The sequence below is a fragment of the Miscanthus floridulus genome, chromosome 2 (genome assembly GCF_019320115.1).
Source record: "Miscanthus floridulus cultivar M001 chromosome 2, ASM1932011v1, whole genome shotgun sequence".
NCBI classification, from domain to species: Eukaryota; Viridiplantae; Streptophyta; class Magnoliopsida; order Poales; family Poaceae; genus Miscanthus; species Miscanthus floridulus.
Window position 1 is genome coordinate 147,961,943 of NC_089581.1, and position 144,179 is coordinate 148,106,121.

The 144,179-nt window shown below is 42.9% G+C and overlaps 8 protein-coding genes and 1 pseudogene across 10 annotated transcripts; 6 read left to right on the forward strand and 3 right to left on the reverse strand.

Moving 5' to 3' along the window:
- Nucleotides 1-8,277: 8,277 nt before the first annotated feature.
- LOC136540031 (calvin cycle protein CP12-1, chloroplastic-like) lies at nucleotides 8,278-9,016 on the forward strand. Its single transcript, XM_066532014.1, has one exon. The coding sequence runs from the start codon at nucleotides 8,351-8,353 to the stop codon at nucleotides 8,741-8,743; it is 393 nt and encodes a 130-aa protein (XP_066388111.1). The 5' UTR covers nucleotides 8,278-8,350; the 3' UTR covers nucleotides 8,744-9,016.
- A 27,730-nt stretch (nucleotides 9,017-36,746) lies between these two features.
- Nucleotides 36,747-38,667, reverse strand: LOC136540032 (bifunctional TENA2 protein). The gene is made up of 3 exons (XM_066532016.1): nucleotides 38,450-38,667; nucleotides 37,364-37,578; nucleotides 36,747-37,281 (listed from the first exon to the last, which is right to left on the reverse strand). Exons 1-3 carry the CDS (start codon nucleotides 38,591-38,593, stop codon nucleotides 36,966-36,968), a joined length of 675 nt encoding a protein of 224 aa, XP_066388113.1. The 5' UTR covers nucleotides 38,594-38,667; the 3' UTR covers nucleotides 36,747-36,965.
- A 790-nt stretch (nucleotides 38,668-39,457) lies between these two features.
- On the forward strand, nucleotides 39,458-43,036 carry LOC136540033 (uncharacterized). The gene is made up of 2 exons (XM_066532017.1): nucleotides 39,458-39,703; nucleotides 41,955-43,036. The coding sequence occupies exons 1-2, from the start codon at nucleotides 39,631-39,633 to the stop codon at nucleotides 42,599-42,601; spliced, it is 720 nt and encodes a 239-aa protein (XP_066388114.1). The 5' UTR covers nucleotides 39,458-39,630; the 3' UTR covers nucleotides 42,602-43,036.
- Nucleotides 43,037-51,284: 8,248 nt separating this feature from the next.
- LOC136540034 (bifunctional TENA2 protein) lies at nucleotides 51,285-53,207 on the reverse strand. The gene is made up of 3 exons (XM_066532018.1): nucleotides 52,987-53,207; nucleotides 51,901-52,115; nucleotides 51,285-51,819 (listed from the first exon to the last, which is right to left on the reverse strand). Exons 1-3 carry the CDS (start codon nucleotides 53,128-53,130, stop codon nucleotides 51,504-51,506), a joined length of 675 nt encoding a protein of 224 aa, XP_066388115.1. The 5' UTR covers nucleotides 53,131-53,207; the 3' UTR covers nucleotides 51,285-51,503.
- Nucleotides 53,208-54,010: 803 nt separating this feature from the next.
- On the forward strand, nucleotides 54,011-57,574 carry LOC136540035 (uncharacterized; annotated as a pseudogene).
- A 15,741-nt stretch (nucleotides 57,575-73,315) lies between these two features.
- LOC136537239 (uncharacterized) lies at nucleotides 73,316-74,155 on the reverse strand. Its single transcript, XM_066529279.1, has one exon. It carries the CDS (start codon nucleotides 74,153-74,155, stop codon nucleotides 73,316-73,318), a length of 840 nt encoding a protein of 279 aa, XP_066385376.1.
- A 6,852-nt stretch (nucleotides 74,156-81,007) lies between these two features.
- Nucleotides 81,008-106,170, forward strand: LOC136532553 (probable glutamyl endopeptidase, chloroplastic). 3 transcript variants are annotated; one of them, XM_066525138.1, is made up of 15 exons: nucleotides 81,008-81,349; nucleotides 83,261-83,477; nucleotides 83,606-83,716; nucleotides 83,854-83,899; nucleotides 83,987-84,096; nucleotides 84,172-84,675; nucleotides 88,002-88,130; nucleotides 88,419-88,715; nucleotides 88,828-89,286; nucleotides 89,489-89,554; nucleotides 89,669-89,729; nucleotides 89,944-90,093; nucleotides 104,095-104,232; nucleotides 104,765-105,045; nucleotides 105,718-106,170. In XM_066525138.1, the coding sequence occupies exons 1-15, from the start codon at nucleotides 81,088-81,090 to the stop codon at nucleotides 105,722-105,724; spliced, it is 2,838 nt and encodes a 945-aa protein (XP_066381235.1). In that variant the 5' UTR covers nucleotides 81,008-81,087; the 3' UTR covers nucleotides 105,725-106,170. The 3 variants fall into 3 exon arrangements, with proteins under 3 accessions (XP_066381235.1, XP_066381249.1, XP_066381241.1); XM_066525152.1 differs by having other exon boundaries at nucleotides 105,845-106,169; XM_066525144.1 differs by lacking the exons at nucleotides 104,095-104,232; nucleotides 104,765-105,045; nucleotides 105,718-106,170 and adding exons at nucleotides 90,167-90,304; nucleotides 90,876-91,156; nucleotides 91,958-92,276 and having other exon boundaries at nucleotides 81,009-81,349.
- Nucleotides 93,527-94,964, forward strand: LOC136532572 (nicotianamine synthase 2-like). Its single transcript, XM_066525164.1, has one exon. It carries the CDS (start codon nucleotides 93,672-93,674, stop codon nucleotides 94,650-94,652), a length of 981 nt encoding a protein of 326 aa, XP_066381261.1. The 5' UTR covers nucleotides 93,527-93,671; the 3' UTR covers nucleotides 94,653-94,964.
- Nucleotides 106,171-107,412: 1,242 nt separating the features above from the next.
- LOC136532579 (nicotianamine synthase 2-like) lies at nucleotides 107,413-108,850 on the forward strand. Its single transcript, XM_066525174.1, has one exon. It carries the CDS (start codon nucleotides 107,558-107,560, stop codon nucleotides 108,536-108,538), a length of 981 nt encoding a protein of 326 aa, XP_066381271.1. The 5' UTR covers nucleotides 107,413-107,557; the 3' UTR covers nucleotides 108,539-108,850.
- The last annotated feature ends 35,329 nt before the right edge of the window (nucleotides 108,851-144,179 follow it).

The window sequence follows — 144,179 nt, forward strand, 5'->3', positions numbered from 1 at the left end:
GGGTGAGGTACACCTACTTGCTTTCCGGCTTGGCAAGCACTACAAATCCTATCTTTCTCAAATTGAATATTGGTTAGTCCAAGAATGTGGTTGTCTTTTAGGAGTTTGGCGAAGTTTCTCATCCCAATATGAGCCAGTCGGTGATGCCATAGCCAACCCATGCTAGATTTTATCACTAAACAGGTCTCAAGCTTAGCTTTACTTTTGCTAAAATCAACTAAGTAAAGCTTGTTCTTGAGGTGACCTATAAAGACAATAGAGGAATCCTCCCTCTTAGAGACTTCCACACCCTTATTCGTGAAGAGACAATTGTAGCCCATCTCACATAATTGAGAAACAGACAACAGATTGTACTTCAAGGAATCAACATGTGAGATATTTGTAATTGAATGATCAAGTGTAATAGCTACTTTACTAAGTCCAATCACACCCCCTTTTGAATTATCACCAAATATGATATTCTCATCTGAATTTATAGTTGGGGAATATGATGAGAACATACTCCTTTCTCCGGTCATATGATTTGTATAGCCACTGTCAAGCACCCAACTTGACCCAGCGGAGGAGTATGCCTGCAACACAAGTTTAGTTCCTAGTCTTAGGTCCCTAAATATTCTTGGGGCCCTGCATGTTAGTCACAAGAACTTTAGGAACCCAAATAAAAGTATTATGATAAATATTTCGACCATTTCCAACAAACTTGGCAAATATCTCCCCCTTGCTGTTGTGCTGCAAAAGAAAGTTAGAATCCAAACATTGAGGAGGTGTTTTTGCCTTTGGTTGATAAGCATATCTATTTGGAGTGACCCAGATAGATTTCTTTGGTTTCTGAACAACCTGCTCTGGAAATGACACCTTCTTCTTGGGCTTGACATGAGCAGAGGAGTAGGAGGTGGTCTTCCCTTTTCTGTGGGGGTCGGCACTGCCACCCTTCACAGCGGCACTACCGCCCATAGGCCGCGGTGCTACTCTAGGCTGGCCTTGTGTCACCTTCTGTGTAGACCTATCTGTACCTTCCTACCCTTTGCTCATGAACTGAACACACTCATACCCATTTATTACTTTTCTCCCATTGGTTTTACCTCTATGAGTGTGCCCAAGCCCATCTTTGATGCGTGGATTCCTTCCATCTTTGTATTGTGGCCTCTTTGGTTTTTCACCTTTGCCACTAGTAGGTTTCTTACCTTCCATGCCCTTTTTTCCTAACATAGCATTGAGCCTAGCAATCTCCTTTTTCATGACCTCCAAGTTTGCAAGGTTAGTGGAATAAACATTTAAGTCAAGATTATAGCATTTTCCACATCCTTGGCTAGTGGGGGGAATAGAAATGTCATTTGTGTTGGAGGGAAGTGGGGTGCTCTCGCATAGAAGGTTATATTGCTTCTCAAGTTTGTTGTGCTTTTCAACTAAGACACAATACTTGTCATTGAGTGCAATATTTGGCTTCTTTGTGAGAGCATGTTCTCTTTGTTCTTCGGCCAAGGTCTTGTTCAAAGAGTCCACCTCACTTTTCTCTAACTCAAGAGCTTCCTTGCAGCCAATATATATCTTTTCGGTTTCATCAAGATAATCATCTCTATCGGCTAGCTTGACTTTGACACTTTCTAGTTCCTCCATTAGATTCATGATGAAGAGCTTGGTTTTAGAATCCAACTTTTTAGTCAATTTAGCATATTTCTCAACATCACTAGTATCATCATCACTAGAATCACTAAGTTCACTACTAGAGATGTCACTAGGAGGTGGAGGAGATTTAGCTCTTCGTTTTACCTTCTCACCCATTGCCATAAGACAAATGTGAGTGGAGCGGTGGTCATCACCATCGGATATGTTGTTGAAGAGCCTTGATGTAGAGGATGGCTTTTGAATGGCTACAGTTGCAATCTTCACATTCTCTTCACTTGACTCTTTAGTTGAGTCCCACTCATACCCAATGTGTGCCTCTCCCATTTGCTTATATCTCTTTTTGTGTTCATGCTTGCCTTCATTGTTGTCCCTCTTGTATTTGTTTTCTTTCTTGTCATAGGGACACTTAGCAATAAAGTGCTCCGTGCTACCACAATTGTAGCAAGTCCTCTTCTTCTTGTTTGGGAACCTTCTTTGCACTATTTTGTACCCATTCTTTTTCAACCCCTTGTGATAGCTCTTCATGAACAAAGCCATGTCATCGATCTTCATGTAATCAGCCCCATCATCTTCATCTTCACTTGAGGATGAACTTGGATCATTATTTTATGGAGTTGACTTGATTTCTTTGGGTTTACTTGTTGATGCTTGCTTGCTGCCCTTTGCCTTGTTGGAGGTGCCTTGATTGCTTGATTTATTTGCCTTGAGAGCTACTTCCTTGATTTTCATGCCTTCTAGCTTGGCTTGCAACTCACCAAGTCTTCTCCTCTCATTTGCCTCTTCTCTTTGCATGTCAAATGTCAACAATCTTCCAAGCACATCATTAGGTGTGAAGTGCTCAAACTTCTTCTTATCTCTAATCAAGGTAACTATGGTCTCATTTCTTGGTGAGTAGGCTTCCAACATAACCTTCACTACTTTGTGATCATCAAGCTCATCACATCCATAGCCTCTAATCTTGCCCATCAAGGTCATCAATCTATCAAACATCTCTTGTGGACCCTCTCCATCAACAATCACGAACCTATTTAGCTTGGCCATCAATAAATCAATCTTTGTTTTCCTCACTTTATCTACACCTTCATGTGCTAGATGCAAAGTGTCCCAAATCTGTTTTGCAACATTGACATTCATCACTCGGTTGTACTCATTTCCATCCAAGGCACTAAGAAGAATACTTGTGGCTTGGCCATTCAGATGGACAGTAGCTAGCTCTTCATTTGTTGGCGTTTCGGGATCTTCTGGTGGCTGCAATCTATTCACCACAATCTCCCAAAGACCGGGGTGAAGACCTACAAGATAGGCACTCATCAAGTGCTTCCACTTGGCAAAGTTTGTCTATCAAAATGAGGCAACTTTCCCGTGGGTACATTGACAAAGGACCTTTTGTTATAGTTAGACAAATAAGAATAATTAAAGGATACGATGGCATATTTGTTCTTGTTGTTGTTGCTGTCCTTGTCCTTGCTATCCTTCTTTTGTCCTTGCTCTTCACCTCCTTGCCATCTTTTGAAGCATGGTATGACACATCATCATCTCCATCATCCAAGCTACTAGAGAGCTCACTAGATGATGCATCATACTCATTCTTATCTTGCTCTTGAGCTCTTGCTGCTCTTCTCTTAGCTCTTGCCTCTCTTATGATTCTTCTAGCTTCTTTTCTCTTTTTCTTGTCTTTGAGTCGCTGCTCTTCTTTCTTCTTTTCTCTAGCTTCTCTTGTTGCAATCTTTGCGGCTTTTCTTTCTTTTCTTCCCTTTCTTCTTTCGGCATCAGTGGTCTTGGGTTCTTTGATGGTGGCATCACTTGCTGTGGACATGGACAGCTCATTGCTGCTGCCAACATCCTCAACGTGCACACCACTTGCATTCGTAACGCGAACGTTCTTTGAACATTCTCCTTCTTCCATACTTCACGCGGTGAAGCATATGCAAAGCAACCAAGCTCTGATACCACTTGTAGGATCTATAGGAAGATAAAGAAGGCCTAGAGGGGGGTGAATATGCCTGTAAAAAATTCAACTCAAAACTCTGTTAGAACAGAGGGCGGCACTACTGGCCTTACAAGATGGCACTACCGCTCTACGAAAAATAATCTAACACGGTTGAGATTTAATAGATATAAACATGACCCCACTAGTTGCTTAATCCTGCAATATAAAGCCAAGATCTAGTTTGAAGACTGGATACCGTAGAAACTTCATACAACAATGAATCGATCAACTAAACCCTAGCAACAGCTAGCAATAAGATGAACTGCAAGTATAGTAAAGATGAAGCACGTGAGACACAAGATTTATCTCGTGGTTCAGCTCACCACTAAGGTTTGCCTAAGTCCACATTGTTGAGAAAGCCACAAAAGGCTTGAGCTTGCCACAAAGGCTTGCCTTACTCTCGTTCTCAAATCAAGAGAGTGAACTCTTGAAGTGAGGGGTGATTTCTTAGCTTTTGAATGAGGTTACAAACCTCCCAAGGCTGCCACACAAGTTGGCAAGCACAAGGGCAACGCCTAGCCAGTTAGGAGCAAGCTCCAAGAGTAACAAACCCTAGAACCGCCGGCCAAACGTGAACCAAATGCTCTTAGACTTTGGGAATTAGTGGATCTTCTCTCCAATCGAATTTTGCTGCCTTTTCTCTCAAGTTTTGATGGTTGGAATCAAGGATTAGCTTGAGGGATGGAGGAGCAACAATGGAGGAGAGAGGTGAGCTTTGGTTCTGTCTGTTTTCGAGCAGAATGACTCAGTGGAGAAGATGATCGTTGTGGGCCAGGTCTGAAGGGTATAAATACCCTCCGAGCCCAACAGTCAGTTAAGGGCGGCATTGCCGCTCTCAACAGGGCGGCACTGCCGCCCTAGCCAAAACAGGTAATATGATATCAAATTTGGTTGGCTGTTTTGACTAGGTGGGAGGATGTAGATCTGTGAATTTAAGCATCTGATTCAACAGTTGATCAACTGTCCTAAAATCCCTCTTAATAGTACGGCTTCTCTAAACTCAAATTCAACACATAAAAGAATTTAAACCTCCTTTGAGCTAGGTCTGGCCACCTTTTGTAATTAGGACACCTACAACCTGTACATCATCCTCATTCTTTGATTCCCTGCTTGTCATCTTGATAAATCTTAGTAGTCCTCTAATTTGGTGGTCATCAATACCAAAACCCACAATAGGGCTTGATTGCACTTACAGTTACATCTGTCATCATTATGAATCTTTTGGTCTCAAAATTTTGAATATTTATCAATATTAAATCTAAGTTCAAATAATTACAAGTTGTGCCAAATATGTTTGACCAAATTTAATCAATTGTCAGCATACAATAAAAAAGTCTAATTCCAAATTTGGTTAAATCACAATTAGGCATAACAAACAAGGGCAAAATCGCATGGGCATTCATGTCCTTTTGTATAAAGTTTAACACCATTAGGGGGTGGATGACGGAGCAGGGGCAAACTGATGCTTCGTGAATGGCACAGTAGGGGTAAATTCATAGAGTCAAAAAATAGGGGCAAAATCATAATTTCGATACAAAACAAGGATACAAACGCAAGAGCCCCAAATAAAATATGCGATGCAAGTACTCCTGTTTCCAAATACTAGTTCAACCAAAAACGATGGCCCTGTTCGCTTCGTTGAAAAAACAAACCGAAACACTGTTCCGACTGATTTGTTGTGAGAGAAAAATATTATTCCGGCTGGAAAAAAAAACAAGCGGAAAAAGACGGATTATAAGAGAAGCGAACAGGAATAAGGAAAGAAACTGGATTTAACAATTCATCAAAACTTATGAAATTGATTAGAATTAAACCCTATTACTATAATGATGATCATACTTTCATTATTTTCATATATATTTTGATGGTTGGAGTTTATGATCCAGTGACCGTCAACCGCACGAAAGAGCTAAAATATGACTTGATGAGCCAAGGTCTCATATGACTTAACTCGTCTGAGCTAGTTAAGGATGGTTTCATCTGTTGTATCATTCATTATCAACATCTTTCGTACTATGTTCAAGACAAACATATAAACTTTGTTCTCTATGTATCTATGTGATGATTACTTAATTGTGCAAGCAATGTGTGTGTTGTTCCTTAGGCTGCATGAGACACGTATAGGAGACTATCGGGATTATTCTGGGTTTAATTGAGGAAATTTAGAATTTTAAACAATTCCTGACGGGTAATACCAACAATCCCTAAAAATGATTTTTAGAGATGGTACTTCTCTAAAACAATCTCTCGCCCGAAATGAAAACCATCTTTGGGGAAGAAATCATAAAACCTCAAAAAATCGCTTTTAGAGTCGTGTGTAGTAGTGGTGAACAATGACAAGAGGCTAGAGACGGATCTGCACATACAGACCCATGGCACACATGGCCTTCAGTCCCTTGTCCTCGATTACTTTTAAAGGAGATCTTATTTTATTTTCTATTGTTAAAATGTCAAAAATATAAATGGTACATCCAAACACGGGATCAAACCAAATATGGCAAATCTAGCTCTAACTTATTTCAAAGTATCAAATCACAAAACATTGCTTTATGTCCTGTTCGCTTGAACTTATCAGTCGTACCGTTTCAGCGAAATAACAATGATTTTCTCTCACAACAAATCAACATCAGCATCAGTCGTTTTTCCAGTCAGCCGAACAGGGCATTAGACTCAAAATCTAGCATTCCCTCAAAAAAGACTCAAAATCTAGCTGCCATAAGTGTCGCATACAATCATTCTACTCCCTCCATCCAGACACGATGAAAAGTTAAATTATACAGATTTTAATCAACAATTAATCAAATTATAGCCAAGTTTAGGACATAAAACTTACATTAATAATTTTTGTGTTTGAAGTGCCGCTAAAACGATATTGGTTTTTTAACAGTTAACTACTCGTATAACAAGAGAAATTAATGGTTAAAATTTAATTTATTGATTTTTCCAATGATAATGCCCCAGTGAAAACGTCCGGACGAGGCTTTCCACACTCGGCGCGGCTTCCCACGGGCCCGTGCAGGGTCAAAGCCTATATGCGGGCGTGCCTCCCCAACAACCAGCAGCACCCTCTAGCCCATGCGAAAGAACGACGCGGGAACCACGCTACACATGCATGTGCGCCCATGCCACGTAGTTGCGTGGGCCCCACGTTGACCTGCCACCGGTTGGTCCCACGCACGCTTGCACATACAACTATTTTTGCTCGCCCCTACACAGTGCGTGCTCGCCCTGCCTGCGGGGTCCACGTGAAGGCCCACGTTGCGCCAACCGTAGGTGCTCGACCATGCCCTCCTGCTCGCCAAGGGTGCTCGCGGCTCCCGCATTTGCTCCCCAGGCCACCAAGCATGTGCTCGCCCAGGGGTGCTACGGCCTTACGCCCAGGGCATCGAGCAGGTGCTCGCCTAGGGTCACCACTGCGCTGGCGCATCGACGAGCTACATGTGTTGCCGTCGATCTCCGCGCCGACGAGCTCCACGGCGACCGGCCTTCATTCGTCCAAGCACCAAGATGACGTTGTGCTGAAAGCGCAGGTTGCAAGCGAATGTTTCAAGTGTTTCATATGTTTCATCTGGATGTTGCAAAAGTATATCAGGATATTGCAAGTGTTGCAATGGCTATACATGTATGTTGTAAGTGTATGTTCCAAATGTTTTAGCTATTTTTTAAGATAAACATTGCGAGTGTGTGTTCCAAATATTTTAGCTGTTTCAGCTGGATGTTGCATGTGTTTTACCAGAATGTTGCATATATTGTAGTGACTATACACGTATGTTGTAAGTGTGTGTTTCAAATATTTCACTTATTTTAACATATGTTGCAGTGGCTATATGCAAGCGTATGTTTGCAATGTTTCACCTTGTTTTCAGACGTACACTACAGCAAGTGCTGCTCCCCACGTGCTCTGACTCGCAGGCACGTACGCGCTGCACGCACCCAGCCAGTGCTGCCTATCTCTGTCATGCGGGCCAACTCCAATAGTCGGACGTGCACGTAACAAGTGGACAGTGCCTAAACGACGGAGCACTCTCTGGTTAAAGTGCAAGCGCGCATGTAGATTGCACAGCATTGAGCGGGCCAACACCAAACAAACGTAGAACCAGGTGTCCCTGCACCACCATGCGTGGCCCCCACAGTGTATCATGCGATCGGGTCAACACAGGGCTCCCCTCCTCCCTCGCATGCAGCTGGACGGGCCCTATGCACATGCTCTCCCGTACAGGCGCAAAAGCACGCGGACAGACCCAGCGACAGCGTGCGCGGACCCAGCAGGAGTAGCCGCAGCACCCGGGTGCGTGGGCATCGTCCGGACGCTAGCATGATTCTTTTTCCAATGGTCAAATGCAGTTATAGTTTTTGGACGGAAGGAATACTAGTATAAAAGTTGCCCACCAAACAATAACAGGGGTTAGAATAACAAGGACACTATTACTTAAATTGACTTGATAACAACTGGACACTATTACTTAAATTGACTTGATAACAACTGGACACTATTACTTAAATTGACTCGAATACCGCAGCTCAATTAGCCATGGAAATAAGAAAAATTAGTAAAGGGAAAGAGCTTTCTAGAATGAAAATCTGCCGTGGCTGATCTGTCACCACACAATTGGCAGGAAAGGGATAAGAGGGGAAACCTCATAAAACGGGATACCACTAGCTGTACCAGCCCAAAGCAACCAAAACCTTGTCTTCTCTGTATCGCTACTCCCAGAGTACACACTCAGTCAAGCCATGGCCACCTCGGTCACCGCCGTGTCCGCCCTAGCCGTTTTCTCGGCACCAAGAAGCCTCCCGAAGCCCCCGGCCCCGCTGCCGTCCCGCCAGAACGTCGTGTCGTTCGTCGGCCGGCCGGTGCGCGCGCACCGCCGGTTGGTGGCCGTGGCGGCCAGCTCGCCGGCCACGCCGCCGGATCTTGCCAACAAGGTGTCCGAGAGCATCAAGCAGGCCAAGGAGACGTGCGCGGATGACCCGGTGAGCGCCGAGTGCGTGGCGGCGTGGGACGAGGTGGAGGAGCTCAGCGCGGCCGCCAGCCACGCGCGCGACCGGCAGAAGGGCGTCGACCCGCTCGAGGAGTACTGCAAGGACAACCCCGAGACCGACGAGTGCCGCACGTACGAGGACTGAACCGCGCGAGGCTGGCTTCCGCCATCGCTGTCGCTTGATCTAGCTAGCTTGGCATGATGGCAACGGCAGCATGTAGACATGCAGTGGATGATGGGCCGGCTCCCTTCGTCACCTTTGGCGTTTGAGTTTGGTTTCTTCCTTTTTTTTAGTCTTGGCTTGGTGTGGAATAAACCGAGGTTTGTTATTTACAAGAAATATTTAGGAGCTCCTACTGTAATTCCAAGGCAGGATGTAATAATCCTTAGAAATATATTCGATGGTGTGCTTCTAGTACTTGATGATTATACTGTGAGCAATTCTGTAAACTATCGCCGATTTAACGTCTTCTAGGCCCTGTTAGGGACCTTTTTTTTTCGCGGCGTGGCGATAGACAGAAGCATACAATTCCACCAAACGGTCTGCGGCGCGCTTGATTTTCACCACCACACCAGACTCATGCACCGCGGCTTGTATTGCGTGAGTGATTTTACGGATAGGACTTGGTAGCGTGTGAACGTCTGATCCGGGGTGCTAACCTCTAGATGGTGCCGCACAGCTGCAGCGAGCATCCAGCAGTGGCCCCGTGCTTTATAGGGCGTCGCCCGTGCTATCCTGAACTTCACCCATGCTGCTAACCGTCCCCTCTCCCTTCTCCCCCCGCATTCCATATGCAACATCTAATTTACTATTGAAACACCTAGATACAACAATTACAACATACAAAAGAAGACAGATAAAACACTTGAAATAAGCGTCTAAAATATTTACGAAAACACATGAAAACACTTGAAAATCATTGCAAACATATGCAATATACAGATGAAACACTTGCAAATATACGTATAAAATACCCGAAACACTTGAAACATATGCTTGCAACATGCATGTATATGCAACATCTTGATCTACTTTTACAACATCAAGATAAAATAATTATAATATACGTCTAGAACAGATAAAATATTTAAAATATACACTTCAAACATACGTGTATAACCATTACAACATATACAACATCCCGATTTACTTTTGCTATATCGATATACAATGCTTGCAACATATCTCAGAAGCACCTGAAATACTTGATACATATTCTTGTAATATGCGCTTTCAGTGCAACATCTACTTGCTGCTTAAATGAATAGAGACTCGTTGACGCGGAGCTCGACGCCGGCGCGAAACTCGATGCCGCGGAGGTCGCCAATGCAGAGCTTATCGGCTGTGGCAGAACCGCACGAAATAACACACCTTCAGATGCGCTCGTCTTTCACCAGACACTAAGCACATCGAAAGCAAACTACATCGAGCGGATTCCGTCGAGCACACCCCAAGGAAAAACTCAAATAATCCATGTTTTTTCTCAAGGATTCAATAACGAGAACGAGTTTATAATACTTAGTCCATTTCATACAATCAGAGTTCTTAGAAATACATTATTACAGTGCGAAGTTCAGAGTGCGGAATTTAAACAGCGGAATTATAATAAACATCTAACGGTAGAATACAAGGATCTGTCTGTGCCCACCAAAATAATCCTCCACACACCAGCTACTCTTCAAGCTGCACCTGCAACAGGGTAAACAAACCCCGAGTACACAATGTACTCGTAAGACTTACCCGACTCATGGGAATAATTTCCCGACTCCAAAGGATATGATAAGCTTCTTGGGTTTTGCTGAGTTTTCTTTTTGCAAAAAGCAATACTAGTAGTAAATCCTTATGTATGTGCTTCATTAGCAGTCACGATTAGTTCATTATCTAGTCATTCTATATAAGCACATGTTCTACTTTCAAGCAAGAGTCGAGCAAACAGATCTATTTCACCATTTTTCATCTATCAGTTCTTACTACGGTGCTAGACTGTAGACAAGCCGTACCGGATTACCCGGTGATTCGCGAATCAATGTGCCCAGCTGGGTACCCCGAAACACACGCCCCACTTGTACCCCAGTGAAAGGTCCTAATATGGCTAGAAGGGGGTGAATAGCCATTTAAAAATCTATAAATCAACTAGAACAATTTGATTAGTATGATAAATAGCGAAATGCAAACTTGCTCTAGCTCTACAAGGGTTGCAAGCCACCTATCCAATAATTTTAGTTGCAATGATTACTAGGCACACAACTTGTGATGTTACTAAGCTCTCAATCTTGCTACTCTAAAGAGCTCCACTCGATGAACTTAAAATAACAAAGCAAGCTCTCAATTCTAATTACACTAAAGAGCTTGCCACAACTAGTTTGTAAGAATATAAATGAGTGAGTAGGGTGATTATACCGCCGTGTAGAGGAGTGAACCAATCACAAGATGAATACTAAATCAATCACTGGGAGAATATCAAAAGGCAAGAGACAACCAATTTTTCTCCCGAGGTTCACGTGCTTGTTGGCACGCTATTCCCTGTTGTGTCGACCAACACTTGGTGGTTTGGCGGCTAAGAAGTGTTGCACGAACCTCGTCCACACAATTGGACACCGCAAAAACCTACCCACAAGTGAGGTAACTCAATGACACGAGCAATCCACTAGAGTTACCTTTCGGCTCTCCGCCGAGGAAGGCACAAGACCCCTCACGATCATAAGGATCGGAGCCGGAGACAATCATCAACCTCCACTCAATAATCCTCGCTGCTCCAAGCCATCTAGGTGGCGGCAACCACCAAGAGTAATAGGTGAATCCCACGGCGAAACACGAATGCCAAGTGCCACTAGATGCAATCACTCAAGCAATGCGCTTGGATTCTCTTCCAATCTCACAATGATGATGAAACAAGGATAGAGATGAGTGGGAGTGCTTTGGCTAAGCTCATAAGGTTGCTATGTCAATGCAAATGGCCAAGAGGGTGAGCTTGAGTTGGCCATGGGGCTTAAATAGAAGCCCCCATGAAATAAAGTCATCGTACCCCTTCACTAGGCACAACACGGGGTGACCGGATGCTCTGGTCAAAACAACCGGTCGCTTGAAAGGTCCTAATGGCTAGAGGGGGGTGAATAGCCTAATAAAAATTTCTACAACAACACTTAATAAAAGGTTAGACAATTATAAAGTAAAGCAAGTGTTGCGCTAGCCTACTCAAAATGCAAGCCATCTACCACAATTCTAGTTTAGATAGTGTCTATTCACACAAAAGTTATGACACTATTCTATGTTAGTGTGCTCTCAAAGGCTAACTAAAGAGTCACACCAACCAAGAAAGCAAGCTCTCACAACTAGCTACACTAAAGAGCTTGTCAACTAGTTTGCGGTAAAGTAAAGAGAGTGATCAAGAAGGTTATACCACCGTGTAGATGAAAGAACCAATCAATCACAAGGATGAATAACAATGAAGACCAATCACCTCAGAATCAATGATGAACACAATGATTTTTACCGTGGTTCACTTGCTTGCCGGCAAGCTAGTCCTCGTTGTGGCGATTCACTCACTTGGAGGTTCACGCGCTAATTGGCTTCACACGCCAAACCCTCAATAGGGTGCCGCCCAACCAACACAAGATGGGGATTACACAAGCCATGAGCAATTCACTAGAGTACCTTTTGGCGCTCCACCGGGGAAAGGTCAAGAACCCTTTACAATCACTACGATTGGAGCTAGAGACAATCACCACCCTCCGCTCAATGATCCTCGCTGCTCCAAGCCATCTAGGTGGTGGCAACCACCAAGAGTATCAAATGAAACCCGTAGCGAAACATGAACACCAAGTGCCTCTAGATGCAATCACTCAAGCAATGCACTTAGATTCACTCCCAATCTCACTATGATGATGAATCAATGATGGAGATAAGTGGGAGGACTTTGGCTAGGCTCACAAGGTTGCTATATCAATGAAAATGGCCAAAGAGATGAGCCATAGCCGGCCATGGGGCTTAAATAGAAGCCCCTATGAAATAGAGCTGTTGTACTCCTTCACTGGGCACACTGCGCTCTGACCAGACCTTGGACTCAGCGTCTGGTCCACTGATGGACGCCACGCATCACTAGCTTCAAACGCTGTTCGTCAGATTTCAACGGCTACGAAGCTGACCGGACGATCCGGTAAAACTAACCGGACGCTAAAGCCCCAGCGTCCGGTCAAGTACAGTAAGGGTCAAAATCCATTTCTCCTCGACCGGACGCGTTCGGTCCACCTCGACCGGACACAGCCTAGCGTCCGATGGTAAACCCTAGCCACTGTACCGCTGAGTCAGCGCGACCGGACGCAGGCAGACAGCGTCCGATGCATTCAGATCCAGCATCCGGTCACTTGACCGACGCTGGCATCTCCTCTGTCTTCTTCACCCTTGCTCAAATGTGCCAACCACCAAGTGTATCACCATGTGCACATGTGTTAGCATATTTTCACAAATATTTTCAAGGGTGTTAGCACTCCACTAGATCCTAAATGCATATGCAATGAGTTAGAACATCTAGTGGCACTTTGATAACCGCATTCCGATATGAGTTTCACCCCTCTTAATAGTACGGCTATCAATCCTAAACATGATCACACTCTCTAAGTGTTTTGATCACCAAAACAAAATAGCTCCTACAAATTATACCTTTGCCTTGAGCTTTTTGTTTTCTCTTTCTTCTTTTCAAGTTTAAGCCCTTGATCATTGCTATGCCATCACCATTGTCATGTTATGATCTTCATTAGCTTCTCCACTTGAAGTGTGCTACCTATCTCATGATCACTTGATAAACTAGGTTAGCACTTAGGGTTTCATCAATTTGCCAAAACCAAACTAGAGCTTTCAACGCTGGACCTCAGCGTCCGGTCACGCGATGCGTGCCATGTGTCCCTCTATGTTCAGCCGGAGCCACCCTATCTCAATGGTCAAGTGATGACCGAACGCGCTACTATGAAGTGACCGGACGCTGGACCTCAGCGTCCGGTTGTTTCTAGTAAGGTTCTATTCGCGCAAAATCATGACCGGACATGTCCGATCATGCTTGACCGGGCACACCCAGCGTCCGATCACACAACATCATCATATGTCAGCACTGATCGGACTTAGATCATGAGTGTCCGATCAGTTTACACGCTAGTGTCCAGTCACAAGACCGAGACCGTGTGCTTACTGCTATCACTGACTAGACTCTAAATCCAGCGTTCGGTCAATCTGTGAACCCTCTATCTTTTCTGTATAGGGCGCCGGTGAAGTTTCTAACCCTTGCTCAAATGTGCCAACCACCAAGTGTATCACCTTGTGCACATGTGTTAGCATATTTTCACAAGCATTTTCAAGGGTGTTAGGACTCCACTAGATCCTAAATGCATATGCAATGAGTTAGAGCATCTAGTGGCACTTTGATAACCGCATTTTAATACGAGTTTCACCCCTCTTAATAGTATGACTATCTAACCTAAATATGATCACACTCGCTAAGTGTCTTGATCACCGAAACAAAATGGCTCCTACTATTTATACCTTTGCCTTGAGCCTTTTGTTTTTCTCTTTCTTCTTTTCAAGTTCAAGCATTTGATCATCACCATGCCATCACCATTGTCATGATCTTCGCCATTGCTTTATCACTTGGAGTAGTGCTACCTATCTCATAATTACTTTGATAAACTAGGTTAGCACTCAAGGTTTCATCAATTAACCAAAACCAAACTAGAGCTTTCACCTAGGCACAAGCACGACCAACCCACCACTCTCCTATCAAGGGGTCTAGGTCCCTGTCCAAACTTGGACTCCAAGCCCCCCCCACATGAGTCTCGGACTCAATACGGTGCTTAGACCTCCACCATCCCTGCCTCCAATCAGTCGGTCAGGAAAGAGCCAAAACCCATGACAATAGAGCAACGAGCTTTCCCTACTCCCATAAAGAAGTATGTGCTCAGGATAATAAGTCTATGACTTACCTAGAACCCAATGCAATAGTGGTCCTTAACTGACACGGACAGAGAAAACAATGTAATCAAGCTATGCCCCATTGGTCGTGGGACACAACCTCTTACACCCACCAATGCCCGTACCATATCCCTGCCCGGTCTCCATTTCCTTTCACCATTTTATTATGAGTGATAATAATAATCACCTATTGTGAGTAACGATAGGTTACTCACACTACCAAAAATCCTAAGCATAGCAGCTACTCACACCTATACTAGTAGGACTCATAGGACAGATATATTTATGCAGGTGGTTTCTATAAAATGCTTGTAATGTAAATGCACATCATAGGTATATATATTCAGTGCTTATTCAAAATAAGGGTTATGCACCGGGGCTTGCCTTGGGCAAGCGCGGTGTCAGCTCAGTCAGTTCGTGGTGGCTCTAGGACCTCATCCTGCACGAGAATCTCCTCCTCATACTCTTTAATCACCTCCTCGTACTCCTGCTCGCCCTTGGTCACGAACTCCACCAACTCGCTTTCTACATGCATGCAATGATGATACAATGCTCAATATTAAGGCAACAACAGTTCTTAAAATAAGAATATATCTATTAAGCCACTAAGCTAACTCTAATGATTAAGATACCAAGCTAATCATCATTCCCATCAAACCAGCAGGTTTTCACCCACCAGTGCTACTTAGCAACTACAATATATCCTTACTCTTATTAACGATTTCCTATATACTACAAAAAAGAGTACTTAGCTATCATATTTCTTGACATATTCTAAGGCTACAAAAATTACAGTGAGCACATAATAATATAATGAATCTACTGTAAAAATTTCATATTAAAAGCTATTACCAATTTGCCACAAAATTTTTTACAAATATTAATCTAAATAATACTAAACACTCACAAATGATTTAATAGCCACTGGTATCAACAAATATATATATGAACTAAATACACTAATAGATAGAGCACAATTTTAGGAACCTAACAAAATTAGTTTCACAATTTTTAGACACATGCGAATTGATATTAATTTTCAAAGTTGAGCTCAGAAATTAAAATATAAAGCTATTTCTAATATCTTAAGAAAAAGGAAAAATGAATTCCACCCACGACCCACCACCGCACGGGCCACGCGGAAGCGGCCCAATGCGAGGTGGCCCACAACGGGGAGGCCCACGCACGACACATATGCAAAAATGCCCCTAAACTCTAGGCAACCTAACCCACAGTCCACGTTACAATTCCTAGAGACAGCACTTATGCAAAAGAACCCTAGGACCTTTCTCCTCTTTACAATGGTGAGGCCCTCGGCCACCCACGCGCGCGTCGTCGATGGCATTAGGCGGCCACACCGGCCAACTAGGACCCGCGTTGGCACCACTAACGAGCCGACCCCCGTCTACAATCCTAGCGCCTACACTAGCCTAGGTTATAGGAGCGGCGGAGCTCGCGAAAGTGGTGACCACGGCGTGCGGCCATGTGCGATAATGGCGCGACCATGCCGGCCACCCTAAGCCACCATGGGGTGAACTAGCTAGCATTATAGCATCACTATCATACCCTGGTTGCGGCTACGATGGTGGTTTGGCTAGAGGTTCCCCAAACAGGGCTGACCACGTGCGGGCAGTGGGATGCGACGGCGCTCTGAGATGGCGCGACCATGTTAATGGCTACGGTGAGGTGGTAGAGGTGCAAGTGAGGTGCGCAGGGTGAAGTGGAGGTGAAAGCGGAGTTCGTGGTGTAGATGGATTGATGAGGGGTGGAGTGGTGGGTGGCTGCTCTCAGCCACGGCCGGTCCTGGCCTTAATGGCATGGCGGAGGGGAACTCCAAATTGGAGTTTGTCGTGACACGATTCAAGGTAGGGGGACAGTTGGCATGTGGACATCAATGCGCATACATGGGCATGCGAAATTGAAGGCAAGTGCCTGTGTCTTGGCTCACTGTGGCCACGATGTGATGGCAGAAACAAAGGCGGTCGGGCGCATAGAGGCAGCCAGGGGAGAAACGAGAGGACAAGAGATGGTGAGGACACTGTTGGTGTCTGGTGAGTGCACCTTGGCGCGATGTGGCTGGCGCAACCTGTACGACCCATGGCCGGCGCTAGCCGACGACACACTGAAAGGTCCTAATGGCTAGAGGGGGGTGAATAGCCTATTAAAAATTTCTACAACAACACTTAACAAACCGGTTAGATAATTATGAGGCGAAGCAAGTGTTGCGCTAGCCTACTAAAATAGCAAGCCACCTACCACAATTCTAGTTTATATAGTTTCTATCCACATAAAAGCTATGACATTACACTAAGTTAATATGCTCTCAAAGGCTAACTAAAGAGCCACACTAACCAAACTAACAAGCTCTCATAACTAGCTATACTAAAGAGTTTAACAACTAGTTTGTGGTAAAGTAAAGAGAGTGAGCAATTTGTTTATACTACCGTGTCGAGGAAGGAGCCAATCAATCACAAGAATGAATAACGATGAAGACCAATCACCTCAGAATCAAATAATGAACACAATGGTTTTTTACTGAGGTTCACATGTGTTGACACCGTTTTTTGCACGTGTCAAAATAATCGGAGTGGACTAATCGGCAAGGGGAAAAGTTATTGAATACCTTGATAGCCGATGAAAGCCAGCTTGTAAAGATGGTTGCCGATAGCTGGTGATGGTCGATGGAAAGGTTGATTTGGACTCGGGCGTTGCCGATGAGGTTGGAGGTGTTGTTGTCGATGCCGATGAAAGGGAGGTTTGAAGATTACTGCCGATGAAACATGGAGTATGCCGATGAAGGGAGGCTTGAAGACTACTGCCGATGAAACAGGGAATATGCCGATGAAGGAAGGCTTGAAGACTACTGCCGATGAAATAGGGAGTATGCCGATGGGAAGGAGGACGGTGAGATTTCCATCGTAATTGAGGCGGACAGGGAAATAGATAGAAGTTGATTTCCTTTTCTATATTAGTTAGAGTATGATTCATGTAAGAGTCACGTGTTTCCTTAGATATGGGATTGGTGTCCTAGTTGTGTTTGGTTGTGTCTCTTTAGATCAGGGTATAAATATGGAGTAAGGGGCAATGTAAAAAGATATATCAATCAACATCAAAACCAACTTTTACTCCTATTTGCATCTACTTACTTTTCGGCGACTTCGTCAATTTGCATACTTTTTCTTTTTTACGAGTTCTCATTGAATCGGCGAGCTGCATCGTTTCAGCGCGACCTTCGGCGATTCTCGAGTTCCGCGTGAGCACCTCTTGGCCGTGACTTCCGGGCGTATCGCTGTTGTCAGGACTAAAGTGTTCGTATCTTCATCCTTGTCGATTAGCAGGTCAAATCGACTGGCACGCTTTGGATATCGATTCGGGTATTAGCCCTTTGTGTTTGCAGTATCCCCTTCTGCATCAACACATCTTTTGGCACGCTCGATGGGACCAATCAATCAATATGTTCAATTCCGAGATCGATTCAGGGAACATTATCGCAGTATCAGAAGAAGATCTCAAGGAAGAACAGAGGCAGGCTATGGAAAAGGCTGTAGAAGAATACAAGTAGCTTTGTCTGAGATCATTTAGCTTGAACAAGAGTGGACAAGTCATCCAGAAGCAAGATTTGCCGTTGCCTCGGCAGGTTACCTTTGACTCCAATCCTGGTAAACTTCAAGAGATGGTTAATTCTGCAGTAAATCATGCTTTGATTAATCATTCCAATGTGCTGTCCAATACTATTCATAATGCTGTGGTTCGAACTCTCAAAGAAGGACAAGCGGCACCACATTACGTTGGGCCTGCCTATCATCAACCAGAGCCGGCATCTGTCAAAACTCCATCGGCTCCTTCGGCCGTTGTGGGTACAGAAGTTACTTCCCCTCCAGTATTGGCAGGCTCACCTAAAATTCAATCTACACCGATACAATCAGATCAGGTACTACCAGGAGGGCGAGTTCAACTTAATACAGATCTATCGGCATCAGCTATGTCAGGCCCTGTGTCTCAGAATAGCCAGATTCCTACTAATTGGTGGGGATATGGCATGCCTCCGGAGTCATCTGCTTTCAATCCTAGATTACCTCAAGGGTTTGATGCAGTAGGAAGAGCGCCTATACCATCGGCCGTTTCGCCGATGGCTCAAGTGCCTCAATATGCCGCAACTACTTCTGTGCAACCAACTCCAGGAGGTTTCCAGATGCCTATGGTTCAAACATTCAATTCAAGTCCATCGGCGAGCTTACTGCCGATGCAGCAGAAAGCCCCTGCTATGAGTCAAACTGGGGTTTAGTTCATGCCTCAAACCGGTTTTAATTATCCAACAATATCAGCAAATTACCAGCCATCGGTAAATTTTGTACCGATGAGTTCTAATAATGATTGGTCAGGACAGTTACCTGTTCAACATACAGTTCAGCGAAATCAGCAGGTTGCAGGGATTCAACAAGGTCATATGCAAGCTGGTTTCCAGAATCAAGCGTCGGCAACCCAGCCGATGAATCCTTTCCAACAGGCTAATGGACCACAAGTAACGGCAAATATGCCGATTGCTGGAGATCGTGGGCCACAAAGATATGTGGAGGGATGTCAGCAGGCACCTGTAGAAATTCAACCGGTTCGTCAGCAGGAGGCTGATGCTTTTTGGGCCGATAAGATAGCAGAAATTATGAAGGATCAGTTTGGGATAAAGACCAAGGTCAATACTTATTCTTATCGGACTCCATACCCTCCTGCATACGATTTAATTCCTCTCCCAAATCGGTACAAGGTACCGGATTTCACTAAATTCTCTGGGCAAGATGATACATCAACAATGGAACATGTCAATCGCTTCATTATTCAATGTGGAGAAGCAGCTAACAGGGATGAATTAAGAGTTCGATTATTTTCATCATCTTTGTCTGGATCAGCATTTACATGGTTTATTTCATTACCACCAAATTCTATTATTACTTGGGTTGATTTAGAAAAACAATTCCATAAGTATTTCTTTGCTGGAATCCATGAAAAGAAGCTTACCGATTTAGTAAAATTGAGACAGCGTAATGATGAATCGGTAGAGAGCTTTGTGCAAAGGCTACGAGATGTAAAAAATAAGTGCTACAGCCTGGTGCTGGATGATCGGTAGCTTGCCGATCTGGCTTTCCAAGGGTTATTGCCACATCTTAAAGACAGATATGCTTCTCAGGAGTTTGAAAGCCTCAGTCATCTTGTGCAAAGGATCTCTGATCAAGATACTAGGGTTTTTGAACCTAAAAAGAATTGGAGTAAAAAGGTATCATTTGTTGAAGAAGTAGGAGATTCTGACTCTGATGAAGAACCAGTTATCGGCTTAGCTGAGTGGGTTAAGAATAAAAAGCCGATATCATGTCCCTTTGGTCAAAAAGAGCCAGAAAAGTTTACCTTTGATATCACCAAGGCCGATAAAATATTTGATCTTTTGCTTCAAGAGGGCCAAATTAAGCTGTCACCTAATCATGTGATCCCATCGGCAGAAGAGTTGAAGAAGATCTTGTACTGCAAATGGCACAATGCAACTTCACACAGTACAAATGAGTGCAAGGTATTCAGGCAACAGTTACAATCGGCTATTGAATCTGGGAGGATTAAGTTTGGTACTTCCAAGGCCCAAAAGCCGATGAAAATTGATCAACACCCTTTTCCAGCAAATATGTTGGATGCCAAAGGAAAGACCAAGGTTTTGACGTCAGAGGCTGCTGAGAAAAACGCGTCAGTGGACCCCCAACATCGGATAACTACCGATGATGCAAAAAGTAAGGGTTTGCTAGGAGAAAGCAGTAGTTCCAAAAATCCTCCTCGACCTGGCATTGTGATTACTCATCGGAGGCAGCAGGAGGGTTGGCGTCAACGTAATGACCGATATCGACAACAGCAAGAAGTGAGACGTCGGGAAGAATGGAATCGACATAAAGATCATTGGAGATGTCCGTTTTTTATCCATTGCTGGGAAGAAGGTATTAAATTGCCCACTGTTGAAAATTGCCCTGAGTGTAATGGTTATTACGGGGTCAATCGCTCAGAAAGGAGGTTTCAACTTGGTAATCAGGGTTTGTCTATCAATGAGCCGATCAGAGGCAGAGCATCAGTGCATGATCGGCTGGGGGGCAGACTTAGTGTACATGAGAGGCTTGGTAAACGCGCTGGATATTTTCCAAGGAATCAAGAGGAGCTTGAGGAGATGGCAAACGCAAGAGTTCCCGATGAGGAAATATTCTACAGGGACCCTAATATACGTCGTGTAGAACCAACTAGGACTTGTTATCAGCCGGTTTGGAAAACCAAGTTTCCTCGATGGTGCCCAGAGGGTCTGACAAAGACGCAGAGGAGGAGGATGCAACGTGAGCGTCAGGAGGATTTATACCAAGAGGAAAATTCCTCCAATGAAAAGCCTGGTCGTCAGCAGTGGCAGGTAAAACACAAAAATAAGGGTCCATCGGCAGATGTTAATATGGTATTCATGTTGCCGATGGAGTTTTTGGCACTATCTGATAATGAGGAAGAAGTTGTTCTCTCTGATCAAGTAGCTCAGTTAACACTAGATCCAATGATGGCTGTTTTTGAGAAACCTACCGATGACGAGAGACAGCATCTTAAGGCTTTATTTGTGAAGGGCAGAGTTGATGGGCAGCCTGTGTCTAAGGTACTTATTGATGGAGGGGCTGCGATTAATATTATGCCTTATGTGATGTATCGGAAACTTGGTAAGGGGGATCAAGACTTGACCAAAACCGATATGATGTTGAAAGATTTTGAAGGCAATGTGTCACCGGCTAAAGGGGCAGTGTGCGTGGAATTGACCATCGGCAGCAAAACCTTGCCAACGACGTTCTTTGTTATCAACGGCAAGGGTGCATATAATCTGCTTCTAGGGAGGGATTGGATTCATGCTAATTGTTGTGTTCCTTCCACAATGCATCAGTGCCTCGTACAGTGGATTGGGGATAAGATTGAGGTCGTCCCTGGTGATTCTTCTTATATCATTGCATCGGCAGAATCAGATACTTATGAGCGAACTAAATGCATATCAGGAGAAGCTTGGGAAAAAGAGTTCCTTAGAGTTGCTGATTATGAAATTCCACCGATCCAAGCAGTCGGTTCTGAAGAGGAGTTTTAATGGATAGGTTTGCCGATGATGGAAAATTAGGTCAAGGGTTCACATCGGCAGATGATTTAGTAGAAGTAGATATTGGTGATGGTGATAGGTCAAGACCTACTTTTATTAGTGCTAAGTTAGATTCCAAGTGTAAGCAGCGAATAACAGATTTGTTAAAAGAATATAAAGATTGTTTTGCTTGGGATTATACTGAGATGCCTGGATTAGACCGATCGATAGTTGAACATCGGTTACCTATCAAATCTGGATTTCGGCCACATCAGCAGCCAGCGCGCCGATGCAACCCTAATGTACTTCCTGACATTAAGGCCGAAATAACTAAATTAATTGAAGCAAAGTTTATTCGGCAATGTCGATACGCAGAGTGGATCTCTAATGTGGTTCCTGTTTATAAGAAAAATGGAAAACTTTGTGTTTGTATTGATTTCAGGAATCTCAACAAAGCCACACCAATGGATGGCTATCCAATGCCGATTGCTGATTTGTTGATTGATGCTGCGGCTGGACATCAAATTATCAGCTTCATGGATGGTAATGCAGGTTACAATCAAATATTCATGGCTGAGGAAGATATTCCCAAGACTGCTTTCAGATGTCCTGGTCATGTGGGGTTGTTCGAGTGGATAGTCATGACGTTTGGTTTGAAAAATGCCGGTGCTACTTATCAAAGAGCTATGAACTTTATTTTTCATGAATACATCGGCACATTAGTAGAGATCTACATTGATGATGTAGTGATTAAGTCTGGAGATATCACAGCACATTTAGCCGATCTGCGAAAGATACTGGAGTGCACAAGGAAGCATGGATTGAAGATGAATCCTAATAAATGTGCATTTGGTGTATCGGCAGGACAATTCTTGGGTTTTATGGTGCATCAGCGGGGCATTGAAATCAGTAGGAAGTCTATTGATGCAATTAACAAGGTGATTGCTCCTGCCAATAAGACTGAATTGCAATCTTTGATCGGTAAGATTAATTTCATTAGAAGATTCATATCTAATCTGTCGGGTAAGATCAAGGTTTTCAGCCCACTACTTAAATTAAAAGCTGATCAGGAATTCGTATGGGGAGTTGAACAGCAATTAGCCCTTGATGAAATTAAGAAATATTTATCAAATCCTCCAGTGTTAGTTCCACCTCAACATGGAAAGCCTTTCAGGTTATATTTGTCAACTGATGATACAGTTATCGGTTCAGCTCTTATTCAAGAATTTGAAGGGAAAGAACGTGTTATTTATTATTTGAGCAGAAGGTTAGTGGATGCTGAGACGAGGTATTCGGCTATCGAAAAATTGTGTCTGTGTTTATACTTTTCTTGTGTCAAATTAAGGCATTATTTGTTATCTGCCGAATGTACGGTCATATGCAAAGACGATGTGGTCAAGTATATGCTGTCAATGCCGATATTAAGTGGTAGAATCGGCAAATGGATTTTAGCATTATCAGAATTTGAACTACGTTACGAATCAACTAAGGCAGTTAAAGGGCAAGTGATGGCTGATTTTGTCACTCAGCATTGTAATACAGTGGACTTTCTGGGGATTGCTCCCTGGACACTTTTCTTCGATGGGTCCACATGTGGTGAAGGAGCAGGTATCGGCATTGTGTTAATTTCACCTCTAGGGAGGAAGTATGAGTTTTCATTGCCGATTGTTGCTACAGCAACAAACAATCAAGCTGAATACCAAGCCTTGATAAAAGGGTTAGAATTGCTGAAGGAGATACGTGCCGATGTTGTTGAAATCTTTGGTGATTCTATGCTAGTTATAAATCAATTGGCTAGAAGTTATGAATGCCGAAGTGAAGCTTTGATTTCGTATTATGAAAGATGTTTGCAATTGTTGAAAGGATTTAGAGGTTTTCGTCTTGAACATATCCCTCGATTGCATAATGAGGAAGCTAATCGACTAGCTCAGCATGCTTCAGGGTATCAGCCTATTCAGGAAGTGCTAACATCGGCAGTTGATACCGATGACTGGAGGAAAGAGATTGTCGATTATTTAAAGGATCCACATAGAAAGGTTGAGAGACGTATAAGGTTCCAAGCTACCAAATATGTGCTCCTCGATGATGAATTATATTATCGAACTATAGATGGAGTTTTACTTAGATGTGTTAGCGATGATGAATCGAAAAGCTTGATGGGTGAAATTCATGAAGGAGTATGTGGGGCACATCAATCGGCTTTCAAGATGAAATGGATGATCAGAAGGAATGGATACTATTGGCCGACTATTCTTGAAGATTGTTTTAAGTATTTTAAAGGATGCCAGGGGTGTCAGAAGTTTGGTAATATTCAAAGAGCGCCTGCATCGGCTATGAATCCTATAATCAAACCGTGGCCGTTCCGGGGATGGGCTATTGATCTCATTGGTCAGATTTATCCGTCATCGAGTAAAGGACATAAATTTATCCTAGTTGCTACCGATTATTTTACAAAGTGGGTTGAGGCAATTCCTTTGAAAAAGGTGACATCGGTCAATATGATTGATTTTGTGAAAGAGCATATTGTTTACCGATTTGGTATTCCTCAGACTATCACTACCGATCAGGGCACTATGTTTACATCAGGAGAATTTGATGAGTTTGCTGTAGGTATGGGAATTAAAATTTTAAATTCTTCTCCATATTATGCTCAAGCTAATGGTCAGGCTGAGGCTTCTAACAAAGGGATCATCAAACTCATTAAGCGCAAAATTGAAGAAAATCCTAGGAGGTGGCATACAGTATTAAATGAAGCCTTGTGGTCATATCGGATGTCATGTCATGGTGCAACCAAAGTAACGCCTTATCAGTTAGTATATGGACACGATGCAGTATTGCCTTGGGAAATTAAGGTTGGCTCTAGACGAATACGTTCTCAAAATCAGCTGACAGCCGATGATTATAATACTCTTATGAAGGATGAGTTGGAAGATGTGGCGGGTCATCGGTTAAGGGCTTTAGTTAGTATCGAAGAAAATAAGAAAAGAGTAGCTAGATGGTATAACAAGAAGGTGAAAGTAAAAGAGTTTGCCGATGGAGATCTGGTCTGGAAATTGATTTTACCGATTGGAACTAAAAGTTCAAAGTTTGGAAAGTGGTCTCCTAATTGGGAAGGTCCATATCGGATAAATCAGTCTATTCCTGGTAATGCATATATTTTAGAAACCCTCGAAGGGGTTGTGTTTCCCAGAGCGTTAAATGGAAAATATTTAAAGAAATATTACCCTAGTATCTGGATAGATGCATAAAAGTATAAGTGCCGTTAACAGTATTATCGGTTAGAATTATGCAAGGATGTCAATGTCTCATAAAGTGCCGATACAATAAATAAGATTACACGTTCAACAAGGATTGGATAGCTAATATCGCACGCAGGCGAATCTGGTCGGCTTCCTCCATTTCTTTGATATCGTCATCGGCGGCACCCTCCACAGGCTTGAGTTTTTTCTTCATGGCTAAAGCTTTGCGAGCTTGGATATCTCTTTCTTGCTGAAGGGCCTTGATGGCATCGGGTAGCTGGCTTTCTTCTTGTTGGGCATGAGTTAAGGCTGCCTCAACTTCTTTCAATTCAGCCAATAGAGCCATCTTCCTTGCTGATAAATCTAAGATTTTCTGCTTAAGTTCGGCGCCCGAAGTCTGCAAGTTGCCGATGCCCTTGTGCTTCTCATCGGCAATCTGTTTCAGTTGTAGCATCTCTTCTTTGAGTTGAGCCTGAGCTGCTCTATCGGCAATGCGCTGAGCGGCCCGTTGATATTGCAGTTGGCGGCTTTCTAGGTGAGCTGCTGGGAAGAGTACTTCTTCAACATCGGCAGGGACCTGGCCCCGAATTGTTTTGAAAATTGCCTTTGCGGGGTCCGAGTCATCTACCAGTTGGGCGGTACCTTGTTGTAGCAAGTTCAGGAGGGTTTCCAACTTGGATTTAGTCTCTGCCGATATTGTTCCCAGTGCAAGGGAAGAACCTGTCTCCTCTCCATCGTCGTCAGAAATGTCAATGGCGAAGGAAAATAGGCTGTTCGGGGAGTCTTGTTCCTGAGAGAGAGAGAGGGAGATCAGTTAGGGGTAAGTATGAGTATTGTAAATCAACTAGGCTGATCGGTTTACCTGTTTCAAGGCAATTTCCTGTGCTTGACTGGAGGAAGCAACCTGGAGTATGTCGTGTGGGGGATCGGCTGAGCTTGCCGATGGGATATCCTCTGTGACTTCATCGGTGGTGGGCTCTTGAGGTATGACGGCCAATGACATTGGGGCAGATGTAGGGATCGGCATAGACCTTTGTCGTTTTGGCTGTGCTTCAGTATCTGTTGAAGCTTTGCGTTTTGCTTGGGCATCGGCAATGATGGGCTGGGGGGCATCGACACTTGTTGGTTGTGAAGCTTGGACATCTGGTACGTTTGCCGATGTACCCAATTGTTGCTGCAAAACAAGTGTAAGAGATGATATTTAACAAATAAAATGTAAAGTCAAGAAGCTACCTCTGAAGGTTCATCGAAAGAAGTGGTGCTTGATATCGGTGGAATTGCCGATGATGATCCAGTAGCAGCTCTTACCCCCTGATGATTAAGGTTAATACAGTTTGTGATCGGCATAAGTAAAGATAAACGAGGTTGTTACCTTAAATGCTTTGACCAAGGTTGTAGCAGCAGCCGATGGAGTAGCCCTGGATGTAGCCAATTTGGACTTGGAAGTGATGGTCTTGGTACGAATCTTCTGGTGGGTCAAAGCGGCTAAGGTGGGAGCGTTGTAGCCGATCAGCGATGTTGGGGAAACAGGCCGGAGATTGAAGGGTTTCCCACTTTTGCTCACTGATGGTGCTGGGTTGTTAACCTGTTACAAGAGAGTCGGTTACTGATATATGAAGGGAAAAGCAGAAGGGAGTTAAAGGAAACTTACCGCGTCGTCAGGGATGGCGTATTCAGGGTCGATCATGTGCCGATATGTGTGAGCAGAAGTTGCGAACGGTTGTTCTTTCCACTCTCGCCACCATTGCTTATATGACTCGGTGATGAAAGATATTGGTGTCTAGGTGGATATATCAACATCTGTAGTATCGGCATCGGGGGAGAGTTGTACTACCTTGTTCCAATCTGTTCCGCAGGTGATTGTTTCCCTGGGTTTGATCACATCGGCAAAGCAGAGTTTGATCGGCAATTGCCCAAAAGCCAATTGGCGGGATACTGCCGATGGGTTGTAAAATTCATACGTAATGTTGGTGTTTTTCCCGCTGCCGAATGTGTTTACTGGAATTGCCCTGGGAGTGATGATAGCCATCATGAGCTCATTATCTTGATTCAGAGTGTCATCGGCAAAGTTGAAAAGAAGGGGGAATCTGTTTTCTTCGTCAATATAAGGCACCCAGGCCCTATGATCACGAGAAAGACCATTGTAGAAGCTTTGAAAGAATCTACCGATTTGGTCTTCGTTGGCTTCTGTTCCAGGAAGGACAATTATGGCTTCACCAAAATTGAGGGGTGAGCGTGTTGCCGATTCATCATCCCCAAGCACATAGTCTTCAGCAATTTCTCGTGGGAATTGTTGAGCAAAAAAGTCCCATTGCAAACGTTTGTGCATATGGGCATTCAGCCACATGTTGATAAACCACCACGGGCCTCCCAGGTTGCCGATGGGTTCGCCGAGCAAAAGTTTCTGAGACACTTGATGAAGAAGATGATAAGTGGAGCTCAGAAGGTATCGGCCAAGAGGAAACCTTACGCCATTAGCCAAAAGTTCAGCTGCAGGGAGGAAGGCGTTGGTTGGTCCTACTGATCGACCACAGAAGATGAATTTTTCCAACCACATATTCAGGAATGTGGCATGTTCCCTCTGGCTAAGTGTCCCGGTCTTCTGGTATTCTTGAATGTATCCTGTCCAACCGCCGATGTTGCGGGTATTTACCCTGTATTCAGACTTTCTACCATAGATGGAGCCTTCATCGGCAGTTGAGATATCCAAGCCAGTAAGCATATGGATATCGGCAAGGGTAGGAGTAGCTGGGCCATGTCCAAACATAAAAGTATTGGTCGTGTCTGACCAGAAATAAGCAGCTGCAATTATCATTGATTCATTTTTCTGCATATCGGCAATAGATAGCCTAATGCATTGGTCTAATCTTCGTTCTGCCCAGTATACTTGCATCGATCTATTAACTCTCAAGTACCAATCTTTCCACCCCTTGGTGGTTTTGGGCCAAGATCAGAATGTGTCTTTCCACAAATTCAGAGAGAAATTTTGGGCTCTAAAGGGGATTCTGTTAACCTCTGCATTGATCAGATCGGTTGGATCTGGGTTGCCCATTGGACCGAGGCATTGGACGTGCGGCTGATCGGTTGGGATAATTAATTTGTTGCGCAGTTCCTAAGGTTATAGAATCCAGAGAACAGAAGAAAGGAAAAATCACCAACTGAATGAATTTGCGAAAAGATCAAAGTAAAGGGTAATGGAAGTGGAGCGAACCGCGGGGACGTCGAAGTTGATGGCCATGGTCTTGAGGAAACTTGAAGTTAGCGCCGGAGAAGGGTTCTTCTTGGTTGAGGTCGCGCGGTTGTTCGTCGGAGTCGCCGCCGGAGAGAGGAAATGCCAAGGATTGGAGGCTGAAGGTAGAAAATGAGGGTTCCGGAGAAATCTATTTATAAGCCGCCCGGAGTAAGGGTATTTTGGACTTATCTCTATGTCGCGCGCATATAGGTCGAGATGGTTCAGAGGGATATGGTAACTGTTCGTGCGATAATCAGGGGATTGTACAGATGAGTTGGTGACAAGTAATCATGACTTGGAAGGAATATCGATGCAGGATGTTTTAATTCTGAAAATGGCAGCATTATCATGTTAAGATCTTGCCGATGGGTTATTGCTTCGGTATCTTAACCATAATCAGGGCAAGAGTGGTTGGCGATTGTGCGATATTTACTGAAGTGCGTGAATCAAGATTAGATTTGATTGGATTTGATAACAAATCAAGTTTTGGTTTGGAGAATGAGTTACGGTAATCAGGCGAAGGCAAGCGTTATCTGGAGTAAATTTCGGAGCATTAATGATTTTATACTCCGAAATTGGGGGGCATGTGTTGACACCGTTTTTTGCACGTGTCAAAATAATCGGAGTGGACTAATCGGCAAGGGGAAAAGTTATTGAATACCTTGATAGCCGATGAAAGCCAGCTTGTAAAGATGGTTGCCGATAGCTGGTGATGGTCGATGGAAAGGTTGATTTGGACTCGGGCGTTGCCGATGAGGTTGGAGGTGTTGTTGTCGATGCCGATGAAAGGGAGGTTTGAAGATTACTGCCGATGAAACATGGAGTATGCCGATGAAGGGAGGCTTGAAGACTACTGCCGATGAAACAGGGAATATGCCGATGAAGGAAGGCTTGAAGACTACTGCCGATGAAATAGGGAGTATGCCGATGGGAAGGAGGACGGTGAGATTTCCATCGTAATTGAGGCGGACAGGGAAATAGATAGAAGTTGATTTCCTTTTCTATATTAGTTAGAGTATGATTCATGTAAGAGTCACGTGTTTCCTTAGATATGGGATTGGTGTCCTAGTTGTGTTTGGTTGTGTCTCTTTAGATCAGGGTATAAATATGGAGTAAGGGGCAATGTAAAAAGATATATCAATCAACATCAAAACCAACTTTTACTCCTATTTGCATCTACTTACTTTTCGGCGACTTCGTCAATTTGCATACTTTTTCTTTTTTACGAGTTCTCATTGAATCGGCGAGCTGCATCGTTTCAGCGCGACCTTCGGCGATTCTCGAGTTCCGCGTGAGCACCTCTTGGCCGTGACTTCCGGGCGTATCGCTGTTGTCAGGACTAAAGTGTTCGTATCTTCATCCTTGTCGATTAGCAGGTCAAATCGACTGGCACGCTTTGGATATCGATTCGGGTATTAGCCCTTTGTGTTTGCAGTATCCCCTTCTGCATCAACAACATGCTAGCCGACAAGCTACTTCTCGTTGTGGCGATTCACTCACTTGGAGGTTCACGCGCTAATTGGCTTCACACGCCAAACCCTCAATAGGGTGCCGCACAACCAACACAAGATGAGGATTACACAAGCCACGAGCAATCCACTAGAGTACCTTTTGGCTCTTTACTGGGAAAAGTTCAAGAACCCCTCACAATCACCACGATCAGAGCCAGAGACAATCACCAACCTCCGCTCGACGATCTTCACTACTCCAAGCCGTCTAGGTGGCGGCAACCACCAAGAGTAACAAGTGAATCCTATAGCGAAATACGAACACCAAGTGCCTCTAGATGCAATCACTCAAGCAATGCACTTGGATTCTCTCCCAATCTCACAAAGATAATGAATTAATGATGGAGATGAGTGGGATGGCTTTGGTTAAGCTCATAAGGTTGCTATGTCAATGTAAATGGCCAAGATAGTGAGCTTGAGCTGGCTATGGGGCTTAAATAGATGCCCCCATGAAATAGAGCCGTTGTACCCCTTCACTGGACACAACACGAAGTGACCGGATGCTCCGGTCATATCGACCAGACGCTGGACCTCAGCGTCCGGTCATGCGATGCGTGCCACATGTCCCCTCTCTTCAAATACTAAGCGCTCGATCTCAATGGGCATGTCATAACCGGACGCAACAGCTCAAAGTGACTAGACGTTGAACCCCATCGTCTGGTCGTTTTCAGTAAGCATCCAGAGATGACTTTTCACAACTAGACGCGTCCGGTCATGCTCGATCAAACACACCTAGCGTTCGGTCACATGGTGACTCCCATGTGTGCTGCCACGTCAGTTGGACTAGACGCACCCTATCAGCGTCCGGTCACTAAGTGACCTAGCATTCGGTCAGAGACCGACGCTAGTGTCTTTGTAGCTTCTACTAACCGGACGCGCTAGTCCAACCGAGGCCAGCGTCCGGTCACTTCTATTGACCTCCGTCTTTTTTGTATAGGGCATCGATGGCACCGTCAGACTGTCCGTACTCTATCAACCACTTGAGGGGGAGTTGTGGAGCATCAACATCATATGCTTGTGTCACCATTTGCCAATGAGAGACATGAGTGTCTTCATTTTCTACTCTCCTATTTTTTTCACCATCTTGTGGCACACTTGATGAAGAAGATGGATTGATCACTTATACATCGTCTTCGTCATCATTAGGCTTGATGTCTCCAACCGGAATATTCTTCATGGCCTCCCTCAATGGTTCATCACCTACATCATCAAGATTCTCATGTGCTCCTTGGGAGACATTAGATTCATCAAATTCCACATCATATGTTTCTTCAACTAAGCCGGTGGCATGATTAAATACTCTATATGTTTTGGACTTTGATGAGTAACCAACAAAAAAACCAATATCACAACATCTTTAAAACTTCCCTAGGTGTTGCCGCTTCTTATAGATATAGCATTTGCAACCAAACACCCTAAAGAAAGAGATGTCCGGCTTCTTCCCATTGAGCAACTTATAAGGTGTCTTGCCAAGAAACTTTTGAAGAAATAGGCGGTTTGATGCATAACATGTGGTGTTAATAGCTTCCGCCCATAGAGCTTCGGGGGTGTTATACTCATCAAGCATTGTTCTTGCTAGTATGATTAATGTCCGGCTCTTTCTCACAACTACACTATTTTGTTGAGGAGTATATGTTGCATAGACCTCATGTTTGATCCCAACTTCATCACAATAGGCTTCAATGTTCGTGTTGTCAAATTCTTTCCTATTGTCGCTTCTAATCTTCTTGAGCTTCATTTCAAACTCATTTTGTGCTCTCTTGGCAAACTTTTTGAAGCATGATGCAACTTCGGATTTGTCATGAAGGAAGAAAACCCATGTGTATCTTGAGTAGTCATCAACAATCACAAGACAATAAAGATTTTTTCTCAAACTCTTGTATGTTGCTGGTCCAAATAAGTCCATGTAAAGGAGCTCTAGCACTCTTATTATTGACATGAAAACTTTTATAGGATGAGCGTTTGCAACTTGTTTGACAGCTTGACATGCACTACAAAGCTTGTCCTTCTCAAACTTCGCATCCTTCAACTCTCTCACAAAATCATTCTTCATTAGCTTCTTGAGTGAGCTCATCTCAACATGAGCAAGTCTTTTATATCATAGCCACCAAGTATTGTTTTGGTGAATAGGCATGTCTTCAAGGTAGCATCTTTGGAGGTGAAGTCCATTAGATATAGGTTGTTGTGTCTAAATCCTTTGAATATCACTTGATCATCATCCTTCTTAGATACAACTTCATTCTTGGTAAACAAGCATTGGAAGCCAAGATCATACAATTGTCCAACGGATAGCAAGTTGAAGCTCAATGAAGCAATATATAGCATATTTGAGATAGAATGATCATTTGATATTATCACTTTGCCCAATCCTTTAACCTTGCCCTTTGAATTATCTTCAAATATGATTCTTTCTTGTCCATCTACTTCTTCATCTAGTGAGGTGAACATACGAGGATCACCGGTCATATGTTGTGTACAACCACTATCAATAACCCAATGACTTTCACCGGTCTTGTAGTTCACCTACACATAAAAGATCAAGCTTTAGGAACCCAAACTTGTTGAGGGTCCTTCACCTTCTCAACAAGTGACTTTACTACCTAAATTTTCTTAGGCCTATTCTTGTTTGGAGGTCCTAAGAACATGACTTTCATCTTTCCACTAGAATACTTTCTAAGCATCTAATGAGCATTGAAGGCAAAAGGTCTAGCATGCTTAGGCAAGAGTTATGGTGGTGGAGTTTGGCACTCATGGGCAAAGTGGCCTTCTTGTCCATACTCAAAACATCTCTTTGGCTTTGGCTTTGACTTGTGTTGTTGTTGAGCTTGAGCCTTCTTCTCTTGGTTTGCCAAGTACCCAATGCCACTTCTATCCATCTTTATGATGGTGTTCATTAGTAGCTCACTTTGAAGATGCTTGCCTCTTGTGAACTTGCTCAATCTAATCTTAAGAGGCTCTTTCTCCAACTTGAGCTTCTTGTTCTTTTCTTTAAGTGCATCATTATTTTTCTCTTTCTTGAGCTTCTTGTTTTCTTCTTTGAGCTTCTTATTTTCAAGAATTAAATCATCATCATGATCACGAGTTTCTAGCATAATAGTGTTGTGACTTTTGATCTCTTCAAGATCTTTCTTAAGCTTTTCATTGTCATTCTTGAGCTTGACATACTCATCATAACTATTGGTCTCAACCACTTGCTTACCCTTGCTACTAGAACTTTGCTCAATGCTCTCAATGATCAAATCATCACATGATGTAGCTATATCAATCTTAACAATATTGTTAGTAGCATTATGTAGCTCATTGGATAAATATTCTTGAGCAATAACAAGATTATCATGATTAATCTTGAGAGTTATATATTCATCTTTTAGCATATTATGACTAGTGATGAGCTAATTATGTATCCTCTCAAGTTTATCATATTTTTATTTAAGCTCTTTCTTAGAAGATTTGAGCTCCTTGAGTTTGGATGATATAGCATCATTTGCTTCTCTAAGCTCAACACTAGCCTTTTTGGCTATATCACATTTAGCTAAAAGAGAATCATTCTTAGCTTCTAACTTGTCATTCTTAGCTCTAGTCTTTCTAATGATCCTAGTATATTTGTTTAGCAATTTGACAAGTTCATCATATGAAGGTGATTCAAATTCATCATCATCACTATTACTATCACAATCATCATTGTTAGCATGATCATCAGTACTACTATCATTATCATTTGATACCTTTCGTTCACCCTTGGCCATAAGGCATAGGTGTGTAGAGGATGATAGCGGTGGTGTCGGTGAAGATGATGAAGAGTCAATCACAATGGCGGCCACCTTCTCATTATCACTCTCATCATCGGATGAGCAACTTGATGAATCAATGTCCGTGAGCCAATCACTGATGATGTAGGCCTTCCCATTCTTCTTCTCCTTATGAAAGCCCTTCTTCTTGCCATCTTTTTTTTGTATGGCTTGTTCTTTTTCTTCTCATCTTCTTCTTTATTACTTGAGTCATCTCTCTTGCCCTTGTACTTGTCTTTCTTGGGCTTTATGCATTGGTGTGCTAGATGACTAAGTTCTCCATAATTATAGCAATCTATCTCTGAGATTGGCTTTCTTCTAGAGCTAGTGAAGAACTTTTTTTTCTTGCCATCAAACTTGATGCCACTCTTGTTAAGCTTCTTTAGCATCTTGGTGGTTCTTCTCACCATGAGAGCAAGACTAGCATCATCGACTTCATCATCACTTGAGTTCTCATACTCAAGCCTTGCTTTGCCCTTCTCTTGGCTAGCTTTGAATGCTAAGTTCTTGTCTTTCTTCTTATTAGAGGATGAGTCATCTTGTGGTGTGATGTGCATATACATCTCATGAGTATTGATCTTTCCCAAGATTTGTGTTAGTGTAGCGGTGGAAAGATCACCTTGATGAAGCACGGTCATAATATGCTCATATTTATCAATGGGGAGGACACTTAAGATTTTTCTTACAACATCGGATGGTTGTATTTGAGTAAGTCCAAGCCCATTGACTTCCTCTACAAAAACATTCAAGCATGAGTACATTTCATTAGCACTCTCTTTAGGAAGCATCTCAAATGAATTTAGCTTTTTTATGACAAGATGATAGCGTTCCTCACGCTTGCTCTTAGTTCCCTCATGGAGCGCACAAATATTCGACCATAGTGCATGACCGTCCTTGTGGTTCCTCACTCGGTTAAACATATCTTTGCAGAGGCCTCTAAAGATGGTGTTTTGAGCCTTTGCATTCTATTTTTCGTAATTCACCTCATTGCCTTATAGGTGTGTAGCATCCCAAGGTTTTAGGAAGCCTTGTGAGGCGGCTCTAAGTATTCCGACATCTAGAGCTTCTAAATACGCCTCCATGCGGATTTTTCAATATGGAAAATCATCCCTCTTAGAGATAGGAGGAGGATCATCCCCGTGAGACATCTTTCTCTAGGCGGTTAAGCCTAAATGCGTGAGCACGAGGCTCTGATACTAATTGAAAGGATCAAGATGTCCAAAAAGGGGGGGGTGGATTGGGCTACTTTTAAAATTATTTGCAATAATTAAGTCATATGGTTAGCCCAATTAACCCCTTGTGCCTAGAAAATATTTCTATTGATCTATCGCACAAAAGTTTAGCAACCTATGTTCCAATCCTACTTTAGCATGTCAATTCTATGAATGTAAATAACAAGAATTGAATTGCTCAAAGTAAATGCTTAAAGTAAAGAGAGAAGGAGGAACGCGGCGATATTTTGCCAAGGTATCGGAGAGTTGCCACTCCCCACTACTCCTCGTTAGAGCACCCACGTAAGAGTGTAGCTCCCCCTTGATCCGCGTAAGGATCAAGTGCTCTCTACGGGTTGATTCTTCGACACTCCGTCGCGTTAAATCACCCACAACCGCTCACAACTTGAGTTGAGTCATCCACAAGCTCCGTCGGATGATCACCAAGCTCCCAATCACTACCAAGCTCCGCCGAATGATCACCAAGCTCCCAATCATCAAGAGTAACAAGCATAAACTCTCACTTGACCACGACAAGCCTAATGAGAAGGGTGGATACACACTTTGCTACTCTTGCCTTCACTAATGAGGGCTCTCTTTGGGATTCTCAAATCTCAATCACTTCACTAGGACCTTGCTCTTCTTGGCACTCTCAAAGGTGTTTCTCAGCTGTTGGAATGAGTAAAAGTACCCCCTCACACGAATTGAGGAAGTATTTATAACCTTGGTTGAAAAACGAACCGTTATGTGCTTCTATGGGGTGACCAGACGTTCCGGTCATGTTGACTGGACGCTCCGGTCAGTTCTCCCCGAACTCCAGTGTTTAAAGCGTCCGGTTAGTACTGATCGGGCGCGTCTGGTCATGATTTTCTCTCTCTAGAACATTACTGGGGTCGACCGGACACTCTCAGCATCCGGTCGCACCAGACGATTTCACCTTGATCAAATGAACTGACCAGACTCTGCGCCAGCGTCCGATCACTCCGGAACCAACGTTTGGTCAGCATTTGACCCTCCATTCACTTCTAACTCTCGATCATACGTGAATGAAGTTTGCTCCAATAGATCTAAGGGCTTTTTAGGAGCTACCTAGTGCTAGATTTAGAAAGTGTGCACCACACCTAACCCACTAGACTCACCTAGATCAAGCTACCCGTCTATACCCCTCTTAATAGTACGGTCAAAGAAAAAACAAAGTCATAAACTACTCTAAGTATCTCCTTAATACCAAACGACACTTAAAACTAGTTCATTCTTAACCTTGTCGTCCATTCTTTAAAAACCGAAATAATTTCCATCGTAGGGGCATGACTACCATGATAGCCCAAATGATTTCCATTACCGTGACCTAACTTTATTGCCTCTGCAAAACACATGTTAGTCATATCAATCAAGTATTGTCATTAATCACCGAAACCCAATTAGGGACCTAGATGCTTTCAGGCTCCACGACATCCTTCGTCTCCCTATTGCTTTGAATGGAGAGATTGTGGAGAGAGACCAGATGGAACCAGAAAGATAAGTACAAGTGACCAGATATTTATGTGGTAAAAAAAATACATGGACCGTCCGACGCCGGCGTCCGTGCCACGTGTCCGGCGTCCAGAGACGGACGGACGCCCGAGGTGGAGCGTTTGCGGCGTCGAGGCGCGGGACGAATTGCAGGTCTTCCACCGCAGCTCGGGCACTGCACCGTGCGATTGGGTTACGTTGTCCCAAACAGGGCCACGTAAGAAGTTGTATCGAGAAATTTGAGATTGGACAAAGTATTCGCATGGGACGGGATTGTTTACTCCTGTATCCAGGTGAAATATTATCCGTCACACCTATTTCTTTTTCTTTGCCTTCTATTTCTTCTTTTTAAATAGTATATGTAAGGAAGGGAATAAAACTAGAATTCAGGTGAAAATCTTCTTCCACATTCCAATTTTAGTTACTATTAACCTATGCTAAATTTATTGACTTTACTTTTACTAGATCTAAGGTGACTACTTTGTATAATATCTAAGCAGAATTTAAGTGTAAGAATTTCTCTAAAACATCCATTTTTTCCATATAACATGCTCACAAAAATTTAAGTGTAGGAGGGACTTTTTCACCTGAGCGTGATATAGCAAATCTGATCTGCTCTCACATGGAACCATCATATCAGTTCTGCGTCTGAAAGATACAGGAGCAAAGGTGGAACCAGACGCACAGGGGGAAAAAAAGGAAAATACAGCTCATGCCTGGGTCTGAGCCCGGAGCACCATTTATTTCGTTCGATACTTCGATTATTTGTAGATGTTTGGACTATAGAGAATACGCTGCTAATTAGGACTGAGAAGAGCTCATTTCCCAGAAACCAATTTCCAGCTCGAGTACCCGGATGAAGGCCTCTTCAGCACTCTTGACAGCATCAGCTGGTGCATTAGCCAAGCAGCGATCCACGATGCTCTGCAGAGACTGGCAGTACTGTCTGAACCCAGCGTTGCCCCATCTCTGGCAGGTCCCAAGGAGCTCCGGTGGCGTCTTATTACCATCTTGGATACAGAAACCGAAGCTGTCCTGGTACACGGTTTCAATTATCCAGAAGGCTGTTACAGCAACAACATAGCTAACCTCTGGCTCAGTAAAGCTCTGGAGAAACCTGACAACAAGGTTGATGCCAGTTATAGATCTTCAGTCATGCTATTGTGTGGGATTTTTACAAATGTTTGAACGAGATGAACCTGTGGTACTCTAAATTGGCTTTTAAGGGAGAAACACTTGCTAGATCGGCGCCCCATCTGGTAGCTTCATTCTTGAACCAAGAGATCTCATCGCTGATAGAAGCTACTCCACCCAGGATAATTTCCATGTCCGAGCTGTCTTCTTGCTTGCAGCATTTGAGCAATACACTTGCTATAAATGCAACAAATTCCCTTACAAACAGATAGTCCTGGCTCTGAATATGACAAAGAAACGAGTCTATTTATCTACTCATGGTACTCATAACCAAAATGAAATTTCTTTCAGAAAATCATAGCAAATTGACCACTATATAGACAACTGAAAGCTCCCCTACTGCTGTACTATAAGATATATCATAATTTAACTTATAATTATCAACCACCAAGATGCTTTCAACTAGAAAAAGAACCCAAGATCATATAGAGTAACTCTTATTTTTATTAGTTTTATTTATTTTCTTGCAGAATACTATGCCCAACTAGTAGTTGATTTCTTTTTTGCACTGTTCCCTGAACATGATCCTTCATCACTTTACACAATCACAATTGGACAGTGTCAACTAAGAGCCAATTCTACTCCGTCGTTATTTTTGTCAACCGGAGGAAACAACAGAATGACGACATTCAGAGTGACTAGTCCTTTGGAAACACAAGATCTTCACAGTCACAGTATATATATCTATGAACTATGAAATCTTTTGCCTTCACGCTTTCAGGTTCCATTTTAAATTCATAGTTCTCCCAAAACCATCTCTGACACAATCACACAAATCACGCAACTCAATTCTATAGCCATCCCCACTAATTTTCGTTGTCTTAGTAGCAACTACAAGACTTCTTGGTTGTATTTAATTTGATGTACAGAGCTCGATGCCCCGACCCCCCGAACCAAGAATCAGACATGGAAAGGTCAAAGCTTAGCCCACGTCAATTTTCTCGCGGTCGATGCCCCGACCCCCCGAACCAAGAATCAGACATGGAAAGGTCAAAGCTTAGCCCACGTCAATTTTCTCGCGGTTGAAGGCGTTACACAACGAGAACTTCACTGCATCAGTTGATGGGGGAAATAGAGGGACTGAGACTGACCAGCCAGCGCTTGAAGGCAGACATGTCGACGGTACCGTCGCGGATGGAGACGGTGAACGGGTGCCGGGTGGCCCGCTCGTACATCGGCCGGTGCTTCTCCATCCAGGCCACCGTCGTGCCCGTCTCGACCCCGCCGCCGTCCATCGCCGCCGTGTGGGACTGCGATTGCTGAACCGGGGCTCCCAAGGTTTGACCAATGACCACAGGCAATGCCGCCAAGCCCTTCGGATATCCTCACCTTAGACTATCTCCGATAACAACATCCAAAATATCAGAATACAAGAGTCATTCGTCCTGGGTAGCGTTACACGTAAAAATTTCAAGATCTAAAATAAAATTCTTTCTGTAATTGAGTTTTTATAGAAAGAATACCCATATTATATTTAGATTGTGCATCTCAGACAACTCAAAATAAGTCTTTCATATAGGTACTTTGTTGAAGGCTGATTTTAGATCTTTTACTATCCATTTTAGGTTTAGGTACCCATATGAGTTCCTTGTTGAAGACAGTTACGTTGCAGTCCTCTAAAATTGTCTCCAACCAGGAACTTATGTGGACACAAAAACCTAAAATGGATAGCATGATATCCAAAACTAGTGTTGAACAGGAAGACTTATTTTAGATTGTCTAAGAGACACAATTTAAATATAGACTTTTTCTTTTCTAAAAATCTATTTACAGAAAGATTTTTTTTAGAATCTTATTCTTAAAGAAGATATCGAATAGATATTAAACTTTTTATCTGTAACGTTATCCAAAGAATAAATATGTCTGGTATTTTAGGTGTGTCGTTGAGATAGCCTAAGGCTTCAACAACGTTAATTTTCATCTAAACAAACATTATAATCGAGTGAATCGCTGGATTTGCAGCTCAAACACACGCCGAATAATCCCACTGATCATTGGGGCCACTTCAATCATGTCCCACATGTCAGCTAATATTACAATAACGCCGTGCTTTGGAAGGCAACGCGGATTAGGGGTCACGTTCTAACACGCGGCGGCAGCGAAGAGAACGCTGCGACCATTCCTCTTCTCTTTCCTTGCCTGTCTCTCTCTTTATTCCTCCCTCGCTTCCGGCCTTCCCCTGTTCCTCCGGTCGCCGCGAGGGAGCGGGAGGTTGGTCCCTAGGCAGGGTTAAGATCCTCGCGGCGCTCGATCCTGACGGTGGCGGGCGAAGATGTTGGACATACAGAAGCGGCGCGTGCGGCTGCTGCTCCTCATCACGGGCGTCCTTGCGCTCAGCATGACCGGTTAGTTTTCCGGTCGCGTATCAGAATCTTTTCCTTCCTGTGCAATTTCACGTGTTAGTTTCCGACGGAGATCTGTGGGCACTGTTTTCTTCGTCTAATACTCTAATTGCTGAGGGAGTGGTTGTTTTTTTATGCAGAAACGCGAATTTGCTTGATTTTTGTTGTGGGTAGTGATGCATTTAGGCTAGTCAGTCGGTAATTGGTTCCTAGGGATAATTTCTTCTGTCAGAATTTGCTTGTTTAGATTGATGTGGATGGTGGAATTTAAATTCCCTTTTGCTAAGTTTTTCTCTGCCATTCTTGTGAAGTTGTGATTGTGGGGTTGCGATCTTGCAAAAAAACTTCTGTGTAGAGTTATTCAGGAAGTCATAAATTTGTCAGAAAGATCTGATTATGTTCACTCATAATACATTTTGCTGCAATTCAGCAGAAATACATCAATTCGGAAGCTAACTACAAATGTCAGCAGCTCAGTGGGGGTTTGAATATTTGTTAGCATTGGCTAATGTGCTCTAATAGGATGGCAAACACAAGATATCAGCCTAGCAATATAAGCAATTAGTCATCGCAATCCAGGAAGTAGCAATACAAGCAATTACTCAAAATGCCTCAGTATGATGATATATGCAAGTTACAGAATTTTCTTTAGCGAACGAGTGCCTAGCCGAGTTGGTTTGGTGGCTCTAATAGCACTCCTCAGGTCCTAGGTTTGTGACTCCCCATGGTAGCGAATACTAGGATTGTGGTTAAAAGTCCCCTAGTCTGTCCCACGCCAAAGCACAGGTCTAGGGACCAACCTAGGTTCTCACATGTGCAACGGTGCCGCTATGTATGGGTAGGGAAGGGGTTCGGATATTTTCTCGACTTGCGTGAGAATGTTAACTTCTATCTTAAGCAGAATGCCCGAAGGCTGTCTTACCCCCGCGGATCGATTTTTTTTACATGATTTTCTTTAGTGATGTTCCATCCTGTGCAAGTGCACAGCTTCAAATGCTTTTGTCATAGGCTAAGAACCACTTGGGAAAATAGCCGTGCTCAGGTTTTGGGCTTCTCTGGAGACTAGATGAAGTTATTTCCAGCCACAACAAAAGTTCAGAGGACCATTTCATTGCTGACTTCAGTTGCTCCAAATGGCAAATTTAATAGATGGATTTGAGACCTCAGGACTACAGCAAATCTGAGACATACCACCTCCATAAGTTTAAAGCAACAGATGATATAATTTTTATGCCTAATTACAAGGATAAAAATGAAATCAGAAAACAACAAGAACTATGGAAGTGCAGAAGTTGTAGGCTGTAGCTATAGGAGAAAGTATGAAACACCCCACTATCTCTGCTTTTGATTCAGAGAAGTTAGAGCTTCTGAGTTCCATATCCTACAAGACTAGGGCCAATTGCCACCTGTTCAAATAGGGTTTCCATAGTGAACAGAAATAACTAGGTAGCTTATAAGGTCTGTAGAAAACCAATGAGCTTTCAGTTTTACAAGTTTTCCTGATATCAGCTTCTTACTGAGCATTGTGCGCTTTACGCTGACTAGCCTTAAGTAATGGATTCACAAGAAGACATTCCGTATGCATATGCCAAACAACACAACCAGAAGTCTTAGTATTGGCGGTAGCATAGGTACACTTCACTGAAGAACTAGGAGTGAGTGACAATGCATTGTGTTTCAACTGAGTCAGTAATGGCTGATAATTCGCTTGATTGCAAATTCTGTTTTTTTTTTCTCGATCACGCAAAAGGTTTGCGTGTCTTTGTATTATTAAGATAGAAATAGTTTGATTACACGGCCGGGCATTACATGATTTGCAATAGAGCTTCAGCCCGCCTTGGGCATAGACTCACTAGTGTACTACTCTGGCTAATATGCAACCTAGTCCCCTAGCGCCTGCTTGGACCCAAAGATCCGCTTCACGCTGAAGCAGCAAGCAGCTGAGGCACTTGCAAATTCTGTTGGATATGACGAATGGTTAATTGCACAAGTTTACCAATTTGCTTCATGTGATCTCAAGTTTCTTCATACTACTGACCCAGCGGGTTTATTTAAAGGGGTACCCTATTTAAAGACGACTCTTGCTTAGTAGCCACAGTTCCATGTTTTCATAGCCACAGTTGAATATGACAGATCGGTAATTCAATATCGAAAGCCATTATTACATTGATACTGGTTCCTTTTTCAATCTCCAAATTAACTGCTTCTAGATATTGGTTCCTTGGGATAACCCCCATTTGCTTCTACTTTACAGCTGAGAAGTTCAGGGAACTTGTTGGAAAGGAGGCTGCATCAAAGAGTGGTCAATTCACATTCATGAACTGCTTTGACATGGGCTCTGGCAGCCTTGCGTGCACAGCAAAGGAGGGTGTCAAGTTGTACGTCAACAACATCCGAAGTGCACACTTGGAAATGGTGCGGCAGCGAGCCATGGAGAAAGCTTTAGCCGATGCTGTGACACAAGGCCTAACCCCTAGTGAAGCAGCCAAACAAGCTCAGAAGATTAGTGCAAAGGCGACAAAAGTTGCTGCTCGTCAAGCCAAAAGGATATTGGGGCCAATAATTTCTTGTGGTTGGGACTTCTTTGAAGCAATGTACTTTGGCGGAAGCATGACAGAAGGTTTTCTCCGGGGCACTGGCACCTTGTTTGGAACTTATGTGGGTGGTTTCCATGGTGAGGAGCGGTTTGGGAAGCTGGGATACCTTGCAGGAAGCCATTTAGGGAGCTGGGGTGGAGGAAGAATTGGATTGATGATTTATGATGTCATAAGCGGTCTGAAATATATGTTTCTGTCTATCCAACCTGAGTATGAATCATCGTCATATGCTTCAGAAGATGGTTCAGAATACACAGAAAGTTATACAAGCCGACCTGAGTCAACATACTATGAAACATCATAGGAAAAGCAGGAAGAATCAAAATGGTTCGGTTTGTTCTGAAACTGCGAACCGAAGTGTTCTGTCTTATACTCAGGAGCAAAGTTAGGTAGTAACTAGAGTGTTGCACCCCCTAAAAAATGTGAAAACAGTGGGTTTTCACTAAAATTTCACAATATATGTACCCAAAAGGCATGTGTACTCCTCACTAATTTGCTCTAACTTTGCCACAGTTATACCGGAGCACGGAAACAGTTAGCTTATTTTGTTATACATGTCTGAATGTTTAGCTTCATTTTGTATGGTTACATAGATTAGGTATGATTCTTCTTTGTAATTCTTGTTTTGGCTACTGTGTATATAGAAACATATGACCAACTCTTGAGGTTGTGCAGAATGCAGTACAAATAGCAGCAATGCTGAACCACTTACGGAAAGTTATGAGGAGTATCTTCTTCTTAAAAAATGTTGGGAGACGGTCTCTATGTTTGATTCGTGCTGTCTTCCAGTACTTTTTTGACAACTTGATGCTACGTATACATTTTATCATATGCAACTTGACATATATGTCAGCTTTTCAATTACTGAAGACTGTTCCGAAGGGTATGGGTTGACGTTGAGGATGATCCAAACCAACACACCAGTAGCGCCTTGGACGTCCAAAGAGGTTGCACACAACATGCAACGCAGCAAGAACATGGCGTAATTGATCAAACCAATCTAAAGACCGGTGAGACTGATGTATAGCTTGTTCTTGGCCGGAAAAGTTCCCGAACTTCTCCCGGGAAGACCCGTCAGGGAGGAGCACGTGGAGGATCTCCTAGGACCAGCAAGGCCGCCTAGGATGCCGCTGAATCTCGCCGGGAAACTCGACGAACAGCAAGAGAGGTTGAGAGAGAGGAATTAGGGCATAAGGAGTTGATAGATTGGTTTGTATGACGATTGGATAGATGGGAACTCAATCGACCATGATCCTCTCATATATATAGATGGGGCTGGTCTTATCCTAGTAGGAAACCTCTCCAAGCCTTATTTTTCAAGTTTCCCACGAGTTTGAAATAGTTCGGATCGAAATCCAAAAGGCCAGATCCAAACAGGATTTTCTGTTAGGTATGTCGGAAGTCCCGACTTGAGTCGGAACTCTCGACAGTCGAAACTTTCGACTTTTGTCGAAACTCCCGACGTAGGGATAACCCGAGACACCCGAGCAGATTTCTTCAGGCCTCCCGGAAGTCCCGACACCCGTCGAAACTTCCGACAGGCGGAAGTCCCGACTTGGGTCGGAACTCCCGACATAGGGATAACCCCAGACACATTAGCAGATTTCTTCAGGCTTCCCGGAAGTCCCGACACCCGTCGAAACTTTCGACAGTCGGAAGTCCCGACTTGGGTCGGAACTCCCAACAACGAGGCATCTTTCTGAGGGCATAACTTCTTCATCCGGACTTCGAATTAGACGTTCCATATATGTTTTTTTACCGTCTCGATGAGAGGAACGCAATGGTGAAGTCCGTTTCATATTTTGACAACTTCACAAAATGAACATTTTTTGTTGTCAACATATGCCCTCCTATTTTCAGGTGAATGATGCATAAACCTGAAAACACTTAATCAAATAAATTAAAACCAAACAGCAACGGTTCCCATCTCATCGGCTACTCAGTGGCTAAGGGCGATACATGTATCGGCCATTGTTTGGTGAGCACTTAGTCTTCTTGCCAAACACTTGGAAAGTACCTTTTCAAGTACCTCCTGTTGAATGCTCTCGTGAGACGTTCACCTTGTAATGTCTCGAGCACATATGAATTTTTGAATATAACTTTGACCACTTTGTAAGGACCTTTCCAATTTGATGACCACTTGCCAAACTGATTGCTCTTCGATCCAATTGGTAGTATGGTTTTCCACATCAATTCTTCTACTTGGAAGGATTTGCTCCTGACTTTCTTGTTGTATGCTTTGGCAACTCGAGCTTTATCTTTCTCTATTTTCTTGAGAGCTTTTAATCTCACATCAGTCACCTCATCGATATTATCCATCATCAAATCATGATACACAACAGCTGATAAATCATTTTGTTTAGCAAGCCTGTATGCATCCAAATTCACTTCGACAGGCAACACGGCCTCTTGGCCATATACTAACTCAAAAGAAGTAACCTTTGTAGCACCATGCCTTGAAATGCGATATGCCCATAGAGCCTCAGACAAAACTTCATGCTATCTCCTTGGATTCTCCTTAATTTTCTTTTTGATGAGCTTGATCAAAGTCTTATTACTAGACTCAGCTTGGCCATTAGCTTGAGCATAGTATGGAGATGAATTGAGCAACTTGATATTATACAATTCGACAAATTCTCTCACCTCTTTAGACACAAACGATGTCCCTTGATCTGTAGTTAATGGTTGAGAAATGCTGAATCTATGAATAGTATGCTCAGTGATGAACTCAATTACTTCCTTGTGTGTCATATTCTTCAAAGAAACTCCCTCGGTCCACTTAGTAAAGTAATCCGTAGCAACTAACACAAATCGGTGTCCCTTCGAAGATAGGGGATATATTTGGCCAATGAAGTCTAACCCCCAACTACGAAAAGGCCATAGTTTGACGATAGGATAAAGCACAGCAGCAGGCACAAGCTGAATATTTCCAAACTTTTGGCACTCTTTGCAACCTTTGTAGTAGCGAAAACAATCGACCATCATAGTAGGCTAATAGAAACTGGATCTACGCAATAACCACTTTATCTTCAGGGCCGATTGATGCGTACCACAGATGTCTTCATGGACTTCTCCTATAGCCACTCTTGCCTAATCTGATCCCAAGCACTTAAGCAGTAAATCTTCGACGATTCTTCGATAGAGCTCATCATTATACAATACATATTTGAAAGCGCTCCGCCGAACACTTTTATCTATTTTGGCACTTGGATCACGTAGATATCTCAACAAGGGAGTCCTCTAATCTTCTAAATCGGCCCCAACATCACTGGAAGTTATATCGGGCCGATTTGATAGCTTCTCGGGCGAATTGATCGGGCTAGTCACAGGGGAGTCAGCTGAGCCAACAGGGCCGGTAGGCTTAGCCGATTTAGAGGTGTCGGCTTGGACGACTAGGGTAGTCGGCTTAGCTGACTTGGTCACAGCAGAAGAGTAGTCGTCTGAGCCGACTGGTCTGTATCTACACAAGAAAAATTAAAATCTTCATGCATCGGCTATTCTTGAATATGGAAATTATATCCACTGACATCATAGCTAGATGCTTGTTGAGCTAACATGTTGGCCTTTTGATTTTCATGCCTCGAAATATGTCGAATTTGAAATTCGGCAAAATAATCAATAACATCAAGGTAAGCATCAAGACAAGTTCTTAGTGATCCTTCTAAACATTGAAATTCACCAGCAACTTGTTGTAATACCAACAAAGAATCACCATAAGCTTCAACATGTTTTACTTCCATAGACCGCAACATGATCAACTCGAATAATAAAGCTTCATATTCGGTTTGATTGTTGGTACAAGAGAAATCTAATCGGCTTGACATTCCAATTTTAGCACCATTAGGAGAAATAAGAATAATACCAATACCTTGGCTATCTTTACAAACCGATCCATCAAAGTATAATTTTCATGGAGTAAAAGTAAGGTAATTGACTTCATCATCTAAATCAATACCATGCTCAACAATAAAATCAGCAAGAACTTGACCTCTTAATATTTTCAATGGTTCAAAAGTCAAGTCATATTCTATTAGTGCGTATGCCCATTTGCCTATCCTTCCACGAAGAATTAGCCGATATAACATGTGCTTTATCACATCGGCCTAGCAAGCAACAATACATGTACTAGACAAAGGATAATGTCTCATCTTAGCACAAGCATAGTACAATGATAAGCATAATTTTTCTATATGGGCATACCTTGTCTTAGGATCAAAAAGATGGCGACCAAGATAAGCAATCACATATTCTTTACCTTCATCTTCTTGAGTCAAAACAACCCCGATTATCTTCTTTTCGGTAGCAATATATAACTTGAAAGAAACTCCTCTCCTAGGTGCACGAAGAACCGGTGGTGTTGACAAATATTCCTTTATCTTTTCGAATGCCTCTTGTTGTTTTGCCCCCCAAGTGAACTCAGATTCATCCTTCAGCTTCAATATAGGGGTGAAAGGAATAATTTTCCTAGACAAGTTAGTAATAAATCTCCTCAAGTAGTTCACTTTTCCCAAGAACTTTTGCAAGTCCTTCTTGCACGTAGATGCCTGAACTTTCTTGATCTTCTCTATCCTCTTGGGATCAACCTCTATGCCCTTATCATGAATTATGAAGCCTAAAAACTTTCCAGCCGATACTCCAAAAGCACATTTGAGTGAGTTCATCTTCAATCCATAGTGGCGCATCCTCTCAAGAGCAAGACACAAATCGGCCAAATGAGATTTATGGGTGGCCAGTTTGATCACAATATCATCAATGTACACCTCCATAATCACCCCAATTAAATCATGGAAAATCAAATTTATAGCTCTTTGATAAGTAGCACCTACATTCTTTAGCCCAAATGTTATCACAACCCACTCAAAAAGACCAACAAACCCAGGACATATGAAGGCTGTCTTAGACATATCTTCCTTGGCCATGAAAATCTAATTATAACCGGTATTACCATCAAGAAAGCTAATAACCCGGTGTCTTGAAGCATCATTGGTAAGCATATCGGCTATAGGTATAGGATACTCATCTTTTGGAGTAGCTCTATTCAGATCTCTAAAATCAATACATACTCTGATCTTCCTAGAATCATTCTTCTCAACAGGCACGATACTAGAGACCCACTCCGCATACCTGTATGGCTAGATAAACCCCGCTTGCAACAGCCGATTAATCTCTTCTTTAATCCTATCATTATGTAGCTCATTGGATAAATATTCTTGAGCAATAACAAGATTATCATGATTAATCTTGAGAGTTATATATTCATCTTTTAGCATATTATGACTAGTGATGAGCTAATTATGTATCCTCTCAAGTTTATCATATTTTTATTTAAGCTCTTTCTTAGAAGATTTGAGCTCCTTGAGTTTGGATGATATAGCATCATTTGCTTCTCTAAGCTCACACTAGCCTTTTTGGCTATATCACATTTAGCTAAAAGAGAATCATTCTTAGCTTCTAACTTGTCATTCTTAGCTCTAGTCTTTCTATGATCCTAGTATATTGTTTAGCAATTTGACAAGTTCATCATATGAAGGTGATTCAAATTCATCATCATCACTATTACTATCACAATCATCATTGTTAGCAATGATCATCAGTACTACTATCATTATCATTTGATACCTTTCGTTCACCCTTGGCCATAAGGCATAGGTGTGTAGAGGATGATAGCGGTGGTGTCGGTGAAGATGATGAAGAGTCAATCACAATGGCGGCCACCTTCTCATTATCACTCTCATCATCGGATGAGCAACTTGATGAATCAATGTCCGTGAGCCAATCACTGATGATGTAGGCCTTCCCATTCTTCTTCTCCTTATGAAAGCCCTTCTTCTTGCCATCTTTTTTTTGTATGGCTTGTTCTTTTTCTTCTCATCTTCTTCTTTATTACTTGAGTCATCTCTCTTGCCCTTGTACTTGTCTTTCTTGGGCTTTATGCATTGGTGTGCTAGATGACTAAGTTCTCCATAATTATAGCAATCTATCTCTGAGATTGGCTTTCTTCTAGAGCTAGTGAAGAACTTTTTTTTCTTGCCATCAAACTTGATGCCACTCTTGTTAAGCTTCTTTAGCATCTTGGTGGTTCTTCTCACCATGAGAGCAAGACTAGCATCATCGACTTCATCATCACTTGAGTTCTCATACTCAAGCCTTGCTTTGCCCTTCTCTTGGCTAGCTTTGAATGCTAAGTTCTTGTCTTTCTTCTTATTAGAGGATGAGTCATCTTGTGGTGTGATGTGCATATACATCTCATGAGTATTGATCTTTCCCAAGATTTGTGTTAGTGTAGCGGTGGAAAGATCACCTTGATGAAGCACGGTCATAATATGCTCATATTTATCAATGGGGAGGACACTTAAGATTTTTCTTACAACATCGGATGGTTGTATTTGAGTAAGTCCAAGCCCATTGACTTCCTCTACAAAAACATTCAAGCATGAGTACATTTCATTAGCACTCTCTTTAGGAAGCATCTCAAATGAATTTAGCTTTTTTATGACAAGATGATAGCGTTCCTCACGCTTGCTCTTAGTTCCCTCATGGAGCGCACAAATATTCGACCATAGTGCATGACCGTCCTTGTGGTTCCTCACTCGGTTAAACATATCTTTGCAGAGGCCTCTAAAGATGGTGTTTTGAGCCTTTGCATTCTATTTTTCGTAATTCACCTCATTGCCTTATAGGTGTGTAGCATCCCAAGGTTTTAGGAAGCCTTGTGAGGCGGCTCTAAGTATTCCGACATCTAGAGCTTCTAAATACGCCTCCATGCGGATTTTTCAATATGGAAAATCATCCCTCTTAGAGATAGGAGGAGGATCATCCCCGTGAGACATCTTTCTCTAGGCGGTTAAGCCTAAATGCGTGAGCACGAGGCTCTGATACTAATTGAAAGGATCAAGATGTCCAAAAAGGGGGGGGTGGATTGGGCTACTTTTAAAATTATTTGCAATAATTAAGTCATATGGTTAGCCCAATTAACCCCTTGTGCCTAGAAAATATTTCTATTGATCTATCGCACAAAAGTTTAGCAACCTATGTTCCAATCCTACTTTAGCATGTCAATTCTATGAATGTAAATAACAAGAATTGAATTGCTCAAAGTAAATGCTTAAAGTAAAGAGAGAAGGAGGAACGCGGCGATATTTTGCCAAGGTATCGGAGAGTTGCCACTCCCCACTACTCCTCGTTAGAGCACCCACGTAAGAGTGTAGCTCCCCCTTGATCCGCGTAAGGATCAAGTGCTCTCTACGGGTTGATTCTTCGACACTCCGTCGCGTTAAATCACCCACAACCGCTCACAACTTGAGTTGAGTCATCCACAAGCTCCGTCGGATGATCACCAAGCTCCCAATCACTACCAAGCTCCGCCGAATGATCACCAAGCTCCCAATCATCAAGAGTAACAAGCATAAACTCTCACTTGACCACGACAAGCCTAATGAGAAGGGTGGATACACACTTTGCTACTCTTGCCTTCACTAATGAGGGCTCTCTTTGGGATTCTCAAATCTCAATCACTTCACTAGGACCTTGCTCTTCTTGGCACTCTCAAAGGTGTTTCTCAGCTGTTGGAATGAGTAAAAGTACCCCCTCACACGAATTGAGGAAGTATTTATAACCTTGGTTGAAAAACGAACCGTTATGTGCTTCTATGGGGTGACCAGACGTTCCGGTCATGTTGACTGGACGCTCCGGTCAGTTCTCCCCGAACTCCAGTGTTTAAAGCGTCCGGTTAGTACTGATCGGGCGCGTCTGGTCATGATTTTCTCTCTCTAGAACATTACTGGGGTCGACCGGACACTCTCAGCATCCGGTCGCACCAGACGATTTCACCTTGATCAAATGAACTGACCAGACTCTGCGCCAGCGTCCGATCACTCCGGAACCAACGTTTGGTCAGCATTTGACCCTCCATTCACTTCTAACTCTCGATCATACGTGAATGAAGTTTGCTCCAATAGATCTAAGGGCTTTTTAGGAGCTACCTAGTGCTAGATTTAGAAAGTGTGCACCACACCTAACCCACTAGACTCACCTAGATCAAGCTACCCGTCTATACCCCTCTTAATAGTACGGTCAAAGAAAAAACAAAGTCATAAACTACTCTAAGTATCTCCTTAATACCAAACGACACTTAAAACTAGTTCATTCTTAACCTTGTCGTCCATTCTTTAAAAACCGAAATAATTTCCATCGTAGGGGCATGACTACCATGATAGCCCAAATGATTTCCATTACCGTGACCTAACTTTATTGCCTCTGCAAAACACATGTTAGTCATATCAATCAAGTATTGTCATTAATCACCGAAACCCAATTAGGGACCTAGATGCTTTCAGGCTCCACGACATCCTTCGTCTCCCTATTGCTTTGAATGGAGAGATTGTGGAGAGAGACCAGATGGAACCAGAAAGATAAGTACAAGTGACCAGATATTTATGTGGTAAAAAAAATACATGGACCGTCCGACGCCGGCGTCCGTGCCACGTGTCCGGCGTCCAGAGACGGACGGACGCCCGAGGTGGAGCGTTTGCGGCGTCGAGGCGCGGGACGAATTGCAGGTCTTCCACCGCAGCTCGGGCACTGCACCGTGCGATTGGGTTACGTTGTCCCAAACAGGGCCACGTAAGAAGTTGTATCGAGAAATTTGAGATTGGACAAAGTATTCGCATGGGACGGGATTGTTTACTCCTGTATCCAGGTGAAATATTATCCGTCACACCTATTTCTTTTTCTTTGCCTTCTATTTCTTCTTTTTAAATAGTATATGTAAGGAAGGGAATAAAACTAGAATTCAGGTGAAAATCTTCTTCCACATTCCAATTTTAGTTACTATTAACCTATGCTAAATTTATTGACTTTACTTTTACTAGATCTAAGGTGACTACTTTGTATAATATCTAAGCAGAATTTAAGTGTAAGAATTTCTCTAAAACATCCATTTTTTCCATATAACATGCTCACAAAAATTTAAGTGTAGGAGGGACTTTTTCACCTGAGCGTGATATAGCAAATCTGATCTGCTCTCACATGGAACCATCATATCAGTTCTGCGTCTGAAAGATACAGGAGCAAAGGTGGAACCAGACGCACAGGGGGAAAAAAAGGAAAATACAGCTCATGCCTGGGTCTGAGCCCGGAGCACCATTTATTTCGTTCGATACTTCGATTATTTGTAGATGTTTGGACTATAGAGAATACGCTGCTAATTAGGACTGAGAAGAGCTCATTTCCCAGAAACCAATTTCCAGCTCGAGTACCCGGATGAAGGCCTCTTCAGCACTCTTGACAGCATCAGCTGGTGCATTAGCCAAGCAGCGATCCACGATGCTCTGCAGAGACTGGCAGTACTGTCTGAACCCAGCGTTGCCCCATCTCTGGCAGGTCCCAAGGAGCTCCGGTGGCGTCTTATTACCATCTTGGATACAGAAACCGAAGCTGTCCTGGTACACGGTTTCAATTATCCAGAAGGCTGTTACAGCAACAACATAGCTAACCTCTGGCTCAGTAAAGCTCTGGAGAAACCTGACAACAAGGTTGATGCCAGTTATAGATCTTCAGTCATGCTATTGTGTGGGATTTTACAAATGTTTGAACGAGATGAACCTGTGGTACTCTAAATTGGCTTTTAAGGGAGAAACACTTGCTAGATCGGCGCCCCATCTGGTAGCTTCATTCTTGAACCAAGAGATCTCATCGCTGATAGAAGCTACTCCACCCAGGATAATTTCCATGTCCGAGCTGTCTTCTTGCTTGCAGCATTTGAGCAATACACTTGCTATAAATGCAACAAATTCCCTTACAAACAGATAGTCCTGGCTCTGAATATGACAAAGAAACGAGTCTATTTATCTACTCATGGTACTCATAACCAAAATGAAATTTCTTTCAGAAAATCATAGCAAATTGACCACTATATAGACAACTGAAAGCTCCCCTACTGCTGTACTATAAGATATATCATAATTTAACTTATAATTATCAACCACCAAGATGCTTTCAACTAGAAAAAGAACCCAAGATCATATAGAGTAACTCTTATTTTTATTAGTTTTATTTATTTTCTTGCAGAATACTATGCCCAACTAGTAGTTGATTTCTTTTTTGCACTGTTCCCTGAACATGATCCTTCATCACTTTACACAATCACAATTGGACAGTGTCAACTAAGAGCCAATTCTACTCCGTCGTTATTTTTGTCAACCGGAGGAAACAACAGAATGACGACATTCAGAGTGACTAGTCCTTTGGAAACACAAGATCTTCACAGTCACAGTATATATATCTATGAACTATGAAATCTTTTGCCTTCACGCTTTCAGGTTCCATTTTAAATTCATAGTTCTCCCAAAACCATCTCTGACACAATCACACAAATCACGCAACTCAATTCTATAGCCATCCCCACTAATTTTCGTTGTCTTAGTAGCAACTACAAGACTTCTTGGTTGTATTTAATTTGATGTACAGAGCTCGATGCCCCGACCCCCCGAACCAAGAATCAGACATGGAAAGGTCAAAGCTTAGCCCACGTCAATTTTCTCGCGGTCGATGCCCCGACCCCCCGAACCAAGAATCAGACATGGAAAGGTCAAAGCTTAGCCCACGTCAATTTTCTCGCGGTTGAAGGCGTTACACAACGAGAACTTCACTGCATCAGTTGATGGGGGAAATAGAGGGACTGAGACTGACCAGCCAGCGCTTGAAGGCAGACATGTCGACGGTACCGTCGCGGATGGAGACGGTGAACGGGTGCCGGGTGGCCCGCTCGTACATCGGCCGGTGCTTCTCCATCCAGGCCACCGTCGTGCCCGTCTCGACCCCGCCGCCGTCCATCGCCGCCGTGTGGGACTGCGATTGCTGAACCGGGGCTCCCAAGGTTTGACCAATGACCACAGGCAATGCCGCCAAGCCCTTCGGATATCCTCACCTTAGACTATCTCCGATAACAACATCCAAAATATCAGAATACAAGAGTCATTCGTCCTGGGTAGCGTTACACGTAAAAATTTCAAGATCTAAAATAAAATTCTTTCTGTAATTGAGTTTTTATAGAAAGAATACCCATATTATATTTAGATTGTGCATCTCAGACAACTCAAAATAAGTCTTTCATATAGGTACTTTGTTGAAGGCTGATTTTAGATCTTTTACTATCCATTTTAGGTTTAGGTACCCATATGAGTTCCTTGTTGAAGACAGTTACGTTGCAGTCCTCTAAAATTGTCTCCAACCAGGAACTTATGTGGACACAAAAACCTAAAATGGATAGCATGATATCCAAAACTAGTGTTGAACAGGAAGACTTATTTTAGATTGTCTAAGAGACACAATTTAAATATAGACTTTTTCTTTTCTAAAAATCTATTTACAGAAAGATTTTTTTTAGAATCTTATTCTTAAAGAAGATATCGAATAGATATTAAACTTTTTATCTGTAACGTTATCCAAAGAATAAATATGTCTGGTATTTTAGGTGTGTCGTTGAGATAGCCTAAGGCTTCAACAACGTTAATTTTCATCTAAACAAACATTATAATCGAGTGAATCGCTGGATTTGCAGCTCAAACACACGCCGAATAATCCCACTGATCATTGGGGCCACTTCAATCATGTCCCACATGTCAGCTAATATTACAATAACGCCGTGCTTTGGAAGGCAACGCGGATTAGGGGTCACGTTCTAACACGCGGCGGCAGCGAAGAGAACGCTGCGACCATTCCTCTTCTCTTTCCTTGCCTGTCTCTCTCTTTATTCCTCCCTCGCTTCCGGCCTTCCCCTGTTCCTCCGGTCGCCGCGAGGGAGCGGGAGGTTGGTCCCTAGGCAGGGTTAAGATCCTCGCGGCGCTCGATCCTGACGGTGGCGGGCGAAGATGTTGGACATACAGAAGCGGCGCGTGCGGCTGCTGCTCCTCATCACGGGCTGTCCTTGCGCTCAGCATGACCGGTTAGTTTTCCGGTCGCGTATCAGAATCTTTTCCTTCCTGTGCAATTTCACGTGTTAGTTTCCGACGGAGATCTGTGGGCACTGTTTTCTTCGTCTAATACTCTAATTGCTGAGGGAGTGGTTGTTTTTTTATGCAGAAACGCGAATTTGCTTGATTTTTGTTGTGGGTAGTGATGCATTTAGGCTAGTCAGTCGGTAATTGGTTCCTAGGGATAATTTCTTCTGTCAGAATTTGCTTGTTTAGATTGATGTGGATGGTGGAATTTAAATTCCCTTTTGCTAAGTTTTTCTCTGCCATTCTTGTGAAGTTGTGATTGTGGGGTTGCGATCTTGCAAAAAAACTTCTGTGTAGAGTTATTCAGGAAGTCATAAATTTGTCAGAAAGATCTGATTATGTTCACTCATAATACATTTTGCTGCAATTCAGCAGAAATACATCAATTCGGAAGCTAACTACAAATGTCAGCAGCTCAGTGGGGGTTTGAATATTTGTTAGCATTGGCTAATGTGCTCTAATAGGATGGCAAACACAAGATATCAGCCTAGCAATATAAGCAATTAGTCATCGCAATCCAGGAAGTAGCAATACAAGCAATTACTCAAAATGCCTCAGTATGATGATATATGCAAGTTACAGAATTTTCTTTAGCGAACGAGTGCCTAGCCGAGTTGGTTTGGTGGCTCTAATAGCACTCCTCAGGTCCTAGGTTTGTGACTCCCCATGGTAGCGAATACTAGGATTGTGGTTAAAAGTCCCCTAGTCTGTCCCACGCCAAAGCACAGGTCTAGGGACCAACCTAGGTTCTCACATGTGCAACGGTGCCGCTATGTATGGGTAGGGAAGGGGTTCGGATATTTTCTCGACTTGCGTGAGAATGTTAACTTCTATCTTAAGCAGAATGCCCGAAGGCTGTCTTACCCCCGCGGATCGATTTTTTTTACATGATTTTCTTTAGTGATGTTCCATCCTGTGCAAGTGCACAGCTTCAAATGCTTTTGTCATAGGCTAAGAACCACTTGGGAAAATAGCCGTGCTCAGGTTTTGGGCTTCTCTGGAGACTAGATGAAGTTATTTCCAGCCACAACAAAAGTTCAGAGGACCATTTCATTGCTGACTTCAGTTGCTCCAAATGGCAAATTTAATAGATGGATTTGAGACCTCAGGACTACAGCAAATCTGAGACATACCACCTCCATAAGTTTAAAGCAACAGATGATATAATTTTTATGCCTAATTACAAGGATAAAAATGAAATCAGAAAACAACAAGAACTATGGAAGTGCAGAAGTTGTAGGCTGTAGCTATAGGAGAAAGTATGAAACACCCCACTATCTCTGCTTTTGATTCAGAGAAGTTAGAGCTTCTGAGTTCCATATCCTACAAGACTAGGGCCAATTGCCACCTGTTCAAATAGGGTTTCCATAGTGAACAGAAATAACTAGGTAGCTTATAAGGTCTGTAGAAAACCAATGAGCTTTCAGTTTTACAAGTTTTCCTGATATCAGCTTCTTACTGAGCATTGTGCGCTTTACGCTGACTAGCCTTAAGTAATGGATTCACAAGAAGACATTCCGTATGCATATGCCAAACAACACAACCAGAAGTCTTAGTATTGGCGGTAGCATAGGTACACTTCACTGAAGAACTAGGAGTGAGTGACAATGCATTGTGTTTCAACTGAGTCAGTAATGGCTGATAATTCGCTTGATTGCAAATTCTGTTTTTTTTTTCTCGATCACGCAAAAGGTTTGCGTGTCTTTGTATTATTAAGATAGAAATAGTTTGATTACACGGCCGGGCATTACATGATTTGCAATAGAGCTTCAGCCCGCCTTGGGCATAGACTCACTAGTGTACTACTCTGGCTAATATGCAACCTAGTCCCCTAGCGCCTGCTTGGACCCAAAGATCCGCTTCACGCTGAAGCAGCAAGCAGCTGAGGCACTTGCAAATTCTGTTGGATATGACGAATGGTTAATTGCACAAGTTTACCAATTTGCTTCATGTGATCTCAAGTTTCTTCATACTACTGACCCAGCGGGTTTATTTAAAGGGGTACCCTATTTAAAGACGACTCTTGCTTAGTAGCCACAGTTCCATGTTTTCATAGCCACAGTTGAATATGACAGATCGGTAATTCAATATCGAAAGCCATTATTACATTGATACTGGTTCCTTTTTCAATCTCCAAATTAACTGCTTCTAGATATTGGTTCCTTGGGATAACCCCCATTTGCTTCTACTTTACAGCTGAGAAGTTCAGGGAACTTGTTGGAAAGGAGGCTGCATCAAAGAGTGGTCAATTCACATTCATGAACTGCTTTGACATGGGCTCTGGCAGCCTTGCGTGCACAGCAAAGGAGGGTGTCAAGTTGTACGTCAACAACATCCGAAGTGCACACTTGGAAATGGTGCGGCAGCGAGCCATGGAGAAAGCTTTAGCCGATGCTGTGACACAAGGCCTAACCCCTAGTGAAGCAGCCAAACAAGCTCAGAAGATTAGTGCAAAGGCGACAAAAGTTGCTGCTCGTCAAGCCAAAAGGATATTGGGGCCAATAATTTCTTGTGGTTGGGACTTCTTTGAAGCAATGTACTTTGGCGGAAGCATGACAGAAGGTTTTCTCCGGGGCACTGGCACCTTGTTTGGAACTTATGTGGGTGGTTTCCATGGTGAGGAGCGGTTTGGGAAGCTGGGATACCTTGCAGGAAGCCATTTAGGGAGCTGGGGTGGAGGAAGAATTGGATTGATGATTTATGATGTCATAAGCGGTCTGAAATATATGTTTCTGTCTATCCAACCTGAGTATGAATCATCGTCATATGCTTCAGAAGATGGTTCAGAATACACAGAAAGTTATACAAGCCGACCTGAGTCAACATACTATGAAACATCATAGGAAAAGCAGGAAGAATCAAAATGGTTCGGTTTGTTCTGAAACTGCGAACCGAAGTGTTCTGTCTTATACTCAGGAGCAAAGTTAGGTAGTAACTAGAGTGTTGCACCCCCTAAAAAATGTGAAAACAGTGGGTTTTCACTAAAATTTCACAATATATGTACCCAAAAGGCATGTGTACTCCTCACTAATTTGCTCTAACTTTGCCACAGTTATACCGGAGCACGGAAACAGTTAGCTTATTTTGTTATACATGTCTGAATGTTTAGCTTCATTTTGTATGGTTACATAGATTAGGTATGATTCTTCTTTGTAATTCTTGTTTTGGCTACTGTGTATATAGAAACATATGACCAACTCTTGAGGTTGTGCAGAATGCAGTACAAATAGCAGCAATGCTGAACCACTTACGGAAAGTTATGAGGAGTATCTTCTTCTTAAAAAATGTTGGGAGACGGTCTCTATGTTTGATTCGTGCTGTCTTCCAGTACTTTTTTGACAACTTGATGCTACGTATACATTTTATCATATGCAACTTGACATATATGTCAGCTTTTCAATTACTGAAGACTGTTCCGAAGGGTATGGGTTGACGTTGAGGATGATCCAAACCAACACACCAGTAGCGCCTTGGACGTCCAAAGAGGTTGCACACAACATGCAACGCAGCAAGAACATGGCGTAATTGATCAAACCAATCTAAAGACCGGTGAGACTGATGTATAGCTTGTTCTTGGCCGGAAAAGTTCCCGAACTTCTCCCGGGAAGACCCGTCAGGGAGGAGCACGTGGAGGATCTCCTAGGACCAGCAAGGCCGCCTAGGATGCCGCTGAATCTCGCCGGGAAACTCGACGAACAGCAAGAGAGGTTGAGAGAGAGGAATTAGGGCATAAGGAGTTGATAGATTGGTTTGTATGACGATTGGATAGATGGGAACTCAATCGACCATGATCCTCTCATATATATAGATGGGGCTGGTCTTATCCTAGTAGGAAACCTCTCCAAGCCTTATTTTTCAAGTTTCCCACGAGTTTGAAATAGTTCGGATCGAAATCCAAAAGGCCAGATCCAAACAGGATTTTCTGTTAGGTATGTCGGAAGTCCCGACTTGAGTCGGAACTCTCGACAGTCGAAACTTTCGACTTTTGTCGAAACTCCCGACGTAGGGATAACCCGAGACACCCGAGCAGATTTCTTCAGGCCTCCCGGAAGTCCCGACACCCGTCGAAACTTCCGACAGGCGGAAGTCCCGACTTGGGTCGGAACTCCCGACATAGGGATAACCCCAGACACATTAGCAGATTTCTTCAGGCTTCCCGGAAGTCCCGACACCCGTCGAAACTTTCGACAGTCGGAAGTCCCGACTTGGGTCGGAACTCCCAACAACGAGGCATCTTTCTGAGGGCATAACTTCTTCATCCGGACTTCGAATTAGACGTTCCATATATGTTTTTTTACCGTCTCGATGAGAGGAACGCAATGGTGAAGTCCGTTTCATATTTTGACAACTTCACAAAATGAACATTTTTTGTTGTCAACATATGCCCTCCTATTTTCAGGTGAATGATGCATAAACCTGAAAACACTTAATCAAATAAATTAAAACCAAACAGCAACGGTTCCCATCTCATCGGCTACTCAGTGGCTAAGGGCGATACATGTATCGGCCATTGTTTGGTGAGCACTTAGTCTTCTTGCCAAACACTTGGAAAGTACCTTTTCAAGTACCTCCTGTTGAATGCTCTCGTGAGACGTTCACCTTGTAATGTCTCGAGCACATATGAATTTTTGAATATAACTTTGACCACTTTGTAAGGACCTTTCCAATTTGATGACCACTTGCCAAACTGATTGCTCTTCGATCCAATTGGTAGTATGGTTTTCCACATCAATTCTTCTACTTGGAAGGATTTGCTCCTGACTTTCTTGTTGTATGCTTTGGCAACTCGAGCTTTATCTTTCTCTATTTTCTTGAGAGCTTTTAATCTCACATCAGTCACCTCATCGATATTATCCATCATCAAATCATGATACACAACAGCTGATAAATCATTTTGTTTAGCAAGCCTGTATGCATCCAAATTCACTTCGACAGGCAACACGGCCTCTTGGCCATATACTAACTCAAAAGAAGTAACCTTTGTAGCACCATGCCTTGAAATGCGATATGCCCATAGAGCCTCAGACAAAACTTCATGCTATCTCCTTGGATTCTCCTTAATTTTCTTTTTGATGAGCTTGATCAAAGTCTTATTACTAGACTCAGCTTGGCCATTAGCTTGAGCATAGTATGGAGATGAATTGAGCAACTTGATATTATACAATTCGACAAATTCTCTCACCTCTTTAGACACAAACGATGTCCCTTGATCTGTAGTTAATGGTTGAGAAATGCTGAATCTATGAATAGTATGCTCAGTGATGAACTCAATTACTTCCTTGTGTGTCATATTCTTCAAAGAAACTCCCTCGGTCCACTTAGTAAAGTAATCCGTAGCAACTAACACAAATCGGTGTCCCTTCGAAGATAGGGGATATATTTGGCCAATGAAGTCTAACCCCCAACTACGAAAAGGCCATAGTTTGACGATAGGATAAAGCACAGCAGCAGGCACAAGCTGAATATTTCCAAACTTTTGGCACTCTTTGCAACCTTTGTAGTAGCGAAAACAATCGACCATCATAGTAGGCTAATAGAAACTGGATCTACGCAATAACCACTTTATCTTCAGGGCCGATTGATGCGTACCACAGATGTCTTCATGGACTTCTCCTATAGCCACTCTTGCCTAATCTGATCCCAAGCACTTAAGCAGTAAATCTTCGACGATTCTTCGATAGAGCTCATCATTATACAATACATATTTGAAAGCGCTCCGCCGAACACTTTTATCTATTTTGGCACTTGGATCACGTAGATATCTCAACAAGGGAGTCCTCTAATCTTCTAAATCGGCCCCAACATCACTGGAAGTTATATCGGGCCGATTTGATAGCTTCTCGGGCGAATTGATCGGGCTAGTCACAGGGGAGTCAGCTGAGCCAACAGGGCCGGTAGGCTTAGCCGATTTAGAGGTGTCGGCTTGGACGACTAGGGTAGTCGGCTTAGCTGACTTGGTCACAGCAGAAGAGTAGTCGTCTGAGCCGACTGGTCTGTATCTACACAAGAAAAATTAAAATCTTCATGCATCGGCTATTCTTGAATATGGAAATTATATCCACTGACATCATAGCTAGATGCTTGTTGAGCTAACATGTTGGCCTTTTGATTTTCATGCCTCGAAATATGTCGAATTTGAAATTCGGCAAAATAATCAATAACATCAAGGTAAGCATCAAGACAAGTTCTTAGTGATCCTTCTAAACATTGAAATTCACCAGCAACTTGTTGTAATACCAACAAAGAATCACCATAAGCTTCAACATGTTTTACTTCCATAGACCGCAACATGATCAACTCGAATAATAAAGCTTCATATTCGGTTTGATTGTTGGTACAAGAGAAATCTAATCGGCTTGACATTCCAATTTTAGCACCATTAGGAGAAATAAGAATAATACCAATACCTTGGCTATCTTTACAAACCGATCCATCAAAGTATAATTTTCATGGAGTAAAAGTAAGGTAATTGACTTCATCATCTAAATCAATACCATGCTCAACAATAAAATCAGCAAGAACTTGACCTCTTAATATTTTCAATGGTTCAAAAGTCAAGTCATATTCTATTAGTGCGTATGCCCATTTGCCTATCCTTCCACGAAGAATTAGCCGATATAACATGTGCTTTATCACATCGGCCTAGCAAGCAACAATACATGTACTAGACAAAGGATAATGTCTCATCTTAGCACAAGCATAGTACAATGATAAGCATAATTTTTCTATATGGGCATACCTTGTCTTAGGATCAAAAAGATGGCGACCAAGATAAGCAATCACATATTCTTTACCTTCATCTTCTTGAGTCAAAACAACCCCGATTATCTTCTTTTCGGTAGCAATATATAACTTGAAAGAAACTCCTCTCCTAGGTGCACGAAGAACCGGTGGTGTTGACAAATATTCCTTTATCTTTTCGAATGCCTCTTGTTGTTTTGCCCCCCAAGTGAACTCAGATTCATCCTTCAGCTTCAATATAGGGGTGAAAGGAATAATTTTCCTAGACAAGTTAGTAATAAATCTCCTCAAGTAGTTCACTTTTCCCAAGAACTTTTGCAAGTCCTTCTTGCACGTAGATGCCTGAACTTTCTTGATCTTCTCTATCCTCTTGGGATCAACCTCTATGCCCTTATCATGAATTATGAAGCCTAAAAACTTTCCAGCCGATACTCCAAAAGCACATTTGAGTGAGTTCATCTTCAATCCATAGTGGCGCATCCTCTCAAGAGCAAGACACAAATCGGCCAAATGAGATTTATGGGTGGCCAGTTTGATCACAATATCATCAATGTACACCTCCATAATCACCCCAATTAAATCATGGAAAATCAAATTTATAGCTCTTTGATAAGTAGCACCTACATTCTTTAGCCCAAATGTTATCACAACCCACTCAAAAAGACCAACAAACCCAGGACATATGAAGGCTGTCTTAGACATATCTTCCTTGGCCATGAAAATCTAATTATAACCGGTATTACCATCAAGAAAGCTAATAACCCGGTGTCTTGAAGCATCATTGGTAAGCATATCGGCTATAGGTATAGGATACTCATCTTTTGGAGTAGCTCTATTCAGATCTCTAAAATCAATACATACTCTGATCTTCCTAGAATCATTCTTCTCAACAGGCACGATACTAGAGACCCACTCCGCATACCTGTATGGCTAGATAAACCCCGCTTGCAACAGCCGATTAATCTCTTCTTTAATCCTATCATAAATTGTAGAATTAAATCGATGGGGTTTTTGCTTGAAAGGCCTAAATCCTTTCTTAATAGGGAGCCGATGCTCAACAAGCTCTCGGCTCAATCCAGACATCTCTGTATAATCCCATGCAAAACAATCAACATATTCCTTGAGAAGCGCGATTAACTCAACTTTGTAATCGGCTTCCAAATTTTGATTAATAAACGTTGGCCGGGGCACAGAGCCATCCCCAATATCAACTTGTTCCAAAGGGTCGGGTGACGTAAAACCTTGGCCCAACTTATCGAGCTCATCAAAATCATCAATAGCCTCACAGGCATCGGTCTTATTAGTCTGATACTGTTCAACACGATGTTTTAACCATTCAACGTTAGCATCCATTATAATAATGACTACATGATGATATTGAGCCGATTTTCAACCGGCTTCAAGGACACAGGAATAAAACCTTGCCTGGTAACACTAATAAATTCAAAACTAGAAAGATCTCTACCAGATAAGCAAGCAATAGCATCGTGCCCCCCTAGTGTAGTAGCATCGGCTACAGCAACATCAGCCAATGAATCTGAATGCACGACCTCAACAACATCTCCCACCCATTAGATGAGAAATTGGTGCAAGCTAGATGGCACGCAACGATTGGCATGGATCCAATCACGCCCAAGTATCAAGTTATAGCTACCTTGCACGTCGACGATGAAAAACGTCGTGGCCAAAGTCTTGCTTCCAATGGTGAGCTCCATGTTAGCAACTCCTCTGGCTGGAATAGGAGCACCTCCTCTGACACCATTGATCGTCATGTTGGTCTTGATCAACTCCTCATTAGTGCCACCGAGCTTCTTGTAAAGCGGATACGACATCAAGTTCACTATGCCCCACTGTACAGTGTACACTAGCATGCTATGGACCGGTGTGCCATTGATATGGCCCTTCACATGTAAAGGCTTGAGATGGTTGATGGAGTCATCTGGTTTCTAAAATACAACACTTTTCATTACAAAATTAAATTCTTATGCCGTGGAGTCATCTGCCACGATGTAGTAATCAGCAGATAAAACAACTATATTGACCTCCACTCTCTTTGGAGTAGGCTGTGTTAGAACCGCCTAATTTAATGCCTCACAGGAGTGCTTGTCTTCCATTAGACACTAAGCACTTAGGGGAGAACACTAGATTACTCGGTTCCATCGGACACACCCCAGGGGAGAACCCGAAAATCCACATTTTTACCACCAGAATCACAAATGAGAGAATAAAGCTTACATCATTCGTAACCATTTCTTACATCACTTTTAATACAACATTAGAGTATAATATTTATTAATATAACAGCGGAATGAAATCATGTTATCAGAGTTATAAACAATTTAATATACAGCGGAATATAGACATGTGATCAGAATTATAGCGGAAATAGATATCTAATCATGGCATGATGAATTATTGATACGTAAATTATGACACAGTTGTAGTACTGTCATTCATAAAAACATTTGGTGAGAGTTATAAATAACAACTACGATCGCAGCGTAAAGGAAATCCTCTTTGAGCCCACCAGGAGGAATCCACACATAAAGGTCAGCTCAAGCGTCCACCTGTCACCTGTAACAGGGGGAATGAAACCCTGAGTACTCAATTGTACTCAGCAAGACTTATCCGACAGGAGAAAAGAACAGACTCCAAGGATATACAAGGCTATCTGGTTTGTGGGTTGCATTTGCAGAAAGCATTACTAAGCGTGCGTCCTTATATTCGATTTTTATTAAAGCCGCATTGGTTCATTAACTAACCATTCTATGTAAGCACCTGTGCTACTTTCAAGCAGGTGATAAGCAATCAGGTTTCCTTTGTCCATCTTCCATCTTTCATCTTTTAGTTCTTACTACGATGCTAAACCGCAGACAAGCCATACCGGATAGCCCGGCGATTCGCGAATCAATGCCCCCAGCTGGGTACCCCGAAAACACACGCCCCGCTTGTACCCCAGGCACAAGCAGGACCGACCCATCACTCTCCTGTCCCGGGTGTCCAGGTCCCCGTCCAAACTGGGACTCCAAGCCCCCGCCCCTGAGTCCCGGACTCAGTGCGGTGCAAGGACCTCCTCCACCAAAATAAAACCCTAACAGTCGGTTCGGAAAGAGCCGGATCCGCGACAAGAGAGCAACAAGTCTTCCAAACGCCCATACACAAGTATGTGCTCGGGATAATAAGTCTATGACCTGCCTAGAGTCATATGCAACGATCGGTCCTTAACCGACCAGACAGGGAAAAAAACGGTGTAACCAAGCTATGACCCGCCTCCGCGGCGACACAACTTCTTACACCCACCAATACCCAAATCATATCCCTGCCCGGTCACCATTTTTCTTTCCACAATTTTCATATTTTCCAAGTGATAGTAATCCAATAATAATATATTTCCTATCTCTCGCGAGTGACAGTCAATCACTCGACTTCTACCGGAATTCTGTAGCATAGCAATCTACCCGATCCTGTCATACTAGTAAGACTCATAGGATAAAGATATATATGCAAGTGGTTTCATTCAACTCCTTGAAACTTAATGCACAAATATAATTTAAATTGCAGAAAGTAGGGGTTATGCACCGGGGCTTGCCTGGGTAAGATATATTAAAAATTAGTGTCTGCATCTTCAGATCATCCATCATCAACTGGATAGAAGGCCCATTGCATCATCTTCGGATTCCCAACCATCCTTCGATCGATCCGTTGATCCATCATCGTACCTATATGATATGCATGCGATGCAATGCAAAGATGTAATTAATCAACTGCAATCGTGACTCATATAAATACACTTTACGACTCTCGAGTAACGAGTTAGTTCTAACGACGACTGTACATAGGCTACATATTCCCGTTGTCGGATAAGGCGTATTTCCCAACGATTAATTTAGTTATATAAACCGACGGTGTTTCTTTATCTTATCCTATCGATTTAATCATTATTCGAAATAAGACATCATTATCTAATTAGCAACTAGTTATTCCGGAGCTACAAAAATTACGGCGAGTAACTACTACTGCTAGGAGTCTACTATACAAATTTTAGATTCAACAATATTACCAACTTACCATATCAATTCCTACAAGTTCCCCTTTTCGTAATATTAGTATTAATTATCTCTAATTAATTATATAGCTTCCTAAGAACATTATCCACTATGTGAACAAATCATACTAGCAGGTAGATCATGATTTTAGGAGACTACAAAACTGGTTTGGCATTTTTATAATTTTTCTACACTTCATTCTCAATTTTTGAAAGGCACTAAATTAACTAAAACTAAAACAACGCAACAAGACCAGGCCTAGGCGGCCAACTCGGCCCGCAGGCACGCGGCGACCCAGCAGCGTGGTAAGGCGCGGCGGCCCAGGCGGCTGAGCAGTCAGCCCACAGGGGCGCGCGCGGCCTTCCCACCCAGGTGGCCCAGCCAAGCCAATGAGGGCGCGCGGCCCAGGAGGCAGCAGACCCAGGCCGACCCATGACGGGGGCACGAGCGGCCCAGCGCGCAAGTCACAGCGCGGGCGGCCCAGGGCGCGGCAGCAGGCCGACCAAGCCGGGCAAACAAGGCTCAACATGACATGGTGGCCGCCTATTTACGAAACGACCCCTACACTTTTCTCTAATCAATCCTAGGTCACTAGTACTGTTCAATGAGTCATGTATTTTGCAAAAAGGAACCCCGTATAAAGCTGCGTCTTGGATTTATACCCTCACTCACCTCATCTTCTTCCCAAGAACAGAGCGCACAGAGCAGAGCCACCGGCCGGCGGCGAAACCTGGCAGGAGACCGCGGCACAGACGACTGTGGGCCGTGGAGGCGGCGTGGTACTGCGACAGCGAGGCGTTGGTGCTCGTGCGATGTGAGGCGTGGCCACAGCGAGGACGCGCGACACGGGGACCGAACAGATCCATGGCGGGACGCTTCGGAGCGTGGCACGGAGGTGGAGGCGTGCGCTTAGCCAGTGGTGAGGGCAAGCCATACGTCCGCACGACAAGGCCGCCGATAGGTGCGACGGAAGCGGTGGAGGACGAGCTCAGCTCGCAGCACCCACGGCGATAGGCGTGCTCGCGCGCGTTGGCGACGATGGGGCGCGGATGCGATGCGACTGCAACTCTAGCACGGCCAAAGGAGGAGCCGCGGTGGCTGTGGAGTTGTGCTCGACACGGTCCTGGGCAGTGGCGGGCGCAGGGCGCGATGGTGGTGCGGACACTGGGCAGAGCTCGGCTGGCTCGGCCAAGAGCAATGGACCCAGCGCGGCGGGGCACGGTGGCCGCGGCCATGGCGACCAAGCGCGAGCCACAGAGACACGGAGGAGCAAGGCGCTGTGGAGCTTGAACGGCGGGGCAGCGTGGGACCAAGGGGGCAAGCGGAAGAGGTGGCGCTGCTGGCACAAGCAGCGGGGATGCGGCCGCGCCTGGCACGGGCGCGCTGCGCGTGGAGCTGCTGGTGCCACGCGGGACCGTGGGGATGCCAGCGCGCGGCGGCTCGGGCGCTGTGGCGGCTGCGTTGAAGGGAGAGGAAGAGCAGCAGGTAGACGTGGGGCCGAGGGGCGTGCGAAGCACGGAGGGACCGCGCTCGCGGCCTGCGCCCGGGTTTCGCCGTGGAGAGAAGGAGGAGAGACGCCGATGCCTCACGGGCCCAGGCGCGCAAGGAAAAGGTGCCGTGGTGCTGCGGTGACCGCGAGCGGGGAAAAAGGAAGAGGAGCGCGGGAGAAACCGACGACGGCGGACTGAAGTACTTGTCTGGGGCGCTCGGCTCAGAAGAGAAGAGTTGAGACCGAGACAGACAGGCGCACGAGGCAGGCGTGGGCTGCCGGGAAAGAAAGGTGGCCATGTATCCGACAACGGAGGCAGGCAGGGCTTGGCGCGATGCACATGAAAATGGAGGGGTCAACGCGAGCAGTGCCCTCCGATGGCTCTAGCGGGACAAGCAAGGCAGGGGCATCCCATCGCCATTGATACCGGGCCCTAGGGGCCAAGCGGTCGGAACAGTGACCAACAAAATTTTTAAAACGTCGACCAAAGCCAAACAAGTAAGACAACTTATTACATGTTTCCTATTAGGATCTCATTAGCAGGTTTTCACCTAACATGAACTCACCTACAATGTTTGTTTAGTTTTTCTTAATCGCAAAAGTGACTCACGTAAGGTTTGTTTTATCATTGCATGCGAGTTTAAAATTTAAAATCCATGGAACTCGTGTTGATAATTTCTCTTAAGCCTATATCACGGTGCTAAGTAAACTCGTAACACCAGAGGTGTTACAACCAACCCCCCTTAAAAAGAATCTCGTCCCGAGATTCGAAACTGGAAGCAGAAAAGGGGAAACGCGATTACATTCCGTAGATCAGGGATTACACGAAAGATTACATGACTTTGAACACTAAACCACACGGGGATCTAGGAATACCTGGTTAAGAGCAACTTGATACACCCAAGACCTACTCCCAAAGTCGGGATAGACGAGGACAATGGAGAAACAACAAGATAATGATTATCCAAAACATGGCGTAGCACCAACAAATCCAGAAACAGTCGACTGAGAAGTAAAACATCATGAACCCTAAGATTGACTACCCAAAAGGGAACTTGAACTTCTTCGACGAACCGGATCCTTCCTTCTTCTTCGATCACACCATCACCTCAGACAGACGAACATAGCTTCACAACATCGACTGGATTTCGTAGTTCTGCTCCAAAGGTGAGGGGAAATGGGGATGAAGGAGAAAAGCAAGGACCAAGGGTATTTATAGAGGCGAACGAAGAGGGGAAAACAACACACCGGAGTGGAGATAAGATTTGGACATGTTGCGCTCCCTGCGTGAGCGACGGAGGGGGAAATAAAGGAGAAGAGAGGAGGTCCGCTCGATGAGGCAGGCGTGCGGGCGGTCGTGTCACCAAAAGAAGAAGGAAAAGAAAGGGAAATGGGGGGGTCCGGTACGGGGACGAGGCACGAGAGTCGGGAGCTGACCGGATGCTGGAAAAGGAGCAACACACAGTGCACAAAGACGGTGTGCACTGCATGATGCCGCGGTCACGCGAAAACGGGACGATAATGGACCCGACATCGACGGCGTTCGCAGGGCACGTAGCGAAATGACCCGGCATGCGTAGCACGGTCAACTAAGCACAGGGCTTGGGACAAAACGTCCACTCAGACTTTTGCAACTACTCCCGACTATCCACTGCTGACCTTCCTCGACCACATCCGTCTTTTCTGTAAACCCAGATCATGTCATACTTCCTTTCTCCAAACCATCTCCTTTTTACCTTGAAAGACACTTTTGCATCCCCATTATGGATTTCCCGTTTGAACACCCGAACATTTTCAAGGAGAAAAACTTTAAAACAAATAGTACGGCGATGTAACTTGGTAAAGGTACTTGGTTAACAACCTCGATACCAGCGCGTGCCGAGCAGCGTCACATGTGGCAGCTGTTCCACATGGAGCCCTCGGTTTTGTCGCGGCACCATAAGCTTTTAACCAGGCAACTATCACCAACTTACACGCCATGAAGGCAGTGGGGTCATAGACCACAGAGTAAGGGGGTATCGCAAGGGAAAAATTCAACAACAAAGGTTTCCCTCCACAACAAGGGACAAAGAATTCAAATCCAACGACGGATTTGTTTTAAAAAGATTCAAGTGTTCTGTTGGGACATCCAAAGTTAGTCGATACAGTGTCCAATAACATCCAATCACGGCTGATCTGCTTGGCATCTGAATGTCAACTTCTCTTGTAACTCACTTATCATCGCCCTTGAAAACTTAGAGCAAGCCTAACAAGACTTTAAAGTAAATGAACGCAATAAACACAGCGAAATAATTAAAATGCATGTTCCAACGATCTTACACGGGTACAACGTATAGGCATTCAGGCTCACATTCACGACATAGCATTCACCTACGGTTGGACGATCTCAACAACTACGGACGACAACAACGGCAAGAGTAAAATACAGGGGGACAGCAACGAAAAACACTACTACTACGGGCACAACGTCCCAAGGCAACTAGTCTACATCCTCACGGGGCAACGGCTGAGTGAGAGGAACCAAGGGCTCTTCATCTGACACTTCCGAAGGTGGAGGTGCGGGTGGTGCTATAACTCCAGTTCTTCTTCTTTCTGGCGGGTGGAGAGGGATCCCTTCCAAAATCGGGGCATCCTGCCTTCCATCAACCAGCGACCTCCGCCTGGCCCTAGTGAACAGATAGGCCTCACCCAGCTGATGGACATGCCGATCTTCAGCCTCCTTCAGAGATTCCTCCATGGTAGCCTCTCGGCTCTCAGCAGCTGCAGCGCTGGCATGCGCTTTGGCGAGCTGCACCTGGAGCATCCGGTTGAAGACCTCGGCTTCCTCGGCGCGCCAAAGGCACGCCCTCAGCTCCAAGGCTTGCCGGTCATACTGCTCGTCTAGAGCGAGCAGGTACGTGGTCAAGTGCACCACGGTGGGACTGTCCTCTTGCACATCCTGCCCTTGCAAAGCCTCCATGCGAGCCCTCCATGCCCGCCGGTTCCTATCCAAAGGTGGAAAGAACCGCATGGGGGTACGGGCAATGGGCTCCTCATAGATCTGGCAGAGGTACCATAAGGCTTTGCAGGCCACAACCTGGTAGGTGTCAATGAAGCTAAACCCAGTTGCGGTCACACTCCAGGCTTCGGTGAGGTTAGGGAACTCTTCACTCTTCCCGATGTAGACTGTAACCTCACACCGCTCGGTGCCATGCTCCTCATACTCACGGCCCTCATACTCGGGGTGATCATTGACTCCGAGCTTTTGCAGGGTGGCATGTAGGATTTTGGGAAACCCCTCAACATTCAGGCAGTAGGTGCTAACCCAGGCTCCTGCCATCTCTGGCGGTGGTTGCAAGGAAGGCTGAGTGAAAAACTGGCTCAAAGGAGAAGCTAAGCGAGCTAAAGTGCGCTGAGTGGTGGTACCAATGGCTAAGCCAGGCTCTACTTATAAAGGCAGAGCGTTCAGTGGTCCTGGCGCGGTTCACCAGGGTTCCCGCGCGAAATCACTATGGTGGATCGACCAAATTCCACGAGTTCGAGGCGAGCGACGTGCGATGCCATTACTGACTAGTACGACTACAGGGCAAGGGTCCGACAAGAGCGCAGAAAGGGGTACGGGGAGACGTGGGTCATGACCGGCGCGAACCACGGGCGAACGCGAAACACGAAGCCACAGTTCAGACCTAACTCTAGAATAGGACGAGACATTCATGCACAATACGACACGCGTGACCCCTATGGACGGTGTATCTGCAAGTAATACGAGTACTACAATGCACAAATGGGATATGCATGAATGCGCGTCCTATACGTCCTTTCACCGTTGCCAACATATAGGGCAACCGTTCTCAGAATTTTGGCACATCGTTCTCTCCCTGTAACTAGTCAATACTATCGAACTATGCTCGAGTCAGTGCACCTGCAGAAAACTTGATCAAGCCTATCTAAGTCAGCAGAGTGCCATCTATCCTGGATACATAACCATAGTAATAGGGCTACGTATATAACTTCGCATGCAACGTCCTAACTTTTTGCAACAATGGGTTGTCAATTTTTAGTTTAGAAAAGGTTTTCGAAGCTTTATTTCCTCATTTATGCTCTGATACCACCTGTGGCAGAACCGCCTAATTTAATGCCTCACAGGAGTGCTTGTCTTCCATTAGACACTAAGCACTCAGGGGAGAACACTAGATTACTCAGTTCCATCGGACACACCCCAGGGGAGAATCCGAAAATCCACATTTTTACCACCAGAATCACAAATGAGAGAATAAAGCTTACATCATTCGTAACCATTTCTTACATCACTTTTAATATAACATTAGAGTATAATATTTATTAATATAACAGCAGAATGAAATCATGTTATCAGAGTTATAAACAATTTAATATACAGCGGAATATAGACATGTGATCAGAATTACAGCGGAAATAGATATCTAATCATGGCATGATGAATTATTGATACGTAAATTATGACACAGTTGTAGTACTGTCATTCATAAAAAACATTTGGTGAGAGTTATAAATAACAACTACGATCGCAGCGTAAAGGAAATCCTCTCTGAGCCCACCAGGAGGAATCCACACATAAAGGTCAGCTCAAGCGTCCACCTGTCACCTGCAACAGGGGGAATGAAACCCTGAGTACTCAATTGTACTCAGCAAGACTTATCCGACAGGAGAAAAGAACAGACTCCAAGGATATGCAAGGCTATCTGGTTTGTGGGTTGCATTTGCAGAAAGCATTACTAAGCGTGCGTCCTTATATTCGATTTTTATTAAAGCCGCATTGGTTCATTAACTAACCATTCTATGTAAGCACCTGTGCTACTTTCAAGCAGGTGATAAGCAATCAGGTTTCCTTTGTCCATCTTCCATCTTTCATCTTTTAGTTCTTACTACGATGCTAAACCGCAGACAAGCCGTACCGGATAGCCCGGCGATTCGCGAATCAATGCCCCCAGCTGGGTACCCCGAAAACACACGCCCCGCTTGTACCCCAGGCACAAGCAGGACCGACCCATCACTCTCCTGTCCCGGGTGTCCAGGTCCCCGTCCAAACTGGGACTCCAAGCCCCCGCCCCTGAGTCCCGGACTCAGTGCGGTGCAAGGACCTCCTCCACCAAAATAAAACCCTAACAGTCGGTCCGGAAAGAGCCAGATCCGCGACAAGAGAGCAACAAGTCTTCCAAGCACCCATACACAAGTATGTGCTCGGGATAATAAGTCTGTGACCTGCCTAGAGTCATATGCAACGATCGGTCCTTAACCGACCAGACAGGGAAAAAAACGGTGTAACCAAGCTATGACCCGCCTCCGCGGCGACACAACTTCTTACACCCACCAATACCCAAATCATATCCCTGCCCGGTCACCATTTTTCTTTCCACAATTTTCATATTTTCCAAGTGATAGTAATCCAATAATAATATATTTCCTATCTCTCGCGAGTGACAGTCAATCACTCGACTTCTACCGGAATTCTGTAGCATAGCAATCTACCCGATCCTGTCATACTAGTAAGACTCATAGGATAAAGATATATATGCAAGTGGTTTCATTCAACTCCTTGAAACTTAATGCACAAATATAATTTAAATTGCAGAAAGTAGGGGTTATGCACCGGGGCTTGCCTGGGTAAGATATATTAAAAATTAGTGTCTGCATCTTCAGATCATCCATCATCAACTGGATAGAAGGCCCATTGCATCATCTTCGGATTCCCAACCATCCTTCGATCGATCCGTTGATCCATCATTGTACCTATATGATATGCATGCGATGCAATGCAAAGATGTAATTAATCAACTGCAATCGTGACTCGTATAAATACACTTTACGACTCTCGAGTAACGAGTTAGTTCTAACGACGACTGTACATAGGCTACATATTCCCGTTGTCGGATAAGGCGTATTTCCCAACGATTAATTTAGTTATATAAACCGACGGTGTTTCTTTATCTTATCCTATCGATTTAATCATTATTTGAAATAAGACATCATTATCTAATTAGCAACTAGTTATTCCGGAGCTACAAAAATTACGGCGAGTAACTACTACTGCTAGGAGTCTACTATACAAATTTTAGATTCAACAATATTACCAACTTACCATATTAATTCCTACAAGTTCCCCTTTTCATAATATTAGTATTAATTATCTCTAATTAATTATATAGCTTCCTAAGAACATTATCCACTATGTGAACAAATCATACTAGCAGGTAGATCACGATTTTAGGAGACTACAAAACTGGTTTGGCATTTTTATAATTTTTCTACACTTCATTCTCAATTTTTGAAAGGCACTAAATTAACTAAAACTAAAACAACGCAACAAGACCAGGCCTAGGCGGCCAACTCGGCCCGCAGGCGTGCGGCGGCCCAGCAGCGTGGTAAGGCGCGGCGGCCCAGGCGGCTGAGCGGTCAGCCCACAGGGGCACGCGCGGCCTTCCCACCCAGGCGGCCCAGCCAAGCCAACGAGGGCGCGCGGCCTAGGAGGCAGCAGACCCAGGCCGACCCATGACGGGGGCATGAGCGGCCCAGCGCGCAAGTCACAGCGCGGGCGGCCCAGGGCGCGGCAGCAGGCCGACCAAGCCGGGCAAACAAGGCTCAACATGACGTGGTGGCCGCCTATTTATGAAATGACCCCTACACTTTTCTCTAATCAATCCTAGGTCACTAGTACTGTTCAATGAGTCATGTATTTTGCAAAAAGGAACCCCGTATAAAGCTGCGTCTTGGATTTAAACCCTCGCTCACCTCATCTTCTTCCCAAGAACAGAGCGCACGGAGCAGAGCCACCGGCCGGCGGCGAAACCCAGCAGGAGACCGCGGCACAGACGACTGTGGGCCGTGGAGGCGGCGTGGTACTGCGACAGCGAGGCGTTGGTGCTCGCGCGACATGAGGCGTGGCCACAGCGAGGACGCGCGACGCAGGGACCGAACAGATCCACGGCGGGACGCTTCGGAGCATGGCACGGAGGTGGAGGCGTGCGCTTAGCCAGTGGTGAGGGCGAGCCATACGTCCGCACGATAAGGCCGCCGATAGGTGCGACGGAAGCGGTGGAGGACGAGCTCGGCTCGCAGCACCCACGGCGACAGGCGTGCTCGCGCGCGTTGGCGACGATGGGGCGCGGATGCGATGCGACTGCAACTCCAGCACGGCCAAAGGAGGAGCCGCGGTGGCTGTGGAGTTGTGCTTGACACGGTCCTGGGCAGTGGCGGGCGCAGGGCGCGATGGTGGTGCGGACACCGGGCAGAGCTCGGCTGGCTCGGCCAAGAGCAACGGACCCAGCGCGGCGGGGCACGGTGGCCGCGGCCATGGTGACCAAGCGCGAGCCACAGAGGCGCGGAGGAGCAAGGCGCTGCAGAGCTTGAACGGCGGGGCAGCGCAGGACCAAGGGGGCAAGCGGGAGAGGTGGCGCTGCTGGCACAAGCAGCGGGGATGCGGCCGCGCCTGGCACGGGCGCGCTGCGCGTGGAGCTGCTGGTGCCACGCGGGACCGCGGGGATGCCAGCGCGCGGCGGCTCGGGCGCTGTGGCGGCTACGTTGAAGGGAGAGGAAGAGCAGCAGGCAGACGCGGGGCCGAGGGGCATGCGAAGCACGGAGGGACCGCGCTCGCGGCCTGCGCCCGGGTTTCGCCGTGGAGAGAAGGAGGAGAGACGCCGATGCCTCACGGGCCCAGGCGCGCAAGGAAAAGGTGCCGTGGTGCTGCGGTGACCACGAGCGGGGAAAAAGGAAGAGGAGCGCGGGAGAAACCGACGACGGCGGACTGAAGTACTTGTCTGGGGCGCTCGGCTCAGAAGAGAAGAGTTGAGACCGAGACAGACAGGCGCACGAGGCAGGCGTGGGCTGCCGGGAAAGAAAGGTGGCCATGTATCCGACAACGGAGGCAGGCAGGGCTTGGCGCGATGCACATGAAAATGGAGGGGTCAACGCGAGCAGTGCCCTCCGATGGCTCTAGCGGGACAAGCAAGGCAGGGGCATCCCATCGCCATTGATACCGGGCCCCAGGGGCCAAGCGGTCGGAACAGTGACCAACAAAATTTTTAAAACGTCGACCAAAGCCAAACAAGTAAGACAACTTATTACATGTTTCCTATTAGGATCTCATTAGCAGGTTTTCACCTAACATGAACTCACCTACAATGTTCGTTTAGTTTTTCTTAATCGCAAAAGTGACTCACGTAAGGTTTGTTTTATCATTGCATGCGAGTTTAAAATTTAAAATCCATGGAACTCGTGTTGATAATTTCTCTTAAGCCTATATCACGGTGCTAAGTAAACTCGTAACACCAGAGGTGTTACATAGGCTCATAGTCAACCATCTCCTCGTCAGGAACCTCCATGCCAACCTAGAGCAGCAACAGTAGTAGTGAAATCATCAGAAGACACCTCAAAGGCACTCAGGACAGCAGGAATCAGCTCAGCTGACTCAAAAGTTGACTTAGCTGACTCTAGAGCTTCCAAAGCAGTAAGGGCAAGCAAAGTCGGCTTAGCCGACTCAGGAGTCGGCTTAGCTGACTACCTCAACATAGGAGTCTGCTTAGACAACTCTAGAGTCGACTTAGCTGACTATCCAGCAGCAGTAGTAGCGTTTCGACCTTCTAGAGGGATTTCAACATGTATAGGGTTGAAGATTTCATTCTCCATCTTGGCAAGCTCTCCCTCTTCTGTTGCTTATGTCGGGCACGCTGCCATTTGCACCATTGAGTTTTATTCAACCCACGAGGACACCGTATAGGTTGTCGGTACTTGGAATCTCCTTCGACACGTTTCTTCTCTCCAATTCCAAAAACATCTTTAGAAGCTTCATCTTGCTTAGATGCCGAAATTTCTTCGATTACAATTGGCCCATCATGATTAGTGACAGGAGCTTCCATGGAGCCAACTGTGATAACCGATTAAGGCCTAGCTCTTGGTGGGGGAATGATGGGAATCTCAACCTTCTTAGGCACATAAACTTGCTGCATTGGTGCCTTTCTCGACTCTTGTGGAGTCAAAGTCCTGGAGGTAATCAGACGATCTTGATTTGTATCGCTAGAGCTCGATTGAAAATTGTTCAATCAGCTAAAGACAGAGGGTCTTGAAATTGAACCAGCAAGATCTCCCCACCTTTGTTGGCTATGCACGGGTGCTACCGAAGGATATGGCACCCAAACTCCATAAGGACCCCATTGTAGTGTAACCAGAGGTGGAATCGGGGGACCCCAGCGAGAAACACGAGGAACAACTCTCTGAGACGGAGCTGTTGGTTGCACCACCGCCAATTGCTTGATCTTGTCATCTTCCCGCTTAGGCGGAGTAGACTCTCTTTTTTAAACGGCCGATTCTGGGAATCGGCCTTTTGTTGCTTATACTTGGCCATGAGCCTGTCAAAGGTGCATTGCTTCTTCACGAACTCTCCCTGATTCTTCTTCTCATTTGTCTTCTAGGTGCCAATCTTCGGTCATTGTGGAACAAATGTACGCAAAACACGAACACCGAAGACTGCTGAAGCTGTTGGAACTAGGAGACTTGGCTAAGTCGACTGGCGTAGTTCGTCTTAGCTGACTTGGCTAAGGTGGTGGCAGAGTTAGCTAAGCCTGACTCCTTGAGTCGATTGAGCCAACTAGCCCTGCTATGTACTAGAGTCGACTTAGCCAACTGGTGGAGTCGGCCTAGCCAGCCTCTGCCTATGCCACTATCATTTCATACCACCAGCTGCCTTTTCAAATATTGCGTTGATCCAGCGGTGATCTTCAACTTGTTCTTGCCTTCATCATCCTTCTCAAGCACCACTTTGCGCCTCGAATTCAGTTTCGACATTCGGTGCTACACGTGGTTCGCCGATAATCATGTTTTTGCCTTGGGCTTTATTGGCTTGCTCTGGACGAATCAAAATAGTGGGCGCCCTTGCTTCAACCATGTGCATGGAAAAGGAGTCTTGTCAACTTGCATTTCAGTAAGACTCAATCGTCCCTCATTAAGGGTCGATTGGACTTGCCGACAAAAAACATTGCAATCATTAGTGGCATGAGAAAAAGAATTATGATATTTGCAATAAGCCCTTCTCTTTAACTCATCAGTTGAAGGTAATGTATAATTGATTCTAATATAACCAAATTTCAATAATTCATCAAAGATTCGGTCTTATTTAGAGAAATCAAAAGTAAATTTCATTTCCTCATTCTGATTTTTATGAATCGGCTTGAGAGAAGGATAAGTAACCAATTTATTCTCTACTGGCTATTTAATTTCAGCAGCTAAACATTCTTTATTATCATCATCAGAATCATCAAAACAATCACCAACAAAATGCACATTCTAACGATGAGATTTATAAGCATCACGAGACTCTTTAAAGCACGATTCAATTGAAACGGTCTTTTGCATAGGTTGATTAACATTGTGAAACTCATAATGGTCAAGCTTCTCTCTAATACTAGAACATAAACTAGTAAAGCATAAATCAGTAAAATCTCTTTTAGAAATATTTAAATGGAAACATCGGTTCTTAATCTCTCGAAATCGTTTGAAAAAATCATGGATGGACTCACATGCCCTTGACGAACTGATGCAAGATGAGACAATCTTGTTTCATGAGCACCGCTATAAAAGTGATTATGAAATTTCTTCTCTAATTCAACCCATGAACCAATAGAACAAGATGGTAATGAAATAAACCATGCAAAAGTTATGCCAGTAAGAGAAAGGAAAATTACGAACTTTCATAAAACCATAAGCACTAGCTTCACCCAATTGTGCAAGAAACATACTAATATGCTCCATGGTTGATTTACTATCATCACCACTAAATTTCTAAAAGTCAGGTACCCTCCACCCATCAGGTGCTTTCATAAAATTATAAGTAGAAGGGTACAACTTTTGATAAGTATTCCTATAAGATTTAAGTTGCACTCCTAAACTAGTCTCAAGAGATTTAGCCAATTCATCCTTAAACCGATTCAAAGCATCATCAAAATCGGTAGTAGGAGCATTAGGAGTAACATTAAATGTAGGAATTTGACTAGGTGACTTCAGTGGGTTTGGTAAAACATTATGTCCCGCTGAAGCTCTATTCGTTGATGCTCCATAATCGGTTCGAAGAGCTCGACCCAAACTTTATGCACCAACACCTGTATGTGTAGATGTGCTAGCACCAGGTTGACCAGCCTTATCGGTTTCAGATGCTAAAGGGGCTGATTGAAATTGGCTAGCGGAAGCATGAGAGGTTTGATTTTCATAAAAATTCAAAGACATACCGAATTGAGGTTGCTGCACGGCACCCGATTGATCACAATCGATTGTCTTGCCCTCTAACTTATCCATACGTGCTTGAAGTAGATTAGAAAGATGCTGAAGGTTATTACTATGCAATTTTCTTTCATCTATCAATATCTGAGCAAAATTGACATGAGTAGGATAAGCATCGGTATTTACCTCCTCGTCATACTTAGCTTTTCCGTTGCCCTTCTCCTCGGCGTCTGAAGATTTAGAAGCGGTAGCATCGCCGTAGGAGGGTTCATGGAACTGAGTGACCTTGTCGTGTCGATTCTTGGTGTAGCTCTCCAAGAAAGCCTTGACATCAGCATCGAGCTTGGCCTGAAGCTTTTGGCACAACTCATCTAGAAGCTCGTCCATGGATTGAGAAAAGATCATGTTAGCCTCATTGAAGGGGCTGGTCTTGTCACCCTTGTCGGTGGCAGCACCATCGTTGCCTCCCATGTTGCTAGTAGATTGATTCTTGATTCGCTTCGCTTTCTCCAGCGAAGTCGCCAAAAAGTATGTTGATGTTGAGGATGACCCCAAACCAACAGGGCCTTGGATGCCCAAAGAGGTTGCACACAACCTGTAACGCAGCAAGAACATGGCGTAATCGATCAAACCAATCTAAAGACCGGTGAGACCGATGTAGAGCTTGTTCTTGGCCAAAAAAGCTCCCGAACTTCTCCTAGAAAGACCCATCAGGGAGGAGCACGTGGAGGATCTCCTAGAATCAGCAAAGCCGCCTAGGATGCCGCTGAATCTCGTCGGAAAACTCAATGAATAGCAAGAGGGGTTGAGAGAGGGGAATTAGGGCATAAGGAGTTGATAGATTGGTTTGTATGACGATTGGATAGATGGGAACTCAATCAGCCATGATTCTCTCATATATATAGAGGGGGCTGGTCTTATCCTAGTAGAAAACCTCTTCAAGCCTTATTTTTCAAGTTTTCCACGAGTTTGGAATAGTTCGGATCGGAATTCAAAAGTCTAGATCCAAACAAGATTTTCTGTTAGGTATGTCGGAAGTCCCGACTTGAGTTGGAACTCCCGAAGTCGGAACTTCCGACTTTTGTCGGAACTCCCGACGTAGGGATAACCCCAGACACCCGAACAGATTTCTTCAGGCCTCCCGAAAGTCCCGACACCAGTCGGAACTTCTGAAAGTCGGAAGTCCCGACTTGGGTCAGAACTCCTGACGTAGAGATAACCCCAGACACCTGAATAGATTTCTTCAGGCTTCCCGGAAGTCCCGACACCCGTCGGAACTTTCGACAGTCGGAAGTCCCGACTTAGGTCGGAACTCCCGACAACGAGACATCTTTCCGAGGGCATAACTTTTTCATCCGGACTTCGAATTAGACGTTCCATATATGTTTTTTGACCGTCTCGACGAGAGGAACGCAACGGTGAAGTCCATTTCACATTTTGACAACTTCACAAAATGAACATTTTTTGTTGTCAACAGTATGTTAACTGAAGTGCTTGACTTGTGCAACAGAAGTGCAGGCTCCAAGCCGCAAAAAAAATGTTGCAAATTTTGCCCCATAAGATGCAATTTGTACCTGATAAACTGATCAAATTTGAAAGACTGCATGTACCACCCGTATCCTACAGGGAACAGCTTTGTACAGGCTATGCACATGTGATCCTGAGATCTTCACGTCGCTGTGAGCATGAACGGACATTGGGATTTGGCAGGACGAGAATAATAAACCAGATGGATTACCAACCAATCATTCGGCCGCTGCTCATCCCAGTGCTCGTCACATGCACATCCGCACCAGTAAAGGCAGTAAGGCTATCTCCAACCGCGCAAATCCAAATTGGAGACCCATTCCATAGTTTGAGTTACGCACAGCAAAAAGATCACGGACCCAAAATTCGCATTCTCCAATAGCCTACCCAAAAGCCGGTCCCTCTCTCCTCACTCTCTCCCCTGCGCCGCTCGTTCCCGTGGCCGGGCCGTTGCCCTCTGTTCCGCACACGGGGAGGAAGAGCGAACACGGGAGCCATCTACCCGCGCCGCCGCCGGCCGCCGCCGCGGATCCATGGAGCATGGTGGAGGATGCAGGCGCGCAGGCCCTCCCCCACCCTGGCGGGTCCTCCTCCAACACCGGCAGCGTGAGCTCCTCCACCACGCGCCGCTGCTTGCGCCTTGCCGTCGTCTCGGTTGGCCGCACTCGCCCACAAGTCGTCGCCGCGGGTGCCGAGCTCGCTCCCGCGTGCCGCACGGGCCATAGCCTCCGCCGTAGTCTGCGCCGCTGGTGGAGGCGCGCTGGGGTGGGGAGGGGCGCTACCGTTGGGGAGGGTGGAGGGCGCGCCGCCACAGGCACTGGAGGAGCAACGCCGTGGAAGCCGTTGGGGATGGGGGCGCCATGGGGAGGGAACGAAGGTCGCGGTCATAGATTTGCGTCCCGACGTAGATTTACGTTTCGTCAAGTCTCGTATGCAAAATGAGTGAAGTGTTTGAGTATTTTGTTGGAGCTTTGATTTTGGTAGGCAAAACACTATGAATGGCCCATTTTACGTTTAGATTATGATTTCCATGCTCTGTAGGAGACCGTGAGGAGGAAACGATGACCCTCTCGCTCGCCCGTTCATCCACAGATACCACAGATGACGATGGCTCAGGACTCAGGACGGAAACCTTTCCCAACGAGAAAGTGCCAAAGATAAGTAAAAGGTACCTGGATCTTACGAGGGAAGAAAGCAAAGCAAACACAAATCATGTGTTCAAATGATAATTGGACCCTTAATAAGCACAAAAAATAGGACAAATTTCACTACGGGTACCTTTTTTGTGGTACTTAAAGCCACCAAGGTAACTTGACACCATATTGAAATGCAAGATTTCACACGTATGGTAATTTTTTTATGAAATTTGTGCAAGTCGTGTGTTTTAAACAGATTTTTTTCTACACAAAAGAACAGAAATAGCCCGTTCGGATGATGAAAAAAATTGCACTGTTTATGACCGAAAGTTACTGTTTATAGCTGATTTTCTTTCACAAATTTATCTAGATTTCTCTAAATCCCTCTAAGCGAACGGAGCCAATATCTTCCTGCCTCTCCTCACTGCCGTAACACAACAAAGCATCATCATCAGTGAGTCTAAAAGCTAATCCCCTACGCTATCTGTATATATAAACAACATGTTCGAATGTTAATCCGACTGCTATTGATTTAATGGGAGAGAAAAACGATATATCTGAAAAGTGCTGGCCGAAACCAATTAGCCAAACAGGCCGAAAGACGGAAGCGCGACCCCGAAAAAAAAATCATGTCCTCCATCTCCATCCTGCACAGATCCTGCCTCCGCCTAGGTCTGCTGCCGTTCTCACCTCTGCGTGCTCGCGCCACCACTCTACGCCTTCCCCTTCCTCAGCCGCGGCGGCATCTCCACCAGCCCCGCCGGAGCGCCATGAGCTCTGCCGCGTCCAGGCTGTCGCACATCGCCGCTGCCACCGGCGGCGGGGGAGGCGCGGCCGGGGAGTCGAATGAGTCGCCGCCGGCCGCATCCGCCGCGGCCCAGGAAGACGATGGTACGTCACGCTCGCTCGGAGCGATCGTAGCGTTGAGCTGTTGATCGCAGCGTGGCTTATCTGTGGGTTTTAGTGGATTGGTGGGTCGATGGTGGCGAGATTGGAGCTCTGGTTGACTTTATGTGCCGTGATTGGTCGATTGGATAAGTTAATGCATCTTGCTGGTGAAGATCACGCACAAGTCGCTTTGTTTACCTTTTTACAACTAACATAAGCTTGTGGTTTATGGTTTATTTAAGTTGTGTAGTATGAAGCTTAACTTACTTTGCTTGGTTTCTATGCGGAGTGATCATATCTTCACTCTTTAGTTGCCAAGGAAAGGATATAGCCGGTTCTGTTTAAAGTTTCTAAAACCACAGTATTAGACTACACTCATATTCAGCTGGCCTTAAGTCTTGTTTTACGGTTCTATCCTGTAGTTGTTTTGTGAACCTAGTAACCTACTAAGAATAGTGAAACTTTGGACGCTGATGTTTTTGTTTGATAGAAACAATATTAGCTCTAACACAGTGGGGAGTTGAATGAAACCAGACTTTTGGGTCCGGGCCAGTGTGACAGACAATTGAAGTATTGTGTTGCTCATCATGAGAGCAAATAGTCTACTAGATTTTTTTTTCTTGAATGCGCAGGCAAGCTGCACATCATTGCATTAGAAAGAAGATTACTTAAAGTACAACACACGCCCAGCCACCGACACCATCAACTTACACTCATGCCTAATTCCATGCGCGCTGCAAACAAAAACCAAAACGACAAACACTTATAATCCCCCAACAATGGTCAGATCATGACCCAAAGTTAGACCTCATCTCTAGTGAGCTGCATGACCCACTTGACGCCAGGCATGATGACACGATCCCATTAACAATCATTTCGATGTTTCCAAATTATCCAAGCACCAAGAGTGATCAAAGAATCCAGTCTAGTCTCCATAGAGCTTGTCACCATGTTAATCGTCTTGGGCCAATCATCAAATTCTATAGTGGGTGGATCACTGGATTATCATGACAAATCTGGGAGGCCAAAATGTATAAGCAGCAAGGGACGTTGATAAGATGCAAGTAGCCAAGATGTGGTGGATCGTCTCACTTAACTGATCACATAGCAGACAGTGCTCCAGATGTCTCAACTCCTGTAGAGCTAAACGATCTGCTGTACAGAACGGTTATGGACTACTAACCAAAGGAAGAACTGGCATTTCTTGGGAGTCCATGATTTCCATGGCTCAAAGGGGATGTATCCTATGCAGAAATCCACGTAGGTTGACTTTGGGGGCGCTTGGTTACCGGCCACTACTGGCCACGCCACAGGTGCTGCGACACCGCAGGTGAGGCGCAGAAAATAGCTGCCACAATCTGTGGTGAGATTAGTACCCATTTGAACTGCAGATTTTTGTGGTCGCCTACGTTCAATCGTCGACCAAACGTCTACGTGAATTTTTGTGGCGTGCCACAACTGTGGCATGGCTTTTGGTGGCTGGGAACCAAACTGCTGTACATTCCCATTAGGATTTCTAATGGTGCTCATCCTGTACACCATATTGTATCTCCACCTCAGCTGCTACGTCTCATATTTTAAGGTATCGTGACAATGGTATCACCAAGAGATCCTGTACACCATGTTGTATCTCTTTGGATGTCCTGGACCCAGTGACGATCAATCAATGAATCAATGCTTCACTGACAGTGTGCCTATTTGCTCAGTGCTAAGAAATGAGGGCGAACAGGAGCGCAGAATAGTCTACTCAATTGGCGCTTTATATTTCCTGTTGCAAGTCATACATGGTTTCTTTTTTGAATGCTATGTGAACATTATATTTTGTTGCTGGTTGAGCATGTTTTGTCCAGGATTTAATTCCACAACAAACTACAATATAGAAGTGCACAGCTGTTGTATTTGCATACCATGCAGGTCTTTCATCTGGGGACATGGGCTACCGCCTTCCTCCAAAAGAAATACAGGATATTGTCGACGCACCACCACTTCCTGTCTTGTCATTCTCTCCAAACAAAGACAAAATTCTGTTCCTAAAGCGTCGAGCACTGCCACCACTATCAGACCTTGCAAAGCCTGAGGAGAAGCTTGCTGGTCTTAGGATTGATGGCAATTCTAATACTAGGAGCCGAATGTAAGTAACGCTTAAAGCTTTGGCCAAATTTTAGGTGCTTTTTTCCTTATTTCCTTTCATTCATGACAAGTTTATTGCTACATTGCATAGCATGTCACTACTGTATATCTGATAGATCTATTTTGTAGGTCTTTCTACACTGGAATAGGTATCCATAAGCTATTAGACAATGGGACTTTGAGCCCAGAGAAAGAGGTGCATGGATACCCAGTAGGTGCAAGGATTAATTTTGTCACCTGGTAATTTCCTATTTTTTCAATTTTCTTTTTTGCTATTTCTTTTTCATTTTTTTACTTTGTTTTTCACCATTTCAAAAATACTATTCTGTTTCTATTGTGGATTGATCACGATATTATGCCCTGAACTGTGTGAATAGGTCACAAGACGGCCGCCATATATCCTTCAGTGTTCGAGTTGACGAGGTGATCGGTTGTCTTTAAGACAGACAGCAGACAGTTTTTATGTATTTTTAATAATTACTTATAAGAATTCTGATGTTTTTACAATAGGAGGACAACAAAAGTGGAAAGCTGAGAGTGTGGATTGCTGATGTGGAATCTGGAGAAGCAAGGCCACTTTTTAAATCGCCTGAGATATACCTAAATGCTATTTTTGACAGGTGAAGATGAATCTCTATGCACGGTATCTTTTCTAGTTCTTGCTTGTAACTAACATTGTTCTGCTATTGTTGCAGCTTTGTATGGGTTAACGATTGTACACTGCTAGTCTGCACTATTCCTGAGACACGTGGAGCTCCACCACATAAGCCATCAGTTCCATCTGGCCCAAAAATTCAGTCTAACGAGTCAAAGAATGTAGTCCAAGTGAGAACTTTCCAGGATCTGCTGAAAGATGAGTATGATGCTGAACTATTTGATTACTATGCAGCCTCACAGCTTGTGTTAGCCTCTTTGGATGGAACAGTGAAGCCAATTGGCCCTCCAGCTATATATACATCTGTTGATCCATCACCGGATGATAAATACATAATGCTTTCTTCTATCCACCGCCCATATTCCTACATTGTACCTTGTGGGAGGTTTCCAAAGAAAGGTGAATTGTGGACTGTAGATGGAAAGTTTATTAGGGAACTTTGTGATTTGCCCCTGGCTGAGGACATTCCAATTACGATTAGCAGTGTACGCAAGGGAAAACGCTCGATTAATTGGAGACCAGACAAACCTTCGACACTGTACTGGTATGTAGAGCACCATTCTAAGCATAACTTACTAAAATTTGCATTGGTATTTTTTTTCCGTTTATTTAGAGATGAATTCCTTCTGTAACATCATACTGCACCTCAACATAAGCTTACAAAGCGATAATAGAATAATATAGTTCACTTAAGTAGCTGCGTGGAAATAGAAAGACTTCAAGCCATCCGTGGTAGTTAAAATCTCAATTTAATGCTAGAAGTGTAAAACCCTACAGGAACAGTGTAATAGGGGTAGAATGACAATCCTACTTGTTTGTTTATTTATGGTTGTGGTCTCAACTTTGATGATTTGAACTAAAATTTGTTAGCGCCTATCCATTCAAACTTATCCTCATGGTTTACCTTCCAAATGTCACAATTCACTTAAACACCAAATTTAGCTATCCAGAAACAAAACATCAATACCAATGCTATATTTTTTCCATAAAATATCTCTTCCATGTCCAAAATACGGGTAAGTGCCTATATTAGTAGCAGTTTTTTTTTTCTGTGGAAACAAAATATGTGTTTGTTAAAAATTGGTAGAATCTACCATCTATGGCTTTGAGATTGACTACCTTAAAGAAAATTGGTTTAATGGAACAGTTTGTGTTCTTTTGTTGGCTCCACGAAGCCTGACCTAGTGACCTTCCATCAAAGAATAGTGTGTCAGGTGTCACTAAGCAAAAAAAGAAATAATTTTAAATAGTAAGTTCTATATTAGTATAGTTTCAAACAGTAGCATCTGCATTCTGCAGTAGTATAGTTGCATTTTCATAGCCCTCCATGGGACACTCCTTGATTGAAACTTGGGCACTCCTCTTCAGGGGTCTGAACTACTGGTTGAAAGTGAAACATGATGGTAGTTTGCCTATCAGCATATGAGATAAAAATGTTTGCTTTCATGGTAATCATAACTTTTCTTTTGCCCTTTTTCTTAGTTCTGACTATTTGATAAGCATCCCTATATTTTCTTTTGCTTTAATTAACCAGTTTTACTTAAAACTGAATTCTGATAAATATGACTTTATGCAAATGCATGTTTTTCTTTTTGCAACATTCCAATTGTACTGCTATATCCTATGTAGAATATTAGTCCCTCCAATTCCAAATTTAGATCGTTCGTAGATTTGTCCTTAAGTCAACATATTTAGCTTTGACCACCAATAGCTAAAAATCTAAATAGATTTACAACATAAGGTCGATACCTGTGTTTTTGAGAATGCCTCACCAAACATTCAGGGTCTCTTGAAAACAGTGGCTGATGAATGTAGTCTTTGGTACATGGCGGGTGCCTCTAATCTTCAGGAGCTTCTCATTAGGTTGCCCTCCCCAGACCTATATAGGCTGTGGTTGGTAGGCTGCTACCCACTTGGCCGTGTTTTCATCTAGTTCCGGGAGAGTTTATTTGTTGTTTCTAGCTGGTGTGAGTGTGTTGTGTTTCTGGGTGGGGTTGTTTACCCTCACCCCTGTACCTCTTTTTCTCTCTTAATGAAATGGCACGGAGCTCTCCTGCACCGTTTGAGGAAAAAAAGGTTGATGCTACTAGATTCATCATGACAACTCACAGTACCTCAAGCCATGGTTCTGGGTGTCTGATATAAAAGGAGCACTGACTGTTCCTGTCCTAAGAGAGTGTCTATATATTTGGGAGTTGGTTGATGATCGAACCCTGCAACCGGGAGTAATGGACCAGCACTGTTGGAATCTTAGCCCTTGTTTAGTTCGCGAAAAGTTTTCCCAAAAAGTGCTACAGTACCCATCACATCGAATCTTGCGATATGTGCATGGAGCATTAAATGTAGACGAAAAACAAAACTAATTGCACAGTTTGGTTGGAAATTACGAGACGGACGTTTTGAGCCTAATTAGTCTACGATTGAACACTAATTGTCAAATAAAAACGAAAGTGCTACAGTAGCCAAATTTCCAACTTTTCGCAAACTAAACAAGGGCTTACATATTCTGGAATATACGGCAGTAAATCTGCATATAATGGCATTTTTCCCTGGAAGGATTCGCTTCGCACCTTGGAAGAGGATCGAAAAACTGGGTTTGTGCTCGGCAGGTTTGGAGTGAGGTCCTTCAGAAGCTGGGGCTGATCCTCCTTGCGCCTCTGACCATCACCAACCGTTTCTCAAATTGGTGGTATCAGGCAATCAATAACTTGCCTAGGGAAATCAGGAAAGGACTAAACTCACTCATTCTAGTGGCATGATAAATATGGAAACACCAAAATGACTTTTTAATGGGGCAAGGCCAGATGTCAGGACAACCTTAGAGGCAGTTGCTGATGAGTGTGTCTTCTGGTGCTCAGCCTGTGTGAAAGATCTTCAAGAACTTTTGGTCAGGGCGCTTAATGTGGCCATGCGATTATTAGTCCTGGTGTCACTGGTTGCCTTTTTGTGTTTTTCGGTGCAGTTTCTTCCTTTGTTCTTGTGTATGATTGGATGTGTTTTTGTGTAGTGTGTGTTTGGGTGTGCCTTTTTGGTGGGAGAGTTTCTTTTCCACCCTTGTGTTTTGTTTTCCCCTCATCTCTTGTTAGTTGTTAATGAAATGATACACATATCTCCTGCGTGTTCGGGAAATCATGACAAGTAATTTCATAATATATAAGTATTTCTATGAGATATTATATTGTCATAGAAATTACTAGTCATTGTATCAGGTGATAAGCCTATGTATTTTTTATTGCAACCTTCTTTTACCTCCCAGTGGAGGTAAGTAGGTTGCCTTGTACAGGAGTCCCCCCCCCCCCCCCCCCCCTCCTCCTCCTTTATATCTTTAACATAAGGGTGCTCACCTCTCTTGCATGTTCGAGGGGGAAAAAGAATTTGCTAGTCAAAGTCTAGTCTTGTAGACCGTGTCAATGTCCTAACTCCTAAATGACTTACATTCAGAATTAGTGGGACTGCTATTTTGTTTTGTAGTTTTCAGTCCTAACATATTTACCCAAAATGCCATCCTTTGAAATCAATATAAAATTACTAATCGTCGGCCCAGTATAACTGAGCATAGTCATTTTAGAATTGCAATTGACATTTGATTTTTCTATATTAATTTGATTAGAGATGCTCAAAGTCTTGATACTGCCTTGATGAAGTGTGATACGGGTTAACGGTTCATTCAAGTCTTGTTAATTATCAGATCTCTTATGCATAAACCATGTTATTAGGCTATCTATATCTTTAGATACTCTAGGATATTTATGATGAACATTTACTTGAGAATTAAGTATAACTTTCACTTAGCAAAGGCTGCTATATGAGTGTTTCCATGAGCTACTCCTTTGTTCTAGCTCATTTTTACTTTATCCTTCTTCTGATCAGGGTGGAGACACAAGATGGTGGAGATGCAAAAGTAGAAGTCTCCCCTCGTGACATAGTTTACATGGAAAATGCTGAGCCTATAAATGGTGAACACCCAGAGATTCTGCATAAACTTGACCTTCGCTATGCGTATGTCCTTCAAACTATACATTAGCTACTTTAGATGGATCATTGAGCTTTTGTTCACTGCAGTTGCTACAGTACTTCTAGCATAAAACTTAAATGGATAGGAATAACAATAAAGTTTTCATTCTAAAAATAATAAGTAAAAAGGTCCAGTACTTCAAGTTGCTTGTGTCTCTGGTGCCTGGATGTAAACAAGATTGCATGTTCTTTACACTGTCCATTTGCTACACTTAGTTAAAAACTAACTCTTCTAATCTTCTTGTCTTCTGGATTTTCATTCTGTCGGAACAGTGGCACCTCCTGGTGTGATGAATCTCTTGCTTTAGTGTATGAATCTTGGTTTAAAACTCGGAAAATCAGAACATGGGTGCTTTCTCCTGATAAAAAAGATGTCAGCCCACGCATTTTATTTGACCGATCTTCAGAAGATGTATACTCTGACCCTGGCTCACCAATGTTTCGAAGAACTGCGATGGGAACATATGTCATTGCAAAGATCAAGAAAGAAGACGGAAATACTTATGTCTTGTTGAATGGGATGGGTGCCACACCAGAAGGAAATGTTCCATTCCTCGATTTGTTTGATATGTATGTTTAGACCCACTAATCAATGTTCTGTATTTTTACCAGAATATAACAGTACCAATATATACCATGTGTCAATTGATGCAATTGCTTGTTCCTCCCTTTTCTTTTGCAGAAATACTGGGAGTAAAGAACGGATATGGGAGAGCGACAGGGAAAAGTACTATGAAACTGTTGTTGCACTGATGTCAGACAAAACTGATGGGGAACTGTCCCTTGATCAGTTAAAGATACTTACATCGATAGAATCAAAAACAGAAAACACACAATATTACTTGCAGACTTGGCCAGAAAAGAATCAAGTTAAGATCACAAATTTCCCCCACCCATATCCTCAGCTTGCTTCCTTGTATAAGGAAATGATAAGATACCAGCGGAAGGATGGAGTTCAACTTACAGCAAACTTATACCTGCCCCCAGGGTATGATCCATCAAAAGATGGACCTTTGCCATGTCTAGTTTGGTCCTACCCTGGTGAATTTAAAAGCAAAGATGCTGCTGGTCAAGTTCGTGGTTCCCCTAATGAATTTCCAGGGATTGGTGCTACATCTCCTCTTCTTTGGTTAGCTAGAGGGTATTTTTCTCTTCTTGTTATTCATTAATAATAGAATATGCATACAATATATATTCCCATTTCTGTGACTCATTGTAGAATAATCCTCTGCACACCTTTAACCTTTTAATAAAAAGTTTTGAAGGGATTTTTTTTTTAATCCGTCTCTTGCAATATATGTTTTTCTGGTACATGCACACACACTGAATGCTATGATTTGCAGGTTTGCTATTCTGTCTGGTCCAACAATCCCAATTATTGGTGAAGGCGATGAAGAGGCCAATGACAGGTATATTTGCTACTTCTGATCTATTCCATATCCTTCTGCAGGACTAAATAATTTGGAACTATGCTATTACACCATAGTATAATTACTATTTCAGTATTACAAACTATATTGCAGATATGTGGAACAACTAGTAGCAAGTGCAGAGGCTGCAGTTGAGGAAGTTGTCAAAAGAGGGGTAAGCCTTTGCTACCTCTTCATTCACACAAATATGTTTATAAAATGAGTTTTTTTGCAATGACAGCCACTTGTATGAGTGTTTTTTATGGTTTACTTTGTAAAGTTCATTCATAGGTGGAGCCTTCAATTTTGCAAATATACTTAAAACATTCTTCTATCTTGAGCAATACCTTCTGATAGTTGACATGATCCCTGTTCTTGTATTTCTTTAGGTGGCTCACCCTGATAAAATTGCTGTTGGTGGTCATTCGTATGGTGCATTCATGACAGCTAATCTGCTGGCTCACGCTCCTCATCTTTTCTGCTGCGGAATTGCTCGCTCTGGAGCTTACAACAGGACTCTAACTCCGTTTGGTTTTCAGGTACAGACAAATGCTGTGTCTATATGCATGGAATAGATTTTGAGTCTTTAGTAACAATCTGATTTTTCTACAGAACGAGGATAGAACACTCTGGGAGGCAACAAGTACATATGTCGAGATGAGCCCTTTCATGTCTGCAAACAAAATCAAGAAACCAATTTTACTTATCCATGGAGAGCAGGACAACAATTCTGGGACACTGACAATGCAGGTCAAGTCTTATGCTACAAGCCTGCTCACAGCCTATGAAATATATCTCTCTCTGGAAAAGTGTTAGAACTTTGTTGCTACTTCCTACCATGTTTGAAGGTTTTCCAAACATTTTTTTATCATATTCAAATTTGACTTGTGTATAGTTGATCTTAGCAAACAGCAACAAGAGTAATATTCCATACACAAGTAGTGCAAGTGACCCAAACTTCTGCAGTGATAGAGGTAGACTCGTATAAAGTAGCGACCCAAACTTCTGCAGTGATAGAGGTAGACTCGTATTATAAAGTATAATCACATATGCTACCAAGGACTACAATTTTAATTGTTGTACCAGGATACCAGTTTTCATTTTGCGTATGTGATATTAGACCTGCTTGATTTGGAGTGTCTTTACCTAGTGGATTAAATGACTTGTTGCTTCTGGTTGTTTTATACAAATTGTCATTGTTTTCTGTGGAAATATCCTCTATGTTCTCATGATTTGATTTTATGCTTATTCTTTTTACTGGTTAGTGACTTTTAGTAATCTGCGTTATTGATCTCATGGTTTGTCCTTTTTCTTTTTGCAGTCAGACCGATTCTTCAATGCCTTGAAAGGTCATGGTGCGCAATCTCGTTTGGTCATACTTCCTTTTGAGAGCCATGGGTACTCTGCTAGGGAGAGTATTATGCACGTCCTCTGGGAGACCGATAGGTGGCTGCAGAACTACTGTGTAAACGGTACTAGCAAGGTTGACTCAGTGTCAGAGGCTGACAGTGAAAACAAAACATTGTCAGCTAGTGGCGGCAGTGCAGCCCGTGAAGGTCTAAACCCCGAGGGATTCTCATCATTACCACGATCGCTTATGTGGTAAGTTTTTTCCTTGCTTGCTGCTCATGAAGAAAAAAGATACACTTGTTTGTCTGTTGGGTTAATTGGCGCTCCTGATATTGTCACACTTGTTTGTCTGTTCGGTTAATTGGCGCTCCTGAGATTGTCTTACGTAGGATTTATGATACCTGCTTTGAAGCTTATTGTAAAGACTGAAATAAATTTCTCATCCGCTTAATTATCTTATATCAAAGTTTCCACATGGAGCAGGCTGCTAACAATTCTGTCTTAAGTCTCTTACTGTGCAAATGCATGTAATCGTGTAAACAGATATTTGTTGTGATGCATTTTAAAAAGTACTGTGACCGGAAGGTCTCGGGTTCGAGTCGCGGTCTCCTCGCATTGCACAGGCGAGGGTAAGGCTTGCCACTGACACCCTTTCCTAGACCCTGCACAGAGCGGGAGCTCTCTGCACTGGGTACGCCCTTTATGCATTTTAAAAAGTAAGCATGTCAATACCAAATAGTAATAAAAGAAATGGTTTCTGTTTCAGTAACTTATTAGTTTTATTTTGTGCAGCTTATAGAGTAGTGTTTAATGGTTGAATTGTGCATCCATCTGCATGAACTTGTATACTTTTCTCAATATGTATCCTTCATAAAAAAAAAAAGATGATAACACACTTGATTCCGTACGGATCAACTTTCTTCAGCTTGGTGAGCCGACAGCAAGCCTAAAGGGAAAAATAAAGTGTGTCGTTGCACTTGTGCCAGAACTGGTGCTCCTTACTGTCTACCAGGGATGGCTTGATTGGCATCATATTTGTTTGGATTTCTGCAGGTGACCATGTTACTGACATGTAGGAGCCCCCACCCCACAAAAAAAGAAGGTATAGGAAAGGCCTAGTCCCTGGCGGCCACTGCACCCAGATATATTTGGGTCAATTTGTATTCTATTGGCAGAGGCCAATGAAACTGCAATTCTTGCGATTAATAACTTCTATTGGTTGAGGCCAATGAAACTGCAATTCTTGCGATTAATAACTTGTACAGGAATGTAACCTTTTGCAGTTTTGATCCCATATCTCTTGCACTTGGTAGCGAACTGATATATTGCTATTCTTGGACAGCAAAAAATAAATAAATTAATAAATATTGGAACTCTGCTTATCATGTACTCCGATGTCTTGGCATCGTCGCATTTACCTGTTGCCAGACTTTATAGTTGATAATTTTTTTTATTTAATATATTTTGTAGGCTCAAATATAGATTTTAAGTTAGCATATTTTAAAATTCAATTTTTGAATTTTTCAAATGGCATCGAATATTAACATAGCCTATATCTTGTAGGCGACAACTTTTTTTTTATCTAAGATTGTTTAGAGGCCTAAATATTTTTAAAGTTTTCTAATTTGAAATTCCTTTTTTTTTTAAAAAAAAATCACATGACCTAATGTTCTAATGTTGACTTGGTATACACTGAAGTTGTAGCTCTCAACATGATCTATATAACTATATAGTTGACAAAAAAAATTTATTTAGGATCATTTAGAGGCCTAAATTTTTGACATTTGAAAAAAAAAATTCAAAGAAATTGAATTTCAAAATCTAAGAATTAAAAAAAATAAACATTTACACATCTAAATTAAGCCAGATAAAAGTAGTATCAACTATAAACTTGTAGAACATATTGATAGCTCTAATTTTGGTGTAGACCATGGCTAACATAGCAACATCGGAGGTAAAGATATGGAGAGTGGTTTCTTCTCCCCTTTATTGGGACCGAGGGAGAAGTTTTCTCAATTAAAAAAATTCAAGAAAAATGTTTTTTTTTTGTCTAGTTATAAAGAAAGGAGATCATTTATTCTCAGGTGGAGATGCTCAGTTGCCTGACCAGGTCATGATGTGGATGTAGCAAACCCACTTCGGGAAGGGACCAAAAACAGGGCTACCACTTTCAGCGAGTGACGTGGAAGTGTTGAAGACCCAGGACTTTTTGCCGCGAAATGTACAAATCATACCCAGGACTTTTTGCCGCGAAATGTACAAATCATTAGCCTGTTGTTTGTCGTAAACGATCATGGATTATTTACTGCTGACTGTTTGTTTGGTGTGAGAGAAAAAATACTGTTTAGCTACGAAAGCCAACAGGGACGAGGCACGAAACTGGCCTTGGCCGTGGACGCGTGAAGCGCGCCATGCGTTCGACATGTAATCGGATGGCTCGCAGTCCTTCTCAGGTACTACCACTAATAATAAACTACTTTGAGTACTTCACAGCCACATGCGTCCACGCTTAACCATAAACAAAACACCTGCACGTCAACAGGAGCTGCCATCAGTTTACATGCCGCATCTGAAGGCCGGATTAGTGAGGCACTGATGAACGAACTGCCGCGACATCCTATATATACCCTCGGTCCCTGTTCCAATTCTCATCAAGCAGCACGAGTTGTCGAACACTTGCCTGCTCTTGAGCTCAACACATCATCAGCTGCTTCTCGTGCTCCTCAGCTTCCCAACTGCAACTGTAGCAGCGAAACTACCAACTGCCATGGAGGCCCAGAACGTGGAGGTTGCTGCCCTGGTGCAGAAGATCGCGGCCCTCCACGCCGACATCGCCAAGCTGCCGTCGCTGAGCCCGTCCCCCGTCGTCGACGCGCTGTTCACCAACCTCGTCATGGCCTGCGTCCCGCCGAGCCCTGTCGACGTGACCAAGCTCAGCCCGGACGCCCAGAGGATGCGGGAGGAGCTCATCCGCCTCTGCTCCGACGCCGAGGGACACCTTGAGGTGCACTACGCCGACATGCTCGCCGCCTTCGACAACCCGCTCGACCACCTCGGCCGCTTCCCTTACTTCAGCAACTACATCAACCTGAGCAAGCTCGAGTACGCCCTCCTGGTCCGCTATGTCCCGGGCCTCGCGCCTTCCCGCATCGCCTTCGTCGGATCAGGCCCCTTGCCGTTCAGCTCGCTCGTGCTCGCCGCCCGCCACCTGCCGAACGCGCTGTTCGACAACTACGACCGGTGTGGCGCCGCCAACGACCGTGCCCGGAAGCTGGTCCGCACGGACGAGGGCCTGCGCAAGCGAATGTCCTTCCACACCGCCGACGTCGCCAACCTCACGGACGACCTCCGCAAGTACGACGTGGTCTTCCTGGCCGCGCTCGTCGGCATGGCGGCCGAGGACAAGGCCAAGGTGGTTGCGCACCTTGGCAGACACATGGCGGACGGAGCGGCTCTCGTCGTGCGGAGCGCTCACGGGGCTCGCGGGTTCCTGTACCCGATCGTCGATCCGGAGGACATCCGGCGCGGCGGGTTCGACGTGCTTGCAGTGTACCACCCGGACGACGAGGTCATCAACTCCGTCATCATCACGCGTAAGATCGACGCCCACGCGAAGGGACTTCAGAATGGGCACGCGCATGCGCGCGGCGCGGTGCCGATAGTGAGCCCGCCGTGCAAGTGCTGCAAGATGGAGGCGAACGCGCTCCAGAAGAGGGAGGAGATGGCGACGACGGAGCTGTCCATCTGATGCGAAAAGGAACTTTCGAGGAGCTGCGCGTGGTAACAATAATTACGAAACGCTGTTTCGTCTCTTAATCTCTCGTGTAACTGTTCGTTCGCACTTCTTTATTTGGTGTCATGCGATGTGTAAGTGTTCAATAATGACGTGTTTTTCCTATTGTGATCATACATGCCAAGTTGCCAGCATTTCTACGTGCCTGCTGTGACGGACATCGATGAGAACAGTGTGCACGTAAAGAAATACTGTTTGAGGCATGGGTTGATTTATCATCTTCTCACTCAAGTCAAATTTCCGTTTTATGGGAATTAGTTGGTCCATCTCTAAATCATCCCTTACAGACTACTCCTTCCATCTAGAAATTATAAGCTTATTTCCTATAAAAGGATGTCTTGCCTGTAAAGAGATTAAATTGTTGGTTAAATTGTACTAATACATCTCCAGCTTTGTCAAATGTGGTCCGTCCCTAAAAGAAAGTAATCATGTTTTAGAATATCAAGCTTGACCAATTATAGATAAAAAATTATAAATATAATATCAAATAAAACTATTAGACTAATTACGAAATGTATTTTTATAATAAATTGATTTGGAATCATAAACATGAATACTATTTACTAGAAACTTGGCTAAACATGAAGAACTTTAACGGACACATAATCCATAGTAGTATTCTTTTAGGACAGAGGTAGTACCTATCCTTGAGTTTTTTAAACAAAAAGCAAGCATGACTTATTAAGAATTTTCCAACTTATTGGAAATGTAACGACCCGTCCTCCTCTTCATCATTTTTAAAGCTTTCCTAACCAAGCCTAAGTTGTTAATAGTGATGTCTCCTGTTTAAGTTTCTCTCTTTCTCTCAACCATGTCCTTGGCCAAGTCTAGTTGTCCCCTGTGAATACTGGTTTTGTGAGTTATCTCTCGATCACCTATCATCATGACCAACTTTACCTTGCAGTCAATCCTCGCCCACTCTGGCATTGTTCCCAGTACGGAAGCATGTCGGTCTGATTGGCACTCCTCATCTTTATATCTTTTCTTGGGATAACATTCCTCTTGAGGCCAAGCCTTGGCAAGTTGGCATCCAGGCCTTTGTGTTTCCGATCTCCACAATGCAGAATCCCTAACTTGCATGCAAGCCCCTCTGTAGGCCAATATTGGGTGACTCATCATTTTTAATTTTGGTATTGCAAAAATTTCGCCCACCACCGAAATCACCGAATTTCACGAAATTCGGTTAAAATTTCGCCGAATTTTTTTTGCAGACCAACACATGAAGTATTGTTTTTTTTCTAAAAAAAAGTTAGATTTAAACAAATATTAGTATGATTTATGACTACACATCTATTGAATAGAAGAATATGCAATATAAACAATAGAAAATATGAGTCTAGAGTTATATAACACATGTAAGTGTATTACGGATTTTTGGATTTTTTCCTTTCGGCCACCTCCAAAATTACTGAAAATCATGAAATTTCGATGAAATTTTGAACCCTGCTCATCACTCAGTAACTGAAACAGATGAGCAGGTTAAATTAAGAGAACCAAAAGAGAACAATAGAGGGACTACTTGAAAGTACATTTGCTTGCTATGTGGGTTTTGGTGTATTGATGACATCCAAATTAGGGACTAATATGATCTTAATGAGATATGTCGCAGCAATTAGTCCCATAAAAGATTTAAAGAGTTGATAAAGATGAAATGGTGTCCCTCAATTCTTAAAGTTGAAAAAGGCGTCGAACTCAAAGCGGATCTTCAGATTTACATTTTATGCTTTTGAGTTTAGGTATGCCGTACTGTAAAGATGGATGCAAACTTAATTGGTCTGAGAAAGATAGAGTGCTCAAGTATAAAATTAAAATCAAAGAGAGACACACTAGCACTTATCGAGCATGTAGAATAGTTTTTGGTGACTTTGGTGTCGGAAGTCACGACTCACACCGGAAGTCCTGACGCCCAGACACTTAGCCTGCGTGGCGACTGCGGCCGTCGAAAGTCCCAACCCAAGTCGGGAGTCCTGACACCTAGACTTAGCTGGCTGGATGACTACGCCTGTCGGAAGTCCCGACGTACGTCAGGAGTCTCGACTCAGGTTAGGAGTCCTGACACCTGGCCACCTGGTTGCCCTATAGACCGTGCGCGTCGGAAGTCCCGACGTACGTCGGGAGTCCCGACCGTCGGAAGTCCCAATGTACGCTGGGAGTTCCGACGTTGACGTGTTCGTAATGACTTTGACCTTGTATGAACAGTGTTTTCTTCAAAGGTCGGAAGTCTCGAGATCTGCGTTGGAACTTTCGACGTAGATCTGAACGGTTGGATTTCTACCTTGAGTATAAATAGCTCTTTTCTCTCTTCTAACCGTTACTCACTCATTCATTGCATCCTACTCATGGCCAAAACAGCTCCCAAGCATTCAAGACTCCCCTCTCCTCTTCTCTTTGCTCCAATCTTTGATTCCCCTAGGGTTTTGAGTGAAAGGAGAGTGGATTGAGTGAGAGCATCACTTTGGCAAGCTTGAGCACTCGATTTTTCCATCAAGCCGATTGGATTTGCGTCTATTACTCTTAGGGCTTTACCCCTAGCCGGCTAGGCATCGCTCAAGAGCTTCCATCTTATGGAAGAGCCTTGGAAGTTTATATTACCCTCAATTTCTTAGTGGAAACCTCAAGTGACCTTTGTGGTTGCTTTGAGAGAGGCAAGGAGGTGAAAGAGGCTCCGACCTTTGTGGTCACCTCAACAACGAGGACGTAGGAGCTCCTTTGTGGGGTTGCCAAACCTCAGGATAAATCCTTATGTTCCACGTGCTTATTATTGTTGAGACTTGTGCTATCACTTTTATTCTTGTGTATCTCTTCCTCCCCAAAGATTTTCTTAGGGTTTGGACTCGATCTATGGAGTGGTGACCTTTCGGCGTCAAAGGAGCAACCCCAACGTGTTACCTTACTACTAGAAAGTGGGGTTGTAAGTTATCAAAGTCACAAAATTGATTTTAGCACTTGTAGTACATTTTTCATAGGCGTCAGGACTTCTGACAGTTTGTGCCGGAACTTCTGATGACGTCGGGAGTTTCGACCCAAACTGTCAGGACTTCTGACAATTGCTGACAAGTGACTTTGAGTTTTGTGTAGATTTTTTAGATACACCTATTCACCCCCTCTCTAGACATTGTTTAGATCCTTTCAATTGGTATCAGAGCAAGGTCTTCTTTTAGCGCTTCACCGCGTGAGAAGAAACAATGTCGGAGTCCGACAAGACGCAAGCCGATGCCACCGAGATGGCCAAGAAGATAGCTGAAGAGTTGATGGCTGCTCAAGTCAAGTTTTTCCAAGATGAAATGAAGAAGATGCAAGATGAGATGAGCAAGATGAAGGAAGAATTAAGCAAGAAGATTGATGATGCAATAAGTGGCAAGAATGATGCAACAAGTGGCAAGAATGAAACAAACAAAGATGCTGCTAGTGATGTTGGCGCCGGTGAGCATGCTCATGGAAAGGGAATATATTCAAACGTGAACTTTGACTATGGACAACTCATCAAAGGTTCACCTCTACATACTCCTTCCATCAACATTAGCAAGCCACCTCACTTTGATGGAACAAGATACACCGATTGGTCCTATAAGATGAAGATGCATCTCATTGCCGCAAGACTTTGGAAAGTTATGGATGTTGGTGTGATGATTCCTACCAATGAAGATAGAGAGATAACTCTGGAAGAAGTGCACAATCTCCATCAAAATGCACAAGCCATAGCATTGCTCGTTTCAAGCCTAGGTCCGGATGGGTTTATAAAGGTGAATGGAATGAAAAGTGCAAAGTAAATTTGGTATACTTTGAAAGTGTCATTTGAAGGAGATAAGAGTGTGAGAAAAGGCAACATTGAGTTACTTCATGGTGAATTGGAAAGATTTGTGTTCTTGCAAAATGAAACAACACAATCTATGTTTGATAGGCTTATGGCATTGATCAACCGCATAAGAGCTCTTGGAAGCACCGAATGAGATGACAACAAGGTTGCTAGAAACATGTTGAGAACCTATAAAACTAAGAATAACATGCTAGCGTTCATGATCATAGAAAGGCCTGGTTATGATGAGATGACACCCCAAGAAGTTCTTTCAAAGCTCAAGCATCATGAGTGTCTAGATGAAGATACAATCAATGCCCACAATCAAAATCCTAATGCAATGGGGTACAACAAGAATGCATCCCTAAAGGCAACTCAAGCTCATGAAGGAAAATTTTCTAGTCAAGAGAAGAAGAAGAAAATGAAGGATGATTCCTCAAGTGAAGAAGAAGAGTCCGATGAAGAAGTTGCACTCATCATTAGAAACTTTAGAAAGTTCATAAAGAAGAAGAGCAACCAGAAGACTTACGGTGATGGGAAGAGAAGGAACAAGAAGAGGTTTTGCTATGGTTGTGGTCAAACTAGTCACTTCATAATCGATTGTCCTAATGAGAAGAAGCACAAGCACAATAAGGATGAAGACAAGAAGAACAAAGGCAAAAAGAGAGGTGAAGCTCATCTTGGTGAAGAGTGGGAGTCAAATGATAGTGACTCAAGTGATGATGAGAAGAAGAAGAAGGGAGCCACAAACATCACCATCCATCACTCTTCGTCACCGACCATGATCTTCCCCGACTCGACTTCACCAAAACTCTTCCCCAACTTATCTTCATCACCAAGGCTCTTCTCCAACCTCATCGACAACGACTACTACACTCCAACTTGCCTCATGGCTAAGGGGGAGAAGGTACATGTCTCATCCGATCCCTCTAGTGATGAGTATGATAGTTGTGATGAGAACATAGAAGAACTTGAAGCAATCATGATAAAGAAATTTGGTAAAAAGGCCTACACTAAAATAAAAACGCTAATGAAGAAATTAGAGAAGAGGGAATAGATGCTTGAAGATGCAAGGAGACATAATCACTCAAGAGAGAGACAAGAACCTTGCACTTGAAGCATCTATCACCAAGGAAAAGATAAAGGTTGAAAAGTTAACCGTTGAATTGTCTTTAGCCAATGACTCAATTGGGAAATTAACTAAGGAACACTCCTCGGTTAATGATCTAGTAGCTAGCCTCAAGAATGAGAAGAGCATAGCTCAACAAAGCCTCACAAGCTTGGAAGAAAAATACCAAAATCTTGAGCTAAACTATAGTACTCTTTGTGCTAGCACTTCAACTTCTCCTAAGGTAACCGAAGACTCTAATGTCTCCACTAGTAATGGTTGTAAAAGATACTATAAATTGATGTAAATGCATATGCAACTAACCTTGTTGAGCTAGAGAAGAAAGACAAGGAGATTCATAGGTTGAAGATGATCTGGAAGAATGGGTGCAAGTGTCAAAAGCAATCCAACAAGACTATATACAAGTCATCAAGGCACCCATCAATCAAGGATGGCATTGGCTACAATAGGTATGATGAAAAGGCCAATGGAAGGAAAATGATCAATGGTGTGCCTTGTGTGAAGTTCAACAAAGGCGTTGCTCTTGATAAGCTTATATGCAAGGCCAACAACAAGGTCTACATTCCCAAGATTCAACCTACAAGTAACAATACAATCAAGATGAAGCAATCCGAAGGCCCCCAAGCCACAAGCACCACTTCCACGGTGCTATGCTAGTGATTACATGTGTTGTTGGGGCAAGGATGGCAAGATCATGGGTGAAGTATGTTGGTGACCAAAAGAGGAAGGAGATTATGAGGAGTGTTTGGGTGCCCAAGTTTTATGTGACTAACCCCCTAGGACCCAAATCCTTTTGGGTACCTAAAACAAATGCTTGAATTGTTTTTGTAGGAATATTCCTCCGGTGAAACAAGTTGGGTGGTGGATAGTGGATGCACCAATCATATGACCGGAAAGAAGGACATGTTCACATCATTTCAACCTAGTCATGACCAAAGTGGAAACATTGTGTTTGGTGACAATGGAAAAGGAGAAGTTCTCGGTTTGGGTAAAATTGCTATCTCAAATGATAATTCCATTTCCAATGTTTAACTTATGAATTCATTGAGATAAAATTTATTGTTTGTTTCACAACTTTGTGAGATGGGCTACAATTGTCTTTTTACAGATAAAGGTGTGGATGTCTATAAAGGGAGGATTCCTCTATTGCATTTATGGGTCATTTAAAAGGGAAACTCTATCTAGTTGATTTCACATCAAACAGAGTAAATCCCGAGACTTGTTGAATGGCAAAATCTAGCATGAGTTGGTTATGGCATCGTCAACTTGCCCATGTTGGGATGAGAAACTTGGCCAAACTTCAAAAAGGTGAACACATCCTTGGACTAACAAATGTTTCTTTTAAGAAAGATAGGATTTATAGCGCATGCCAAGCGGGAAAGCAAGTTGGAGCTAAACATCCTGTCAATGAATGTTGTGATAACCGAAAGGCCATTGGAATTGCTTCACATGGACATATTTGGACCCGTCGCTTATATAAGCCTTGGTGGTAATAAATATGGTTTCATAATTGTTGATGATTATTCTTGTTTTACTTGGGTATTCTTTTTGCGTGACAAGAGTGAAGTACATGGCATCTTCAAGAAGTTTGCAAAAAGAGCCCAAAATGAGTTTGATGTCAAGATCAAGAGAGTTAGAAGTGACAATGGGATGGAGTTCAAGAACACCAACATTGAAGAGTTCCTTGATGAAGAAGGAATCAAGCATGAGTTTTTCGGTTCATACACTACACAACAAAATGGTGTTGTGGAGAGGAAAGAACCAAACGCTCATTGAAGCTGCAAGAGCAATGTTGGATGAATACAAGACTCCAATCAACTATTGGGCGGAAGCGGTTAGCATGGCATGTCATGCTATCAACTGCTTATATCTTCACAAGAAAAGGGACAAGACCACCTATGAACTTCTAACCGATAAAAAGCCTAAGGTGCACTATTTTAGAGTTTTTGGATCCAAGTGTTTCATACTTAACAAGAAATCCTAAAGCTCAAAGTTTGCACCAAAGGTTGATGAAGGTTTCATGCTTGGTTATGGTACTAATGAACATGGATATCATGTTTTCAATAAAACCACCGGTTTGATTGAAATCGTGGTAGACATGACTTTTGATAAAACCGACGTCTCTCAAAAGGAGCAAGTCGTTGTTGAAATTATAGGTAATGAAGAAGCTCCACATAAAGCCATCAAGAAGCTTGCAATTGGTGAAGTAAAGCCCATCGAAGATGAAGATGTTGACAATATTGTGCATGTTGATCTTGATCCAACCACTCATCATGTTTCATCCAATGAACATGGTGAAGCTTCCGCAACAAAAAATAATCAAGATGGGAGATCAAATGAAGCACAAGGTCATTCTCATGAAGATGGTGTCAACAATGAGCAAGCTCAACCTCAACTCAACAATGAAGAAAGAAGTGAAGTCAACCCTCCACAAGCTCATGGTTGTGATCCTCCAATCGATCATGATCATGATGATGACGATGATGGTCCCATCCAAAGATCAACTCAAGTGCCACATCCTAGAGTGTATCAATCCATTCAACGGGATCATCCCGTTGATAACATATTGGGGAGCATTCGACGAGGGGTAACTACACGTTCTCGTTTAGCAAGTTTTTGTGAGCATTACTCATTTGTTTCTCCTTTAGAACCTAATAGGGTGGAAGAGGCACTTGATGATCTGGATTGGATGATAGCCATGCAAGAGGAGTTGAACAACTTCACTCGGAATGAAGTCTAGTCCTTAGTGGAAAGGCTCAAGTAAAATGTGATTGGAACCAAGTGGTCTTCCGCAACTAAGCAAGATGAGCATGGCATGGTGACAAGGAACAAGGCAAGGTTGGTGGCTCAAGGATTCACTCAAGTTAAAGGCTTAGATTTTGGGGAGACCTATGCACCCGTGGCAAGGCTAGAATCAATTCGTATTCTACTTGCTTATGCCACACATCATGATTTCAAGCTATATCAAATAGATGTGAAAAGTGCATTTCTCAACGACCCCTATCTGAGTTGGTGTATGTCGAGCAACCACCGGGCTTTGAAGACCCCAAGTACCCCAACCATATCTACAAGCTCGACAAGCACTCTATGGGCTCAAACAAGCCCCTAGAGCTTGGCATGATTACTTAAAGGATTTTCTACTCAAACAAGGGTTTGAGATAGGAAAGGCCGATGCTACTTTATTTACTTGCAAAGTCAATAATGATATCTTTGTTTGCCAAATATATGTCGATGACATAATATTTGGTATTACTAATGTGGCTTTTTGTGAGGAATTTAGTAGGATTATGATGAATAGTTCGAGATGTCCATGATGGGAGAGTTAAAGTTCTTTCTTGGATTTCAAATCAAGCAACTCAAGGATGGCACGTTCATAAGTCAAGCCAAGTACACCAACGACATATTGAAGAAGTTTGACATGGACAAGGCCAAGCCCATCAAGACACCTATGCCAATCAATGGACATCTTGACCTTAATCAAGGAGGAAAGGACGTCGATCAAAAGGTATATCGCTCCATGATTGGATCCCTCTTTTACCTTTGTGCATCTAGGCCCAATATCATGCTTAGCGTGTGCATGTGTGCAAGATTTCAAGCTAATCCAAAAGAATGTCATTTGATGGGCTGTTAAGAGAATTTTTCAGTAGTATCCTAAGGGCTCCACTTTCGAATTACCTTGGCTATTCTGATTCAGACTACGCTGGTTGCAAAGTAAACCGAAAGAGCACTACCAGGACTTGCCAATTTATTGGCCGATCCTTGGTGTGTTGGAGCTCTAAGAAGCAAAACTCTATTGCGTTGTCCACTACCAAAGCCGAGTATGTGGCGGCTAGTGCATGCTGTGCCCAACTACTTTGGATGAAGCAAACTCTCAAAGACTTTGGTTGTGAGCTAACCAAGATTCCCTTTGTGTGACAACGAGAGTGCCATTAAGTTGGCAAACAACCCCGTAAATGACTCTCGAACAAAGCACATAGACATTTGGCATCACTTTTTTGAGAGACCACGAAATCAAAGGAGATATCACAATCACCATGTGAGCACCGAAAAGCAACTAGCCGGTATCTTCACAAAGCCCCTAGATGAGTCAAGATTTTGTGCTTTGAGGAGTGAGCTAAATATCATTGATTCTCGTAACGTGGCTTGATGTCTGCACACACTTTGATTGATCTAGATAGGAGAAAACTTTGTGAAATATTGAGTGGATACTTTCAAAATCTACTTTATAGCTTTTCATGTGTGACTATTACTTTGTGGTGGTTGAATGAAAAATAGTCACACTAAAAAATATTAGTGTTGAAAGGTCCTAATGGCTAGAGGGGGGGTGAATAGCCTAATAAAATTTTCTACAACAACACTTAGCAAACCGATTAGACAATTATGAGGTGAAGCAAGTGTTGCGCTAGCCTACTCTGTGTCTATATGCATGGAATAGATTTTGAGTCTTTAGTAACAATCTGATTTTTCTACAGAACGAGGATAGAACACTTTGGGAGGCAACAAGTACATATGTCGAGATGAGCCCTTTCATGTCTGCAAACAAAATCAAGAAACCAATTTTACTTATCCATGGAGAGCAGGACAACAATTCTGGGACACTGACAATGCAGGTCAAGTCTTGTGCTACAAGCCTGCTCATAGCCTATGAAATATATCACTCTCTCTGGAAAAGTGTTAGAACTTTGTTGCTACTTCCTACCATATATGATGTTTGAAGATTTTCCAAGCATTTTTTTATCATATTCAAATTTGACTTGTGTATAGTTGATATTAGCAAACAGCAACAAGAGTAATATTCCATACACAAGTAGTGCAAGTGACCCAAACTTCTGCAGTGATAGAGGCAGACTCGTATAAAGTATAATCACATATGCTACCAAGGACTACAATTTTAATTGTTGTACCAGGATACCAGTTTTCATTTTGCGTATGTGATATTAGACCTGCTTGATTTGGAGTGTCTTTACCTAGTGGATTAAATGACTTGTTGCTTCTGGTTGTTTTATACAAATTGTCATTGTTTTCTGTGGAAATATCCTCTATGTTCTCATGATTTGATTTTATGCTTATTCTTTTTACTGGTTAGTGACTTTTAGTAATCTGCGTTATTGATCTCATGGTTTGTCCTTTTTCTTTTTGCAGTCAGACCGATTCTTCAATGCCTTGAAAGGTCATGGTGCGCAATCTCGTTTGGTCATACTTCCTTTTGAGAGCCATGGGTACTCTGCTAGGGAGAGTATTATGCACGTCCTCTGGGAGACCGATAGGTGGCTGCAGAACTACTGTGTAAACGGTACTAGCAAGGTTGACTCAGTGTCAGAGGCTGACAGTGAAAACAAAACATTGTCAGCTAGTGGCGGCAGTGCAGCCCGTGAAGGTCTAAACCCCGAGGGATTCTCATCATTACCACGATCGCTTATGTGGTAAGTTTTTTCCTTGCTTGCTGCTCATGAAGAAAAAAGATACACTTGTTTGTCTGTTGGGTTAATTGGCGCTCCTGATATTGTCACACTTGTTTGTCTGTTCGGTTAATTGGCGCTCCTGAGATTGTCTTACGTAGGATTTATGATACCTGCTTTGAAGCTTATTGTAAAGACTGAAATAAATTTCTCATCCGCTTAATTATCTTATATCAAAGTTTCCACATGGAGCAGGCTGCTAACAATTCTGTCTTAAGTCTCTTACTGTGCAAATGCATGTAATCGTGTAAACAGATATTTGTTGTGATGCATTTTAAAAAGTACTGTGACCGGAAGGTCTCGGGTTCGAGTCGCGGTCTCCTCGCATTGCACAGGCGAGGGTAAGGCTTGCCACTGACACCCTTTCCTAGACCCTGCACAGAGCGGGAGCTCTCTGCACTGGGTACGCCCTTTATGCATTTTAAAAAGTAAGCATGTCAATACCAAATAGTAATAAAAGAAATGGTTTCTGTTTCAGTAACTTATTAGTTTTATTTTGTGCAGCTTATAGAGTAGTGTTTAATGGTTGAATTGTGCATCCATCTGCATGAACTTGTATACTTTTCTCAATATGTATCCTTCATAAAAAAAAAAGATGATAACACACTTGATTCCGTACGGATCAACTTTCTTCAGCTGGTGAGCCGACAGCAAGCCTAAAGGGAAAAATAAAGTGTGTCGTTGCACTTGTGCCAGAACTGGTGCTCCTTACTGTCTACCAGGGATGGCTTGATTGGCATCATATTTGTTTGGATTTCTGCAGGTGACCATGTTACTGACATGTAGGAGCCCCCACCCCACAAAAAAAGAAGGTATAGGAAAGGCCTAGTCCCTGGCGGCCACTGCACCCAGATATATTTGGGTCAATTTGTATTCTATTGGCAGAGGCCAATGAAACTGCAATTCTTGCGATTAATAACTTCTATTGGTTGAGGCCAATGAAACTGCAATTCTTGCGATTAATAACTTGTACAGGAATGTAACCTTTTGCAGTTTTGATCCCATATCTCTTGCACTTGGTAGCGAACTGATATATTGCTATTCTTGGACAGCAAAAAATAAATAAATTAATAAATATTGGAACTCTGCTTATCATGTACTCCGATGTCTTGGCATCGTCGCATTTACCTGTTGCCAGACTTTATAGTTGATAATTTTTTTTATTTAATATATTTTGTAGGCTCAAATATAGATTTTAAGTTAGCATATTTTAAAATTCAATTTTTGAATTTTTCAAATGGCATCGAATATTAACATAGCCTATATCTTGTAGGCGACAACTTTTTTTTTATCTAAGATTGTTTAGAGGCCTAAATATTTTTTAAAGTTTTCTAATTTGAAATTCCTTTTTTTTTTAAAAAAAAATCACATGACCTAATGTTCTAATGTTGACTTGGTATACACTGAAGTTGTAGCTCTCAACATGATCTATATAACTATATAGTTGACAAAAAAATTTTATTTAGGATCATTTAGAGGCCTAAATTTTTGACATTTGAAAAAAAAATTTCAAAGAAATTGAATTTCAAAATCTAAGAATTAAAAAAAATAAACATTTACACATCTAAATTAAGCCAGATAAAAGTAGTATCAACTATAAACTTGTAGAACATATTGATAGCTCTAATTTTGGTGTAGACCATGGCAACATAGCAACATCGGAGGTAAAGATATGGAGAGTGGTTTCTTCCCCCCTTTATTGGGACCGAGGGAGAAGTTTTCTCAATTAAAAAAATTCAAGAAAAATGTTTTTTTTTTGTCTAGTTATAAAGAAAGGAGATCATTTATTCTCAGGTGGAGATGCTCAGTTGCCTGACCAGGTCATGATGTGGATGTAGCAAACCCACTTCGGGAAGGGACCAAAAACAGGGCTACCACTTTCAGCGAGTGACGTGGAAGTGTTGAAGACCCAGGACTTTTTGCCGCGAAATGTACAAATCATACCCAGGACTTTTTGCCGCGAAATGTACAAATCATTAGCCTGTTTTGTCGTAAACGATCATGGATTATTTACTGCTGACTGTTTTGTTTTGGTGTGAGAGAAAAATATTGTTTAGCTACGAAAGCCAACAGGGACGAGGCACGAAACTGGCCTTGGCCGTGGACGCGTGAAGCGCGCCATGCGTTCGACATGTAATCGGATGGCTCGCAGTCCTTCTCAGGTACTACCACTAATAATAAACTACTTTGAGTACTTCACAGCCACATGCGTCCACGCTTAACCATAAACAAAACACCTGCACGTCAACAGGAGCTGCCATCAGTTTACATGCCGCATCTGAAGGCCGGATTAGTGAGGCACTGATGAACGAACTGCCGCGACATCCTATATATACCCTCGGTCCCTGTTCCAATTCTCATCAAGCAGCACGAGTTGTCGAACACTTGCCTGCTCTTGAGCTCAACACATCATCAGCTGCTTCTCGTGCTCCTCAGCTTCCCAACTGCAACTGTAGCAGCGAAACTACCAACTGCCATGGAGGCCCAGAACGTGGAGGTTGCTGCCCTGGTGCAGAAGATCGCGGCCCTCCACGCCGACATCGCCAAGCTGCCGTCGCTGAGCCCGTCCCCCGTCGTCGACGCGCTGTTCACCAACCTCGTCATGGCCTGCGTCCCGCCGAGCCCTGTCGACGTGACCAAGCTCAGCCCGGACGCCCAGAGGATGCGGGAGGAGCTCATCCGCCTCTGCTCCGACGCCGAGGGACACCTTGAGGTGCACTACGCCGACATGCTCGCCGCCTTCGACAACCCGCTCGACCACCTCGGCCGCTTCCCTTACTTCAGCAACTACATCAACCTGAGCAAGCTCGAGTACGCCCTCCTGGTCCGCTATGTCCCGGGCCTCGCGCCTTCCCGCATCGCCTTCGTCGGATCAGGCCCCTTGCCGTTCAGCTCGCTCGTGCTCGCCGCCCGCCACCTGCCGAACGCGCTGTTCGACAACTACGACCGGTGTGGCGCCGCCAACGACCGTGCCCGGAAGCTGGTCCGCACGGACGAGGGCCTGCGCAAGCGAATGTCCTTCCACACCGCCGACGTCGCCAACCTCACGGACGACCTCCGCAAGTACGACGTGGTCTTCCTGGCCGCGCTCGTCGGCATGGCGGCCGAGGACAAGGCCAAGGTGGTTGCGCACCTTGGCAGACACATGGCGGACGGAGCGGCTCTCGTCGTGCGGAGCGCTCACGGGGCTCGCGGGTTCCTGTACCCGATCGTCGATCCGGAGGACATCCGGCGCGGCGGGTTCGACGTGCTTGCAGTGTACCACCCGGACGACGAGGTCATCAACTCCGTCATCATCACGCGTAAGATCGACGCCCACGCGAAGGGACTTCAGAATGGGCACGCGCATGCGCGCGGCGCGGTGCCGATAGTGAGCCCGCCGTGCAAGTGCTGCAAGATGGAGGCGAACGCGCTCCAGAAGAGGGAGGAGATGGCGACGACGGAGCTGTCCATCTGATGCGAAAAGGAACTTTCGAGGAGCTGCGCGTGGTAACAATAATTACGAAACGCTGTTTCGTCTCTTAATCTCTCGTGTAACTGTTCGTTCGCACTTCTTTATTTGGTGTCATGCGATGTGTAAGTGTTCAATAATGACGTGTTTTTCCTATTGTGATCATACATGCCAAGTTGCCAGCATTTCTACGTGCCTGCTGTGACGGACATCGATGAGAACAGTGTGCACGTAAAGAAATACTGTTTGAGGCATGGGTTGATTTATCATCTTCTCACTCAAGTCAAATTTCCGTTTTATGGGAATTAGTTGGTCCATCTCTAAATCATCCCTTACAGACTACTCCTTCCATCTAGAAATTATAAGCTTATTTCCTATAAAAGGATGTCTTGCCTGTAAAGAGATTAAATTGTTGGTTAAATTGTACTAATACATCTCCAGCTTTGTCAAATGTGGTCCGTCCCTAAAAGAAAGTAATCATGTTTTAGAATATCAAGCTTGACCAATTATAGATAAAAAATTATAAATATAATATCAAATAAAACTATTAGACTAATTACGAAATGTATTTTTATAATAAATTGATTTGGAATCATAAACATGAATACTATTTACTAGAAACTTGGCTAAACATGAAGAACTTTAACGGACACATAATCCATAGTAGTATTCTTTTAGGACAGAGGTAGTACCTATCCTTGAGTTTTTTAAACAAAAAGCAAGCATGACTTATTAAGAATTTTCCAACTTATTGGAAATGTAACGACCCGTCCTCCTCTTCATCATTTTTAAAGCTTTCCTAACCAAGCCTAAGTTGTTAATAGTGATGTCTCCTGTTTAAGTTTCTCTCTTTCTCTCAACCATGTCCTTGGCCAAGTCTAGTTGTCCCCTGTGAATACTGGTTTTGTGAGTTATCTCTCGATCACCTATCATCATGACCAACTTTACCTTGCAGTCAATCCTCGCCCACTCTGGCATTGTTCCCAGTACGGAAGCATGTCGGTCTGATTGGCACTCCTCATCTTTATATCTTTTCTTGGGATAACATTCCTCTTGAGGCCAAGCCTTGGCAAGTTGGCATCCAGGCCTTTGTGTTTCCGATCTCCACAATGCAGAATCCCTAACTTGCATGCAAGCCCCTCTGTAGGCCAATATTGGGTGACTCATCATTTTTAATTTTGGTATTGCAAAAATTTCGCCCACCACCGAAATCACCGAATTTCACGAAATTCGGTTAAAATTTCGCCGAATTTTTTTGCAGACCAACACATGAAGTATTGTTTTTTTTCTAAAAAAAAGTTAGATTTAAACAAATATTAGTATGATTTATGACTACACATCTATTGAATAGAAGAATATGCAATATAAACAATAGAAAATATGAGTCTAGAGTTATATAACACATGTAAGTGTATTACGGATTTTTGGATTTTTTCCTTTCGGCCACCTCCAAAATTACTGAAAATCATGAAATTTCGATGAAATTTTGAACCCTGCTCATCACTCAGTAACTGAAACAGATGAGCAGGTTAAATTAAGAGAACCAAAAGAGAACAATAGAGGGACTACTTGAAAGTACATTTGCTTGCTATGTGGGTTTTGGTGTATTGATGACATCCAAATTAGGGACTAATATGATCTTAATGAGATATGTCGCAGCAATTAGTCCCATAAAAGATTTAAAGAGTTGATAAAGATGAAATGGTGTCCCTCAATTCTTAAAGTTGAAAAAGGCGTCGAACTCAAAGCGGATCTTCAGATTTACATTTTATGCTTTTGAGTTTAGGTATGCCGTACTGTAAAGATGGATGCAAACTTAATTGGTCTGAGAAAGATAGAGTGCTCAAGTATAAAATTAAAATCAAAGAGAGACACACTAGCACTTATCGAGCATGTAGAATAGTTTTTGGTGACTTTGGTGTCGGAAGTCACGACTCACACCGGAAGTCCTGACGCCCAGACACTTAGCCTGCGTGGCGACTGCGGCCGTCGAAAGTCCCAACCCAAGTCGGGAGTCCTGACACCTAGACTTAGCTGGCTGGATGACTACGCCTGTCGGAAGTCCCGACGTACGTCAGGAGTCTCGACTCAGGTTAGGAGTCCTGACACCTGGCCACCTGGTTGCCCTATAGACCGTGCGCGTCGGAAGTCCCGACGTACGTCGGGAGTCCCGACCGTCGGAAGTCCCAATGTACGCTGGGAGTTCCGACGTTGACGTGTTCGTAATGACTTTGACCTTGTATGAACAGTGTTTTCTTCAAAGGTCGGAAGTCTCGAGATCTGCGTTGGAACTTTCGACGTAGATCTGAACGGTTGGATTTCTACCTTGAGTATAAATAGCTCTTTTCTCTCTTCTAACCGTTACTCACTCATTCATTGCATCCTACTCATGGCCAAAACAGCTCCCAAGCATTCAAGACTCCCCTCTCCTCTTCTCTTTGCTCCAATCTTTGATTCCCCTAGGGTTTTGAGTGAAAGGAGAGTGGATTGAGTGAGAGCATCACTTTGGCAAGCTTGAGCACTCGATTTTTCCATCAAGCCGATTGGATTTGCGTCTATTACTCTTAGGGCTTTACCCCTAGCCGGCTAGGCATCGCTCAAGAGCTTCCATCTTATGGAAGAGCCTTGGGAAGTTTATATTACCCTCAATTTCTTAGTGGAAACCTCAAGTGACCTTTGTGGTTGCTTTGAGAGAGGCAAGGAGGTGAAAGAGGCTCCGACCTTTGTGGTCACCTCAACAACGAGGACGTAGGAGCTCCTTTGTGGGGTTGCCAAACCTCAGGATAAATCCTTATGTTCCACGTGCTTATTATTGTTGAGACTTGTGCTATCACTTTTATTCTTGTGTATCTCTTCCTCCCCAAAGATTTTCTTAGGGTTTGGACTCGATCTATGGAGTGGTGACCTTTCGGCGTCAAAGGAGCAACCCCAACGTGTTACCTTACTACTAGAAAGTGGGGTTGTAAGTTATCAAAGTCACAAAATTGATTTTAGCACTTGTAGTACATTTTTCATAGGCGTCAGGACTTCTGACAGTTTGTGCCGGAACTTCTGATGACGTCGGGAGTTTCGACCCAAACTGTCAGGACTTCTGACAATTGCTGACAAGTGACTTTGAGTTTTGTGTAGATTTTTTTAGATACACCTATTCACCCCCTCTCTAGACATTGTTTAGATCCTTTCAATTGGTATCAGAGCAAGGTCTTCTTTTAGCGCTTCACCGCGTGAGAAGAAACAATGTCGGAGTCCGACAAGACGCAAGCCGATGCCACCGAGATGGCCAAGAAGATAGCTGAAGAGTTGATGGCTGCTCAAGTCAAGTTTTTCCAAGATGAAATGAAGAAGATGCAAGATGAGATGAGCAAGATGAAGGAAGAATTAAGCAAGAAGATTGATGATGCAATAAGTGGCAAGAATGATGCAACAAGTGGCAAGAATGAAACAAACAAAGATGCTGCTAGTGATGTTGGCGCCGGTGAGCATGCTCATGGAAAGGGAATATATTCAAACGTGAACTTTGACTATGGACAACTCATCAAAGGTTCACCTCTACATACTCCTTCCATCAACATTAGCAAGCCACCTCACTTTGATGGAACAAGATACACCGATTGGTCCTATAAGATGAAGATGCATCTCATTGCCGCAAGACTTTGGAAAGTTATGGATGTTGGTGTGATGATTCCTACCAATGAAGATAGAGAGATAACTCTGGAAGAAGTGCACAATCTCCATCAAAATGCACAAGCCATAGCATTGCTCGTTTCAAGCCTAGGTCCGGATGGGTTTATAAAGGTGAATGGAATGAAAAGTGCAAAGTAAATTTGGTATACTTTGAAAGTGTCATTTGAAGGAGATAAGAGTGTGAGAAAAGGCAACATTGAGTTACTTCATGGTGAATTGGAAAGATTTGTGTTCTTGCAAAATGAAACAACACAATCTATGTTTGATAGGCTTATGGCATTGATCAACCGCATAAGAGCTCTTGGAAGCACCGAATGAGATGACAACAAGGTTGCTAGAAACATGTTGAGAACCTATAAAACTAAGAATAACATGCTAGCGTTCATGATCATAGAAAGGCCTGGTTATGATGAGATGACACCCCAAGAAGTTCTTTCAAAGCTCAAGCATCATGAGTGTCTAGATGAAGATACAATCAATGCCCACAATCAAAATCCTAATGCAATGGGGTACAACAAGAATGCATCCCTAAAGGCAACTCAAGCTCATGAAGGAAAATTTTCTAGTCAAGAGAAGAAGAAGAAAATGAAGGATGATTCCTCAAGTGAAGAAGAAGAGTCCGATGAAGAAGTTGCACTCATCATTAGAAACTTTAGAAAGTTCATAAAGAAGAAGAGCAACCAGAAGACTTACGGTGATGGGAAGAGAAGGAACAAGAAGAGGTTTTGCTATGGTTGTGGTCAAACTAGTCACTTCATAATCGATTGTCCTAATGAGAAGAAGCACAAGCACAATAAGGATGAAGACAAGAAGAACAAAGGCAAAAAGAGAGGTGAAGCTCATCTTGGTGAAGAGTGGGAGTCAAATGATAGTGACTCAAGTGATGATGAGAAGAAGAAGAAGGGAGCCACAAACATCACCATCCATCACTCTTCGTCACCGACCATGATCTTCCCCGACTCGACTTCACCAAAACTCTTCCCCAACTTATCTTCATCACCAAGGCTCTTCTCCAACCTCATCGACAACGACTACTACACTCCAACTTGCCTCATGGCTAAGGGGGAGAAGGTACATGTCTCATCCGATCCCTCTAGTGATGAGTATGATAGTTGTGATGAGAACATAGAAGAACTTGAAGCAATCATGATAAAGAAATTTGGTAAAAAGGCCTACACTAAAATAAAAACGCTAATGAAGAAATTAGAGAAGAGGAATAGATGCTTGAAGATGCAAGGAGACATAATCACTCAAGAGAGAGACAAGAACCTTGCACTTGAAGCATCTATCACCAAGGAAAAGATAAAGGTTGAAAAGTTAACCGTTGAATTGTCTTTAGCCAATGACTCAATTGGGAAATTAACTAAGGAACATCTCGGTTAATGATCTAGTAGCTAGCCTCAAGAATGAGAAGAGCATAGCTCAAGAAAGCCTCACAAGCTTGGAAGAAAAATACCAAAATCTTGAGCTAAACTATAGTACTCTTTGTGCTAGCACTTCAACTTCTCCTAAGGTAACCGAAGACTCTAATGTCTCCACTAGTAATGGTTGTAAAAGATACTATAAATTGATGTAAATGCATATGCAACTAACCTTGTTGAGCTAGAGAAGAAAGACAAGGAGATTCATAGGTTGAAGATGATCTGGAAGAATGGGTGCAAGTGTCAAAAGCAATCCAACAAGACTATATACAAGTCATCAAGGCACCCATCAATCAAGGATGGCATTGGCTACAATAGGTATGATGAAAAGGCCAATGGAAGGAAAATGATCAATGGTGTGCCTTGTGTGAAGTTCAACAAAGGCGTTGCTCTTGATAAGCTTATATGCAAGGCCAACAACAAGGTCTACATTCCCAAGATTCAACCTACAAGTAACAATACAATCAAGATGAAGCAATCCGAGGCCCCCAAGCCACAAGCACCACTTCCACGGTGCTATGCTAGTGATTACATGTGTTGTTGGGGCAAGGATGGCAAGATCATGGTGAAGTATGTTGGTGACCAAAAGAGGAAGGAGATTATGAGGAGTGTTTGGGTGCCCAAGTTTTATGTGACTAACCCCCTAGGACCCAAATCCTTTTGGGTACCTAAAACAAATGCTTGAATTGTTTTTGTAGGAATATTCCTCCGGTGAAACAAGTTGGGTGGTGGATAGTGGATGCACCAATCATATGACCGGAAAGAAGGACATGTTCACATCATTTCAACCTAGTCATGACCAAAGTGGAAACATTGTGTTTGGTGACAATGGAAAAGGAGAAGTTCTCGGTTTGGGTAAAATTGCTATCTCAAATGATAATTCCATTTCCAATGTTTAACTTATGAATTCATTGAGATAAAATTTATTGTTTGTTTCACAACTTTGTGAGATGGGCTACAATTGTCTTTTTACAGATAAAGGTGTGGATGTCTATAAAGGGAGGATTCCTCTATTGCATTTATGGGTCATTTAAAAGGGAAACTCTATCTAGTTGATTTCACATCAAACAGAGTAAATCCCGAGACTTGTTGAATGGCAAAATCTAGCATGAGTTGGTTATGGCATCGTCAACTTGCCCATGTTGGGATGAGAAACTTGGCCAAACTTCAAAAAGGTGAACACATCCTTGGACTAACAAATGTTTCTTTTAAGAAAGATAGGATTTATAGCGCATGCCAAGCGGGAAAGCAAGTTGGAGCTAAACATCCTGTCAATGAATGTTGTGATAACCGAAAGGCCATTGGAATTGCTTCACATGGACATATTTGGACCCGTCGCTTATATAAGCCTTGGTGGTAATAAATATGGTTTCATAATTGTTGATGATTATTCTTGTTTTACTTGGGTATTCTTTTTGCGTGACAAGAGTGAAGTACATGGCATCTTCAAGAAGTTTGCAAAAAGAGCCCAAAATGAGTTTGATGTCAAGATCAAGAGAGTTAGAAGTGACAATGGGATGGAGTTCAAGAACACCAACATTGAAGAGTTCCTTGATGAAGAAGGAATCAAGCATGAGTTTTCGGTTTCATACACTACACAACAAAATGGTGTTGTGGAGAGGAAGAACCAAACGCTCATTGAAGCTGCAAGAGCAATGTTGGATGAATACAAGACTCCAATCAACTATTGGGCGGAAGCGGTTAGCATGGCATGTCATGCTATCAACTGCTTATATCTTCACAAGAAAAGGGACAAGACCACCTATGAACTTCTAACCGATAAAAAGCCTAAGGTGCACTATTTTAGAGTTTTTGGATCCAAGTGTTTCATACTTAACAAGAAATCCGAAAGCTCAAAGTTTGCACCAAAGGTTGATGAAGGTTTCATGCTTGGTTATGGTACTAATGAACATGGATATCATGTTTTCAATAAAACCACCGGTTTGATTGAAATCGTGGTAGACATGACTTTTGATAAAACCGACGTCTCTCAAAAGGAGCAAGTCGTTGTTGAAATTATAGGTAATGAAGAAGCTCCACATAAAGCCATCAAGAAGCTTGCAATTGGTGAAGTAAAGCCCATCGAAGATGAAGATGTTGACAATATTGTGCATGTTGATCTTGATCCAACCACTCATCATGTTTCATCCAATGAACATGGTGAAGCTTCCGCAACAAAAAATAATCAAGATGGGAGATCAAATGAAGCACAAGGTCATTCTCATGAAGATGGTGTCAACAATGAGCAAGCTCAACCTCAACTCAACAATGAAGAAAGAAGTGAAGTCAACCCTCCACAAGCTCATGGTTGTGATCCTCCAATCGATCATGATCATGATGATGACGATGATGGTCCCATCCAAAGATCAACTCAAGTGCCACATCCTAGAGTGTATCAATCCATTCAACGGGATCATCCCGTTGATAACATATTGGGGAGCATTCGACGAGGGGTAACTACACGTTCTCGTTTAGCAAGTTTTTGTGAGCATTACTCATTTGTTTCTCCTTTAGAACCTAATAGGGTGGAAGAGGCACTTGATGATCTGGATTGGATGATAGCCATGCAAGAGGAGTTGAACAACTTCACTCGGAATGAAGTCTAGTCCTTAGTGGAAAGGCTCAAGTAAAATGTGATTGGAACCAAGTGGGTCTTCCGCAACAAGCAAGATGAGCATGGCATGGTGACAAGGAACAAGGCAAGGTTGGTGGCTCAAGGATTCACTCAAGTTAAAGGCTTAGATTTTGGGGAGACCTATGCACCCGTGGCAAGGCTAGAATCAATTCGTATTCTACTTGCTTATGCCACACATCATGATTTCAAGCTATATCAAATAGATGTGAAAAGTGCATTTCTCAACGACCCCTATCTGAGTTGGTGTATGTCGAGCAACCACCGGGCTTTGAAGACCCCAAGTACCCCAACCATATCTACAAGCTCGACAAAGCACTCTATGGGCTCAAACAAGCCCCTAGAGCTTGGCATGATTACTTAAAGGATTTTCTACTCAAACAAGGGTTTGAGATAGGAAAGGCCGATGCTACTTTATTTACTTGCAAAGTCAATAATGATATCTTTGTTTGCCAAATATATGTCGATGACATAATATTTGGTATTACTAATGTGGCTTTTTGTGAGGAATTTAGTAGGATTATGATGAATAGGTTCGAGATGTCCATGATGGGAGAGTTAAAGTTCTTTCTTGGATTTCAAATCAAGCAACTCAAGGATGGCACGTTCATAAGTCAAGCCAAGTACACCAACGACATATTGAAGAAGTTTGACATGGACAAGGCCAAGCCCATCAAGACACCTATGCCAATCAATGGACATCTTGACCTTAATCAAGGAGGAAAGGACGTCGATCAAAAGGTATATCGCTCCATGATTGGATCCCTCTTTTACCTTTGTGCATCTAGGCCCAATATCATGCTTAGCGTGTGCATGTGTGCAAGATTTCAAGCTAATCCAAAAGAATGTCATTTGATGGCTGTTAAGAGAATTTTTCAGTAGTATCCTAAGGGCTCCACTTTCGAATTACTTGGCTATTCTGATTCAGACTACGCTGGTTGCAAAGTAAACCGAAAGAGCACTACCAGGACTTGCCAATTTATTGGCCGATCCTTGGTGTGTTGGAGCTCTAAGAAGCAAAACTCTATTGCTTTGTCCACTACCAAAGCCGAGTATGTGGCGGCTAGTGCATGCTGTGCCCAACTACTTTGGATGAAGCAAACTCTCAAAGACTTTGGTTGTGAGCTAACCAAGATTCCCTTTTGTGTGACAACGAGAGTGCCATTAAGTTGGCAAACAACCCCGTAAATGACTCTCGAACAAAGCACATAGACATTTGGCATCACTTTTTGAGAGACCACGAAATCAAAGGAGATATCACAATTCACCATGTGAGCACCGAAAAGCAACTAGCCGGTATCTTCACAAAGCCCCTAGATGAGTCAAGATTTTGTGCTTTGAGGAGTGAGCTAAATATCATTGATTCTCGTAACGTGGCTTGATGTCTTGCACACACTTTGATTGATCTAGATAGGAGAAAACATTTGTGAAAATATTGAGTGATACTTTCAAAATCTACTTTATAGCTTTCATGTGTGACTATTACTTTGTGGTGGTTGAATGAAAAATAGTCACACCTAAAAATATTAGTGTTGAAAGGTCCTAATGGCTAGAGGGGGGGTGAATAGCCTAATAAAATTTTCTACAACAACACTTAGCAAACCGATTAGACAATTATGAGGTGAAGCAAGTGTTGCGCTAGCCTACTAAAAATGCAAGCCACTTATCACAATTCTAGTTTATATAGTTTCTATCCATACAATAGCTATGTCACTACACTAAGTTAGTGTGCTCTCAAAGGCTAACTAAAGAGACACACTAACCAAACTAACAAACTCTCACAACTAGCTACACTAAAGAGCTTGACAACTAGTTTACGGTAATGTAAAGAGAGTGAGCAAGAAGGTTATACCGCCGTGTCAAGGAAGGAGCCAATTAATCACAAGAATGAATAACAATGAAGACCAATCACATCGGAATCAAATGATGAACACAATGATTTTTTACCGAGGTTCACTTGCTTGCCGGCAAGCTACTCCTCATTGTGGCGATTCACTCACTTGGAGGTTCACGTGCTAATTGGCATCATACGCCAAACCCTCAATAGGGTGCTACACAACCAATACAAGATGAGGATCACACAAGCCATGAGCAATCCACTAGAGTACCTTTTGGCTCTTCACCGGGGAAAGGTCAAGAACCCCTCACAATCACCACGATCGGAGCCGGAGACAATCACCACCCTCCGCTCAACGATCCTCGCTGCTCCAAGCCATCTAGGTGGCAGCAATCACCAAGAGTAACAAGCGAATCACGCAGCAAAACATGAACACCAATTGCCTCTAGATGCAAACACTCACACAATGCACTTGGATTCTCTCCCAATCTCACAAAGATGATGAATCAATGATGGAGATGAGTGGGAGGGCTTTGGCTAAGCTCACAAGGTTTCTATGTCAATGTAAATGGCCAAGAGAGTGAGCTTGAGCTAGCCATGGGGCTTAAATAGAAGCCCCCATGAAATAGAGCCGTTGGGCTCCTCACTACATAGAATACGGTCCGACCGGATGCACCGGTCAGATTGACCGGACGCTGGACCTCAGCGTCCAGTCACGTGATGCACGCAATGTGTCCCTCTCTTCAAATGTCGTGCGCCTGATCTCAATGGTCAGAAAACCATCAGACGCAGCAGCTATCAGTGATCGGACGCTGAACCCCTAGCGTCTGGTCGTTTCCAGTAAGCTTCCAGAAACGGTTTTTCTTGACTAGACATGTCCGGTCATGCCGGACACAGCCAGCGTCCGGTCACACAATGTCTTTCTTTGTGCTGCCATGTCAGCATGACCGAACGCAGCCCTTCAGCGTCCGGTCACTAAGCGACCTAGCGTCCGGTCGTTTGACCGACGCCAGCGTCTTCGCTGTTACACCTGACTGGACACGCCGGTCCAACCGAGGCCAGCGTCCGGTTACTTACAGTGGCCTTCGTCTTTTCTATCTAGGGCACCAGTGGAGTTTCTTACCCTTGCACCTAAACTTCACCACCCTTGATCAAATGTGCCAACCACCAAGTGTATCACCTTGTGCACGTGTTAGCATATTTTCACAAACATTTTCAAGGGTGTTAGCACTCCACTAGATCCTAAATGCATATGCAATGAGTTAGAGCATCTAGTGGCACTTTGATAACCGCATTCCGATACGGGTTTTACCCCTCTTAATAGTACGACTATCGATCCTAAATGTGATCACACTCACTAAGTGTCTTGATCACCAAAACAAAATGGCTCCTATAATTTATACCTTTGCCTTGAGCCTTTTGTTTTTCTCTTTCTTCTTTCCAAGTCCGAGCACTTGATCATCACCATGGCATCACCATCATCATGTTATGATCTTCATTTGCTTCACCACTTGGAGTGTGCTACCTATATCATAATCACTTGATAAACTAGATTAGCACTTAGGGTTTCATCAATTTACCAAAACCAAACTAGAGCTTTCAAGTGTCCATCATATTTTTCCCCACAGCGTGGTAAACTCAAGTTTGAGAGTTTTTTAGTTTCTCTACGTCAGAAGTCCCGACGTAGGTCGAAACTCCCGATGGTCGGGAGTCCCGGCTCGTGCCAGAACTTCCGATGGTTGGAAGTCCCGGTGCCTACCTCGGAACTCCCAACATGGACTAGACCGCGTCGCTTTAACCGCCTGTTTTGGCCATGCCTGCACCTCCTTTGACCCAGGGTTGTATTGGTTTTACCCCGGCCTAGCCCATTTTACTGCAGTCATTTCTCCCTCCCTCCATCCCCATACTCCTGTTGCCCCACAGCCACCCCTCATGCCACCTCCTCGCACCGCCCTCACTCCTCCTCGCGCCACCGCATCATGACCCATCGGGAGCTCTGGCCCCTATCCCTTCTGGCTACGCCGCCAGCGGTCCTATCGGCACTCTCGACCTCTCCACCTCCTCTCGATAGCCCATGCTTTGCTCTTCTTCCTCAGCTTGGTGGTGGGGATTTTGTTTGTGGAGGTGCTCGTGCTCGAAGATTTGTTCGTGGCCTGCGGATTTTGTTTTCCTCCGTCTTCTTACAACCATGGTATCCCGAACCCTAACTTCCAATGTACCTTGGATACTGTCTCTATTCTTCTTTCCTTTCTCCTCCTCTACCTTCCTTGTGTGGATGCATGTCTCGATGTGGCGTATCATGAATGGATTCACGACCTTATGCATCGGGAGTCCTGGTCCCCGCTGGAAGTCCCAACCATTGGGACTTCTAGCTCCGATCAGGACTTCCAACACTAAGGTCACCCATCCATTCATGCTACTCCATGTCTAGATGGTCATCCCCTTCTTTTTGCCTTGATTCTTAGTTTTGCTTCATGTTTCTCATAGCCATGGATGGCGGCTGTCCCTCGTGCCATAAGGAGAAGCGGTCTAAGCACAATCAAGACCATGCCGCTACACCCAAGCTGACTGGCCGCACCAAGGCGGCATGTCCCCATACTGGTGCTAGAGGTTCTCATGCTACCCATTGTCGTGATGGTCAAGGATCATCTGTTGTAGCTTCTTCTCATCAAGCTCGTGCCTATGTTGGTGATGGCCCCATTGTTGATGAAGAAGAAGAAGCTCTTGAGCGTGCTGGCCGCACCATTGTTGGTCCACCAATTTGAACCCTGTGTCACAGCACTGGCTTCGTCAGTGAGTGTTGATGATCACTAACATCAATTATAAACCATCAACATAACCTGTATCTATACTTAATTCCATCACCAAACATAGGTATAGGGGTTTAAACTAATAAATTTCATGAGTTTTGGTGAATCTATGTTTTCAGTAAGGTTTATCCAGAAAACCATCAAGGGAGACCCATTCATCAAAGGAAATTATGGAATTCTGCCGCGTAATCGATGTGGGAAGACTCTAGAAGACTCCAGAAAGCGAATCACCGAAGCGGAGCCTGTGTCTCTAACATGTGGGGCCGACCGGCCCCATATAGAGGCCGCTCGACCTGTGGGCCCCCCATGTCAGCCTCCCATTGCTACATTGGTTCTCCACCGCCTGCTAGGTTGCATCTACGCCATCCTTTAAGTCGGTTTGATCCAAGGGCTCACGTTGGATGCTCTGGCCTATATATACCAACCCCTACCACCCTCCCTAGAGCCATCTTAAAACCCTAATTCATATTCTCCTCGTCAAGATCAGAGCCAGCTATCAAGAGAAGATTAGTCCTCTATAGGATCTAGTCTTATGAATAGAAATAGCGAGATAGAGAGTGAGGGAAGAGTTTAGAGGAGGTATCGGCCTATCGGTGCACTCTCTATAGCTTGTACCTTGGTGGATCCAAGTTCTATTTGAGCTTGCCTTCGAGATATCTCTAGTAATCAACTTCTAATTCGAGTAAACATCTTGTTTATATTGTTCTTCAGGTTCATGACTCTTTTGAGTGCTTTATTCCTATTCTAGAGGGAGTAGAGTATTAATCGTAAGTGTAAGCGTGGTGCTTAGACTTAGGTTAATTGTGGATGCACCATGTATTCCGGAAGATGGTAGATCACGTGAGTGACATAAGTTCTATATAGCCTATACTATATAGCTTCGTTGATCCTTTGTAGTCCACCTCCCATCTGTAGGTGCACATAGGACGCGGTTGCGAAGGAAAGCATCCTCTGCTGGTGTCTTTCCCTAGTAATATCTTGTAACACTCCTGGTGTTTTAAATACTAAAACCTGCCATGTCATCATATGCATTGCAAATCATTTGGTCTTAGTAAAAATTTTGATATGCATACACTAAAACAAGTTTACCTTTATGCTGTATGTGTTGATTTGTATGGTTTGAATCAAGTTTGAAATCTTGGTTTTAATTTGATTTTCTGAAAACCCTAATTTCAGCGTTTAAGTTTACCCTGGAAAACCCCATTTCAAAATCTAAGCAAATTTTGGGGTTGATCCTAAAAGCAAAAGTGTAGAGCTTGTCATGATGTACAAAGTTGGTTTTTGGAGTTTTCAAAGTTGTTTTATAAAATTTGAAGTAATTTGAAAAGGCGTAAATTCTTGAAATGTCCCCTTTTTGAATTCAACTTGCATTTCAAAATATAGACCGAATTTGGGTATGGTTATAAAGCAAAGTTGTAGAACTTTGAATTTTGAACAACTTTTATTTTTGGAGATTTTTGAGTTACCATGCAATTTTGGGAGTAATTTGAGAAATTAGACGAGTGGCAATATGGTAATTAGTAGGAATAGTACCAGCGGGCAGCTGTCACCGCCGGCGATCTTCCTTTGGCTTCCAGGCGCGCTCGTGGCCACGTTCGGCTCCGCGCTGGCGTGAAGAAGGCTGTGGCATGGCTTCCTCTTGCTTCCTGGCCGCCCTTTAAAGCTTGTGTCGTCGCCGTTCTTCTCTTTTCTTCTCCTATGCTTTTCCCGACGCTACCGCCATAGCTCCGTCGAGCTCGCGTCATCACCATAGCTCATATCAGCCTCGACAAAGCCCATCATAGCTTTGCTTGTTCCTTGCGCACCCAACCAACTAGCCTTTGAAGCTTGAATCCACCGAGAAGTCATTGTGCACGCCTTTCTTCCTCGCGGCCGGCAACATCATAGTCGCGTGCGCTTCACCATGGCCGTAGCTCTACGGTGAGCCTCTGCCCTTGCGAAGTCTTGCTTCAGCTTCGCCACGATGCCGTGGTGCTTTGTGCCCGGTTGATTGACCATTTTGTCCACCGCAGTCGCCGGAACACCGCCACCGACGATGGTTTGCTCCGCCATGTCTGCTCGGATCGCCGACCCGCTGTTTTGATGCTCCTCCGGCTCGGCCATCGACTCCAGCGTGTTCGGGGTGAGCTGTCGAATCTTCCCAAGCGCTTTGTTTGATCTCTACCGGCCTTGTTTCACCGGCGTAGTGCAGCCGCTCGGCCGTGTCCGCCATGGCCGACGTCAAGCTCTGTTTGTGCAGCGATCGATGCAAGTAGTGACATCAGTAGGTGCGCCTAGTTGTGATGAACATGTTGGTGCCTTTGCCGTCGCCGTTGATCTCACCGGCGGCGAGAAATCGCCGGTCAGCATGCATCGTTGCCGTGGTCAGCGCGGGGAACCGTGCTGACGTGTGGGGTCCCTCTGTCAGTGGCAGGTTGTTTGAAAATGGAAATTTTTCTTTTTCAGAAATGGATGAATAGTGTATGTTTTTGTTATTTTTGTGTAGAATTATGTAGAGCTCCAAAAATTATAAAAAAATTTGTGTGACCTCTCTATGATGTATACTATTTAGGAACAATATGAACTGTTGCTTTTTAGTACTTTTTGAATGTGATAAAAATTGCCCCATTAATTAATAAATGAGTTTCCATAATTTTTCTAGGCTTAAATAATTATCCAAAAATTATGAAAATTGTTTTGCCACTTAGTTATCATGGGATGAACCTTTACAAAAATTTTGAGTTCATTTGGAGAAAGTTGATTTATTTCTTATCTTTAAATTAAATAATTAATTCATAAAAGCGAATAGTAAACTTTAATAACTTAGGTTTTGTTTGAATTTTGGATTGAGTGATGACCTTGGGTCATTAGTATAAAATAATTCTTGGTACTTAAAGTAAGTGTTTGAGTTTATGAAAAAGGTTTAGTAGTTGTTGGTTTGTAAATGTACCGCGAAGGAAAGTTGTATTCAAGTTATTAATTTTTGTATCCATCATCAAGCATCATGTTTTATATCTCGCATCATTTTAAACATGGCATTGTTACTTCGTGTAGTGAACGAAAGCGAGAACATGGTAGTCAATCAAGTGGTTGAAGAGGTTAATCCGTCTGTTGAGGTCAGGTTTGATATCAGTGGGATGACTCCGGAACCAGACTTTTTCGACAACCAAGGCAAGCCCCGGATGCATTTAAACCTACCTTGTGTTTTACAAATTTTTATCGCTTTTGCTTTTTAGTACTGCATTAAGTAATTAGGAGTTGAGTGAAAACTAATTGGTGCATTACCAACCTTGTTTTCCCATATCTATCTTGTTAACCGTTTACATTCGAGAATGTCTATTTATGCTTAGCCATGCTTAGACCGATAAAAGTCGGGTGATGACCTATCACCTGTGAGGTTTAAATGGATCTTTGGTTACGTTTAGTTACTTATGTTATCATGAGATATGAGCATGTGGAGTAATAAATCTAGACCGGGTGGACTCGGTGTGTGAGAGCCACAAGACATGGAGGTCTTGTGAGCGGGTTCTTTCTGCCTGTGTCGATTAAGAACCGTCCGTTATTGAACTGTGTGAGATGAGACTTTGTAGTACTAACCACATACTCCGATAAGCCTTAACTTATCGATTCTATTACAAGAATGGCTACTCGCGCACTAGGAGTGGAGAGATGGTGGGAATAGCGTGTACCCATGTGGCAATGTGCTGGATTGGTGGAGTACTGTATTCTCGGGTGGCACGGACCCGTTCTTGTTTTAGAGGACCTGAGGGTAGGTTGGTATATGTAGGTTAGGGACCTACATATGTCGTGTGGTCTAGAATCCCCAGCTGGGTTTTAATTGGTTCGAATCATCGTTGCTCCTCGATTATGGAGACTCAACTCTCTGTTCATCATCGTAGTTAATAAATGAAACTTGAGCTGGATTTAAGAAAGAGTTTGATATGAAGTTCATGATCTCATTACGGATCATGGCAGATTCATATATGGTTCTTATAAAGTTTTAAATGTTGAAATAAAGAATTTTGTTAAAGAGCTTTTACGCAAAAGAACTATGAGTATTGCTAAAGCCATACCTTGAATCCATGAGCCTGCATTCCTGTGTTCTATCAGTTTTATTTCGGTTAAGTCTTGTTGAGTACTTTTGTACTCAGGGTTCGTTGACCCTTATTGCAGGTGAGCCTCATGAGCAGGTCTGCTTTGGACCGTGCTGCATGACTGTTGTTCGATCTGATGATGATAAGTAAATGTGTGGCCCTTGGGCAGGGCAGCTTAATTGTGTGTTTTGTATTATGTTAATAATGCCACTCCACTACTACAGTTTGTAATATTAATCGAACATAGTTTGTAAGGTTTGAACTAAATGGTTTGCAAACTAAGTTATTGTAAGGCTTTCACTATTTTACTCTGATGTAGATATTTGAATAAATATTGTAATACTGCAATGACTCTGTAATGGGATCCTGCTCGGAAATCGTGGATGATTCGGGGTTCCCCGAGGACACCCGACAGACTTCTTAAGTTACCGGGAACATATGCATGGTCGTCAAAGGTCATTAGACAGTGACAGGTGCACGTGGGCCCTATAATTTAGGAGGTTCTACCATAGAATGGTATCAGAGCGATCGTTACAAAGTCTTTGTTGTATTGTTTTACAAAAACTTCAAAATGATTTGGGACAAATAAATATAACTTGTTAATTTGGTCCAAATTGCTTCTGGCTTATCTTATTTCATTCTCACCATTCCTTATTTGATTAAAAAGGCTTTGTGTGGTGGAGTAGTAATCTTATTATGCCCTATATAAAAACACTATTGTTTATGTACCTTATAAGCTTTGATGTTTTTGTTTGTAAGAACGATTCATGCATCATGATTAATCCACTTGTTACTTACTTTCCCTCTTAGTCTAGAGTTAAGTAGTGAGTCTGGGTTAAATAGTGTAATCCATCCTGGCTACTATTAAGACTTGTATCAGATTGTCTTATTTGGATTAATCTTGCTTCCTACAGTATGGCTCGTACCAAGATAACGCCCTATAAGTCCGTTGGACCCAAAGGAGTTCCTTGTCACCAGCTTGCCCCTAGGAGCGATGGTGCTAGCAGTAGCAGCTCTAGGCCTGATCCTCAGGCAGAGATACAGAGGCTTTCAACAGAGTTAGCACAGGCTACTAGAGATAGGGCTGTGGATACCATCCATGTGGGCGAGTTACGGGATAAATTGAGGTGTCTCACCACCGCTCATAAGAACTGTGAGCGTATGTTAGTTCATATGGTGGAAGGAAGAAATGAAGCTTGGCATAGAGAAGATGTAGCTAGAACTAGAGCTCATGAGCTAGAATTCTATGTAGAAGACTTAGAAGAACATAATACTAATCTGCATGAAGAAGTCCATAGGCTGAGCTATCTCCTAGATCCAAATCATGAACCCAAAGCTAATGCCATGGACCCAGGTGTCATCCTTGCTGATGATAGTGAACCGGAAGAGGAAGAAGAAGAAGATCTAGAAGAATTAGTAATGGTCAATGAAAGTGATAATGAAGGCAGAAATGTTTCCAGAATGGATACCGATCACGAGGTTTGATGTGGTCACAGAGAAGATTAGAGTTGTAAAATAGTGAGTTCTAGTCTAGTTGAGTAGTCTTGTTTAGATGCGGTCTTGTGTATAAATAAGTGAACCCTATGTATTGTGTTGGAGTAAGCTCTTTCAATAATTTGATAAAGGCTTGTGAGTAAAGTTTGGTTTGTTATGAACAGATGCGTCGTACGTGGGGTTCGCATATTCCTGGTACTTAACAAGATGAGGATGGTATTCCTAATCCACCACTAGTTCCACCAAATCTGGCTGATGCTATCGCCGCCCTTATCAATATGACTGTTGAAAATGCTCGATTTCTTCGAGAGATAGCTCAGAGTAATCAGAATATGATGCAAGGGAACCATGGTTGCAATCATCCCACGCATGAAGCTACGTATGTTGATTTCACAGATACAAGACCACCAGTGTTTACCAAGGCTGATGAACCACTGGAAGCTGATGATTGGCTTCGTACAATAGAGCAGAAGTTTGATCTCATTCCCTGCACGGAGTATTAGAAGCCTGTTTTTGCTGCCCAACAGCTTAGAGGTGCAGTAGGTGCTTGGTGGGCAAACCTTGTTGCTATGCAACCAACAGGTGTTTAGTTAACTTGGGCAGAGTTTCGTACTGCTTTCCGAGCCCATTATATCCTAGAGGGAGTTATGGCTATGAAGCTGGATGAGTTCCTTACTTTGAAGCAAGGGGATCAAATAGTTATGTAGTATGTGGGAAAGTTTAATCACCTTTCACAGTATGCATCTAAACATGTCAACACAGATGCTAAGAAAAAGAAGTGGTTCATGCGAGGTCTGAATACCAAACTGCAGACAATGATGACTACCTGTACCAATGTCACTTACCATGAGGCAGTGAACATTGCTATTGCTTCAGAGGAAAAATATCGACAGCATAAAGAGATCAAGAAGAAAAAGAGTGTGCCATCTGGATCTTTTGGTGGAAATCAAAAGAGGCAAAAGATAATCTATCACCCAGTCAATCATTATCGTCCTCCTTATCGTCCGTCGCAGTTCCAAGCCAGGCAACAATCAAATGTCTGTCCTACTACAATCTACCAGAACCCGCAACAGACAAATATTTCTGGTGTTCGTGCTTCCACACCCTAAGGCCACAGTTATCCCTGTTTCAATTGTAGGAAGTCCGGTCATTTCTCTAGGGAATGTCCATATCCTAAGCAATATAATCCAAATTATCAGAAGACCCCTGGAAATCAACAATAGGGTCAAGTTCAGAATAAGAACAACAATCAGAATGCTCAGAAGGGCAAAGATGAAAAGAAGACGGGGCGGGTTTTCTATATTCACGCCAGGGAGATTCCAAAAGGGGAGCCCATGATGTTGGGTATGTTTCCTGTCGCCAATCATCCTGCAGTTATGCTTTTTGATTCTGGTGCATCTCATTCATTCATCAATAGAACCTTTGTCGTAAAGCATGAAATTCCAATTGGGGAAACAAAGGAAAATTTCTTTATACAGTCGCCCGGGGGACGTCTGTGTACTAAGGAAATAGTATACCAGGTACCCATAAACCTGGGTGGGCATATTTTTCCCACTACCATGATTATTCTCAAGGATCAGGATATTGATGTGATCTTGGGAATGAATTGAATGTATCAGCATAAGGCTGTTATAGATGCTTTGAATAGGACAATAAGGGTGAGTTTGCTTGATAGTAATTCCCAGCTTCTTATCCAACTTCCAACCCTACGGAGATCCGTGGAAAAGGTTTGTGCAATTTCTGTCAAGGAGGTTAGAGATATTCCAGTAGTTTGTGAATTTCTGGATGTTTTTTCTAAAGATTTACCCGGTCTACCACCTGATAGGGATGTTCAGTTTAACATAGAGTTAAAACCTGGAACAGCTCTGATCTCTCGGAGAGCTTATAGGATGCCTCCAAAGGAATTAGCGGAGCTGAAGACTCAGTTGCAAGAGTTGATTGATAAGGGGTTTATCCAACCTAGTTCATCACCTTGGGAATGTCCTGCAATTTTTGTGAAGAAGAAAGATGAGACCCTGAGGTTGTGTGTTGACTATCGTCCATTGAATGAAGTGACAATTAAGAATAAGTATCCCTTATCTCGGATTGACTTACTTTTTGATCAACTGGCTGGAGCCAAAGTTTTCTACAAGATTGATTTGAGGTCAGGTTACCACCAAATCAAAATTAAGCCTGAAGATATTCCCAAAACGGCATTTACCACAAGATATGGATTATATGAATACCTGGTAATGTCTTTTGGTTTGACGAATGCCCCAGCTCATTTCATATATCTGATGAATTTAGTATTCATGCCTGAGCTAGACAAGTTTGTAGTGGTCTTCATTGATGACATCTTAGTATATTCCAAGAACAAGAAAGAACATGACGAACATCTCAGAATAGTCCTGACACGTTTAAGAGAACATCAGTTGTATGCTAAGTTTAGTAAGTGTGACTTCTGGCTGAAGGAAGTACAATTTTTAGGACATGTCTTGTCAGCTGAATGAGTTGTAGTAGATCCAAGCAAAGTTAAGGATGTACTAGATTGGAAACCACCAACCACTGTTCATCAGGTTCGGAGTTTTCTTAGAATGGCGGGTTATTACCGTCATTTTATTCCAAATTTCTCTAGAGTATCCAAGTCCATCACTGGGTTGCTGAAGAACCAAGCCACGTTTGTCTAGTCATCTGATTGTGAAGAAGCCTTCCAGACTTTGAAGAGATTGTTAACCACTGCACCAGTATTAGCACAACCAGATATCGAGAAGTCGTTTGACGTTTATTGTGATGCTTCTGGTATTGGTATTGGATGTGTATTGATGCAAGAAGGCCAAGTCATTGCATATGCTTCTAGACAACTTAAGCAACATGAAGAATATTATCCAACTCATGATTTGGAGTTAGCAGCAGTTGTCCATGCTTTGAAGATTTGGCGGCATTACCTGCTTGGTAATACTTGTCATATGTATATAGATCACAAGAGTATAAAGTATATCTTTACTCAATTAGAATTGAACATGCGATAAAGAAGATGGTTGGAATTGATTAAAGATTATGACTTGGAGGTGCATTACCATCCTAGTAAGGCAAATGTGGTTACAGATGCCCTCAGTCGTAAGAGTCATTGTAATTGTCTAGCCGTAAAAACAATGGATCTGACTTTATGTCAAGAGATGGAGAAGTTGAATGTGGAGGTAATTCAATAAGGTAGTTTGACCAATATAACTGTTGAATCAACTATTTGAGACCAGATTATTGCTGCTCAGAAAGAAAACAAGGGTATAGCCCATAACAAGGAGAGAGTTAGGAATGGAAAAGCGAAATGCTTCAGCATAGATGATGAAGGTGTGCTATGGTTTAAGGATCGTCTAGTGGTACCAAAGGTTCCTGAGTTGCGACAGTCAATTGTTGAAGAGGCACATACCACCAGGTTGTCTATTCATCCGGGAAGTAATAAGATGTACCATGACTTGAAACAGAGATTCTGGTGGACAAAAATAAAAATAGAGATTGCTCGATATATAGCCAAGTTTGATACTTGTCAAAAAGTAAAGGCTATACATTTGAGGTCTGCTGGAGAGTTACAGCCATTACCTATTCCATCTTGGAAGTGGGAGGACATTAGTATGGACTTTATCGTTGGTCTACCCAAGACATCAAAAGGTTTTGACTCAATATGGGTTATTGTAGATCGACTAACTAAGTTAGCAATTTCCTTCTAGTCACGAGTACATACCCCACTATCCGATATGCCAAGATGTATTTAGCTCGAATTGTGAGTTTACATGGGGTACCAAAGACCATAGTGTCAGATAGGGGTACATAGTTTGTCTCTGGCTTTTGGAAACAATTGCATGCTTCATTGGGTACCAAACTCCTACATAGTACAACTTATCACCCATAGACTGATGGTCAGACTGAAAGGGTCAATCAAGTACTTGAAGATATGTTAAGATGTTGTGTTCTTAACTATTCCAATAAGTGGGATGAATGTTTGCCTTTGGCTGAGTTCTCATACAATAATAGTTATCAAGAGAGTATTAGGATGGCTCCGTTTGAAGCACTCTATGGTCGTAGATGCAGAACATCACTAAATCGGTCTGAACCTGGGGAAAGATTGTTCTTTGAAGTTGACTTGGTGAAAGAAATAGAAGAGAAGGTTAGGTAGATACAAAGTATTTTGAAGATAGCTCAGTCCCGACAAAAGAGTTATGTGGATAAACGACGTAGACCATTGGTGTTTAACAAGGGGGATTTTGTATATCTGAAGGTATCACCAATGAAGGGAGTTACCCGTTTCGGTGTTAAAGGCAAGTTGGCACCTCGTTATATTAGACCATTTCAAATTTTAGAGAGGTATGGAAAGGTGGCATATCGTTTGAAGTTACCAGAACATCTCTCAGCTGTGCATGATGTGTTCCATGTTTCTCAATTAAAGAAGTGTCTCCGAGTGCCTGAGCAGAATATTGAGGTTGAAGGAGTGGAACTTGAACCTGATTTGACCTATTCCGAATATCCTATCTGAGTTCTGGATTAGAAAGTCCATGTCACTCGAAGGAGGACAATCAAGTTCTACAAGATACAATGGAATCAACATTCCGAAGAAGAAGCTACTTGGGAATCCGAAGATTTCTTGCTAGAACAATTTCCAGAGTTTCTTGCGTTGCTATAGAATAATGTTAGTTTTGCTCTGTTGTTACGAACCATGTTTGTGAAGGGGCCTTAACTGTTTTATGGTCAGATTTGGAATGTTGTTGTTTGACACATTTCCTTTTCCATTACTTACCCTTAGACTTTAAATCTCAAGACGAGATTTCTTTTAGGGGGAAAGATTGTAACACCCCTGGTGTTTTAAATACTAAAACCTGCCATGTCATCATATGCATTGCAAATCATTTGGTCTTAGTAAAAATTTCGATATGCATACACTAAAACAAGTTTACCTTTATGTTGTATGTGTTGATTTGTATGGTTTGAATCAAGTTTGAAATCTTGGTTTTAATTTGAATTTCTGAAAACCCTAATTTCAGCGTTTAAGTTTACCCTGGAAAACCCCATTTCAAAATCTAAGCAAATTTTGGGGTTGATCCTAAAAGCAAAAGTGTAGACCTTGTCATGATGTACAAAGTTGGTTTTTGGAGTTTTCAAAGTTGTTTTATAAAATTTGAAGTAATTTGAAAAGGTGTAAATTCTTGAAATGTCCCCTTTTTGAATTCAACTTGCATTTCAAAATGTAGACCGAATTTGGGTATGGTTATAAAAGCAAAGTTGTAGAACTTTGAATTTTGAACAACTTTTATTTTTGGAGATTTTTGAGTTACCATGCAATTTTGGGAGTAATTTGAGAAATTAGACGAGTGGCAATTCGGTAATTAGTAGGAACGGTACCAGCGGGCAGCTGTCACCGCTGGCGATCTTCCTTTGGCTTCCAGGCACGCTTGTGGCCACGTTCAGCTCCGTGCTGGCATGACGAAGGCCACGGCGTGGCTTCCTCTTGCTTCCTGGCTGCCCTTTTAAAGCTTGTGCCGTCGCCGTTCTTCTCTTTTCTTCTCTGCTTTTTCCGACGCCGCCGCCATAGCTCCGTCGAGCTCACGTCATCACCATAGCTCATATCAGCCTCGGCAAAGCCCATCATAGCTTCGCTTGTTCCTTGCGCACCCAACCAACTAGCCTTTGAAGCTTGAATCCGCCGAGAAGTCGCTGTGCACGCCTTTCTTCCTCGCGGCCGGCAACATCACAGTCGCGTGCGCTTCACCGTGGCCATAGCTCTATGGTGAGCCTCTGCCCTTGTGAAGTCTTGCTTCAGCTTTGCCACAATGCCGTGGTGCTTTGTGCCCGGTTGATTGACCATTTTGTCCACCATATTCGCCAAAACACCGCCACCGACGATGGTTTGCTCTGCCGTGTCTGCTCAAATCGCCGACCCGCTGTTCTGTTGCTCCTCTAGCTCGGCCATCGACTCCAGCGTGTTTGGGGTGAGCTGTCGAATCTTCCTAAGCGCTTTGTTTGATCTCTACCGGCCTTGTTTTGCCGGTGTAGTGCAGCCGCTCGGCCATGTCTGCCATGGCCGGCATCAAGCTCTGTTTGTGCAGCGATCGATGCAAGTAGTGACATCAGTAGGTGCGCCTAGTCGTGATGAACATGTTGGTGCCTTCGTCGTCGCCGTTGATCTCACCAGCGGCAAGAAATCGCCGGTCAACATGCGTCGTTGCCGTGGTCAGCGCGGGGAACTCTGCTGACGTGTGGGGTCCCTCTGTCAATGGCGGGTTGTTTGAAAATGGAATTTTTTCTTTTTTAGAAATGGATGAATAGTGTATGTTTTTGTTATTTTTGTGTAGAATTATGTAGAGCTCCAAAAATTATAAAAAAATTTGTGTGACCTCTCTATGATGTATACTATTTAGGAACAATATGAACTGTTGCTTTTTAGTACTTTTTGAATGTGATAAAAATTACCCCATTAATTAATAAATGAGTTTCCATGATTTTTCTAGGCTTAAATAATTATCCAAAAATTATGAAAATTGTTTTGCCACTTAGTTATCATGGGATGAACCTTTACAAAAATTTTGAGTTCATTTGGAGAAAGTTGATTTATTTCTTATCTTTTAATTAAATAATTAATTCATAAAAACGAATAGTAAACTTTAATAACTTAGGTTTTGTTTGAATTTTGGATTGAGTGATGACCTTGGGTCATTAGTATAAAATAATTCTTGGTACTTAAAGTAAGTGTTTGAGTTTATGAAAAAGGTTTAGTAGTTGTTGGTTTGTAAATGTACCACGAAGGAAAGTTGTATTCAAGTTATTAATTTTTGTATCCATCATCAAGCATCATGTTTTATATCTCGCATCATTTTAAACATGGCATTGTTACTTCGTGTAGTGAACGAAAGCGAGAACGTGGTATTCAATCAAGTGGTTGAAGAGGTTAATCCATCTGTTGAGGTCGGGTTTGATATCAGTGGGACGACTCCGGAACCAGACTTTTCCGACAACAAAGGCAAGCCCCGGATGCATTTAAACCTACCTTGTGTTTTACAAATTTTTAGCGCTTTTGCTTTTCAGTACTGCATTAAGTAATTAGGAGTTGAGTGAAAAACTAATTGGTGCATTACCAACCTTATTTTCCCATATCTATCTTGTTAACCGTTTACATTCGAGAATGTCTATTTATGCTTAGCCATGCTTAGACCGATAAAAGTCGGGTGATGACCTATCACCTGTGAGGTTTAAATGGATCTTTGGTTATGTTTGGTTACTTATGTTATCATGAGATATGAGCATGTGGAGTAATAAATCTAGACCAGGCGGACTCGGTGTGTGAGAGCCACAAGACATGGAGGTCTTGTGAGCGGGTTCTTTCCGCCTGTGTCGATTAAGAATCGTCCATTGTTGAACTGTGTGAGATGAGACTTTGTAGTACTAACCACATACTCCGGTAAGCCTTAACTTGGCGATTCTATTACAAGAATGGCTACTCGTGCACTAGGAGTGGAGAGATGGCGGGAATAGCGTGTACCCATGTGGCAATGGGCTGGATTGGTGGAGTACTGTATTCTCGGGTGGCGCGGACCCGTTCTTGTTTTAGAGGACCTGAGGGTAGGTTGGTATATGTAGGTCAGGGATCTGCATTTGTCGTGTGGTCTGGAATCCCCAGCTGGGTTTTAATCAGTTCGAATCATCGTTGCTCCTCGGTTATGGAGACTCAACTCTCTGTTCATCATCGTAGTTAATAAATGAAACTTGAGCTGGATTTGAGAAAGAGTTTGATATGAAGTTCATGATCTCATTACGGATCATGGCAGATTCATATATGGTTCTTATAAAGTTTTAAATGTTGAAATAAAGAATTTTGTTAAAGAGCTTTTATGCAAAAGAACTATGAGTATTGCTAAAGCCATACCTTGAATCCATGAGCCTGTATTCCTGTGTTCTATCAGTTTTATTTTGGTTAAGTCTTGTTGAGTACTTTTGTACTCAGGGTTCGTTGACCCTTGTTGTAGGTGAGCCTCATGAGCAGGTCTGCTTTGGACCATGCTGCATGACTGTTGTTCGATCCGATGACGACAAGTAAATGTGTGGCCCTTGGGCAGGGCAGTTTAATTGTGTGTTTTGTATTATGTTAATAATGCCACTCCACTACTATAGTTTGTAATATTAATCGAATTTAGTTTGTAAGGTTTGAACTAAATGGTTTATAAACTAAGTTATTGTAAGACTTCCGCTATTTTACTCTGATGTAGATATTTGAATAAATGTTGTAATACTGCAATGACTCTGTAATGGGATCCTGCTTGAAAATCGTGGATGATTCAGGGTTCCCCGAGGACACCCGATAGACTTCTTAAGTTATCGGGAACATATGCATGGTCGTCAAAGGTCATTAGACAGTGATAGGTGCATGTGGGCCCTATAATTTAGGAGGTTCTACCATATATCCCTAGTTGATAGTAGAAGATATAAGCTTACCCAAGTCAGAACTAGAGAACTTTGGTTATCCTCTCTACGCTCCTATTTATCCTTAGCCTTGTTGCTACTCCTAGTTAAGTTAAACCTTAACCTAATCGCTACCCCTTGTTAAGTTAGACCATAGTTAGTCTCACACGTTTCCCTATGGATACAATACTTGGAATACTTTCGGGTGAAAGCTACAGTGGTATCTGGGCGCTTGTGGATTTATCTGTGTGCGTTAAATATACCAACAAGCTTTCTGGCGCCGTTGCCGGGGAGATGGTTGTTGAAATAACTTTGAGCCTAGCTTAACATTTTATTTTACTTTTTCTTTTAGCATGGATTCCACTCCTATCTATCAATATACTAAACCCACGAGTGCAAGCCTAGAGCCACCAAAATCTTTAGAGCCCATCCTAACACCTGGCTATGAGCTACGCCCGTGTTTTATAAAATTGATACGGGATAAATCCTTCTTGGGAGAAGGCGATGAAAACCCATACTCACACCTACAAGAGTTTGAATAGACCTGTGCATGCTTGCATATCGCTGGCAGGTCTGACAAGAGCTTAAGAAGGAAGTTGTTTCCGTTCTCTTTGATGGGAAGAGCTATACATTGGTATAGTCAAACCGTAGGAAGTATGCAAGGAGATTGGAAAATGCTATGCTCCAAATTTTGTTTACGTTTCTTTCCCATCTCTAAAGTGGTTAGCCTTCGAAAAGAGGTTCTAAATTTTAGACCACTAGAAGAAGAATCTCTTGGTACATCGTGGGATTGTTTTAATGAACTTATCATCACTGGCCCAGACCTTGCCATTCAAGACCTTGTACTTCTTCAACATTTTTATATGGGTCTTAGCAAGGATTTCATAGAATCCCTTGATGCATCTTTTAGAGGAGATTTCCTTCATTTGTCTACTAGTGAAGCAAGGGCTATGCTTGATAGAATTAGTGAAAAGACTCCCTGCGCTAGCATTCATAATGAACTCCTTGAGAAAGTTTTGATAGCCAAATCATAACCACTCCAATCCTAAGATTTAACTATCAATCACGAACCATCAATACCCCAAAATCCTCCAAGAGAAGAAGAAATTCAACCTTTTAAAATTTCTTGTGAGGATAATCTTTTTGATGCTCATTTTGGGAAAAGCTTAAACTTCCAGTTCCACAAGAGACATTCGAGCGAATATAATTCAAATTCTCTCAAGAAGGGATCTCTTGAAAAGCGTCCTTATTCCCATATAGGACATTAGGAAGAACACAAGGGTAGCATGTCTAGTGAAACCATAGAAGGAGAGCCAAGCTATCTAGAAGCCATTCCTATTCTCTCCCCTTCTATGCCCATATTAGATGTCTCATCTAAACACATCTATAAACCCATCCTTGACCCCGATGATCCCTCTTATGCTCTTTCTCCTAAGTCTCATGATGACCCAAGAAATCCACTAAGACAACCAAAGTATAGGAGTCATGAAGGCCACAAGGATGATAAAAAGAGCAATGACAATGGTTGGAATGTATTAAGAACTTATATACCATTGCTAAAGAATGGATGGATAAGGACAAAGCCTTATTGGTATAATCCAAACTTGGCTGAGATCCGAACAGTGAGCTTAAATCAATCTCTTTAATAAACATGATTCATCCAAGTTTAGAGGAGGCCTTAGATGAGATCAACCCAAGAGCTACCAATCCATGGAAAATCTTGGGTAATAAAACGTCCAATGAATATCATAGGCATGGAATGATGGAGACAATGTTTCGGCCTATAGACATTCATGAAGAAACATCCTTAGAGCTTGAAAAGGAAGATAACATCAACGAGTATGGAAGTTATTTCATGAACACCTCATCGAATCCATGCTCGCATGAGAAATCTCCTGAATCAATTGGTCTCTCTAACATTACCACACACGAGGTCTTCAACCCCCTTATACTTTCTGTTCCTAAAAATTTTGAAAGGGTGGTTGTAGATGCATATGTTTATCATAAATATTGCAGATCTCATTGTGTGAATCTTGAGATTGGCACACAAAGGTTGGTATTAGAGGGGAAACCACTTCACCAATTTAAAACACAATTCGAAGGTTTTCCAAGGACGAGCTTCTGTCCTAAAACAAGCACTTTCGGGAGATAACATGAGCTTTCACCTTTTTGCTGTGATGCCTTTGTAAAATGAGCATAGAAATATATTTGTGAAAATATTTCTTCGGGTATTTTTGTCACTAACCATTCTAGGTTTGAAGCAAAAAGAATGAAGGATGATGGCCCAAGGTATGTCCAACCATTTATCATGCAACATTTAAGTACATCTATCCAAACTTGATTTTTCCAGCAAAATTCAAGCTGGGGGATAGACTTCCCCAAAAATACATCTCTTGCCATGTTGCGAAATTATTTTGGTTGTCTCTACTTTTAAGACATGCTCAATTTGCTAAATAACAATCGTGTTCTTTCATCTCCGTTTGAGTAAATCTCTATAGTGCTTTCATGTTACCTTTGTCTGCCATAGTAAGTTTTGGTTTGGAAGTCCTCGACATACTTTCAAAGGTTTTTTAAGTTAAGCGAGGTGCTTAGGTTAAAATATTTTCCTTAATCAAATTAGACATGAAGTCCAGTTTGGTTATTGAACTAAAAATTACTTTAGCAGATACTAGATATTTTATTGGACTAACCCCTGTAGGAAACTCTCAATTTAACTTGGGTAAGTCACGAGATGAATTCAAATCAGAGATGAAGCAAGACACATGATGAACTCCAAGAACATTGCGCAAAGAAAACACGGCTCATTCAACATGGATAAAAGAACTATAAGTATCAAAGATCATTCACTTTGTCTTTAGCTGCAAGTTACCTTTGCCTTGAAGCCATGCTTGTATAGAACATGATAAACAAAAACTATGCTAAAATAATTTCAAAACCATCTTTTCATTAGCATAATGGGAAATTACAAAATTCTAGACAAACAACCCGTGTTTTAAAATTGTATAGTCCTTCGAGTATGTGTTGTCCACTAATCCTTTGTAGGCATAAAACAAGGTGTCAAAAGATCAAAGAGCAGAAAGATGGCATGACAAAAGGATGAGAAAGAAAAGGTACAATCTAGGAGATAAGAAGTTCATGAATAACTCATACTGTGAGGCTAGTCAAACAAGAAAAACTTCAAGTAAAAGGGAATGACCATCATGAGTCATCTACCCTTCGTCATATGGTGACATTACGCTCCAATGACAAAGGTAATATCCTAAGATAAATGATCATTATTTAAAAAGTTTTTCTTGATTCTGATAGGCACATAAATAAGAAATAAAATATGTTTGAGTTACAATTTACCTTATTAGACCTGATTAGCTCAACATGTCTTGCACTTTAAGCTTGTTCCTAGCACCACTTTCTTGATCTCATAGTTTTAACCAAATGAGCTAAAATATTGCATATCCTATCTCTGGAAAATGATAGTCATAATCATATAAAGGTCGATACATTATGTAAAGATAAACAATCCTTCCAAGGGTTAAGAAACTCAACCCTTTTATACAAATGAACTTAAATGCTACATGCATGTTCAATCTTCTGATCTTATCACCCATGACATAATTGAACAAAACACATATATCACATCCCAAATTTTCATTTGAGATGTGAATAGAAAACACATAACAAAATATATGATTTAGTATTTTTTTTTAAAATTCCAAGCTTTAGTTAGTTTGTTGTCATTCTAGTGGACAAAAGAAAATAATTTGATAAAACTTTTACAAATTAATATAGCTTGTTTGTTGCATTTCATGCCCTTGCATAAGTTTTCAAGAGTGAAAAATGAATTTAGAAAATTCGATAAAGCCTTGAATATGTTTTGCTCTGCTTATTTAAAAATAATAATAATAAATTTCAAATTATGTTTTCTAAATGTCTCAAAAAATAGTTTGAGTTTTGAAAGTCCTTGAAAAAGTAATTTAAATATAATTTCTCAAATCATAGTCAAACTCTTTAATTATTGTTTGACTAAAATCCTTTTGATCTCATAATCTTTGATCATTCTTTATCCATCTCATATTCTCTCAACGTATCACATTTTAGTCCTTGCGCAAATAGCCATCTTCTCCATTGTAAACTTGATTTCCTTTCTCCCTTTTCCTCATATTTCCTTTGTCTACATGCTTAATCATTTGCACGTCGGATCACTTTGACAAGCAAACAATGAGGCTTCCACATTATTCTATTAATGCACTCGCATAATTCCCTGTTTAACCAGTCCACCAAATTTGTATTAGCTTCTTCCTCTCTCCAACTCACGGCAGCTCAAGCTGGCCCATCTTGCTTCAGAGATCAGTCCTATAACATGCATGCATACTTACACTCGTCCCACCTCACTTTGCCTTGCCTTTTCGTCTGGTTGCTATGGACGCCGCCTTCTGCTGCATGCATGCCTGCATGTCATCAATGAAATGTGCTCATTAACAAGCAAAAACAGTCTCGCCCACTCAATCTTCTTTCAATTCCAACAACAGGAGACGTCAGACCGTTGCCATAGTGGCATTAATCCAAGGCACCACCATTTGCAAGTTTAACTCCTACACGATCTCTCAGTTCCCTGCCCACACCTATAAAAGGCACTGCCAGCAACCATACGCTACATCCATCGCAGCTTGCTTCTCCATCAAATTACAATGACCAAAGAAGCCAGGGGTCGTTCTATATCCATAGTGGCCGGCCATGACTGAAATCGATGGCTTTCTCTTCATCTCCCACCGGTCCCCTCCTTTCACCTCTAATCTATAAATATAAACATGGAGCCGCCGTGCGCTTCTGATCTCCTTATTTTGAACTTCACGTTTCCACCTTCTTGTTCTCTTCCATCCAACACTATCGCAAGATCGTTGAGGGCAGAGTGCTGGAACAAGAAGTTACGGCCTGTGCGGGCAGTTCTCTGTTGTTTTGCTACTTCGTGCTTGCCGTGGACGGATGCCGTTGCTGCCGTAACGGTGAGGTTTTCACCTTCAAGTCTTGATCAAGTTCAGTTCCTACTAATTGATCAATCATGTTCTTTGTTCTTTTCCCCGCTGTGACGTCATGGCGCGATGAAATCTTGCCGTTTTCACATGAAGTTGTCATCATCGCTTTCTCGTTCTTCCTCATCGTCACTCACCGTTGCTCCAAACGCCGGCCATCAGCAGGGTGAGAATCATCTGTCTAGCTATTCATAACTTGGCCACTGCAGTCTGCTACTTCCCTTTTTCTTTTGTTGTTCCTGTGGTTCTGGTGTCAGTCGCCGGACCTGAGTACACTTGACCTCATAGCTGACTGCATATGTCGTCTCTTTCATCATTGTCGCTTCTCCATTGATCACAGCACTCAGGTGAGGAACATATATATCTAGGTCGCAAACTTTTTGTTTTGCACTTGGCCACAACTTTCTTTCCGTTATATGCCAGTAAAACTTGCCGTACAGAACCACGAGCAGCTACTATATCCCCCATCTTCCAAACTTGTATGCACGTGCTTGACAAAAATCTCCAACCAGTTTAACCTTTACTTCGAAAGATCATGCATGTGGCTTTTGTCCTTGGTGACATCAGGATGCTAAGAATTATCCTTTGCACTACATGTTACATAGGCTTCCAGAAATAATTATCCTTTCTTTTCATTATATATATCCTTGATGATGTGAGCATTCAATCATGTAACGTCGTATACCAATTTCTCTCCATCCAGAAATATCATCCAATAATCTTATATCAATGCCGACTTCAATTCTAAGCCATGTCCTTTCTTTTAGCCTATCCAATGATGTCATAAATCTATTCTTTTGATGTAAAAACAATTTCATAAAATGTCAATTTTATGATTTAACCCTTAAAACTTCAAAAGCTCGCCGTAATCCATTTTAAGTGTTTTTGCGCTCAGGCGATCGTAGGATCACCGCTTCACGTTAGAATCATTTTTATCTTGTTTTATAGTTCATGGTGTACTATTTTTAGGTTTATTAATGTGCATGTATTGGATGTCAAGTTCGATAGAAGAGGAGCTATGCAAGGATGGTTCAGAAGCAAGGGTTGGAAAGTTTGAGGGAACAATTGGAGGCAAGTGTAACCTGAGTTCCTTTGTTACCTAATAACCTTATAATAACTTTCATATGCATGTGTCTAATATGATGCTAAGGACTTTACCTAGTCCTTTTGATACCCTGTACTCCTTGTTTACCCTGGGTTCATGCATATGGGTAGCTTTGCTTAGCTTGCAATCACCAAATGTTATAATGTAATCCTGATTAATGACTTATGGAATCAATGATTAAAATGGGCTAGAGCATTGGGCCTTTTTGGGTGCTCTAGTCTGTCCTCCATAAGGACTGAATCTTAAAGCGGCCACCCAGGAGGTCCGTACAACCTTGGGGATCACATGGCTCTGATCTTAGTCGTATAGCTAGTTTTCTCTAGCTTGTTAGTAGTTACCGAAAGTTTTTGGCGCAAGAGGGGGGCCAAGATTGCAGAATGGCTTCTTGACTGTTAAGATGTGTACTGGGTTGCGGTCAAGGTGTGCCAGTCTTGAATGGAGCCTCCATTCGCCTAGTTGTTGAAACCTCACGTCTACTAACTTGTTAGGTTAATTAGTGAAAGGCTTCGTAGTGAGACCCTGTCTACTCACCTTGGAAGTGTTAGGGGGTCGACGGACCCCGGACAAATGGGAGTCATGACTCAAGGTGAAAGTGTACACACTCTGCAGAGTTTGATCAAATTGATATATTAGTCGTGCTCACGGACACGAGCGGCCTGGATCCTTTTAGAGATAGATGGTTCTATGGATGGTTTGTGATAAGATTAATCCTGATGATGATAATTAATTATATTCACAAGGGCGCATAACCTAGTAACTCAAGTTTAATAAATAAAACATGACCAACTAAAAATGCTAACAGCAGTATAGTCGAGTCAAGCCTTCTTGAGCCTTGCATAATCTCATGTTATACTTGCTGAGTATGGTGCACTCACGCTTGCTTTATAATCAACAAAAATCTCGAATGGGTACCAGATGGTGAATCAAGTGAAGAGTTTGCCGAGGATTTCCAAGAGTACTAGGCGAGTGCTCCCCCAGTCAACCGTCCCGGTGGAGTATGGAGCTCCGAAGAGAAGATTAAGAATAGTTTCCGCTATGCTTTTGTAATAGTTATAAGTCTTGTTGTAACTATGTTTGATATATAATAAATTATTGTTCTTGATATTCTCCATATTTGTCGCTATATGTGTCGTGTGGACTTCCTGGGCACACATATAGTTAGCGCTGGGTCTTGTTCGAAAAACCAGGTGCGACAAATCATCATATTCAATGTGCCTAAGGTTATAGCGGAATGAATAAAATCTTAGTTCTGTTGGTGTTTCCCACCAACAGAGCCCATGTACTTGATCTCTACCTTGTCTTTATGAGCAGGACACGCTTCAAGCAAAGTGTGGGGGAAGACATTCGATTCCCCAAATTTCTATAAGTGAAGGTCCTGAATCTGTCAAACCAAAATCAAAACTCACAACTAAGACAGGTTTGGCGGAAGAAGGTGACATCACCATTAGAGGCGCCACCTCAAGAATTCTCATCTTCAGAGCAAACCGAGGTACTTGATCAATGAACTTTAGAAGAAGAAGTCCGGATCGAAGGACTTACAACACCGAACCCTCACCGAAAGAGCTAACTTGGGGGAGAAGTACTCCCGTGTATCTAGGTAAGTATTCTTTCCCTTTTTTGTCTTAATTTTAGTTTCTTTTCAATAGTTAAAAAATTGATAAATGAAACAAAATAAAAAGTTATCTTTGTAATAAATATATATAGCTATAGTAATAATGTGTGATCTAGTAAAATTGAAAACAAAATAAAAGGTGTGTTTAATTTGTTTTTAAGAGCTGAATAAAATAAAGAGGACTCAGAATAAACTCTTAATTAGAAATGATGAATAGTTGCTCTGTTGTAATTCCTTTTAAGTACCTAGCTTTCAGCCATGAATTCTCCCAAGTTTTGGATATGACTAATTTGATATAAAGATTTACTCTGAACTTGAAATCCGTGGGTAGTTTATGCTTGATCTAAGTCTAGGTAATTGACGGATATGATATGAGAAGGTCTGAGTTGTTGTTTATCTTGTTCCAAGTAACACTAAAGTTCTGGAGATTTACTTTTTGAAAAAACATAAAAATGCTACATGATGAGTTCCTGTATGACAAAGCTTGAATTCCCACCAGAGCCATACATGTTATTTAGGCTAGAAAAACCTCCACATATATGTTGCTTGCTTTTGCATTGAGTTTTGTCAAGCTTTGTTGACCCTTATGAGAGGTTTGTTATGCTCTTAAAATTAAGATCACATACATACCACATACACATATACCTGATGCTCCTACACTGGGAGTACGCAAAACATGCCTTCCATCTAGATCCACCAAAAAAATATTTTACTCCTACACTGAGAGTGAACACAAAACATGCTTGGTAGGTTTTTCATCCACCAAATAAATGCACCAAGTTCTTGTTGCTATCTCTCAAGGTTTTGTTGCAGAAAAGAGACATAGGGCTATGCAAAAGTTATTTATAAAAAAAGAAAAGAAAAAAAAGAGATGAGAAAAAATGACTGTGTTCGAGATATTTAAAACAATGGATACTTAGATGCCCGCCTAAAAAAGAAAAGATGAATAAGATAGCCCCTGTTCTTAAGTAAATGTTTTCAAGTTTCAAAGGAGAGATATGTTTTCAAGAAGCATAGTAGAACTAGGTTAGCCACCATATATATCCACCATATATCCACACACATACACATCTTAATTTGATTGTATGACTCAACTCTTGTTGGATACGTTGTTTGACTTTATAATATATGCATTGCAAGCATGCACTAGCTTTCTCCCTACCTATGAACTCCACATAAGCCTTAGTTGTAGGAAGAGAAAAAGGCACAACATCTTTATTGCCTTGGTGAGGATCCACAAATACCACATATATTGAGAGACTTAAGAGTATCATACAATGAAATCTCTGAGTTTTATTTTGAAAACTTATAAAAACTACAGAACAATGGTAGAACAAAGAACTTAAGACATAGTGCTTGACTTGATCGTTCTATCTTTCAATTGCTCAAGACCCAAGTGAAGGCTGAGAAGCCCCATGATTGAAGGTAATATGGGTAAGTTTGAAAGTCAGATCAATTTATTCTAATCTAGAGGAGAATTTTTTATTGAACGCATGTGTACTTTTGAGGCGTGAAAACATTGTAGAAACTC

Coding starts and splice junctions, on each gene's coding strand:
- LOC136540033 (XM_066532017.1), top strand. CDS start 39,631: ATGTTGGACATACAGAAGCGGCGCGTGCGGCTGCTGCTCCTCATCACG. Junction 39,704..41,954: donor CCTTGCGCTCAGCATGACCG/GTTAGTTTTCCG, acceptor TCTACTTTACAG/CTGAGAAGTTCAGGGAACTT.
- LOC136532553 (XM_066525138.1), top strand. CDS start 81,088: ATGTCCTCCATCTCCATCCTGCACAGATCCTGCCTCCGCCTAGGTCTG. Junction 84,676..88,001: donor AAACCTTCGACACTGTACTG/GTATGTAGAGCA, acceptor TCTTCTGATCAG/GGTGGAGACACAAGATGGTG. Junction 88,716..88,827: donor TTCCTCGATTTGTTTGATAT/GTATGTTTAGAC, acceptor TTTCTTTTGCAG/AAATACTGGGAGTAAAGAAC.
- LOC136540031 (XM_066532014.1), top strand. CDS start 8,351: ATGGCCACCTCGGTCACCGCCGTGTCCGCCCTAGCCGTTTTCTCGGCA.
- LOC136532572 (XM_066525164.1), top strand. CDS start 93,672: ATGGAGGCCCAGAACGTGGAGGTTGCTGCCCTGGTGCAGAAGATCGCG.
- LOC136532579 (XM_066525174.1), top strand. CDS start 107,558: ATGGAGGCCCAGAACGTGGAGGTTGCTGCCCTGGTGCAGAAGATCGCG.
- LOC136537239 (XM_066529279.1), bottom strand. CDS start 74,155: ATGCCCCTCGGCCCCGCGTCTGCCTGCTGCTCTTCCTCTCCCTTCAAC.
- LOC136540032 (XM_066532016.1), bottom strand. CDS start 38,593: ATGGACGGCGGCGGGGTCGAGACGGGCACGACGGTGGCCTGGATGGAG. Junction 37,579..38,449: donor CTGCCTTCAAGCGCTGGCTG/GTCAGTCTCAGT, acceptor TGTCATATTCAG/AGCCAGGACTATCTGTTTGT. Junction 37,282..37,363: donor GCCAATTTAGAGTACCACAG/GTTCATCTCGTT, acceptor CCTTGTTGTCAG/GTTTCTCCAGAGCTTTACTG.
- LOC136540034 (XM_066532018.1), bottom strand. CDS start 53,130: ATGGACGGCGGCGGGGTCGAGACGGGCACGACGGTGGCCTGGATGGAG. Junction 52,116..52,986: donor CTGCCTTCAAGCGCTGGCTG/GTCAGTCTCAGT, acceptor TGTCATATTCAG/AGCCAGGACTATCTGTTTGT. Junction 51,820..51,900: donor GCCAATTTAGAGTACCACAG/GTTCATCTCGTT, acceptor CCTTGTTGTCAG/GTTTCTCCAGAGCTTTACTG.